A 144,179-nucleotide genomic window follows, 5' to 3' on the forward strand; every position below is an offset into this window, starting at 1 on the left:
TATTATTTTTTACTACATTTTCTATCAATTTTCTTCTCACGTTCTCCCTGGGACTTTTTTTCTCTAACCTCAAAGGCCAGCGGTCAAATATTAATTATGTTTGTGGAAACTTAAGTGATTTATGTCCTTGCACAAAAATACCCTAGGCAGGTTCCCTGTATGATGCAAAGCAATGCTGATTTAATTCCTGAAAACTACTCCTTTCATGAGTAAATCTTGTGAGGAAACTTGCATTCCACAATGCCCTCAGAAGAGTAAGATTAAATTTTTTTTAAGAGAAAACGCTTCTTTCTGACATCAAACTTTTTGTTCCATGAAGAATTCAAATCTAATTAGAATTATGATAGCATTCTATCTATGGGAATACATCTCAGGGCATACTTTAAGGTGCATAACAGGGCACACCTGTCGAAAAAGCTTTTTTCCATTTAATTTAATGAAGATGTGTATACCTTTCCCTGGTTTAGGTGGAGAGTATAGGGCCCTTTGTATTCTCTACAAAGAGGGAGTTTTCCTTCATTAAAATTTGGATTCTTGGTCCTAATTCATAGTATCCAAACTATACTCTTCTCCACATGTAACACAGTTTACAACATTTCTTTTAAGAAGGTAAACATAACTGGTAGATGCTGTATTGGGAAATGGCTCTACAGACTGACTTTTCAGGACCTTCATCTACAACAAGAAATGAAAGAAGCCCAGAGGAAACCTAAAGCCCTATCCCATGACAACCCATTTTCCCACATTAGTGTGCACCTGAATCAGTTTTATCCAGCTTGCAGTCCTTCAGGCAATGCCCAACCACAGCTCAGGATATCACCAAGGCATGAAATTCTTTCCAGGAGGCTCCACGGTAGAGGTCAACACCCTCTGGGGTGAGGAGGGAGTTCAGTTGTCTGGGTGCACACTGTGTCTTGCCCCTTTCTCTCCATACTTGACAAGGGGACCAATCCAGTTTATCTGGTCCGGGTAGGACCAGTGACACCAGATATTGTAGCTGAAACACAACTCACACAATTTAACCCTTTTAGAGTCTATGAGAGCCATAACTCAGTGCTCTGATAAAAAAACTGGAGAGGAAGGTGCCTTCAAAAGACAATTCAGAGAACTTCCCTTAAAAATTGAGGGTAGACAACATGAGTATTGTGTCACCTCATGTACATGAAGGGATATGAGCTTTGTTGGCACTGGAAGTCTTGACAAAGCAAGAACTATGGCAGCAGTCATTTGTAATTAATTAAGAGGCATTTCTCTGTCCATGGTCACAAAGTTACTGACAAGGACATGTGTTCTGCTCACTGCCTACAATCTCCAGAAGATTTATCAGAGTATGGATCATATCCCAAAGCACAGCACTAACAGGCTCTAAAACATGCTGATGTCTTATTAATAAGTTAATTGAATTCCACTGTAGCTCTCTCACTATTAACACATTTATGCTTGTCATGGACTGATAGACAGAGATGAATATGGAGATATTTTAATAGCTTCTTACACAAACAGATTAACATCTATATATACATTATCATAAAAAAAGAAAAATTATTTTGGGAGTGCAGCTCAAATTAAGAGGAAATTGATATGGTAACCACCACAATCAAAGTTTGTTTTTCCTGATGTCAGGGGAAAAATGTGGGTTGACTTCAAGAGGAATGGAATCATAAGCTACAATTTATGGCAGCAATTAGCCTAAAAGTAGTCTTACTAGGAGACTGTATCACTGTTTTTGGCAGCTGAACATCTCCAAAAAGAGAAAGGAGTTCTGACTGGTAGAGAAATGTAATAACCTGATGACAGTAGGCTTTCTCCATTCTGCTATTTTTGTGGTGAGTTTGTTGCTGCTTATGGTAATTTTAAGCATCTAGTTGGATGTCCTCCACTATACAAGCTGTTAGATATTTCTGTGGGATTTCTGCTTGAATGCCATAAAATTGTGTCTGAGCCAAACTGAAACTTTGATTGCTCCAGGAATGCAATGTGAAATGCCAGAGCAAAACCAAGATGGCATGACAGACCACTAGAAAACTAACTCTTGTGTTGGCGAGCGATGAACTACAGCCAAATTGTGGACACTCATGTGTGTCTCCCAGCCAAATAATAACCAAATATATCTCTTCCCTGCAAGAATTGCACCAAGATAACAAAATAGTTTTCCCCAGAAAATTTCCCAGGTAACTGCAGAGATCACTAATACCAAGTAACCAATTACTTTATTGTCCAAGTGATTCAAGACATTTGAGAAACCCTTTACTTGCACAAAGCATGTCTACACAGTGTAATGCAGGAAACAGCTCAAGCTCCTGAGCCAGAAGCAATATCAGCATGAGAGAACAGGTCACAGAAGGATCCACTTAGCAGCAGGTAATTTCCTACAGAGGATTTTTAAAACTGCACATTACATCAAGATGACCCCTGTCTCCCTCCTGTCATCCTCATGTAATGGATGCAGGAGTATAACACGAGAAGCAAAGCCTGGGTTTGTAAAACACTCAGAGAGGTTTTGCCGTCCATGTGTAGAGGTAACAGGTCCCTGGAACTGGACACTTCACTCACTTTTCCTCCTCATTCTTCCTGCTTCTCTGCAAAGCTGATGAACAAACTGTGAGCCCTCCAGTGGCCAAAAGAATGTATTTCCAACTCTGTGTATGATTCTGGTCCACGCTTCAGATGCTCTAGCAGGTTTTTCCCTGCGCGCTATAGCTAAGGCTATGATGAGAGCTAGCAGCTTGATATCCAGAGAATGGTAGAGAAATGTAGGAAGGACCTGATTACTCGGAAAACACATGGAGAGATCAATACTACTGGAGTGTGTAGCAAAATTCTCCATTGTATTTTCAAAGTGGTTAAGGGGCAGCCTCTGGGACTATGTTCCAGGATGAGAAAAAGGGACATTCATCATAACACCAGCAGGACAACAGAAAAGATCCTGGATGAAAGGCCTTTCAGTAAAGCCCTTCCATGTTTTCCCATCAAAGGCATTGATTATCCAGTATCTGAAAAGTGCTCAGTAGCTCACAGGATGTGTTATAGGCTTTGACATTATCCAGAAGCATTACCATTGAAACAGGACATTCACAGAAAAAGACTAGAGAAGAACGATGATAAATTAACGAGCAACCAAACATAGTCACTCTGTGGGCTTTATAATCCTGTTCCTCTGTGTGTTTCTCCCTTTAAAAAACCCCTTCCCTAAACTCAAGCCTGGCACCTGTTCTGTAAGGGCAAGGAGGAGTGAGGAAAAGGGGTGAGGGAAAGGGTTTTCTGCACTCATTTTCCTCCGGCCCCTTCAAGTTCAGGGTTTCTGTTTCCTGTGAAAAGGCACCATTATTCCAGTCCTAGGCTTTGGCAGGGCCTGGGTGATACAGGTGAGGTTTCACAAGGCAGATGTGACCCCTCACTGCTGGAGGGGAGGTGTTTCAACCAGCTTGTGGCTGTGTCATTTGGACAGAAGGTGGCTTTGCAACAAATGACCTATCGACCACAGCACACAGAAGCAGTCACAGCCTCTGGTGAGGAAACTGGTTCATTTACAGCTGCATGTCTGCCATGCACTCAAGAATTTAGACATAGGTACATTAGAATAAAAACATAGGGTACTTTTTAACAGCACTTCCCAGGGTTAATGGCTGTAAGGTAAAGACTGTAGAGGCTGAAGGTTGAAAGACTCTCTTTTGATTCAGAGGTATTAACTTTCAATCCTTTTAAGGTTGTACTTTAATTACAGTTTCCATAGTCTTCACTACTTTTTTTCCATCAGTGCAATTATGGAGTAATTCAGACTACTCTTCTAAAGCAAAACCCAATTATTCCTGATTTGAAAAATCTGTGAGTTTTTTTAAGTGAAAAATTAAAAATACAATGAATAGGTATCTAAAGGCATAATACCTATTTTTTAAAGCCTCATGACAAATTGAGCTAGCCATTTAATATAGCAGCTCACACTTAGAAATAATTAAAGCTGACAGCATTTCTAGCACTACATTAGAGTATCTACGGACTCACAAACGCAGCTCTGGGTTCCACCAGGTGAAAACAGTTCCAAAATTACCATTTTTCTGTTAAAGAGCTTGCACACTAAAATGTCTCCACAGTCAAGGAAAGAATCTAAAAGTCAGTGTTTCGGGTTCCTTGTCTCCATCAGTGACTTTCTATGTAAGGAAAGACAAGAGTCAGATCCTGAGCCAGGCAATTTGTTATCCTGCCTTTCCTTGAAAGGGGCCAAGGATGGCACCTTCAACTGTGTTCCAGTGGGCTCCAAAGATGAGGTGCACCAAGCTCAGCAAGGTAATTGCATTCATCTCATTGAGCAAAAGAAAGATGCAAACATTCAGTAAGGTGATTCCATATTGACTCTTCTTTCTATAACCACTCTAGAGATGGGACCATGTATCTTTTGTGGTAACAAACATTTACTTACTCTGAAGGCAGAGGCCCCTTCCAGCACTTGCAGAGTGCAATTCACGCGAGCTGTGCGCACCAAGTACACCTATGCTGCAGGCTAAGCCCAGGGTTATCAAGCCCCCACACATGAGAGACCTGGACCACTACACCAGATCGGTCAACCTAGGGCATTCTTGCCAAGCCTGTGCTGGTGTGGGTGTGCCTGAGTCACAAACCAGGGCCAGTCATGCCCAACTCTGTGTGCAAAAGCAGATTGTAGCACACACCCTGTCTTGGGTTGCTTACAGACAAAACAGAAGGCGGGGGAACAAATGGACCCCAGATGTTCTCGGCTGCCATGAAGTGTGCAAAGAAATGAACCTTAGCAAAGGTTCAGTAAGAGAGTGTCATACAATGTTCTATTTTTCAGATACATCCTTAACTTAAAAGTCTTGATGATATTTAACAGTTCTTCCATGTATCCTGTTGGCAGGTATAATAGAGACCTGAAACACCAGTATAATCCTAAAAGTATTTTAAATTTAATTTCTTCCTATTCAGCTACTCAAGCTACTCTGACCAATTTTGACTGAGCTGTCAAGTTGTATCTGAAAAAGGGAATATCAGGGCATGGAAATTTCATTTTTGTGAACAATTTGTCAATATTGTCCCCGCAGATTTTCTTATCTCTGGCATTATATTTTGCTTCACTGGAAATGCTTTGCCCAGATCAAAGCATTTCAAGATTTTTCATCCTTTTAGACTACATCATGTGTACAAGGTATTTACAAATACATAATATAGCATTTTATTAATCTCGGATAAAATGGATACATAGTTAAACACGGAAGGAAAAAATTAAAACTCAATGTGACTTCTAAAAAAGATACTGCAGAATTTTCTCAAATAGTGAAAGGGGATACTTCAACACTGTCGGAATTTTTTAAACTTTTTCCCAAAATAATACGCCTCTGAAATCGACATTTTATTACAAAGCATTTTCACTCTAAAGAAACTAAAGGAAGATTTTTTAATCAGTTTCTCTTTTCAATTAGTTCTACTTTCTAGCACTATCTTCAGAGCTGCTCCTCATAAGCTTGAATTTCAAGAGAGATAATGGTAATAAAAAAGTGGGAATTTCTGGTTTCCATGGGGCCTTAAGTCATACACATCTCCAATCCAGTGGGCAGTCACACCACAGGCACAGGAGGAACAACAGATATTTGCTATGCCTGGGGCTTTTGCAAGAAGAGAGAAGAATGAGGGACATGTATGTGGAAGTAAAGGCAGTTTTACACTTTTACACCTTTCCCATCAACCTTTGCCATGAAGCTCGTAAGGTTCGGTGTTACACTTGCTTGCTCTATTAGTATTTATGTTTTGGTGTGGTCTTTTTTTTCTTTTTTTTCTGAGCTCTTCTCTCTGAATAAGGTGAATAAAATTCTTTAAGTTACACTATTACAAAACATGGTCATAATGAGTGCTAATGAATCATCAGCATCTAGGGGCAGACAGAAAGGCAGGGCTGTGTTGATGTTCTTATAAGAGCAAAAAAAATATTTAAATTAAAAAAATGTATAATACTAAGGTGCAATATCAAATTTATTAATGTTAATTTAAACAATATATAAACAAATATATGTTGTGTAACGCGATAAAAATATGTTACACTTTTCAAAATGTGTATTAATCGCTTTGTACAGTTCAGCCACATAGTAATGTAATTCTATTACTGGTCCCTGTAGTATGCTCACCATCAGACACTTCCTAATTGCCAGAAAGGAATACATGAGTGGAAGCCAGCCCAAGGCCACTGCTCTCTTCAAAATTGTTTTGCTATTATCTCAGTTTTTATATTCACTGTGTGCTGGTCTGGCTAACTCAGACATATGTAACCACTCAAATGACCACAGAGAAGAATATTTACATCCCCAGTTGATCTACTCAGCTGTTGATAGTTGTTCATCTACACTAAAGGCCACCTTCCCCTCCCCTTTTTTTTGGTGAGATAAAGTTCACATTCTTTGTAGCAGCTGTGGTCAGTCACACTCTGTGTTGTTCCCTGGGCTTCATGGGCATATTGCCCTTACCCATCTCCTCTCAGCCATCTTCCATTTTAGAGGTTTATTGTTTAGTCACAAGTATCAGCAGAGATATTTTTAAAAATACAACCCATTTTTGGGAAGCCTGTGTGCAGTAATGTTCTTCACACTCTGAAGACAATGAGAAGATTGTAAGTTCATGAGCTGCACTGGTGAACAGCACTAAAATGGGAAAAGAAAAATATCAAAGGAGGGAAGAGGTTATGGAAGAAGCCTTAATGTATTTAATATGGAATTATATTAAATCCAAATAGAATTATTTCATTATTACCAGTTTTTATTGTAGTATTCTCATGGCAACAGACTAATTTTAATGCAACTGCATATTAGATTTCAGACTAGAAAGAAAATGCAGATTAATTTGAATATATATATTCACCAATAATTGCTACCTAGTGAAGAAAAGGGAAAAAATGGATATAATTAAAATAGAATGTAATGAGTTTTATAACTTCAGTGACTTTTGACTGAATATGAAACGTTTAATATCCCTGTAGGGACCGAATGTGAAATGACTTTGTGTTACACTATCTCTTAACTCTTGAAGATTTACGCCAAATGAAAACTGTCAATCACTTTCCATACAGTGCCCCAAAAGGTCAGCTCTGAGTACTGTGTCTGCCTCTTGACCAGTCTGGATTCTCAAAGTTGGGAGCAGTGCTATGTTTATAGAACCTACAGCTCAAACTGCTGCTTAAAGTAGCATCTCACCTGATGGAAGGAAGTGTGGTTGGGACCACTGTCCTGAGTGGAGTCTGTAAGTGTGTGGTCCTCTGTCTTCCATCTGCCCAACTTCTGTCTTTCCTGCTGACCCTTAAAAGAACCCTGAGGTCCTGATTTACCTTCATTTCACTCTACTAACTCCAAGTTTTATTTTTTTACAGGGTGTTTAAAGGATTTTTTGTTTTGCTTTTCCCAGATTAAAGGAGAGTGGTGTGATAAAAAACTATCCAGAAAGACAAAAGGGGATGAATTTCCAACAAAGGTTGTCCTGCTGTTGCTACGTAGTGCCCTTTTCCCAGCTACTCAGCAAGGACATGGGATTCTCACCTCGGAATGGTTACCAACCATGGTACCGTGTATTTTATAGCAGATTACACTGATTTAAAGGTTACTGGGTATCCTCCAGAGGCTACAAGAGGCATCACAGAGCCAGAAGACACACATGGCCCTACAACTGTGAAGAATGACAAACAGTCCCATGTCCTGAAAGTGTGCAGCATTTGATGGATCTGGGAGCACCTTTGCTATGTTCCAGCTGCTACATGCAAAGGCAGTAGCTGTTCCCAGTCTTAATGCTTCAGCCAGAAACCCATGGCCCCTCTGTGAGGCCAGTTTGACTGATCCTTGGGATTGTAGATAGAACTGGCAAAGGAAACACTAACATTTGAAAAAAAGCCCTAAACAAAACAACATGAACCAGAAACATCTCTGAGTATGCTGCCATGGTTTTCAGTGAAAGAAGACAAAATTCCAATCACTGTCACATTCCCTCTCCTAAATAAATAGAACTTAAGGGGAAAAAAAAGAAACCAATTTGTTTTAAGGATGTATTTAGATGCTTAGTCTCAGAACCTTCTCTGTTTTACACTGAGGAAGCAAAGAAGAGATTGAAGTTATTAAAAGGAATAGAGAAAAGTAAAACACACAGGGCTCTTTCCACCCAACCTCATCAAACATGGGGAAAAAAGAGACAGGTGTCCATCTACTTTACTAGTGCACATTGCAACATGACTAAATACAGGAGTGCTGCTTGCAAAATGAAATCTAGGCAAATTGCCCAACAGATGGTACAACCTATTAGTGAGGAAACTTCCCAAAGGATAATAAGCTACAGCAGGAAATACAGACGTTCTCATATTGCAAGTAAGGTAGTCTGTAGGGAGGTAGGACTCCCTGAAATATGAGTCTAATTTCAATTCTCAAATGCACCTCAAATTATAAGAAATGCCAAGCTCTGGGCTCCAGAAATGCAAAGGGGTCTCCAAGATGTGGTGCCTAGGGTTTTAGGCATATTTGAGGTGAAATAGATGTAAGACAACCTACCTCTGATCTAAGTGATTAGAGAAAAGACTGGAAAGGATTTTTTGGTCTTCTGTTTTTGTTGTTTTCATCAGAAAGGACAAAAAGGGACGAATAGGCTTTTCCTTCTTATGTAAAGAAGACAATAGACATTTAAGTTCTGGAATAGGTTTCTCAGTTGTAAACCCTGTTAGCCAGAGAAATTCCATGGAGATTAATAAATCTGTGTTGTTTTCTGCCAGCTGAAATCTTTTTCCACTCAGAAATGAATTAAAAAAAAAAAGAAAGAAAGAAAGAAAAAATTTGCTTATTCAGTATTTTTTTTCTTTCCATAAAAATGTCTGGCTTAAACTTACAACAGACATCAGAATGTCGGCCTCTAATTAGCTTCATTCATTTCATACAGTAACTATAGGTACAAAAAAAATCTTAGCAGAAGTCTCCTCCCTTCTTTCTCTCCTCTAACCATTGTGTATAAGGCATAGCTGAGATTTTGAATTTATTAGGCCCAAAAAAAGCATGACTTCTTTGTGAAAATTAATATTTTCACTTTAAAATGAGTAAAAGGATCTGCCAGCCCTGAGTACACTAGCACTGTAGCCAGCCAAACCTAACAATGCACAAACAAAAGTACCAAATACAAGAAATACAGCTCCAGTCACAATGTGATATTATAATACAGGCAATAGCAGTCTGGCACAAAGTCTTTTATTGCTGTTGGCAAAGAGTTCTTTAAGTATGTGTGCTTGCTCATCCAAACGAAAAACAAAAATGTAGTGCATGAGAAATCATAGTTGCTTCGTCTTTTTTCCCTGGCTATACACTCAGAGATCTAAAGATTGCTCACTTATTGATTCAATCATTCTATTCTCAAACCTTTTCTTAGGAATGCAGCCATTAGTCACCTGACTATTCTCACTGAAGAAAATTCTGTTCTGAGAAACATCCAAGTAGGTTAAAGCAGAAATAAGTTTTAAAAGTCTCTGTATCCCAGTTTTCTTCCACTGACTTCAGTGTTGCCTCTTACAAGCTTGACCTATGATTTGTACGTGTTTAATTTAAAGTGTGATCTATGTTTACAAAAACCATGCATTTATATAAAAATCGAGTTTTATATGTGTTTATGTAATATGTGTGTAATGAATGTCTGCCAGGAACTTGTATTAACCATCATGAAGGGCTCTGGTTCTCCTGTCACTCACTGAAGTTTACAGCAGTTGTTCCATCAGGCCTGATGCTCTAACATACCTCATCTGAGGGCTATTACGTATCTCCAGACGAAACTCTAGCCCTTTGCTTTCAGTGAGCATGAGCATCAGCAGAGGTGAGGACAGGGAGGACAAAATCCCCAAATTGTCACACATGGACTGAATGAAATGTTCCTCCAGTTTCTTTTGCCATCTTAGGCAACACTGGTATTTAGTTTCTTGCCTGAGATGCACCTGGATCTCTCTCAGGAGCAAATGTCTTTTGTCCTGCAGATAAATTCCAGCAGCAATTTGCATACACAAATATATCCTGCTTTAACTATCAGGGCATCAGAAAGAGGCTGAGAAACACACTAATTTACATTGGATTTTTTCTGCCATTTAACTGACAATAATTCCTTCTGGAATATCAGAATGCTATGTCATTTAGACCAGTAAATACAATGTTCTTGATCCAAAAGCCATAGAAATCTATGAAGAAACTTCCACTAAAACTCACAAGTATGAATGTGTCATTCTATCCAACAAAAAAGAAACAACTTTGCAATCATACTCAGATAGGATTTGCTGTAAAAAATGGAGTCCCTAGCCTTTATCTGTATAGATTGAAGGATACAGTTATCACCTCACTAGACTGAGTTGATAGTTTGAAGTTATCATGAGAAAAACTAAACCAAGACTTTTTTAACCCTAGAATCAAGTTGATAATTCTGGCAGCATTTAACTTGTGTGAAAGTGTGTTGTGCCATGCTGTCTCCATCTCAGGGACTGTACCACCTTTCCCCACCTGCTCTCATACTTAGATTTCCAATTTCCAAGGCCCAGCTACAGATGGAACAGATGTGTATTGGGTCTCATCTCAGCAAGAGGTGGAGACAAATTTGCCACATGTTGCTGAACATTTTTTAAGAGCAAGATTAGCAAATAAAACAATATTTGCTGTCTTTGGTCACATTCAGTGATTCCTTTGGTGCAGTTAAACCTTTCAAGGAACCATGTCCCATGCAGGGTGCACCACCTGATGTGGTTGCTCATTACAGCTCATCTCCAGGATGTCAGGGTTAACAATCATCCCTGCCCTTGTCTGAGTGCAGACAAAGTAATGTATGAGACCACCAGTGAAGACTTCAGACAGTAATGAAGGCTGGAATTAATGATCAAAGCACAAATTCTGCTTCCATTCCCTCCTCCTTTACAGCCTCTTGGCCCTGGTCTCTTCAATTTACCAGAGTCACAGCTCCTCTCTTCCCATTCTGCAAGGCTGAAAAAGAAATTTACACATGCCATGCAGACTAGATGCTAGAGAGAATGGCAAATACAATGTCATAAATAAAGAAATAATTCGATTTTTAAAAACCCACCCAAAAAAACCCTGCAGAAAAAATAAAATAAAATAAAATAAAATAAAATAAAATAAAATAAAATAAAATAAAATAAAATAAAATAAAATAAAATAAAATAAAATAAAATAACAAGAAAAAAGTCTGTGAAATTAAGAAAGAAATTGGATTGCTGCTTGTGAAAGCAGGTTGAGAGACATCCAAAGGGAAGTTAATTCAGGATTGTGGCTGATGTTTCATGTCAGTTTTGACAGTAACAATTGTTCCTGCACATGTTGACAGCTGAAGATGAGTGGCTAAAACCGAGACATTTTCTAGTCTCAGTTCAGAAAGCACTGTTACTTAAGTCAGTTGAAATAAGTGACTAGGAATTAATTAAATAATTTCAAATGTCAGCTGTATCGAGCATTCAACAAATTTATTTCCTATCTTTTTAATTCCTATACCTTTTATTCAAAGATGATCTTTGCAAACTATTTGACCTAGTCATAACCCACTTTTGCTTGATTTGATGTATTGATGAGTGAACATTACAGAACAAGAGTTACACAAACTAATGAACATGTTTGAAGTAGTATTTTTTAATTGACTTGGATAAAGCACAGAAATTTATAATCATCCTGCAACAATTTACTCTCATAGACTCCCACACAAGCAAGTTGCTAAACATCTTTATTATGCTACCTGATTTGTTTTACACTAGTCTTCAAACACATGAAAGACAAATCCAGACAAAGGAATGAACAACATCAAAGGAAGATGCAATACCTGTTCCCAAATCTTAGTCATATCCATTCATTCTTCTGTGTTCTTTAAATTTTTTTTTTGACAAATATACTCCCATTTCTGTGGCCAAAGTACTGTTTGTTAAACACATTAATCATGTATAGAAAATGGACATCAGCCTTGAGACACAAAACCATGGGTTTGCCTTTTATGGTTCTTAAAGACACATGGCAGTTTCTTTAAGACATGACATAAGCCCAAGGTCTTTCTGCTTGCTGTCAGTAAAGAAGAACAGCTTGGTGATGAAGGAACAACTGTGGCTGATAACTCATTAATTTTGAGCTGAATAATTGCATTCTGTTTCCATAAAATATATTGTCCTTCTAGTTATATTGCCCTTCATACATCATTCTCTTCTGTGTCAATGCTGCCAAATACTGTGGGAACAGGTTGCCAATTGCACTGTCATTAGCTGTGTTAGACTTTCTGGACTCAGTTTTGATGAGGCTATTTGGAGTAGAGGTGGGGGAAGAAGATATTTTTCAGCACACTAGATCACATGGATAAGCAAGCAGAGCAGGTTTAAACAGCGCTGACATTATGCATAGTCTTCTAAGTATAGCCCAAAAATAAATGCATTGACTCTGAGGACACACCACTTCTTAAGCATTTTCTCTTACATCAAGAGAATGGTGATTAAAATTAAGAACTGTGACCGTGCTTTACTTAATGAAATATTCATTGTACTTAATGAAATTGGTTCATTGTGTATGGCCGACCTCAATGCAACTCATAGGATGATTCATGCCATGTATGCCATGACTGTGTCTAAATTTACATGTTTGTTAACACTGCAGCTCACCTCTGGCTACAACTCTACAGTTTTTATGCAGAAACATGGAAGTAAGATGATGGTTACAATAGATCTGAGTTAACTTAAACTCAACTGAAATGGTTAAGGCAGGTCTGCGTTTCAGCCTCACAGAAGTCAGAAAGTGGATGGTGCACGTGCTCTGCCCCAGGGAGTGGCAAGCTCTCTGTGCTGTGATGGCAAAGATATTTTCCAGGAACTCAGAGGTGATGGTTTCTTTAATCTCTCACACCTAGGGACTGTGGCAGGGAATTCAGACCCAGTTAATCACCTCTGTTTGCCAAAATATCTCTGACACTACTGGGAGTGGAGGAAAATATTTTGGGATGCTTCATCCTCTGTTGCAGCATGTGACTTGTATCTCATTCTCTACACTGTTTAACAGCCAGGCAATGTGGGGTTTTCTAGGGTTTGGGGGCAGTGTTGTTTCAAGCAACAAAGAATCATTGAAAGTTTAACACAGGTGAAGATGCTGTGATATTGCTGTGATATGGGTTAAAAGAAGCAACCCAAAAGATCAGTCAGTACCACTGCAGAGAGGAGCCTGGCAACTCTATGGAAGATGTGTGGGTCATGTGCTCCAATTTTCTGCGAGTTTTAAAAATAGTTTCTGCTAATATAGTGAAATAATCCAAATATGGAGCAAAGATAGCTCATATTTAGCTGGAGTCCTTTCCAAGAAGTTTTTTTGCAGCTGAACTTGTTATGACAGGTATCTGTTTTCTGCTTCTACTTAGAGGAGGAAGAGGTGAATGAATTTTTACAACTTTAAAAATTAATAAATATGTCAAATACAGGAATTATTTTTTCTGTCAAAAATATTTGTTTTCAGAGCTGCATTGTAGTAGAGCTGCTGTCACACCCCCATGAGGTGGAGAGTTCAAGCAGCTCTAGAAGTTATTAATAAGTTTGTAACACATGTATGATGGGAGAGATATACACACAAACACAAGACTAGTTTTGTACTGAAGGACTATTGGACAAAGGTATCAGGATAAATAACGTACCTACACAAATTTGTGCTGGCACAGATACATATGCAAACTCAAATACTCTCAAGCTGGTTCCATAAGGCCAATCCAGACCTTTGTGTGCAAAATTGCTGAGAGGTTTGGAGTGTTTCAGCCTGGAGGGATTTTAGCAGAAAGGAGCTTGTGAAGAAAACAACAGCAAAAATGTGTTATCCAACAGTGCAGAGTTTGAAACAACTTCTTAAGTTTAACTTTGGACCTGCTACCAAGCTATGTTTTAATGCAAAGGTGAGATATAAAATATGATTGCTACAAAACATATATATTTTAAATAAATTGGAAAATAATTAGCTCATTTAATGTGTAGCAACACTAAAAGAAATGGATACTCATCTCTGGGAATGTATCAGTGACCAAACTTATTGCTTTGTACAGACAATACAACTTAGCAAGGGTCTGTCCTGTGTCTGGTGTTTTATGGTTGGAGAACAGCCCTACAGGGAATTACAACAAAGAATCATTTAGCTTGAGCACACAGAAATCTGCTTCTTCAAAAACTCTGAAAAGTAGGGGCAGATAAACTTCTGTTATCATTACAGCTGCTATTAGTGTGAATTACTGGTTCCCCTATAACCTGGGTTTCTAAAGGTCTGCAGGAGGATTAACTAAGTACTAAAACACAGAGAATGAGCTGGGCCTTGTAGGAAATAAAAGCAAATTTATAAAATTATATTTAATCACTATCAGCTATTCTTCAGTGCACAAATGAATAAATGCTCCTGGGTTAGACCCAGTCAGGATATCACATCATCATGTTATTCAGAAGAATTTGAAAACCTGAATAAGTCTCATCAGTGATCATAATTACTCCTACAGGAGCTAAAGTTCAGTTACTAAGTAGAGAGTGTTGATAAGAGAAGAATTATTTTCTGGCAGAACACACTTTAGCATCGAGCAGATAATGGACAACTGCTTACATCCCACTGTAATGATTTAGTATTAATTAAATTTATTTCTTAAGATTAAAAATGGGACTCTTTAATTTCTATAATGGATTTAATTCTGAAACTTACTGAAGTTTTTTACATATTGTATTATTTACATTATATTATGTAGAAATTAGATTTGGTTCAATGACCTCAGGTTTGTTTTTTTTTTGTCCCCCTGTGGTCACCAGATAAGTCCTTCTCTTAAGGACATAATAAATAAACCCATGGCGTACCTGTGTCTCTGCAAACTCCTCAGAAAGTCTCTTACAGCAACATTAGACATCAGCAGAGGACTAGAAATTTTTTAAATTATGTTACATTGAAATTATAAGTAGGATATATTTAAAGCTGGAATGTACCTGTGTCTTTATATGGAATAAACCAAACGACTTCTCCAGTCACAAAGAGTTTTGAGTGTTAAACCACCATTATCCTTATGTTGAAACACCACATCTTCTTAATACCATATGTTGGCTTCAACTTTCTCTTAACTTGGGTTCTGGGATCAGTTCTTATCTCAGTTAAGTAAGCAAATATTATTTTTTCCTTGGCTATTCCTTATAAGAAGATCAGGTGGTTGAGGCACTGAAGTCCATACTTGTTCTGCAATGCTAGTTTTGAAATCAAGCTTGAGGTGATTTCATCATTGAGGGTTTTGTCCTGTGAAAATGGTTAAGATAACTGTTGAACATTGGAAACAGAAATTAATATTGTAATACCGTACACTGATTTTTAAGGGGTTTTTTGGTTTTGTTTTTTTTTTTTTTTTTTTTTTTTTTTTTTGTTTTTGTTTTTTTTTAATGTATAGATGATCCTTCTAAAATCTTCTGCATCACTGAAGATCATAGAACAGATCCTAAAAAGCATGTAGAGACCTTGGGCAAAATTCCAACACATTCAGGAAGAAATGAAGGAAGACCCCAGATATACTGCTGGAGCACCTCAGAAGTGAAAACTTTGTGAAGGTTTATAAAATCAAATTCTTTAGTGCCCCTAGAAGTTTTCTGTGTTTCATGAACTGACTACCAAGGCATTTCAGGCCAGCTGGAACACAAAAATCTAGAAATCTTTGGTTCAAAGTCCATTTGTCAGATAAATTTATTGGCCATGACCAGAGCATATCAAATCTCTTTGGTTGTTTTCAAGTTTAAAAAGATGGTGAAATCACTGGTTTCAGAAATGAGACTAGTAGATTCTAAGACCTGTCAGCATGAAGCTGTTTGGAAATACCAAACTGACCATCAAGGGAAAAACCCCAGTCATAGTGGTGTGGGGCTGCTGAGTAAATATCTTTGTCTTGTGTGGGTCCATCCTGCAGGCTGCAATAGAAGATTTGGGGATGTATCAAGCTGGACACAAGAAATACCTGATCTCTATTCTACTTGTTGAATTTCTCAGCTGAGAAAGAGGTCCTCCTGCTCCTTTGTCTCCATGTGCTTTACATCAATACTGTAATCAGCACATGACAATTGGAAAATGTGTAAATCAAAGTCTTCTAAGGGAAAGCAGCTGCATTATGCAAACTATGGGAAGGACACACAAGGGCATTAGGCTTTTCATAAATATGACTCCTATCTTCTCACGTGGACATTTTCCTTCTCTTGTTTTTAATGATATTAACATCCCTTTTAAAATCTAGGCTTTCTTTTCTGTCAGCTGGGTGTTTCTCTCACAGGGTCTTCCAGTTAAAACAGTCTGCTGGAGTACTGCTGACTTTAGGTTTTGTCACAGCTGCCAAGACAAGTACTCTGAAGCACTAATCCTGTTCAGTTCAGCTCAACAGAATATTTTCAGATCATTCCTAGGTACCCATCATATTGAAACAGAATATTTTCATTAAAATGGATATATCAGCCATTTAAAAACCATTTAATTCTCTTTCTTCTATGGCTAGTATCAAGGAGACAGTCATCCTGGGCTACACTTAAATATCACAAAATTCATTTGTATTTTAAAAAAAGATATGGTATTCATGGTCATGTATGCACGCATACAAATCTCATGGAAAATATTACATCTGAAGAGCATAAATGCTGATGATTTGTCCAAGAGGATGCATGACCTGGATCCCTTCAGGCCAACTATTTATTCCCTCACTGTGAGAAGAGATAACCTGCAGTTTGAAGAAATTTTTACATGAGTAAAGAAAGAAAGAAGCAGAACCCAACAAGAATTTGTGGTAAATTAACTGAGATTGTCTAAGACTAGTCCCTGGGTAACCTTACTCTCATCTAGTTTTAATTTTCATGTCTTTGCCAATAGCCCTGTAAGATTTCAGACTAAATCTTCCTTCTCATGCCTCTTTCATGTGTACAGCATCATCCCACGTTTAACACAGAGAAAAAAGTTTATAGTCTTCTGCTATAAATCTTTATTTTAGCTCCTAGCTGTTATCTACACTAGTAAAACAGCAAATTCAGCTCTCTTCACAAATCCAAACAATTAACCATATTTCTTACCTTTCTCTAACATGGTTGGTGGCTCCTTTCCTTGCTGATAATGCAATTGTTTTTCCAAGCAGTGAGCTGTTCTGTGCCCCTCAGCAACCATTACAACATGTACTTAGTCGTCTAAAAAATAAAACTGATTCTCCATCTCTGCCCATTATTCCTTGTTGCAGGCAAATCCCTGGCTACACAGTGTAGCACACAGTCTTTAATGTGGCACAGGCCAGAGCCTTACATAAATAAAATGAAATAAATCTTTCCTACTAAATGTTCAGTCAGGGAAAATTATTTGAGGACATTTGCCATTAAAATAAGGATAAGTTTTAGTACGGTTTAGATATTTTTTTTTTCGAACAGATGTGCTCTTACCCCTCATTTGAAAAACTTTAGATGTTATATGAGGGTAAAATGAATCTATTGTTTATTTTTTTGGAAAAAAGAGGAAGTGCATCAGATACTGGAGAAAGTTTAAAATGAAATGAAAACTCTGGTTTCAGAAAGACATTATAATCCAATTTACTGTAACCTTGCACAGCAGCTGCAGAAGAGCTATTGACAGACTTGGTTCAGTGTTCTGCTCATCTCCCAAGGTTAGCACATAAAAGCCAAGGCACTCTGGAAGAGACAGTGTTGATGGGTATTAATCAGTGTCATGCCTTAGACCAGTGGCAAACCTGTCCATGTTTCCTCAGCATTACCCCTGAAGATGTGGGCTTTGGGTCTGTAACGTCCTGCACTACAGACAAAGCAAATACTGTGAGGATGAAGTTGTGTGATGAGTTTAGGATTGTCTGTAGAGAATGGGAGCATTTACTGCTTTTTGCAAGCTAAGAAACATTACTTAAAATTTTCTATTTTTTTTCCATCTGTCACCATACTGAAAGTAGTTTTCCAGGGAACGGTTCTGATTCTATGCAGCCCTGCGAATTCAAAATCGTTTAATATATATTTGACCTGGATACGGAGTGTCTATACAAGTGTGTGCCAAAATGCCACTTTCCACACTGAACAGCACCAATATTCCTGCATAAAAATGCCATACTTCTGATGGCTGTGACAGCTCAGATGGGCCCCTGATGAGATAGTTTCCACTTGCTCTGGAAAGCAAGCTAGCCCAAGAGACCTGTGAGAGCCAAACTGCAAGAAAATGCTTGGACCACTGCTGGCATGGACAGTACTAAAATGCCATGACAGATGACAGTCTGCATCTGCTTTCCCTGTGAAACATCAGCTCTGATTGAGATAAGAACTCATCAAGAGGTAAAATTTCTATCCACTATAGGCCTTTTGATGTTCCCATGGAGGCAGAAGTTCAGAAGTACTAATGAATTTGTATTCACACAAACTGACATCTGAGGAGCTGAAGGAATTAGCAGTGAAGGACACCATCTTCCCCAAGCATGTTCTGCCTCCTGTCACAGCTCTTATTTAGTACTGGATGACTAGCACACTCGAAGCCATATTTAGGATAGGAAAGACATAATTGTTCCGAAAAAAAGAATTTCCTATAAGTCAGTATGGACCCTTGATCTCCAAGCGGCTGTGTCTGCTGGATCCCAGTGTCTTTTCTGGAAAATCTGGACAACAAATCTGAGGAAGAGGCAGAAAGATCAAGAGCAGTGTTCCAAAGGAAAAGAAAAGCAAATAAAGACAATCTGGGACACTACAGCTAGAGGAAAGAAAATAACTTGCTTGTCATGAGGACTGCACCTGGAAGCTAAAGAGAAAACGAGGGATGAAGTTTTGTACATGTTTTTATAGTAGCATTCAGAAAAATGGTTAACACAATCTGCAATATAATCTCCTCCATTTCTCCAGTAAGAGGTCAGTATTTTTGTGTACATGCTGAACATGCATGGAAACAGGCAGGAAAAATAAACATAAATTAATAACTACATGATGCAATATACATGACAACGTACTAGGAGGCTCATTAATAATGGAACATGTGCAAAAATAAACTAGAAGAATCTAAATAAAATGAACATGGAGTGGTCTTGCAATGTAATATTAATGGATTTGATTAAACAAACGTGACAAAGTAATAGTAAACACATGCATTCAGCTACTGTGGAATTCAGGACTGGCCTCTCAGGCTAAGAAATCTCAATTTTACATAATTACCTTTTTAGGACAAGCTAATGTCAAGTTACTGGTAAAATATTTTCTTCAGGAAGTACCTAAATACCACCCTGGAATAGCTGGTGTTCGCAAATCACTACGAAATAGAAAGCTTCTTTTCCTTTGTCAGTGATGCAGATCAACAATTTTTTCTCGTTTACTGTAAAAACATTTTTCACTGTCAGAAAGATGAGATCTCTAGATCTAAATGTCTCTAAAATGTACATGGTGCTTAGTGTAAACTGTAAGATTGAACAGAACAAGAGAAAACACCTAACCTAGACCTTAAAAGATAACTTTAATTATTTTTGCAACAAATGAGCAAACTTACTGGAATCTGTCCAAATATACCGACAAATTCATACCGACACCCACTGGAATGCCTGCATAGTAAATCCATGGCTCAGTCTGTGTCACATGGGATTCACCTCTCCCTAACTGCCTCCAGAAGTTGCAGTTTCATACTGGACACACATGCACCTCCTGCAATTCTCACCTCTCCCATCTTCTAACCATCAAAGGTGACCAAACAGAGATATTTACATTTTTCAGGGCTTTATGCACTAAGGATAATATTTAGAAAGTCCTCACAATCCCAGCAGATTAGTGTTCCTGTGATAGATCTGCTCCTCTGCTGTGACAACCGACATCTCCCACTCAGTCTGTGCTATGGGAGGTGACACACTTATCAGCAAAGACTGCTGTCATCACACATCCTCCATTGCCACTCACTGCAACAAGGCCTGTTGTGGGGTCACATATGGGACGTGCACTTTTCTTTTTGTGCTGCCGCTGTCTTTTATTGGAATATGGCGAAATCATCATATTAATCTCAAAAAAATAAAATACTGTATTTCTCCACATCCCTCTACTCATGACAGTCAGTGTCTACATGTACCCTGCTGAGCTCCCAGGTATGGTCACACCTAAACCACATCTCTCTTCCATGTCACGATTTCATAATCAGGTGCATGCTGATACCCTCACCCCCTCAACCACATGCTTACTAGTGTGTCAACCAAGCCTGTTGTTATTTCAGGAATTTACAGCCTGTCAACAAAGTTTTTGGGGTTAAAAATTCAAAGGCCTGGGATAGAAGATGTCAGCTGAGAGCACCATGGATTTCTATGCACAAATGATGGATTCAGTTCAATAAAAACAAGAGTGCAGGATACTGCTCACACAGAATTAACTGTAAAACAGTCAACCATTTCATTGTGATAACATTCATCTCCAGGTATAAATTAGCCACTCCATAAGTGTTAGAAGGTCTTTTTTTTAATTTCATTGTAAACATCTACACAGGAAAGACAAGTTGTATCTGGCTTACAATTCAAGGGACATGCTATTGTTGAGACTGAATATTGTTATTCAGTCAAGCTGACTTTAGGATTATTATGTTTTATCAAATCAAGAACATTTAGGTAGGCTATAAACTTTACAAAAAGGTTTCTAACCCACACAACAAGATTTTTTTTACAATTTTTTTTTTTTTTTACTTTTAGTGGCATCTTTTAGGAAGTCTTATTAGTGTGAACACATCCCAGACATAAACATGAGTATTATATACAAGCACAAGGAAAGACTAACCAACAGAGAAAGTTCATTCTGTAGATGAATTTCTTAATTGACTGCCACAGAGGCAAGGAGACAGGTATGGTCTGTTGGATCCATATTGCCTTGCAAACTAAGCACATGTTGACTACTAAGTAATACAAGAAATTATAATTGGTATGGTGCGTGAATTTCAAAGTAATTAGATGGATTTTAAGGACAGGGCAGTTTTGACCAAATATGATCGAATTTCAGCCATCTAGTGGCCTTTTAATACGTACATTAAATTGTGCTCTTAGTTCTGCTTTTAGAAATTGTTACCACTCCTTAAAAAAAAAAAAAAAAAAAAAAAAAAAAAAAAGAAAGCAAGAATTCAAAAATTTTTATCATATAAAATATTGAAATGACTCCTAAGAGCCAGTTGATGTAAAAATCCATTATCTAAACAAGATCACTAAATAACAATGGAGCATTTTGGCAAGAAACCTCAGTAAATTTATTCTTTTTTTTTTTCTCAAATAAACTAGTGTATATCTAATAAAATTGCTGATACCTTTTCAGTATAAGATTAAACAAAAATGGTATACAAAAATCCTAAGGAGAAGAAACTGGCATAAAATCACAGATGTAAAACCCAGCAAGGAGGGGTCGAATTTCCAATATAGCAGTAATAAAATACAATACACGTTGCTCAGAAGCTTATCAATCATTCACATAAGAAAATAAATAAAATGAGCACTGATTTATTTTGCAGGCAAGAGCTGCAAAGAGTGACACTGGCTTCCTCGAGTCAAACGTCAAACCAGCACACTCAAGGGAGCCCAATATTGGATGAGCAGGTATATGTATTGACACACACTCTGCCCTGTGGGCTAGATAAAGCTATGTGGTCACCTGTGCATCAGCTCACAGACTTGTCTGATGACCAAAACTTGCTAAATGGGTATCATAAAAGAGGAGTGTTGACAATTTCATGATCTGGCCTTGTGCAAATCAGTATCACAGAATCATAGAACAGTTTGGGCTGGAAGGGATCTTCTTCTAACCTCCTGCCATGGTCAGGGACCTTCTGACGTTCTACTAGACCAGGTTGCTCAAAAGCCTTTCCAACAGGACCTTGAACATTTCCAGGGATGGGGCATCCACAGCTTCTGGACAACCTGTTCCAGTATCTCACCACCCTCTCAGTAGAGAATTTTTTCCTAATGTCTAAACTGAACCTGTCATCTTTCAGTTTAAAACCATTACCCCTTGTCACATCACTACATGCCTTCTCTGGATTTCTTGTAGCCTCCTTTAGGCACTGGAAGACTGTTGGAAGTTCTCCCTAGAGCTTTCTGTTTTCCACACTGACCAACCTGAGCTCTGTCAGCCTGTCTTCAGTAGGAGACATCCTCCAGCCTTCTGGTCATCTTCGTGGCCTCCTCTGAGCCTGCTGCAGCAGGTCCACATCCTGCTTGTGCTGAGGCCTCCAGACCTGGACACAGCACTGCAGGTGGGATCTCTCCAGAGCAGAGCAGAGGGACAGAATCCCCTCACTGGCCCTGCTGCATGCACTGCTTTGCATGCAGCCCAGGACATGTTTGGCTCCCTGCACTGTGAGTGCACATTGCTGGGACATGTTGAGCTTCTCACCAAATTTCTCTGGAAATCCAATAGAGAGTCTGTCCTATGCTAAGTGTGAGCATTCACAGGTCACTCTGGAAGGCATCCCTTCCCTCCAGCGTGTGCAGCATACTACATTACCTGGTGTCATTGCCAAACTTGATGAGGATATATTCAATTCCACTGTCCATGTCGCCAACAAAGATGTCAAACAGTACGTCTTTGGAGAGAAGATATTACCAGTGCAGATAAATGCAAACCTTCCAGTGTCTGATTATATGAAGTGATCAATACACCCACAATTCCTGCAATGCCTATAGGACTGTGAATATTGTAGGATTTACTCAGGCAAAACACAGAATTTAATGAGCAAACCTTATAAGTATGAAAATCTTACATATATAAACATTACTAGCATTATGTTGCCGAAAGAGTGTTTGACATGAATTCTTATAAACAAAATACTGAAGAAAAAAAGCTTTTTTTTTTTTTTCTTTTGCTTCTGAATTTCCTGTCTTCCTTCCTTCTCTCTTTGTAATAGGTCTTGTGAGATTGCCCTTCTGCACATGAATCCACACAAATTCCTGGCAATTTTTTATACAGGAGAGCTACCATAATTTCATGCCTCTTCAAACACACAGTAAAAGCAATCAAGTGAAAAAGAAATTAAAAACTAATTCTGCTATTTATTCTCCTCATTTATTTTATCAGTCATCCCACTGTCACACTGAATAATAATCAACAAGACTTGATAAACACACTTAGCAGAGGGCAGACATCTTTGTAGCTTTCCAGAGAAAGCTGCAAGCCCCAGGCAAATACTGATTCTCAAGGAAAGATTGGATTAATCACAGCAAACGTGATGCCAGTGTTAACATTTCTTTTCACTCAGCCATCCAGGCAAGCTAACCATGATGCAAGTTTACCTAACTATTCATGTCAATACAGCAGGAAAAAAAAGGCTTCAGAGCAGTTTACTACCACTGAAAACTGCTGGTATGTGGAAGGTGAAGTAGACAGAGTGTCTACAAAGAGGTATAAAATTACAACAGAAGTATTGTGACAGACTACAGATAATTATTACTTATAATGTCTGGCTGCAATTATTCAATTTTGTACCATTTCACATTTAGTAGCTTAGTGCTGGATTTAGGAGGCTAAGATGACTGTTTGGAGGAATTCCATTTCAGTTTCAGTCACTTTGTGGTGTTGGTTCAAAATACCTCCAACAAAACACAAGATGAAAGCAAAACCATTATTTAGTTTTCATTTGAGATGCATGCTTTCTGGGGAAAACTGCCCAAGCAATTTTAGCCTTAGAGAATCTTAAAAGCCTGAGGGGTTTTTGTTGTGCTTTCTGTTTGCTTGTTTTGATTTGTTTGTTTGTATGATATTTGTTTTGTCTTTTCATTAAATCAGTTGTGAAAATTAGGAATTCAGCAAGGGTAGATATGAATGTACAGAAATTTGTGTGTTGAGAGTGCCTGGATGCATATTTAAGCCTCAGCTGTAATTTGCGTGTCTTGGTTTGGGACATTGTGTGAAGCACATCTCTAAGACATTGGCACTCCTGCATGTCCAGATGGACCAGCATACAGTCAGCTCCAGAAGGATCATTTTGTTCAGTGTAACAGTAGAACAACTTCAAGTGGACAAAGCAGAATGGAATGAAATGTCCCTAGCCCTTATAGGACTAGAATTACAAAGGTCTCCTAAGGCATTTATTGCAATTTCTGTAAGTGCCCATAATGTTCTCTAACTCCTTAGAAAATGAAAATCACACAACTAGAAGCTCTTTAAAATATCTCTATATATTCATTTGCCTTTGCATCACTGTCTAACCACCTTCACAAGCTTGGCCCTTATAAATTTTGTTACTACAAAGGGAAATTTTCTGTACCCATTTTTATATCATTTTCTGTACAGAGTTCTGAGACACCACTTAGGATATTGACTTAGGCCAGGGACTGTCTGAAACTAGTTTGTTCTCCTTTACAGTGAAAGGGAACAGGTTATCATTTACTGTGCCTATGAGTACAGTATTTCCTTGAACCATTCTACTAAAGCACACCTGTCTGTGACATTTAGAAGCTTGCTTTTCATTAGATGCCAAGGGTCACTGGAAATGAAACACCAAGAAGAAACACACTGATCTAGTGAAGCTCCAGACATCAGAGAGCTACTTCCTGACAGCTTGGCCACCACCTCCTTGCATGTCTCTTAAAAAGCTGGCAAGGAACAAAGACCACCAAGACCAGTAGCTCTTAATTTTTCAGCCTTTTTAAGTATAGAGTTGAGACCAGATGATTCCTGCATTTCACAGCATGCCTCATGTACCCCAGCACAACAATCCCGTTCTTACAGCAAATTTCAGCATAGTATATAAGATTTCCAATGTGGTCAATTTTAACATTACCTCTATTTGTCCTATCCTACTTCAGAAGGATCCAAGGAAGACCTGAGTTAGGTATCTACCTGTCTCTGCACAAGTGCTACACATTTCAGTGTACACAAAGCACTTAGAGGAACTTGTTGGAGCCAGTGCACTCAAATACAGTCAAAATCCCAAAAGAGATAAATTTCACCACTGTTCATCCCTTCCCTTTCCTCCTGGGAATCAGGCTCTGTACTCTCAAACTTTTTATTCTTTTTCCCTTGCTTCCAGAAATCCCTTTACCATGTGCCTCCCCATGCTTTTTTCCCTCCAAAACAGCCCAGTCATACAGGCTGTTTATGTTCCTCATGAGATGCAATATACAACACCTGACTCTGGAGTACTAAAGAAAAGGCCACGGAAAATGCTCTAGAAGACATGTAGCTGCCTAACATCCCTGAGAATCTGGTAGAACTCATTCAAAAGCACCAGAGAACCCTGGTTTTACTGCTGCTTCTTTCAAAGCATTCATTGCTTTTGTAACCTCACGAGATGCCTCTCTTATGTGAGTCACATAAATACTTTTTCCAAATATAGACCCAAATGTCCTTACAGAAAATACCCACTGCAGACAAAGTTTCTATGCAGGTTTAGTAATAATATTATTATCACAATTAATGATGTCCTTAAATAGACATGAAACATTTCACAGAACAACTGATAGGTCTTTAAAGGAAATTTGCCTTTTCCCCTGGATACAGTTTTCTCCTAGCAGAGGAAAAGAATTACGTCGTCCAAAAGGAGCATTATAAATTTTACTACTGGGCTAAATACAATGTGTGTATAAATCTGGCAACTGTGAAGTCTTGTTAAAGAGATAAATGTTTAGGGTTTTAGCCTGCCATATATCAAAAGGACCTTCCTCTACTCTCTGCATCCTGGCTGCTGTGAGCATTTTTAGTGTTGGAATAAAACTCGTTTTATTGTTTGAAAAATACCTGTAGAAAACTAGGCTCTCACAGTTACAAAAGTGCTTGCCTTCATAATTTAATGTAAGTCAGCAGCAGCCTGCTAGGTTTCCCAGACTTAGAGAGGTTCATGGCCATGTCTGAGTCTCTTCCAAAGCACTCATTTCATTCTCCAATGCAAAAATTAAAAATAAAAAAAAATAATTAAATCAGAATCTTCAGCTCTGTCTGCACTACTATTAGGGAAATCTGCTGCCCACTCTCCTCCTTCAGTTGCTGGCTCACAAACTTCCCCAATTATTGCAGATTTTTCCCGCTGATATAGTCATGCCTTGTATCCCTCTCCTACAAGGATATACCCTGTTAGCTAATGGTCACTATCTGTGGATTTCCCAGGATTTGGCACTCCATGTCCTGAGGTGAAATGGAGCCCTACCCCATGAGCTCATGGTCCATCTAAAATGCATCATCATAATACACATTCATGTCAACTGCCATGAGCTACAGCCTAGAGCCCAGCTAAGAGACTCTCCCCCTATCACTTTTCAACAATGAAGACTTTTCTGGGCATCAGTTCACACTCATATTTCCCCATATTTTATTTGATAAATTATATGTAAGAGTGAATGGGGAGTCAACATGATCCATATATTAGTGAATACACAGCATCACTTCTTCACCATTGTAGCCATACAAATTTCTTTAGTTTACAGTCTTCAGCAAGTTAAATCAAATCTAATATTACAGGAACATGCCATGTCATTTATCCAGAAACCACCATTCACAATTTAGAACCCCATAAAAATGATAATAAGGAAAGGAATTATATTTCTCATTGACTGCCACAGTTGAAATGAAGCTTATTCCTTTTTATTAAGCACTTATAAGGTCCTCATACTCTCTTATCTATTGCCTGAGGCATTCATTCTCTCCAAGAAAAATCATTATTAATCCTTGTTTGTGCCAAGTCTTCACAGTATAACAGTGTGTCCAGGAAAAGGTGCTGTTTAGTAAAAAGTTTAAGGTTATTACAGTTAGAATCAGTGTGGGCAAGCATAGATCACTTGTGGCTTTTGCTTTAGAATGCCTGGAAAATTGTTCATAATAAATATCCCCAAATATTATGATTATTATATCAAAGGTGGTACATGAGCAGAGAAATCTAGCCAAAAAATATGATTATATGTTTTGGAGATTCTGATTATAGACCTCTGAACCTTTACAATTTGTTCATTGGTACATATTAAACAGGTCTTAAATTTATCTGACTTTTTTGATATTTTTCAAATTCCATCTTGAGGAAAGATATTTCTCTAACATGGGAGATGCTTCTGTGGTTTATGTGGACTGCAACTCTCCTGAGTAGGGAACCACTCCTCTGTGTCAGAAACTTGCAACATCCTGAAGCAGTGAATTCTATAATCACAGCAAGCAGGGAGGAAGATTGCACAACCACATTTAAAATCCCTCTTCCTCTGTATGGAAAGGGTTTGTGTAGAACAGATATTCAGATACAGACCTGCCCCAGACAGATCACTGAGGCAAACTGTGGTGAAACAAAAAATTACAGTGCTGAAGCAACAGGAACATCTCTGCAAGAATGTGGTATTAATGGAGCTCTTTCTTTCTTTCTTTCTTTCTTTCTTTCTTTCTTTCTTTCTTTCTTTCTTTCTTTCTTTCTTTCTTTCTTTCTTTCTTTCTTTCTTTCTTTCTTTCTTTCTTTTCTTTCTTCCTTTCTTCCTTTCTTCCTTTCTTCCTTTCTTCCTTTCTTCCTTTCTTCCTTTCTTCCTTCCTTCCTTCCTTTCTTCCTTTCTTCCTTTCTTCCTTTCTTCCTTTCTTTCTTTTCTTTCTTTCTTTCTTTCTTTCTTTCTTTCTTTCTTTCTTTCTTTCTTTCTTTCTTTCTTTCTTTCTTTCTTTCTTTCTTTCTTTCTTTTCTTCCCTTCCCTATGTGTCTGTGTTTGCATACTTACATTCTAAGTAAAAAAAAACCCAGAATAATCTGAAATTTCGGACTGAAATCCCTCAACGCTTCTGGCTTTAAAGCAGAATAAAATGAAGTAAGTGGTGAGACTCTTAGAGAACATCATCCCTGGAGTGTTTCTTAACAGCATTTCTTCAGAAACGGGGGAAATAGTTCAGATTCTAACAGCTTAAAAAATGATTTAATCTACATAAACAGGAAATTCTGTGCGGGATGCTCACTCCTCTCAAAGCTGAATAATTCTATATAAAATTTTTAGCTGTAGAGGGGAGACAGACAAAAAAACTGATTATAGGAAAGCCTATGGAATATATGCAGAATATCAAGTTTTCAATTCATATGTCATAGAAGAATTAAGGGTTTTCTAAAGGGGCAACAACACATGACATTCCTGTTCTTGAATGCCACTAAACCTAGCACTTTCTGAAAGGCACACGGTTGCATTTCAGGCTGGTGCTCTGAATCACAAAGTCAGTTTGCGCTTGGATCTTTCATATGCCACAAAGTGAGTCATACTCTTCATTTCCTTTCATTCTTACATATTTTATGCAAAACAGAAAATAACAGAACAACTAACAGCAACTCCATCTTCAAATACCCTATGTTATAATCAGCTCACAAAGAGAAACCGACCCTCAAAACAGCCAACATGAAAGTTGTTAACGAGTGAAGGGTAAAAAATGAGCCCAGATAGATAGGTATGGATGAATTTTACCATTTTCTGGAGCTGGAAATCTCAGCATAGGTCTATACCAGCACTTGGAGTCACCCTTAGCATTAGAAACTTCTGGCCAAGTGCACAAAACTTTCCACCAAACCTCTTGCGCAAGAAGGTTCTCTCCTCTGGACCAAGAAAGCCTGATGAATGATGATGCATATTATCAAAAATATCCTGCTAATGAGTGTCACAGACAGCAAGAAATATGGGCTGTCACATCCTCCTTCTCCTCAGTAGTGCACAAGAGGTGTAGAGGACCAGGTCTTTGCACACTTTTTCTTGTCCCATATCTGCCCATTACGAGCCATATTCATGAGAACTCATATATTCCCATGTGGCTGTGGCAATCCCAGACAAAGTGAGCCACTGATTAAGACATCTGTCATCCAGTGTAACAGAGGAGGGACATCTCTGAGATCATGAAACAAAGGGGAGAGGAAAGGTACTCTCTGTATCATCAGAATGTCTGTCCCATCCCCAGCTCTCCTGAAGCACTTATTCGACACCCTCTAACAGACCAAGCTGTCAGAAAGTCACTATTAAATTATCTCAAAGTCCTTGTTTCTTAAGGTTTAGGGCATCTTCCTTGTTCATATGCATCCTGTAGTTAGAGATCTTTGAAAGAGTTAGATTCCTGGGAGTCACACATCATGGGGACAGCTGCTGTGAAATGAAGAAAAGCTACGTGAAGTCTCATACACCATAGTGGAGATGGCTTTCATGATGCTCCCCAATATTAACATAAATCAATCCTAAATATCACACTGTGTAGATCATAGTTTTAATAGGAGTTTTAACCTCCTTTATTACCAGTCTTTTCCTGTGATCCTTAAAACACAACAAGTGTGGATGTCTGTCACTCCTGCACGGCAAAGTGGAGCTTAATAGCAAACTGTAATTGTGTGAGTTAAAAGAATTTTACTAACGACCCCAGATACTATCTGAAGGATGGACACAAGGGAGAATTTTCCAGTGAGTGCAAGAACCATGTTTGTAACAGGAGACTACATCAAAATACTCAGGACTGTCTCGACTACAATCTCAGAGCGAAATCCCCACACCTTGGGACAGTGTGAAGAAACCCTAAAGGCAGATTTATACAGGGAGAGATGTTAAAATCTTTTCATTTTCTTTTCTAGTCCCTCAGTCTCTTTTTGTGACTGAGAGAAGTTCACATCTGAATTACCTAAATACAGCAATTTTCAAGGCAAAGGAGAGAGACCAGCTCTGGTAAATTAGTTAATTCCTCTGGCTCATTATATCAGCAGCATGTTCAGACAAGCTGAGACTGGGTGTTATTGCAAATGTACAGCCTAGGAGGAAAAAAATACCAGTGTGAAGGTTTGGACCTTTTGTTCTTAAAGTTGCTTCAATTGGAAAACCAGACTCTGGGAGGCTTTGTACTGTGTAAGTCCAATTGTTAAAGAGAATTGGGGGTGGAATACTCACATCTGCCCATCAAGTTCTGAGTTGTCCACCCCATATATCTCCTTTTGTGTCCTTTGCCCAAAGTGGCTCTTATCGCCCGGGGCCACAAAGGGTAGAGAGAAGAGACATTTATTCCAGAAGCACAAAAAACCACTTTGAAGACACAGCTCTTTGTTCACCTTCAAACACTCCTTCTTGTGTCAGTTAAGGAATATTGAAATTTTTCTGCATTGGTTGCTTTAAAAAAAAGTTGCACAGGTGGCTGGGAGACAGAACAAGCCCTTGTCTGATATTTCTGCATTGCTTTATATTGCAAGAAGGCAGTGGTAAACAGTGGGACCCCACCCCAAGAGGCAGAGAATGGGTGCCAGAATGGTCATGGTGCCAGCCCAGGCTGTAGGAGAGCTGTGGCTCCTTGTGCTGCTACTGGTGCTTATGTTGTTGCACAGGCCATAGATGCCTGAGTTTTACAATCTATATTCCTCACCTGGTCAGTGATGAAATGGCCTTATTAGCATTTTTCAAACTTATTCAGTATAAATAAGTAAGCATCTCAAAAAGCTGCTTGAAGCAGTACAGTATGTATTTTCCTCAACATGGAAATGCAAATCTCTGCACGTCATCAACTACGTAAATGCCAGAGGTTTCTAAACTTCCTCCATGACACCTGTGCTGAAGCTGGTGCTTCCAGAAAATATCAAATCTCAGGCAGGTGGTCAGTGCTTGTGCAATCACTGTTAATGCTTTTGAAGCCTCTTGGACTCTGCATGTGCACAGACCAGAGCATGACAGACAGCTCAGTGCTTCACAGAGACAGCAAACTCACACAACAAACAGAACACACACAAGCACAAGAATCCTGACCAGCTCAAGCTACGGGCAGAGGGACCACAGATGGGCATTTACTCGTGTAATATGTGGTTAATCTCCTTATGTACAATTTTTTGATTCCACTACCACAGGTCATGCATGAAAAAAAGCAATAATTGCATTTCCTTGGCTTGCTGTTAGAACTGCAATGACTTATGCCCTTGGAAGGACTGATGAGAGATTTGCCTCTATTTCAAAACTCTAAGGATGTTAAAAATTGATTATCATTTTGAACAATCTCAGATAAGCAACCTACACTGAAAGGTGCTGGGGAGAGGGAGATAATAATCCAGAGAAAAATAAAATCTGAGAGAAAATTAAAATTATATCAGGCAAAAGAGTCAGTAGCATTGTCAACATAAACACCACATTTCTCTTGAAAATCCAACAGAAGGTAGAAATCTTAGTAGAAAACACAAGTTTAGATATTAAGTAGGAGAAAATGTACACATATATTTATGTTTACATGGGTTTTGTTTTGTTCAAATCATCAATGGACTTAGGAGGCAGATGTGAAGGATGAGGAGGGCATGATGGAGGAAAAACATCAAAATAGTTTGGCATTCCTCCAAGACTAGTTAGAGATATTCACAAATCCTCAGGGACCATAAGATTTCCCCAGTTTTAATGATAACACAGTCACACTACCTCATTAGCCTTATTATAGCAAATTATTTCTCTGCTCTGGGATTTTAGTCATGAGCCAATGACTTTGACTGTGCTAGGAAACAGGAATATTCCTCCAAACTGTGTTTTAAATGATTGTGTCACCCATAGGTGATGTATCAGCTATCTACATGGCTAGGAATACTTTTGCAAGCCCTGCCCAAAAATAAAACTTCTCTCAGACACTAACACAATTCATACAGTGGGTGTGTTTGAACTGAAAGGGAAGAAAAATTTTAAAAAAAAAAAAAAAATGAAAGAAGGAATAAGATGGAATGTCTGTGGAAGATAAAGCAGGATGAAAACAGGAATTAAAAGCAGTGGGCAAACCAAGCTGAGCTCTGATCCTCCAGGAACATATTTAATCAAATTTATTGCTTGAGTGTAGCTTCACTGCTGTGTTTTGGGAGTCATGCTAAGGCTCTTCTCAAGACCATAGGTGATGGGACTTTTCATATCCAAACAGGTTTGAAAACCTATGTCTTGAACAAGTGGTTTTACATGGGATCACATAAGAGTACTTTGGTTATCTGCATGATAGCTGATGTAGCAGTGGGTAGACATAGCGAGTATTTAAACAGTTACGCGGGAAATCTTTGAATCAGGATTTTTCTCTACCAGTGCCAGGAGAGTGGGATTCAGGTCTGTCTTGTAGCAGTACTTGGATGGAAATCTTTACTGCTTAAAATAAAAATTCAATACAAAACTAAACTCCTCTGGACAGTGGAATAGATAGATTTGAAGTGAACTGATTCCACCAGGAATATTCCATTCAGCATCAGTTTATTTTAGCTCATCCTTAAAAGCACTTAGTCATATTTTCAGAAGTCTGTAGTAGCTCATCTCCAGTTCAGATGCTTTACTAATATATATTTCTGCCTTAAGTTCTGCATTTGGTGAAAAACTGTGTAAAGGAAAGGTCCCAGTACCAACCGAAACATGCCAAGGCTTTTCCCTCCTGACAATCCTGGATCATGGATTGATAGGCAGCCAGAAATTTTGCCAAACCAAATTAACATACCCTGAACTGGCTAAGCTCATTGAGCCTTTAGTCTTCTTGCTCCCAGCCCAGCAGGTATCCACTCACTGTCCTGGTTTACATATAGTGAAGCTAATCCTCACATGAATGGTGAATCAAAATTTGGTCTAATCTCCTCAAAGACATCCTCTAAGGTTGAGTGCCAAGCCCAAGGCTATGAACCCAGAACAGACTTTTATTGGTTTTGAAAAAGGCTCAACTCTCATATTGAATAACTGCCAATGCACAATGAAGACCAAGGATTTATGACAGCCAGTTTGGGAGGACTTGAACCTGTTGGTAACACCAAGAGATCTAGCTGGAGCTGCCCAAACTTTGCTGAGGATAAGCAGTTTTAGAACAGGGTAAAACAATACATTTTGCTGAATTTCCAGGTGATGAGATACAGTCATGACATTCAAACACACTCTCCGTGGGGTCTGCTTCATTTTAGATGTTCGCATTCATTCAAAACTGCTCACACACAGACAGAGGAGACTGAGACTTCTCCGCAGATATTTATTTGCTCTTGGTCTCAATTTTTCCACAGGAATGAAAGCTTGTGTTGCTGCTAGCCTTCAGTAGGTATAAAAGACAGCTTTTCAAAAGGGGAAGGAATAATCTTACTTTCCTTACATACCAGGATTTGAATTAGATTTCAGAGCATTTACAGCTCAAACAGAGGGATATCAGCTCATTCTCTTGGTTCCAAGTCAGTTTGCAGTAGTGACATTGACAATGACAATTAATAGGTAACAAGAAAAATGTACACAAAAATATCTGACACTGAGTAAACAGGGAGATCCTAATAATTAAGTTTAATGTATTCATTTTGCAACTGCAACCACATTTGATGGAAAATATTCCCAGTCCTTTTCTGCCAATATCTATAATAAGAATCAGAAATGTAGCTTAAGCAGTTTGAGAACTTACTGACTCCTGAGTGTTCATAAAAACTTCTGTTTCACAGATAAAGCAATTGCCTTTAAGATGGACAAATACATATGTGTTTATATACACATTTAAAGTTTTAAAGAAAAGTTCTGGGATCAGATTTCTCCATTTTATGGGTTGCTGTGGAAACAGATTAGCCCTTTGGAAATAAAACCCCGTGTTTGACTATAATGCAAAGAACAATCCATAGTATGAAAGGAAAGAACAGCTGGGAGTTGGAATAGTGTAAGCTGACATGTCAGACAGTAGCCAGACAAAGTGAGCCAGGGACTGTCTGAAAAACAGTGTGGGGGGGAAGAAAAAGTAAGAACTAAGCACTGTCAACAAAGTCTGCAAAATGGTCCAGCTGTTCGCTCTCATCATAACTAAAAAAATAAGAAGAGAATTCCAGGGCTGAGGATTAAATTTATGAAGAGAAGAAAACCTGAATGGAAAAAGTGAATAGTATTTCAGACAAAGCAGACCCTGAGCAGAGGTCTTTGTTCGGAAACAACTTGGAAAGCACAACGCTGGGTTCCGGGCAAAACACACATCCCTCCAAACCTTTCTCACAAAAGGCTAAAAGGAATCTTAATACACTGCATTAAGCAGACATTTACAGAAAACATTGTTTGTATAATTTCATTGTTTCGGGCTGAGCGTTAATGTCCTAGACAGATAAATAGATTTAGAGAATTTGAGAGAAGGCATATCCAGCACTGCAGAAAGGGCTAAAAGGTGAACAAATTTCACCACAAATCTCTGCTAAAACCTGAAATGAAAGCCCAAAGGACTTCTGATATACTGCAAATAGTCAGCCAGTTCCTAGAGTCTTAAGTGATGTCTGGTCTTTTGTTCAGACAATGGACAATTGAATCCAAGATGAACTGTTCCCAGGATTACGTGCAGGCTGAGCAGCACAGAAGGAAAGAGAAGTGTTAGAGAGGTTAATTCAGAGACATGCTTACCTCCCAAACAAAGGCATTCAGCAGTACAGAACCTGATTAGGGACTCTTCAAGAAATACAAATAATGTCATTCACATTGTATAAGCAGCTGGGACTATGTATGTGTTCATAGTTAGGAAATAATAATAAATGCATTTTTTCTCTTTGATTTTTTTTCTTTTTCCTTTGAATGACGTCTTCTGTCCAAGGATCTCTTAGGAGCAAAGCCAGCTAAATAGCTAGCAAAATGATTGATTTAGGAGTTGCTTTGTTTCCTTTGTCTATGAGATCACTCCAGGCATTCAACAACCTAATCTGTTAACTCCTGTATCAGTAAGTATATTACAAATCTGGAATAAAACCCATAAATGATTAGTAAGGGAACTTCATATTCTTTAGATGAAACTAATTATGAGTGTGGATTTCATTAGTGATAGGACAGCTCTGAAATATCATTCATGGTTATTCATCCATGCTCTGGTACCCAAAGATAACACTTGCAAATGTCATGGTAATAATAGGATAAACAGGTTGAACTAATATCCAGAACAGCATGTCATCTGGGTTTTCAGTATTTACACTTGATGCCACTTAAATGAGCAGGATGTGATGAAGAGGAGCGCAAGATATCCGAAGCTTTCATAAATCTCTGACTTTTACCATAGTCATGGTGCATTTGTGTATGTCAGCCAGCAGTTCTTGCTTTTGTTTATGACCAGCAGCTTCATCACCTTTGCCAAACATGCCCTGAAGTATGCTAATCCACTTGGAGATTTTTCTTTTTTAAATTTATTTTTCTAGATAAACATCCACTCCATCCATCTCTTCTGACTTGCAGTCTTTCCTTTTCAGTATCTTTCCTTTGCCACTCTCCTTACCTGCAACTTTACAGCTCTTATCATAGAAAGGGCCAGGTTCCCAGGGAAACTGTGTGGACTGTGGTTCAGAAGGCAAGAAGGCACCTCCAAACAGGATCCTAAGCCCCATGTAAAGGAGCACTCCTACAGAAATGATGTCCACGTATACAAAAGCCAGGCCTGCACTGGGAAAATCATGCACGGTTTAAATTACGGGTGAGTGCATAACAGTGCAAAGTCAATACACAATAGTGGAAGAGGTCTGAGCCTGTGACAACACTGAATTTCCCTGGAGAACCATGATTATGGTAGCAGTCCTATGAAATTTCAAGATAAAAATGCTCAGTAGACTTCAAAGGATCTCAGTGACATTTCAAAATGCTCATGCAGCAGGTATCAGCTTGGCAACGACATGGCTCACTTAAAATGAACCCAAGCCTAGATGGACATTTTAGGGTTGCGATCAAGAATGTTAGAAAAATAACTTACTTTTGCTAAGCTTAACTGTGTGATATCTATTTCCAAAACATTCCTGCTGCTCTTCAAGAGACTTTGACTTGCATCTTCTTGTGATCAAGATCACACATTTACAGACCTTTATTCTGATTTGCTGCTTGAGACTTTTTGTGTTATCATTTATACCTGTGTTGTAACCCATTTTGTGGGTTTGAAGGCCACTCAGTTGTCCCTGCACGATGACTTTGAAGGTTTTCAAAAGTAGCAGGCAGTGTCATGATAACATCTGTAGGTTCAGTATCTCAGTTGAAAGCTGTGCATACATCCAGGAGAGAACATAATTTAAGTCTCATCTATAATTAGGATTCATTTATAATGTTATTAACATAAGAAATACCTTCTTATGGAATGGGAATCCATGGGGACCCTTCTCCAGTTCCTGGCAGACAAGAGGTGTAGTTCCTCTTTGATACACATGATAGTGTGCCCATACAGCCACCCGTGTGTAACCCAGATATGGACCCCCAGACCAAGTCTAGATGAGCAAAAAGCAGCAGAAAGAGTTGTGTAGCATGGAGAAGATGGTGCCCAGGATCCAGCATTCACACTGTGCACATGTAAGGGGTTTCTTGCAGAGTACCTGCAGTATGGTCTTTTAGAGCCTAGCAGATGGACTGTGCTAGTTGTTCACTTTTTCTGGATTAGCATAATCCAAAAAAAAATCCAGATCAGGTTCTGTAAACCTTTTATGGGATTTGAACAAAAGCATTAACAGGGAGACTCAGTTCAAAACCAGGCTCCTGATCTATATTTTATACCCTGAAATTAACTCAGTAATCTGAGATTAGCTCAGTTGGTTAGAACATGGAGGCAATGATGCCATGGCCATGGGTTTGATCCCTGTATGGGCCATCCACTTAAGAGTTGAACTTGACAGTCCTTGTGGATTCCTTCCAACTTAGAATTTTCTGCAATTCTATATGAAAATGTTAATGCCAACACACCAATAACTGAATCTTAGGCTGTGTCTTTGTGTGAGAGGCCAATGTACAGAATACTGTGTATTTCCACAACATTTTATCCTTTTGCCCTTCAGAATATATTGGCAGCACACACCTGTCTCCTGGGAACAGTGCTTTGCCTGTGTTTGCACCTGAATAATAGCTGGGAGTTACTTAGGAGAACGGTATTTAAACGTGAGCCAGAAGCATGCCAAGATCCATTCCGAAAATTGAACATTTAAACAGTGTAGTTGACGGAGCTCAAGTACCTCAAATAAGCTCCTTGGCAGGATTTAGTGCTGGTACAGATGTAGTCCTGGTTTCACAGTGTCCCACTCAGGGGGCTCCCAAAGCCACGTTGCAGTACTGATGTCCTGAATCCAAGTCTCATAGCAAAGCCATGAACAAACCCAAAGCTTTGGAGGGATGAGTGTTACTTTCCTCATTTTATTGAGCCATACAGTACCGAGAAGAATATTTGGCCTTTAGTAACAAAGACATAACTAAGGTAACATTTTAACTGTGATCTGTACTGAACTGCTGTGAATTAAAAACGCCTGAAGTCTGTATTGTAATTTTACAGAGACTGTCAGGTGCAATAGCCTGATCACTTTTAACCAAGAACAATTAGTTCTCAGAGTGAATTGACAAAGTCTTTAGAAAAGTGGGTGGAATTGATTAGTTGTGTTGCCTCTTTTTTAACTTTCTTTATCTTCCCAAGTGGTAGTGGTATCATCAGAATAACTGATGTTAAGATATACTAGAAAGAACATCAAGAGGGAAAACACCACTTTTTCATAGTAGAAAGGACAGAAACACTCCTCTAGCTGCTCTTATGGCAACAACAGACATTTGTCCAGTGTACAGGAGTACATCTCATCTCCTCCCAAATTTTTGTCGACTTCTGTCTGCCTGCACACAGGACAGCATGGTTAATTCTGTTAATTCTTGCTGCCCATCCTCAGGCCTCAGACCTATAAAAGCAAAAGGAGCAAGACACACAGTCTCTACCTGCAGTACCAGAAAATGACCTTGAGGTCCTGCCTCCAGTATGCTTAAAAGTGGGGGCTTCGAGGGCAAAAGATAAAAAGTCTGGATTCAGCTGAATGTGAATGTATTATGATATCTTTGTAATCCAGCATGCTGGCACCACAACGACACTACCTGATCTTTGGCATTATATCAGCTGTCCATGTGAAATAAATGAAAGAATCAACTTTACAGAGCAGACTGCCTGAGTGGCATATTCTTGCTAGACACTACTGTGCTTGGAGAGGAAAAAATAATTTCCACACAAAAGTCACACATCCATAAAATGTGAAATGAAAGAGTGTGGCACAAAAGTTTCTTCAGTGTTTTAATTTTCAGGTTCTGTAAAAAATGTACAGGAAGAAATTCGACATACTGCATTGGACTGATAGATAAAGTTGGAGCTGTTTCAGAAGATGATGGATGGATTCCATTCCTAGGTACACTAGGCTAGGACAGAAGAGATATGAGTTCTGACAGCACTGCCAAAGATTTCTGTCATGATGTCAGATGTTCTTGTTAATCTCTTGCTACCTCAGCTCCCCATCTCCAATCCTGCTGATGGATTATTTTTTTTTACTTTATGCTGTTAGCAGTGTATCATGTATTCACATATTGGTACAGCAGCTGGTGCAGTCGACCAAGCCTGGACTGGGAGACCTGGGACTGAGGGTGCATCACAGCAAACCAGGACAGGACACAGTCAAAATGCAAATATCTACCTAAATTGCATGTAAGCAATCCAAAGTACTGTTCTAACCTGGTTAAGTTAGACATTTTTTTAATAAGGATTCTGCAATATTTAGCCATCTTAGCTGTCCACCTAGCTGTCCACCTTAGCTGTCCTCTTAATCCAGGACACACATTCCTGTCCAATTATTAAATCTTTGTGGAAAGAAGAGCATCTTGCATTTCATTTGTACTTACACTGCACTGGAACCTCACCTTTTCCTCATGCCAGAAGGGATTTCAAGGCAGATGCTACCAGAACACATTGATTTCCTCTAAATAAAACATTTACTACTCCTGCAGAGCGAGTGGCTTTTTAAACCACTGGGATATGGTGAACTCTTTAGCAGTTCCATGCTCAATGAGCCTTCAGGGATATATTGTCAGAAGGGGCAGACGGAACAGGTGTGTGATGAGGTTGTATATTTTCCTCTTTCTTTTGGATTCCTTTATTTTCACAAAAGGCTAGGGTCATGCCCTGTGTTGCTCTTCCGTCTTTGTTATTAATTTCCACAATTTCTGTCACCAGGGAAGCCTTAGTTCTCAGTGCCCAAAATTGGAGAAGAGAACATAAATTACTTGTACCACCCACCCTGGTGCTCTCCAGATTAAAATGACTGATGCTGCAACTGTTGCCATCAAGCATAGCCAGACCAGCTGCTAGAGCTGATAAAACACAGGTGCAGACAAAAAAAAAAAAAAAAAAAAAAAAAAAAAAAAAAAAAAAAAAAAAACACCACCCCAGACTAGAACAAAAAGACCAGGGCAAATGACATACAAAGTTGAGCACCCTCCAGGCTACCCCCATGCTCAGGCTGAAGCTCTGGCCCAACAGAAACAGAAGTTGGTGGTCCCTGTCCTCAGCAGGGAGTCCTCTCTCTGCAGCAGCCACTGCAGCTTCTGGGTGCCAGGGACTCCCCACTCTTCCCTGTGGATGATAAGTATCACATTTACACCCTTTTAGAGGAAAATCATGAGTTTGTTTGGTCTGCAGAAGGTAGTAAGGGATGAAAATTTCTGGAAATGGTATGCTGGAAAGGCAACAAATACCATCATTTCTTACAGCATCTGTTAAACCTCCTGGAGAAGAGGTCCATGGTCATTTGCTGATGAACAGCAGATTAGTCACCTTGTTAGGGTTATGGTAGCATCACTGTTGTGTACATTAACATTCCAGTAAAGGTACAGCACTGAAGCATTGCCAATTGTCAGTTACTAGTTTCTTCACCTGCTCTTTCATTTCCATCCTCAGAAGAACCCTGACATTTCCGTCCCACTCCCCATTTCCTTGTTAGACTCCTCTTACCGGGGACTCCTCTCACCAACCTATTTCTGAACCTCATTTTCTAGTTCTCTTGCATCAGTTTTTGCCTATCTAGGTTGAAAAATCTCCAGTCCCTCTCTAATCCTTGATTTTATAGTGCAGTGAAGACCTTGGTCCCAACCCATTCTTCCAGTTATTGCTGGAATAGACATAATAATTAATGAAAAGTTTATAACAGAAAAAAAAATAGTTTTTCTTGCTGCATAAAAGTTTTTCATTCCATAGAAGGCGGGGGCTGAAAATACCACTATATGGGGCCACTGTTACAGCTTTTTATCTGTATATGTGAGTACTACACTGGGCTGTTCTTATTTTTCTAATCTACATAGCATCGGCATTTTTATACTGTCTGTAAATTATGGATTTTCTTTCCAGATATAAGCACATCCTGCCAGGGTCTGAAGCAGTTAGCAATTACAGTAATTTACCTTCAGATTTAGCAAGGCTTTATGTTTGTGGGAATAAATGAATTTTTGATAGAGTAGCTAAACAACAACAAAAAAAAAGGTACAGAAAAAATCAATCGGGTTGACTTAAGAGATTCCTTTCTTTTGTCTTTCTTCTTCCATTACATGAAGAATGACATAACGTATTTTGGATCAAATAAATGTCTCCGTTAAATCTAAAGAAAGTTTTTTTTTTTTTTTCATTCTCAAGTATTTATTTCTAAAGTTGGATTAGTTTGCTTTGGGGTTTTTACAACTTAAACTTATAAAGACATAATTCAAAACAGGAACTCAGCTTAATTTCAAATTTTTTTTTTCTTAAATCTGCTTTTTTCCTCCATTTTCATAAGTTAAACTATTTGATTAGTTTAACCTGAATCAGCACATCTTGATGCTTGCTTTGGGGGAAAAATAGCTATTAATCAAAAAAATGTTGTCATACTCCACTCATGGCTGGAGGGGGTGTTGAGTGAGACATGTTTGGGGTGCCTCTCAAGGACGTCTGTCACAGCACTAGCTGTGCTTGAGCTCTGCCATGGCCAGGGACAGTCCAGCAGCTGCGGTGACAAAGCTGCACCTCTGAGCATGTGGGCTCTTTCATATCCCCAGATGTGACATCTTGCCATAGAGCACGAAAGGAAATGGGAGTGAGTAAGGGATTTTAAAAAGATTTGGACATTTCTAATCACAGCCCACCTTGTAACCTGCTCCTTTCACATCTAGCAAGGCTCAAACAGGTAAGAAAAACTGAAGGACATTGAAAGGTTTGCCCCAGACAACAGATAAGGCCAAGTTATTTAATCTTTAAAGCTTTGGAGCTCACTGCCCTCAAAGTGAGCTCCTGGCCTTCTCTGCTGGCCTTTTCCATGTAGAGTTATTCCCACTAAATCCCTGCACCACATGCTAGGACCTTTACAGCTGCCATAGTCCTCTCAAATCCCTTCTCTTCTGGCATTACTGGGTGCCATCTTTTCCCCCAAAAACAAGAATAAATAATAGAAACATGCACAACAATAAGAAATCAAGAAAAAGGCAGAAGAGGGTTATGAATTTTCCGTCTGGTGAAGGAATACATCCCAGTGGAAAAATAATAACAACTGCACAATTAACAGAGAAGAGATTCCTGGTTTGAAAACTCACCATGCATGTGTTACGGTGTCTTAATGATGACATTTATCACACCACAGTCATTGAAGAAGGTAAGTCCAGAAAATAAAACAATATATTTTGAAGGCAGCTAATCACATTAATTAATTATTAAACAATACTCATGGACTATCTAAAACCAGCATGGCTTCTGGCGATGTCACATTCATTAGAAAGATCTTCCCATTGCTGAGCAGTAGGAGTGGGGCACTGTGACATTAACCAGTAGCTGTGGTGAGCAATAAGCTCTTTTATGGAGCTGTGGTAGTGCATGATTAAAAAATAAGTAGGGGATCCATTTTCCAACTCCTTCTAAGACAAAGAGAAGAGAGGGAAATATTGGTAAATGTAGAAAAAAGATATTTCTTTTTCTTCTAGCCCAGTTAGTTTTAATTTAGTTTTTTGTAAACCACAAGCATAGAAAGAGATATTCTTTAGATAATGTACTGAAGAGGAGACACAGAGACTGAAAAAGATTTTAAAATGACAAAGAATGTACTGCGCCCTCAATACAGGTATGAGAGAACTATTAGGAGAGAGAAAGTAAGTGTTCATGGGACCAGACTGAATGTCTTCACTGGGACTGATCAGGTTATTTCAGCAGAACAGAATTTCCATTAGTAAATGTGATTACTTCTGTATTGATATACTCTGTGGAAATATACAGAATTTGATTATGGTTTTGTGGGGAAAATCAAGAAAATATTTCTATTGTCCTTAAAAGTTTGTTTTGTTACAGTGAAAATACATCAGATCTTGCTTCAACTTTCATACTGTATTGTTCTCATTCTTCCATATATTGATATTGTAATTAGTATTGTACAGCATGTTTACCTTCTTATTTGAGAATGTTGTAAAAAATTGAACCAGTAACTAATTGAATTTAAGGATGCTGGCAACTTTATTCTATGAGAGAGTCCAATATTTCATATTATGATTTTGCTGGGCAGCAAAAAACTAAGCATGGTCTAAAGATCCCTGTTGAAAGCAAGTCTGTAACTTAGGCATATGCAGGTGTGGGAAAACATATACTAGACTAACCTATATGCCTGGCAAAAAATTACCTAAATCAATAATAATTTAGTAAACTCCTTAGGTATACTTAGTTATTAAAATCCTGGATAAGGGAGACTGCTGCCTGAAGTCGTACAGTACCATCCTTGTTCTCCCCAGGGAAAAGTTGTATCTGCTGGTGTTGATGGCTGTACCTGGTGGAGAGAAGAGACTCCACACTGGCTGTCCCCCCCAGCAATTAGCAGAGACAACTCTGCCCAGCTGGCTGGACTCCCAATCCTGCCTGCCCTGGAGGCACAACCACTCCCATGTCCCTGCTGCCCATTCCCTCCTACACATGCAGAGAATATCCATATACACCACCATGACATAAAATATCTGATCCACTTTCTGTGCTGATGTCCTTCAGAGATGGATGGTGGGGTAGGGCTACTGCTTCACATCCACACTGGCATAGAATTGGAGGGATGGAAATGGGAACACACAGGAACTGTGCTTGAAACCCTGGGACTCAGAGATACGCTTTGAAAGGATTAAATGGCTAATTCTCACTTAAAATAGTAGGAATTTGGAATAAAAACACTATTAAAAATATCAGCCTTCCTTTAGGAGACATTAAAATAAAATCCTCATATACTCAGACCAAAAAAAATTACTGACTTAGTGAAGTAAGCTTCCACTGGAATTTTCTCTGACTTTTGCTTGCATTTTTTTATTGTTGAAGACAACTGAAATGTAAACAACCTCCTGGAAATTCACCCAGAGTGTTACCAGCAATTTTTGCTCCTAGTAATACAGAGTTGCTGTATCACAGGCAGTTGTATGTCTTTAATGGCAGCTGGCCCCTTACTAGAGTGAAGGTGCACTGACAGATCTCTTTGCCCCTCCAGTCCAGAGGTGAGACAGCAGCATTTACAGATGTACCAAAGCCTGGCATCTCAAGGTTCAGTCCAAGCATCCTTGTGGCCTTTAGAGACTGTCTGGGCTGCTGGAGGGGAGCACAGTGTCTCGGGCACTACAGTCCCATGTTCAGGCAACAGAATCTCATCTTACATCTATTTGAACAGCAGTGTCTTTTCTGCCCCTAGCTCATCTGGGTCCTACCATCAAAACAAGTCATCCTTTTTCTGAATTGAGCCAGCTGAGATTCTTGGTGCTTAGTGGATGAGGAAGGTCCTAAAAACAATTGATGAGAATGTGACAATTAAAAGGCGGAACTTCCACCCCTGATCAGTGGAAAACTGCTTCTGTACTTGGTCTCCTCTGAACTGCAGGTCGAATTATGTTTTTGGCTAAGAAAACTTATGTTGAAGTGCAAACACAAACAAGTTCTGGCAGCAGGGACAGCAGCTGCAGCTAACCCTGAGCACTCGACTACTAGTAGTATTCACAGCTACCAGCATTAGCTGCCAACACACCTGTACACACCAGTGTGTAGACATCTAAATGTAGGTGTCCGAATCTGGAGTGGAAGCTCTCCTACATCATAGACACCTCTCAAGGAATCCAACTGCTCAAAGCAGGCTTCTAGCAACATTTGGTATGTGGCAGAGTATCTCACTTGGCCTCCAACTGCCATTTGAGAAGGGAGTACCACTGACCTAAAGTAAGTTACTACAGCTGACTGTCCCATGCAGAAGTCTTGGTAATACTTATCATCAAAAATCTGTGTTTAAACAGCTGAAACCTTTCCCAAAGCTGCATGAGCTGAATCCCAAACTGAATAACTCTACCAAGACAGAGGATATTGGTTCAGTCCCTCTTCTATTGGAGTCAACACCACAACAAGCACTTATATTTTTTAAATAGCCATTTGTTTTTTGCATGTTCCATTTATTTGTTTAAAATATGTGCAGATAAATACAGAATGACACCTTCTATATAAAATATAAGATAGAATACCTCCATCAGAGGCTAGAATCTTAATTTCAAAATACTTTCACTTAGTGTATATGTCACTTCTTTTAAGGTCCAGTTTGACTTTAGTTTAGGTGACATTTAATCATTGTATTATTGAATCAAATTCACTTGTACTAACTCAAAAGCACTGCCTGTCCTTTCCAATAGAACTCTACCTACTTTTTTTTTTCTTACACTATTTAATTTAACCCACTGTAGATATCCGCCTGTTATTTCCTAAAAAATGTACTGCAGTTTGTTTACACAAAGAAAAGCAAGCAAAAAAACCTAAATTCATAATACAGGAGACAGTCAGATGTCTTTTTTTTTTTCTAAAAAAAAAACAGAAAATAATTCCTAACAAACCTGCTGAAGAGAATGAATTAGATAAATGAACAGAGTTCAGTAAAAGCATCTTTGAAATGTAGTAGGACTCTGTTATTACACAGTTCTCCTGCTTACAGCATATTTTCTCTTTATTGTAAGGCAGAGTTCAGGCTGCACATATATCCTATTGAGCCAGACACTGCTCCTCTTCCATTTAACTCTTCTTTATATGATAGCATTTTACCTGCCAGTAGGATTATTATTGAGACATCTTCCCTGTGATTTGAAGGATTTGTTTATTCTAGCTTTTTAAAGACTGCTCCAATTTTAACCTCCTCTCCTTGCCGTGACAGAGATCAAATCTAAGTGAAATTACCCCATGTTGTATAGAGTTGCATCTCCTCCTGTGATTCTGTAGATGCAGATGTAGATGTGCCTGCCATAGCTATCAGCAGAGTGTCTGTAACAGGATGGATCTGCAAGGCACTCATGTCTCAGTGATCCAGTCCTCATATAGAGGGAGGAAATCATAATCTGGAAATGTTGAAAAATACATAGGAAAAACCCTACCATTTCAGGGTTTTACACTAAGTGGTCCATGAAGAATCCAGGAGGGGATAGTGAGAGCCTTAAACATAACAGCACAGGGATGCAGCTGTGACTCCAGGCTCCCAGTAATTATCAGCATAGCCCTGGTGCAGCTCTGGCCATGCCAGCATTTCTGCCCCCAGGAACTTTTAGGGAGAAACAAGCTGAGTCACAGACATATGAGCTGCAAGTTGTGCCATGCCATTCTTCAGCAAGACAAGAAAACAGTCCCTCACCCATTTTATTTATTGATATGAACATCACCTTAGCAACGAATCAATTTTCTGCAAAGACTCAGCGAAGCCTCTAAGCAATTTCTTCATCCCAATGAGCTCCTGGTCATAGCTTCTGGAGGGATATTTTTTCACATCGTTTCACAACTGGCCTAAAGGCTTTGTTAGATTGAGACTTAAACAAATATTGAGACCAAAACTGGTGTTAACCATTCCATGCTGAAGTAACTGCCATGGTTTCTTCAAAAAAATCAAGTTTTTATTCCTTAACCCAAAACAAAAAAAAAGATATTTCTTATATCCTTTCCCCCCGTTCCTGATATTGTCTTAGATGCCTTAACAAAGCAGGCTTCTCCTCTGCTCAGAGTAGCTTTTTAGAAACTTCCTTTCTTCATTTTTTCTTTTCAGATGAAATTTGTAGCTTTATCAAAACTCGAAGGAGCTAGTCAAGATGTGCTAACCACAAGTGTGAACCAGCCTGTGCAGTTCCATGTCCCCTGAATTTTTTTTTTTTATTGTAGTGTATACTAAAAAGCTTAAATATGATCATTCGCAATCCTAGCAATTAAAACAGCAAACAGATGTCTGTGTTGTGAGACAAACACAAGTAAAAATAAGGAACCACCTGGTTCATTTAAATTAGTTCATCAGTTTGGGACTCCTTTACCTTGACTCGCCCAAGTTTTAGCTCATCCCTGGGCCTGTCTTCTAAACTGGGCCTTTGTTCTCTTTTCCTCAAGCTCAACTAAAGAGTCTCAGACAGGACAAGCCAAAATTGCCATAAGCATTTTACAAGTCTACTTTAGGAGGGGATAAATGTTAATTTAAAAGGACATATGAGTGGATTTAAGAGAATACTTGCTTTGCTTAACAGGTCTTACCCTGACCTATGGCTTAATCCAGTGGTATTTTACATGGATCGCTTCCCCTGGCATCAGACCCATCATTCTTGCCTGTGCTGCTCTATTTCACCTCCTCCACCTCTTCTGGGAGGCTCCAAGCATTGAAGTTTGTTTCCCAATGCTGGTGCTGTACCCTCTGGGAAACCTTTCTTCTCTTTAATCCCCTCCATAGCACTGATTACTCTTTAAACTGTACCCATAAATCTTTCCTGTACACTTTGGCTTCTGATTAAGATAATTTCTTTTAATTTCCCCATGATTTGCCGTTAGTCTGTGATAATACATTTCTGGCACTTTTGCTTCTTTTAAAATCCAACTTTTTGTTCCTTCATCTCCATCTCTGTCTTTGTATATTTTTTTCCTTGTCTAGCAGCAAAAGTGCCTTTTTTGCCCACTCATTTCTCATCTTTGTCCTACTAAATTCTGTATTTTCACATCACTCATAAGGTAAACTGAAGTAATAGAGAAATTATTTTTCTAGATGGAAGGTTTTTTTCTAAGCACTACACTGGTTGCTTCCTGTACTTGTTTTCTAGCCTTGGGAAACTCTATATAAGGAGGAAAAAATCACTCAAAGTGGTAAAAAATAGCCTCATTACTTGCCATTCTGGACAGCTTTTGTGTGGGGTGAAAAGCTTCTGGGAAGCTGCAACCCAAGTTCTGCTCCTGTTGCTATGTGTTCCTATAGCAGCATCAGACATAACTGGATGCCACTGTGTTCCTGAAGCAGCACAAAGCAAAAGATTCAGAAACCAGAGAAGTATTCCCTTGTAAATTCTCTGCATTCAAAATTGCAGTTGTTGTAATTTTGATAAAAAGATAAGCACTTCTGATAAGCCTTCCAAGATCCCCAGACTGTGTTCCTGATGAGGCAGCTGTGCATCTAGTGGCCACACCCAGTCCTGCTCATCTGCTTGTAGAAGTGACCAGATGTACAGGCAATTATACAGTTACATCAGGAGTGTTACCAGCACATATCTTTCCACATGGCTTTCAACTACATGCCCTCAGGACCACAAAGAAAAATCACAAATATTGTCATATGGCATGTCTTTTTAATGGCATATATTAGGGTGAGATCCCACTGACTTTTGACCAACCATTAATTCATTGGCATAGATTGACTTGCATTTGGAATTAGTTTAAAAATGTATCAGCAAAGCAATGGCTTGTATCAGGGGTCTGTGTGAGATTGATGAATTTGAGAAACAGAGGGCTTGACAGCATGAGGCCATCTTTTACACTGGGAAAAAGACATATCCTGTAGCTTGGGCTCTGGATTAATCCTCAAAAAGTTACATCCCAGAAGTCTGTAAAGGTTTTCATATTAATTTAAGTTATTTCATTGGACAAATGAGCAACTTCAGGAACTCTACTCATTGTTAGTCCACATCATGGTATGAAACAGGAAATTGGAGCTCCCTATGCCTCCAAAAGTTGAAGTGAACGTATACACGGAGTATACATTATTCATGGAACATAAAATACACATTACTAGAACAAGAGAAAGCTATTTTCTTTGGCACAGTAAAATAAGGCTGCCTGAAAAATATGCAGTGGTATGTCACTTGGGGAGAGCCCCGAGTTAAACAGCATTCCCCACCTGTCAGGACCCGTGTTTCATTCGCCTGCTGCTGGAATGAGCGGGGATTTGTTTTTAGTAAAGACTTCTGGTTCATCCACCGTAGCACAATTTGCTTGATTTTGTATTCATGTCCTGTAATTACTGAAGTGAAAGAGATGGAAAAATGAAAATTAAAATAAAACCTCAGAAAAATAAAATATTAGGTGGGGACAAAGTTTTCAAAGAACAGAATTGAGGTACATTTTAAATCAGATCTATTCATTTTACTTTCACATTATGGTAGAAAAGTTAAAATTAAGATGTTCTTGAGTATATCTTGGATTTTTGACTAATACGTCTCTGAAGATCCCAATGCTGTGCATCTAAAGTATTGAAATTCATACTATGAGCCATTAAAATAAGGCAGGATTCATCTGAACTAACTTCATTAAATTAGGCACCTAGCTGAAATCAATCCTTTAGTTTCTTTATGTAGTCAAGGGGGAAAGAGAGACATTGCCAAAGAATATTCATTCTCTTTTTTATGGGGTTCTTTTCCCCATATCGTATTTGCTGTCCCAGGAAGGCATGAGCAACTCCTCAAATATGCCTCTGGCATATAGACTACGTCTGGATTTAGATGTCTAGCTCACATATAATGTTAAATTTTCACAGACTGAACAAAATGAGCTGAATCTCTCCCAAAGGCATGACAGTGTGAGCTAAAAGGTTAGGTAAAGTCCAGTCCAGTTTCTCTGCTGGTTTGCTCAGTGAAGCTCAAGCCATTTCAAATATTCATGTTTCTCTTCCTGCTTCCTTCTTTCATTTAACTAAACTAATACCTAATACAACAGGGCTCCTGGCTTCTGTCTGTGTTGTCTAGACAGTGTTATAATAACAGTGCTATAACAATAGTGCTTTAAAAAGTCTGGATAAGGCAGGACATCAGGAATACTGTGTTGCTTAGTCATTTACATATGTAATATTTTACATGGTGGTGATATGCAACATGCAGTTGCCACACCAGCTTCTGTTTCTTCATTATTGTGCAGGTTTTTATGACCAAATACAATATTTAAACATATCTGTACAACGCATGATGAAAGTCAGAAAGATCTGCACGTCTCAGTGAGACAGAAACTAAACATTAAAACCTTGATGTTTCGTCGTAAGTCGCAAATGATAAATCAAATACAGAAACAAAAATATAAAAAAAACAGAAAATCATGATGGTGGGTTTGCCCAGTCTCATACTAGTATTTGCAGCAATATATTTATCCTGCGTCCTGCTCTTGAGCAACAACAGTTAATGGAAGTCCTGTGTCTCCGTCAGTGGAATTATATGAATAATGCAACATGATATTCATTTGCGTTTTTTCATCCCACCATTCTTCCACTAAACCAGCTGCCAGCTTTAACTGTCATTTCCAAGGACCTGAGGATTATATACTCAGGCTTTCCTGATTAATAACTGTGTGAATCAATAAGGGGTAAGCCATTTAGCATAATATACCTATGAAATACTAAGTTCCCAAGCTCAATTTTTAGTTCCTGTTTCTTATGCATCTTGATACAGATGTGTCTGTTAAAGCAGAATAAGCTGTCATGGCTGGGGAGTAGATAGGTTTCTTGTGTTATGCTGAGTACTTCCTTCTAGCTTTGACAAAATACATACACCCTTCAGGAGTTAGACACTTTTAGGAGTGTTATTTACAAGACTTTGTTTTTCAAGAATACCATCAGAGTTTCAAGCATTGTTATGAAGAGGGTGATTTATTAACAAAGAATTAAGTGCTACACTTTTCATTTTTTCAGTCAGTGAAATTTCTTCGGGTCTTTTCAGCACCAAGTTGAGCTGTATGTTTTAAGATTAAAAATAAATCAGAAAGCAGCGACTTTGAAACAGGAAGAAGTTCTTCACTCTACGGGTATCTGGAGAATGGAAATCTGTCTTCTCCTACTTCTCTGATGCCAGTCCTAGCTCTGTTCTCACATCTAAACAGTGAAGAAGTGGGAAAGTGTATCAGGGTAAAACAGATCCACAGAAGGACTTGAAGAGTTATCCTGAATCAATCACAGAATCATAGAATGGCTTTGTTTGGAAGGGACCTTAAAGACCATCTAGTTCCAAGCCCCCCACCATGAGGAGGGGTTGCACTTTGATGATTGATGTTCCAGATTCTCCCTTCCTGCACCTGAGCTTTCTGATGTTGGGGTGGCAGTGACATGTCTCCAGCCTGCACAGCAAACACGCTTGAAATTATTGCTGCACAGGCAGAGTAAGCAAAGATCCCCGCTGCCACAGTCCTCATCAAAGCCTGAGATTGATATCACTCCTTTCCGGAGTTTATGTGGTGCCTAAAGGCAAGAGAGCTGCAAGAAAAGCAAGGGCATTTGACAAGACCAAGGACTGGTCAGGTCTGCTGTGATTTTCTTTCTTTCCATCTCTTTCTTCCTTTTCTTGTGACTTTACTGTTTAGCATCTTTGTACTCTGGGGCTCAGTGATTTAATGTTCTGTCACTAATGGCAATTCAGACCTCATATTTCAGAAGATACACTACAGTTCCACAACTGCACTTATGAAATGGGCAGGAGGAAAAAGGAAAAAAAGCAAAGGTTACTAACCAGACACATCTTTAGAAATATTGTTCCTAATTGGAAACCAGCACTAATGAACTAAATGGGACAATAAAAAAAGAAAAGGCAGCATTTGGAAGAGCCAGTTCAGTAATGAACTGTCAAGGCCTACTCTCTTCTCACATAATTGAAATGCTGCTTCTGCTGCCTTTTTTATTGAGTTGCCTTTGGCTTTCAAAATACTTCCCACACACAGATTGACATGTGGATTTTATATTAACTTCTGCATTTGCTGCACATCACTTTTATAGCATTGTTAGGTATTGAGGTGGGGGGTTTTGCCTATTTTTTTCCTAAACAAAGGGGAAAAAAATGACCTTATTAATAGCAGTGAAAACACAAATTTTCAGGCAATTTTCAGGCCAACATAGCTTGGGCTACATAAATCAATTTGCATACAAGCACAGACTAGACATAATCAGGAAACTGGTTGGTTTTTTTTCCATTATGGAGGTTAAACCTAGATGATGACATTAAGAGATGGATTATTTTGTTTTACGTCCCATATTCAAGTAGTTTGTACATCTAAATCTTCATATGTTTTTAATTTTCTAAGTGGCAATTCAAGGATTGCTGTTCTATGCCAATAAAATTAAAGTTTTGGTACAAAGGGAGAACTCATCCAAACTCCTTATACTGAATGATGCCACTTACCAGCACTTCTGTTTCATCAACAAAAAATAATAATTTCTTCTCTCATGAGAGATAAAAGAGAAATTTGTTTACTCTCCCACTGTTGTGACCTTAGGATTATTTGTGATGAGAGAAAGCATTCTTTTTTCTGTTGTCTTCAGTCACCAGAGTTACCCTGAAAAGCATTTATGCAAAAATAACGTACACCATGTTCTCATCTCCTAAGGTAACTACATTACCTTAGATCTACAGGACAGTTTGACAGGGAAGAGAAGTTCCCCTTGTGTAGGGCTGCAGCCTCTTCTGCAGGTCTCCCCTAACCCCTTGCTGCAGCTGCCCTTTGGGGCCCAGGGAGGAGTTTTCTCCCAAGAAGGAAGATTTAGAGCTTCCTTGGCATTTGTAACAAGCACTCTCCATGTCTGTGAAAGGTATCACTTCCAGCAAAGCCTGCTGAAGTTTTACTGTGGATTTCAGCAAGGTTTCCTGACTTGCTTGCTCCATAGACGTTTTCGACATGTAGCCTGCTGAGTCTTAGCTCCCATAGCCTAGGATTGGGATTTCTCCATCATCATCTTAGAAAACTTCCAGTGTGTGACACTGGGTTGATGTTTCCTCCCTGAACAAAAGCTGGGATGATGAAGAGGAGAAGTGTCACTGCCCTGAATCTTAACCCAGGGTGGAATCCAGACCAAGGGCATGAACTGTCCTGAGTTTAATATTTCTGATCTATTCTAAAATCAATATTTGTGAAACTAAAGATCTTTCTACAAATATGGATGTCACATTTCCATTAGAAAGAAACAATCAAATGGATTCAATGGTGAAATAATTTACCCAAAATAATAACATAGAATTATAATAAAAAAATAAAAGACAAAAAGTCTGCCACACACAAAGGAAATGACACCAGTATAAGAGCAGCTCAAGAGTCCTTCCTGGAACTGCCTAAATGAAGCTGGCTGAATTAATCTTAGAATCCACACTGAATAAATTGCCATTATAACTGATCATCTTTCTTGAGCCTTGATGTTCATTATGTTGCACAATATGATTTTCTGTGTATTGCCACTTAACTACAAGTCTGAGAGTTACTAACACTCCAGGTTTAGCATAGTTTAGTGCTGTTTCTGCCTCTATCATAATTGTTTTTTGTATTTCATTAAGTTTTTATGTGATTTTAGATGTTCTCACAAATAATTTACTTCATATATGTTAATGTTTTATTTGGATTTCTTTGTGATCCCTTTACAGCTAAAATATTATAGAATCGGATATTAATTCTATCATAAACTATGGCGTTTATTGCATATCGCTCAGAATAAATAGCAGATTATGCACAAATAAATGAATAATTTCTTCTTCTATAATATTATCTATGGACATATAGAAAAATGCTCTAAACATCCCAATGTAAGTAATTATTAGCTGTCCCCATGTGACCACATAGAAAAAAAGCTCAGAGATACAAAGTGACTTGCTTATAGATTCTAATTTTAATGACCTACTTAAAAACCCTTTTGAGTCTACCCACTGTCTGCCTCCAATAGGATTTGACTCAGTCCCCAGAAGTCAGCGGGAAGCGGAATGCAGACTCTAGGATCTCTGTTAGGGCCAGGTCTTCTAATTAACAATCCGGAAAATGATTCATCATAACCAGAAGTATTTAATTTTATTCATTGTAGCTAGAAGGAGGCTATTAACTTCCAATGTCACTTTGGATCCCAAAGGGTCCTTAACTGCCGAGGCTGTGAAAAGAGATCACACTTGTAAATTCTGACTGATCAGTTTTGCTGCTGAGTTTTTATGTCTTTTGCTGTCCAGTAGCTCATAATTTCTTTCTCCCAGCAGTTGCTGTCCATTAATATTTTCTTCTAGCCAGAAACTGTCTCTTGGAGACTGGAAAACAGTTTTGCATGCTGTCATCCCTCTCATTTTGGTAGTTTCACATCTGCAGTAGAAGATGTACTGCCTGAATATAGCAAATGAATACAGATGTAGCATATAACACCCCTCATTTATCTTTACTTGCTAATGATCATTATTAGCTAGAAAATAGATGGATTTGAAACCAAAGCTCCAACCCTCAGGTCATCAGTAATGATATAACCAGTGATGTTTGGTGACCCTTTAATATTTTTAAATGAACTACATCAGACTGTACCCATGTCAAAGTGATCCTCTGGTAGCAAAAGGGGGCAAAGGGGCAATGTTTTCTCGCTGAGTGGAAAAATGTCTGGGGACTTAAGCAATGCTTTAGCCTCTCCTTTCTGCTCCCCAAGCAGAAAAGAGAATCCCCCTCCTTTAAAATGTTTATCTCACAGCAGCAGAAAAGATCCTTCGCCATAGCAGAGCCTGTTACTTACCAGGAGTCCTCTGTCAGACCTGGGGAAGTCAAGCAGTTTCCTTCAGGAGCCACAGGGAACCTTTCTGCTAGCCTGCAGCTCCCTGCACATAGACCCAAGTTTTGGTGAATATACTGTCAAGACTCTTGACAATATTAGCATTTATTCTGTTTGGGATGTGCAGATCATTCTTGGCTCCATTTTTAGCATGGAAGCAGTGTCAAAGATAGATATGTCTCTTTCCTATATGTCAACCCAAGGATTAGGATACAATTTTTTTTGCGAGATTTAGCTCAAACTGTCATCTACAGTTTATTTTTTCAGAAGCAAGTGTGCAGCTGCATTTCAATCCAATCACAGTAAATACTATTCCATGAACAAGATGATCTCTACTCTCTTTACAGTGCCTAACTAGTGAATAGCAATCCTAAATCCATCGATAAGTATATGTTGCTTTCCTTAAATAGGATTTCTGCAAAATCCTAGGAATGTAATAAGCCCTCAGCAACCAAATTACTTTATTGCCTACTACTTCACATGGGGTTGAAAATTATTTAAGACAGAGGAAAACACTGAAACAGAGTATAGGAATAGAATAGAGCTTCTGAGGCAGCATGGACTGCTGCAGACCTGCTCCAGATCTGTTGTATCACCATGGAGAAGTTACTTCTCTTTTCCTATTTATCACCCATTACTGATTTATCTGCCAGACTTTGTCCATCTTCCTGGCAAAGAATGACTCCTGTCACATAGACAGGCAGGCAGAGTCCAGTACAAAGGGATCCTGTTTGACACTGAAGAACATGCTTTAATAACTGTGCCTGTGTCCAAATTTGATATATAGGTTGCAGATAACTTCACAACATGTCATTATTTTGAGAAGTGAAGTCCAAGATGATCAACAACGGACATAATTTGACAGATTAAGAACTTAATAACTGCTTTTTGTCAACCCTCAGCCTATCCCTCATAGCAGAGGTACTGAAGCAAGACTGTAGATAGGTATTTCAACACAAAGTATGTCAAGACCGAGACTAAGCCCACTTCTTCCTGCAGTTATTTCAAACTTCATGAGTTTGCACCAAAGCAACAGAGATTCAAGCATCCATCCTGCCCATCTGTATATGTCTCTTGCTCTGACACGTGCTGGCTACACTGCAGCACACTTGAAGTCTTATGGAGATGAGCCAAGGGGCCCTGAGGTAATGCAAGCCAACAGAAAAAGTCCAGTGAAATACTTCAAAGGAATTAAGCAGTGTTCCTATGAGAAGCTGACACACTGACAGTCCATCTGAGGAGCCTGTACACCAACACACTCAGCATAGGCAACAAACAGGATTTAGAAGCCACTAGGCTGCTAGAAGATATGACGTACTTGCCATTACTTAAAATTGGTGAGATGAATCCATGGAGTGTGGCTATCAGTGGCCACAGGCTTTTCAGAAGGACAGAGGAATGGAGAGTTTTCCCCCTACATCAAGAAATGGAGAGACTGTGAAGAGCTGAGAAAAAATAACCATGAGCTGGTGAAAGTTTGTTCAGAGTTAGAAACTGAGGAAAAAAAGGAAGCCTTGTTGTTGATGTCTGCTACAGGCCACCTGATCAAAGTGGGCCTTACTGATGAAGCCTTCTTGTTCCAGCTAGAGAAGGTATCACATTTGCAGCCTCTAGTCCTGCTGGGGCAACCTCCCCAATGTCCACCCCAGGAAAAGTAACACAGAGAGCTGTAGACAATCGGGAAACTCCTGGAGTACACTGAGCATAACTGCTTAAGATAAGTAATGGACAGATATTACTTTAGGTCACATAATAGAAATATCTCTGCAGACACCAAGGTCATTAGAGAAGGAGGGCCAGGAGGCGCTCCAGGCTCCAGGGCAGAGATTCTCCTGCAGCCCATGGTGCAACCCATGGTAAGGCAGCTGTGCCCCTGCAGCCCATGGAGGGCCACAATGGAACAGAAATCCACATGCAGCCCCTGTAGAATCCCATGCTGAAGCAGGTGAATGCCTGAAGGAAGCTGGAAATGGCCCCATGGAAAACATGCACTGGAGCAGGCTCCTGGCAGGACCTGTGGCCCTGTGGAGAGAGGAGCCCACACTGGTGCTGGTTTGCCAGCAGGACTTGTGACCCCACTTGAGACAGACACTGGGGCAGCCTGCTCCTGAAGGACTGCATTTCCTGGAGACACCACACTGGAGCACTCTATGGAGAACCACAGCCTTTGGGAAGGAATCACACTGGAGAAGTTCATGGCAGACTGTCTCCTGTGCAAGGGAACCCTTGGGAGCAGGGGGAGAGTATGAAAAGTGTGATGAGTTCTCCCCCTGAGGAAGAAGAAGAGGTAGAGACAGTGTGTAGTAAAGTGGCGGCAGCCCCCATTCCCTGTCCCTCTGTGCCACTGAAGATGAGGAGGTGGAGAAAATAGCAAGTGAAGCTGAGCCCAGGAAGAAGGAAGGGATGGAGGAGTGTTTTAAGATTTGGGTTTTATTTCATATAACCCCAAATTTATCTAATGTCTCCCAAGCTGAGTCGGTTTTGGCCATCACAGCAATTGGTGAGACAGTCGACACCTGTCCTCATCTTGGCCCACAGGCCTTTCACTATTTTTTCTCTCCTTTGTCCAGCTGAGGAGGGCAATGATAGGGTGGCTTTGGTAGGCACCTGTTGTCCAGCCTGGGTCAACCACCACACAAATATTTTTGCAGGAAATGTTTGGTGATTTACAGTAGCTAATAACTACTTGGAAAGTATTTCAAAAATAGAAAGGATTACAGTATTGCTAAATATGGTAGCAGTCATCCTTCTCTGGTCAGCAACAGTTGTTATGTATCAGCATTTTTTAGTGACATATCTTCCCCACACTTCTTTCACTGACAGGTAAACACACACATATGGACAGAATCATAAGTAACTCACATATAATAACTCATTCTTTAATCTTTCCATGAGTGGAACATGAAAAAGGGGGAAATATGCAAAAATTGACTTTTACAGAGCTACATTTTAAAAAATTACATCACAGCATAAGTATAATTAAAGTGATATTTGAAAAGCTTCAGTTATGTACACTTTCTTTGTCTCTCCTTCTCTTAGTTCTCTTCAAAACTTACTTGTGTTATTGATTGGAGGATCCTGATGCCTTGGGAAGCACTGTGATTGTGATATGAAAAATAGAATGGATATCTACTTTTCAACACATATTTCTATATGTCCTCTATGTGTTCTTTGGCTGCTTGGTGGGCCTAAAGAGTCTTGTTTTCAGTATTTTGACTGATTGAGAATAATGTCAAGAATGACCTTCACAGCAATTTTTTTTCTGCCAAATCTCTTTTATTCTTAATTAAATGTTGCACTGTAATGTGTTTGGACATAACCACTGACATGTAGAAAAGAAAAAAACGTGTATTCAAGGAATGACCTGTCCAGAATAGATGCCGTAAGTGATAAAATATTCTTATTTCCTGTAATTTATTGCTACACATGACTGTAGCCATAGCATCAAGGGGTGAGGCCTCATTAGGTCCCTTAAGGTCAGTCTAAATTTACGCTCACATTGGGATATCCACTGAAGACTGAAATATCCAGGAAGAGCTTACAGCATTTGGTTCATTTTTCAAAACCTAAGTCACAGCACACATCACATGATTCCCCTTGACACTGGCACTGATAAAGGTGCCAAACTTACCTTCCCCATACCTTCAGTATGCAATTTCTATGGCCTTAGTCACTTTGACTGTGGTCCATGGCAGTCAAGCTAATTTAATTAACCCATTCCATGGAAAGTGGAGGGATTTCCCCTTCACAACCACACCCCACAAGTCAGCCTTCTCCCCTTCCTTGCTTGCTGTTGCTCTGTCTTCCTCCCCTCCATCTCTTGTACAAGAAACATCTTTAACTCAACTCATGAAGGCAATTTTGGCTCTATACTAGTGAACTGAATGAATGCACCTATTGTTCTCCAGAACTGGCACAGTGCCAGTGGTGGGGGCACACCATCAGAAGTCAAGAGGAAAGGTGGAGAGAGCAGGACAGAGTGGGAACTCTCCCACTAAGCAGCATCCAGGCCCACCACAATTCATACCAATGCACCAAGATTCATCTCACTTAACTGCAGCCAGATGGGAACAGGATCAGTTTTAGGCTCTCTCCTTCCTTCTGTAGTCAGAAGAAAAAGGATGGCACCTCTGCAGAATGTTCCATCTCGTCTCAACCCTCTCTGCTGACTACAGAGAAGACTTTGGTGATTGGCTTACATTGGACTTCTATTGAGCAATTTAAGTGCCTAAACAGGTGTGTCTAAGTGCCAGAGGAGACACCCTAGAGTGTCATATCCATCACCCTCAGACAGACATTTTGGATATCCAATATTGGTACTGATTCCTAAATGTAGGCACCTACATCACTGCCAATATCTCCCTTTTGGAAATGCAGTTACTTTAAAAATAAAAGGAATGACTCTTCAGTTGCCCCTTCTTTCACACCAGTGTCAATCTGTGAACCCAGAGAGTTGAAAATATAAAGAGAAGCTTTATATTTTTTCCAGGATCCTAGTCTATCAGGATTAGTCAAAGTGATTATCTGATAAGGACCCTGCATGTTCCTCTCTTGTGTCTGCAGAGGAAAACACTTGAGGGGGTTTTGTTCCTGCTCTGAATCCACATTGAAAGCCATCCAGCCCCACTGAATTCTGCTTATGCCAGATAATCTGCCAATGGAAGTTGCCATCATCATGATACTAATTCTGCTTGGAGATATAAAAAGTAATATTTTTGTGTTTTTCTCAATGGCTCCCTTTGTTGTGGTGTCTAAATATCTCACCACGAATTCAACCTCTCTCATCTCAGTGTTCAAAATGTCCCAGAGTCTATAGGGTCGTGCACTAATACTCATATTAAAATATGTAGCCAGTCACCTGAATGTACTTTAGAGTGTCTCCCTACTTTCGCCAGGCTTTCTGACCAGGATATTTTTATATAACCTTGCAGTTATACTTCTCAGAACACAGCAAAACCTCCAATGCTTTAAACCCACATCAATACAACCCAAAAGATAAAACAATGAAGGGATATTTTAGCAAATATGTTTCGGGCAAAACAGCACAGTCCCTTCATACCATAACCATAGATAACTTAGGACAAGACCATCAAATAGGCTGAAATGGGAAAAAACAGAAAAACAGCAAGGGAGAAAAACAATTGGGGGTGAGATGCTTTTACTCTAATGCACATGGATACTTGTTCCAAGCACTGAATTTCAAGTTTTCTTCTTTGATAGAAAAATTTTGAACAATTTTCACAGGTTACCTAAAAGATTCAGAAACACTGGATTCAAGAATACTACTGGGAGACTTCTTTCAGTATCTCCAGATAACGCTACCTGAGTTTAAACAATGTGCTGAACTGAGGTAGGAATTGTTTTTCAATACAAAGTAACTCCTAAAAAACAGAGATCCCTTACGTGTATCATTCAGGCAAGATCTTTAACGAACTTCCACCACTTAGGGTATTGTCTTAACACCCAGGCTAGTGAGTCATTCCATCTTTGGTCCTGTTTTTTTTTTAATTTTTTTTTTAGCATAGTGTGTAATTGTAGCACACAGAATAAGTCCTGCCAAGCGGGGTAACTTCTGAATATTTTTATCTCTGCAGTATCTCTTGCCTGTAGACACAGCCTGCATAAATATTTCTTTTTCGTCCTCTGCAGTGTCCCAAGAGTTTAAGCTAGATTAAATTGGATAGGAACCAACACAAACCAAGATTACACCTGGCAGTAGGGAAATCCAGAAGGAATTCCATCACTTTACAAATATGTGTAAGTAGGAACTGGTATTCCAGTGGCAGCATTCTTTCATATATGCATATATATTTTCTGGGGCACTGAGATGTTGGATGTCTGTTCAGTATGAGTATTTGTATAACTTTTCAACTATCTCTGCAGGATCAACAAACTTAACTTTTAATTCCCAGGCAGATGTCTGCCAGGGAGCTCAGCACTGCAAAAAGCAGCATGTCCATGAGGTCATGGTGTTTATAAGCAGAATTAGCATAGAACCACAGAGCAGTTTAGATTAGAAAAATGTAGGTTATGTAGTCAAGCCCCTTGCTTGGAACAGGATCCAGTTTGCTCAGGTCTCTCAGAAACTCATCCAGTTGCACTCTGAGGATCTCCAGTAATGGTGATTTGACAATCCCTCTGAGCAACAGTTTTAAACCTATTTCCTTACATGTAAACACAATTTCTAATTTTCTAATTTTGGCTGCTAACCCTTGCCTTGTACACCTTGTTCTTGTCTGTATCAATGCATCTCTGAGAAGTGTTCAGCTCCATCTTGTAGGCAACCTCCCAATAGGTAGCTGCAGAGAGCAACAAGATCACCCCTTGTCTTAAGGCTCAACCCCCCCAGTTTTTTCAGTATCTCCTTGTACATTCCATAACCAGCCACATGAATTTCTTAGTGATTTTCTGGTGTACTAGCTCCAGTACACCTACATTTTTCTTATGCTGAGGAGTCAAAATATGGGCACAGCACTCCAAATGTAGTCTCACTCATGCTGAGAGGAATGGGAGGTTTACTGCCCTTGAGTTCTTTCTAATTTCCCTTGGCTTATAATACAAAAATAGAGCTTTGACTATGTGATCCAGAGAGCATCCAGAGAGATCTTGATGTAACACTAAATGTGAAAGCAGAGCAGGAAAGTTCTTGAGCTATCAAGATAGAAGACTCCTTTTAACCAGAAACTACTTTCCTCTCCTCAAAGAGATTCCATCCGTGGATTTAGATGGATGGTTTTTTCAACACATCTCCTGATTTTTTAACCATGAATTATGAACTTCATAGAGGATGCTACAAAACAAAAGTTGCATCTTATTTCACTTATGAAATAGTTAGTTTTAAGGAACCCCTTTGACCCAAAATACACTTTCATTTTTTGGCTTCCAGCTGTTACTGGTTGCTGCAGGCATAAACTGTTCTTGATTCCTGTGCATAACAGGGCTCATTAGCAACATTCAGACAAATAACTATATGAGCAAATATGGCTAGTTTAAGCAATATTTGCAACAGAAAACAATTTAGGTGCCATGAAATTACAGCTTGATATGTCCATGAGCAGGGCAGTGGGTGGGATTCTTCAAAGTAGCTGACAAACACAAAGCTGCTTCCAGCAGAGGCTCACAAGGACAACAAATTTTGTTTTTCTGGACAAGCTGTTCATTGATCATCAGTGTAATTTCAGACAAGAAGGAAAGAGAGTGTCTCTCTCTCCTTCGCCACAAAGACAATAAGTGAGACAAGGTGGGAAAGGCTCTGCTCCACTAACAGACCTGCATAACCAAAGCAGGACAATAAAGAGATTAGTACCAACTGAGCTCTTGTGCTAAAGCATGGCTCAACAAGACATATGATCTTGCTCCAGGCACATTCTCTTCAGATGTTTTCTTGGTAAAATATCCATGCAGTGCCATGTTCACCCGCCCAGAACAAACTGGTTGTGTTTCTATTGGGTTAAGTAGCCTGGAAATACACACAGTGAGCCAAAGTTATGCTTCTAAGGATTTGCATTCACTGAGAAATGTACAGCTCTGTGTTATTGTTCTTTCTGCTAACCCCTTTTGCAGATATTTAATTGTTTCCTGGTGGTTTTGTATTTGTTTTGTTTTATCATATTGTTAAACTATCCATAAAAGATAAAGCAATTCTCTAGACATCTCTAGCAGTCATCTCAGAAAAAGCTGTCCTCTCTCTTACTGCTGATTTAAGACAGGACTCATTCCAAGACAGACCAGGGCTGCACAATGAACATGATGCACAAGCGATTCAAGTGGAGAGAATAAGCCAAGAACAGGATTGGAAGAGTTTCCAGACTTTTTATTTTAAAAAGGACCTCCAGTAAGTTTTCTGTGGCATTTCCAGGATGTGATTTAGTGAATTGAGCAAATAACTTACACAGGGCAGCAGGTTGCACCTTTACCTTTGATCTCTGCTCTGTAGGAGCTTGACTTCCATGGCTGTCAGGCATTTATCTTTTCCAGTTCATGTCCTCATTTCTTCAAATTAGTAAGAGCAGATGTTTTTCAACATGTGCTCACGAGGCTCCATTTTTTGGAATTTTCAAAACTAAACTTACTTTAAAATTCTTCCTCTGTCTTCTGTTAAAAAGTCAGGAGTCAGTTAGTATTTTTACAGTGTTCTTAATGGTATAAATATGTCTGTATTAAGGAAGAAATGGACAGAAGTATATTCATCAGGCAGAAAAGTGAGTTGTGAATGAAAGACTGTCAGCATTCCCATAGCCCCTATAGGACAATAAACATAAATCCCCATCAATATAGGGTATTAAACACAGTGATATGAATTGGAAATGCAATCATATTTTATTATTATATAGGAAGTCACAACAATGACAGCTGCCAGGGATATCTGCACAGCACAGCAGCAGATGTCAAAAAGGGCACAAGGCATGTGATCTACTACAAAGTCAAAAGGTTTTGCTGTAGTCAACACCTTCCCCATCTCCCACCACTCACTTTTGCTCTTGGGCAGAGTGTAGACAGGAGGTCACTCATGATCCTCTGCATATCTCTGTGTAGCCCTGGGTATGAACAATCACACCCACTGAAAGCATGTGGTCTGGCAAAACAGCAGATGCAGTGGGTCACACTGAGGTCCTAAGACACATCATGTCTCCAGTAGCGACATAGCAGATGCCTGTGAAAGAGCTAAAAGTCAGAGCAATCATCCTCACAGCTTCCCAGAATATTCTTCTATTGCTCCACAATCTGTAGCGCAGGAAGCCTTAGAGCCAAAGCTAGTGTCTCTATAATAGCTTTTAATATGTTTTCTTCCCTGAACTTATCCATGCAACCAATTGAAACATGTAGCATTTATGTAAATGTTTAGCATCTGCAACAGCCTTTAGCAATGCATTATACACTTTAACTCCATGTCGTGTAACTCTAACCAACTCCTTGTATTTGTTTTCAAGGTGTTAAATTCAAGTGTCGTTTGATAATCTCAAACCATGTGTGCGGGAAAAAGGCAGCAGCACCACCTATGAGGCTGCTGACACTCACTAACCCACCATCCAAGAAAAGGAGTACCCTCAGCCCACTGCACTGGTGTGTTCTTAAAGCAGATGGGCCAGGAAATTTCTACAGTGAAGGTAAATTGCCATTCTGACTTATCCTAGCACTTCAAAGAGCAAATGGAATTACATATGGCCACTTAAGGTGGAAATTTATTGTCAAAAATTGCAAGATTTATCAAATCAACTCTGTTACTACAAAAACACCAGAACTATTGAATGGCAAGATTTCATCAGCTTTTATACTTCTTTGTGTTGAAGTCCAGGATTTTGGGATGGGTTTTTCTCAGGTTCTGATGATATTCAGCTGGGAATTTCTTTCTGGGTTGTTTTTTTGTTTGTTTTGTTTTGGTAGTTGTTGCTGCTGTTATTATTATTTTTATTTTTTCCCCCTCATTCCTTACAAAATCCTAGGTCCTATGCAGGACTAATATCTATCCAGTCTAAGGCTTTATCGTGCCCATCATGGACAAAGAACCCTCACTTAGCCACCTCCATTTTATAGTCTTCAGAACAGACTCAGTCCTCTTTACCTCAGGTCAGGACAAGCAGCAGGACCTTTGTCACAAGGTCAATTTTCAACCATTTCTTGCTCTCCAACTTATTTGCTGAGTGGTTTCTGAGGGTACAATCATTTCTCTGTAACACTGCCTCTCGATGATTCTCTTGAGTGCACTTGTACTCAAAAACATTCTGTTCACACCTCTGCTTCTCCATATCCACTGATTATTGTATGGACCTTCACCATCTCTTTTGTGATCCAAAGTGCTTCCATCTCTTCAAGAACTATTGCTCAAAAGAGTTCTGTATATATGACAAGTTTCTTTTTCCTCTGCTTAGTATATTTTTTCCAGATTTACTGTATCTTTTAGTTGAATTGAGTGGGCTAGATCTCATACCATGCTGAAGATGAGGGCAAATCCAGGATTTTTGAAATCACATGACACCTTTTTCTGTTTTGGTTTGGTTTGCTTTTCTAAGAGTTCCTACCTTCCCATTTTCTGTGTACATTTTTACTGCTACTCAGCCCTGAGCTGGGATTTCCATGTACTTAACCATCCTAGTCATAAAAATTTTATCCTTGAGTCTTAGTCAGCTCAGAGCATCATCCTATTTGCAAAGCTGAGATCTGCCTATACTCCACCTATGTATCTAGATTGAATGTCATTTACCATTTTTTTTTCACCTGGTCATTTGGAAAGGTAAGGACGTTCTTCAGTATTTCAGTCAACTCTCAGCATTGAATAACAATAGTGTCAGAAAAGTCTGCCACCTCATTACTCCAGCCTCTTGCCTGACCATTTGCAAATGCGGGATACCATAGCCTGTGGGTTTATTTTGGTAATCTTCCTCCCCTGTGAGAAATGAACATTTATTCCTACTTTGTTTCCCATCTTTTATGGAGTTATTTATCTAATTACTTTACCCTTTCCCATCTTCTTGACTTAAGAAGTCTTCAATGAGAAGTTTTCTTGACTTCCTTTTGCAAATGTTAGTAGACTATGACACTTAGACTTGTCCATGGTAAATTTCTGTTTTCCCTTATCATGCACGTATCACAGCAGATAAGTGATCTGTAATACGTTTTCTCAGTCAGCTACAGTCATTACTAACCAAACGGTTCTCATACAAGTTCAAATGCTGTTTATCCAGGAAAAAATGCACCCTGCCAAAACCTTGAATAGTAGCTTTTCTATGAGCCATTCTTACAATGTTAACTGTAAGTTCTTTCTGAATTCTAGGCTTAATGTTGAGCTTTCCTGGTGATATCCAGTCTCACCAGGCAGGATGTCACATTAGACAATCCCATTAGCATTTCCTATAATGATCACAAGAGTCCTAAAAGCTACTGGCAAAGCTCAAGTGTCATACAAAATAAGTGAAAATCACTCTTGATGGTCACTCTGTGATGTCAGTAAAAAAGAACACTTTTGTGAGGTTCCTTTCTAAGAGCACTTGAAAGGAATAATGCACACAAGGGAGAGCACGGACTGAAAACATGCTTAAACTGGCATCAAAATCATAAAGAAGGGTCATTAGTCCCCTGCACCTTGCCTCCTACTGGCTGACATTTGAGAGAAGAAGTCAGAGTATAATGCAAGATTGACTAAAAATGTCATGGAAGACAGTGGGAACAAGAGGCATTAGGCACAGGTGCTTGTAGTATCTGAGAAGGAACCTAATGAAAATCTGTGTGTAAAACCCAGAGACTCATTTGGCACCTGAACTGATCAACCATGTGCTAAAAGTTGGATGCAGAATAGTAAGTCTAAAACTGTGTTTTACTAAGATTCACAAATTTCTTTTTTCCTTCTGTGAATGGAAGAGAACACAATGAAAATAATGAGTCTGAAAAGAACAGAAGGGGAAGAAAAAAACATGCAAATTAATTGTTGGGAATAAAAAACCTGTGCACGGAAGTACAAGTCTAATACATGCCTTGTGATCAGCTAATTACCACAAGAATCATACAACCACAGAATGGTTTGGATTGGAAGGGACTTTTGAAGATTGGTGAGTTCCAAACCCCCTGCCATGGGCAGGGGCACCTTCCACTAGACCAGGTGGCTCAGAGCCCCTTTCAGCCTGGCCTTGAACACTTCAGAGATGGGGCATGTTAGAAGCTCTGATTACAATCATTAATATGAGCCAAAGCTTTCAGTATATTCCTTCTTGTACTGTAGAACAAAGAGAACATTTCTCATGATTCTATGGTTGCACAAAATTTGACATTAAAAAATCAGGTAGGTAAACTGACATATTTGTCTGTTGCACTGTTTGTCTTCCATGTTTCTAGTTGCAGGCATGCTCAGAGACATTGTAGAATTCCAAAATGTCACACTGGAGAGAATTTCTCCTCTAATTTTCAGTCTAAACTTATCTTTGTTTGTTTGTTCCTATTCCAGGAAGTCTGATGCCTCCATAAAACTTACAGTGCTTGTATACTCTTGCAGGTCAGAGAGATAATGTGAAAATGCTTTTATGCTGAATACTTCCACCTTATTCTCAAATATGCTATGCCAAATCCATGTTTTCAATTGACACCAATGAATGGACTAGATCCTTTGTGAATATGAATCAATGTAGCTTCATTGATTTCATTCTACATGAGTAATTCATGACAGCTGAGAATCTGGCTCAAGACTTTAATTGGCTCTAAAAAGTGAGGGAAAATGAAATACCAAAATAAATCAAACCAACACAGGTACATTAAGTCAATATTTACTACACTATACCTCATACTCTTTCACCAGCAGGTCTCTGCACCACCCAGTTTAATGTTTTTTTGATGTTGTATTTCAGTCAATTAGGGAATGTAAACATGCAATACCCGGAGAGAGTTAAAGTTCTGGAGGCTGAGGGAACAGAAAGGAAAAAGAGGGGATTTTCTGTCCCATAAATGTTGATTCTGTGAGCAATTGACTTGAATTTCCTAATCCTCCCTACCTTGCATACAGAGAAGTCAGTCAAACACTGACTCTAATTAAATTTCTCATGACATCACTCTTCATGGCTATGAAATGAGCATTAAGCAACGTTCAGAGATCAATATTTACTTTTTTTGTGCTTGTTATTGCACACTCCTCAATGAAGAGTGGGATAGAGTCCTGGTTACTCAGGTGCTGTGCTTTGCAGCCCAAGGTAAAATTAAAGTCCAGCTAAGCCAGGCATTGAACAAAACACAGAGACTTTAAGGACTGCAAAGAAAAACACGCAAGAAAAGAAAGAACAGTGCCCATCTCTGCAAACTCCTTGAACACTCAGAGGTTGCAAGCCAAGCTCAAAGCCCTCTTTGAGGGCTTTGAACTGTGATTTGGCTAGTGTGACCAGGAAAGGCTCTCGTAGAGCTAGGAGCAGCACTCCAAGTCAAAAGCCTTCTCTCCAGCTAGACTTTCAAAAGAGAAGTAGACTGAGGGGGGTATAGACATGAAGATAATTGGGGTCTCCAGTTTTTCATTTTATGGCTGTGGATTAAAGAGGATGACTGAGGACTGCAATTCCCTATGCATACACAGTCCTGCAGCTAGTAAAGAATACAGTTATACAAACCCAATGCTTGACACATTTTGGCCATGTGACAGCTCCTGCTCCCCATTTACACTGGGGCCATGTAAGGATTTTTGTATACTCTTTTCAAAGCATCTATTTTGCAATTCTGATCTTTCCAAATGCAGCATGTGGCATCTTTCCAGGAGCTCAGGGCCCTATCAGATGTTTATTTTAGGTATTTCACTAGAAAAACACAGATGTGGGAGAGTCATCCAGGCAAAACATTTTTTTTTTTCCCCAAGAAGATGCTTGCTCTGCAAGCCAATCAAAGTTATTAAAGTTTGAAAACATGTTGTAGTCAGGTGTCATCACCAGCAGGTTCATCTTTTGATTAATACAGCCTCCAAACTCCTCTATGCATAAGATGAAAACCCGTTCAAGAAGAGTAACAATTAATCATAACATTTATTCAAGACAATTCAGACAGAGATTGTTTTATAGAGAGTAAAATTAACAAACTTCTACAATCTATTAAATTTCTGGAATTTACTCATAGTTACAGAATTCTGAGCGAAGAAGTGAAGTTTTGTAGTGAACACAGGAAAGCAGAAGTTATCAGTACAGACATTTATTTCCCACCTCAACGAGCCAAATTTTATGTCACTGTACTAATTATTGTAATTGACTTTATGTGAGTGTTTGTTGATTTGGGGTTTTTTTTCCCATCTGATTTTGTGAAGAGAGCTAAACTTGGTTTTAAACTGAGACAGAGCAACTGGCAGCTTCTGCTGCTTTCTTCCCTGTCACCAGCTTCTTTCCAAGACAGCTGATCTTGTGTTGCTAACTGGTAGCTCTACTACTTGGTCCATAAAGCCAACCGTGCAGGAGCTGATGGTAGATCTGGCCCTGTGTTCCCAGGACTTGGCAATAGAAGGATTTTTCAAAGTCAATGTCAAAGGCCAGCCATGACATGACCATGAATAGCAAACCAATCTTTACCCTCTCCAACAAACTTCTCTTCAAGAGGCAACAATGGAAGAAATGCATTAAGTGATGTACTGATACCTAAATATTTATTCAAGCGTTTAATTCTGCCTTATATTCAGGTCACTGCTTCCTTCACAACTCTAGACCAATCTTGCATACTAATGGTGAAATTTCCTAAATTTTATCTTAAAATAACACCAGATATGCCTGAGTGTTTTCAGGATAGGTAAGGAAATTGTTTACTTGATTTATTTCAGTGGATTCTCTTTGTTTGTTTTGTCTGGAGGTACCAAGGATTGCTATTTATAGAGTGCATTTTAATATAATGGGGGGGAAACCTTCTGGTCTTCAATTATAAAATTCTGTTGCATAACAAGAAAGGAGTATATGATATATATGAATGGTATCACCATTCAAAGGAGAATTCTTTCAGGTAATTATCACACTCTTTAGAAGGAAGCAAAGATGACACTTGCTCAGAAGTCAAAACCTGATGCTACCCTGCTGATTCAATAGACCGTATTCAGTTTATGTTCACCCAGTGAAGTGTGAAAGCATGAATTGGAAGGGAACTTCTAAATTATTATGTCCAGTCATCTTTAACTGTAGGTACCATGGGTAGCACCTGGACCATCATCAAAGGGAACTTAAAGAAACTTAAAGAAGGTATACTTGAAGTCCTTAAAATATCTGAGGTGGTCTTATTCACACCACAATATACTTCTAATTAAAATTTCACTTGGACGTGGTTTATAATGGGTAAATAAATGATGCTTGGAGCTTTAAAAAATTATTAAAGAATGGATGAATTGATTAACTCTTACTACATTCAGTATTGTCATCTATTGATGTGCTTATAACTAAGACCCAGCCCAAATCTATAAAGGATTTACTGTCACTATCGTTCATTTATTAACCCTTTACATATGTTTTATTAATAGAATCTTAACATCCAACCAAATTAACACCCTATAACATTTTTTGGGAAAGATTTGTATCAATCAAATGCTATGAAATAAATAAGGAAAAGTTTCCTCTTATATTGCTTAGAACTATTTCTAAGAAAATACTGAGATTCCTTTCTTATTTCTAACTTCTTAAAATATTGGGGGACTAAGGAACGAACTGATCTTTATAATAGTATGCAAATAAAATCCATTGTGATTCTGTCTGCTTATTTTCAGGAAAGTTAAAACCCTATTTTTTTTAATATTCAGTTTGCATCAATGAAACAGAGGCAATGTACATGATTTAAGAACTTAAATACTGAAACGAAAGAGAAGTGAGGATCTATAGACCCTCTCTGGATCAAATTTAAGGGTCTTCATTCTAAGTGGATGAGCTCCACAAAGCTCTTTTGAAAATCAAGTACTGTTGAAAACAGCATCACACACAAAAGGACTAGCACTTGTATTTGGTGAATAAAACTCATATTTCTGTAAGATATTCCCCTTAGCACAGAATTACCAAGAATGGTGGAGGTGGGAGGGGACCTCTGGAAATCTAGTCCAAGCCCCTGCCCAAAGCAAGGCCAGCAGGGGCATTGTCAAATCAGGTAGTAGATATCTCCAGGGATGGACACTACCGAATTTCTTTGGGAAAATTCTTTGTGCTCACTAATCCTTACAGTGAAAAACCTTTTTTCTTACATTGGAATGGAATTTCTGTGTTTCAGGTTGCCTCTTGTCCTCTCAGTCAGCACCACTGAAAAGAGCCTGGCTCTGTCCTATTTGCAGCCTGTCCTCAGGTATTTATAGCCATAAATTAATAAGGTCTCCCTGAGTCTTCTTCAGCCTAAAATTACCGAGCTCTTTTAGATTTTTCTTGTATAGCAAATGCTCCAAAACCTTGATTACTTGAGTTGCCCTTTGCTGGACATGCATGTGTTAGTCTGTCTGCAGTGGGCAGCCCAGCACTGGGCACAGAACTCCAGATGTGTCTCACCAGATCTGTCTGGCAATGCTTTTCTTTCTTTGCAGGTGATCACAGCTGTTATCATAGCTTTACTCTCTGCCTTTATGCCAAAGATGAGCAGGTGAACTTTATTCACTTAATTCTCTTCTACCCTCTCTGCTTTCCACTGCTTCCTTCTGTGTATTTCAGGATCCATGTATGCAAAGAGGGCCGAAGTTAAAATCTCCTTCCTAACACCAGACCTCCCTGAGCAGCTCTCTCAGTCAGATGTACCGTGCTTTCCACTTCATGCATCGATCTTACCCTCATTTCATGCCCCCTCAGTGATTATCCATAGTGCTCACATTTCAATCCTAGCACCACTTCCCCCTGGAGCCAGACCAGACGCTTCCTCCCACAGCAGAGCTGAGCAGCTGGGTTTGGTTCCTTTGCCACTGGAGAAGGAGAAAAGCACCCCAGCCCCCAGATAGAAAATTTTCTGTATAAATAGATGATATTGAGGCAGTTTCTCTCTCTATGGCATGGGCCTTTCTTTGATACAAGAATATATTTCCACAGAAATCAATAACTATAATACAACTGTCTTCCATTTCAAAGAATTGCACAAATGTAACTATAGACAATCTGTCTAAATTTCCCGTTCCTTTTTTCCCTGGAGTCTAGCTATGAGCTAAGAGAGGATTGGAACGAAGAAGTTACTGATTTATCTTTTTCCTGAGTGTTTACTAGGCTGAATGCATTTGACAGGAGACTGCTATGGAATGTTTCTAATGATGTTTCCAAAATACATTCTAAAACCTGCTGGTTCAGTAATTACCAAGTAAGAAGGATGAGAGAAGGAGTTTTTAATTTACTTTAGAACTGCTGCTATGGCCACCAAGTATTAACACAATTGATTCTGATTGCAATGGCATTCAGCTCAAATCAAACATATGCAAATTAGGTCTTCCTGTACCCATTGAAAAGCAACAGTGCCAGTGTAGAGGTGGAGCGTGAGAGATTGAAAGAGCACAGGTGATCTTGAAGATGATATTGGTCATTAGCTAGCACAAAAAAGAAAAGAGCAGTCATTGGCCAAAGCAAGGATAAATTATCAGAAATTTATTTCACACTGTCAAATTTTTTCCCCTGATAACTTGTCATGCAGATGCAGCTGAGCAGTAACACCAAAACCAACATGCTCATTCTCAGCACCATACACTGCTTTGCATCAATGAAAACACAAACCAGTAAGAGGTCCTACTGGTCAGTGAGTGGACACAGCTGAGCTGAGCTGAAGCATGCAGTCTTCTGAGAACTATCTTAGTTTTGTGATGATTTCACAATCTAGACTAAACTTTTTGAATTTGAGTCACCATTCATCATGCTGGTCTGGCCAGATGCCACATCTGAAAAGGACCCAAGCAAGACACACAGCAGTGGATGCAATATTTCTGTAAATTTAAATCATCAAGGATGCAAACAGAATGAAGTGGGCAACAAAAGCTATGTAATCCACAGCATCTGCCTGGAGTTTTCTCTTAACTGGTTCCTCAGTTGAGGATAGGATTTTAGTCAATACCAAAAAATTAAATTTTAGATTCTGAAAATCTAAAATCTAATTTTTGGTTGCCTTTTTACCCAGAATTACCTGTCACTCCATACTTTCCTGAAGCGCGTTTTTAATTCATCACCAGTACATACCACCATTTAATTAGTTCTCATTATAAACATACAAAACCAAACTGCAAGGGTGAAAGGAGGTAACACACAGAATAATACAGACAATAAACTCTGCACAGGTCCAAGCATAGCCTGTCTCTTTTTTCCCACACAAACATCTTCACAGACGTGTGAATGACTAGAGGGTCAAACCACTCTATGGGTCTTTAAGCTCCTGGTTGTTCAGACTGCCAGGTCAGTGGTATAGAATGGGAACTGTTAATGTACCATGACTTTCTGAATATGGCCAAAATTAGCTGACCAAGTGGCATGGTATTTGCCAAAAAAATTGTTTTGACAAGACACAGAATACAACTTTTTTGGACAGCATCCAATTTGCCCAATGATGACTCTGCAATAGATTTTCTTGCAGCATGCAGCAGAAAACCCTGATGTGAGCTTCAAAAACACACAGGATCCTGTGTGTTAAAGTAATAACCACAGAGAAAAAATAAGCACTAAATTCTACCTGCATCTAGCCTAAATTATGTGGTGTGATTACCTGATCATTCTTTCTCTGCATCCAGCTGACTTCCTACTGGATTGTTACTGAGGATACAGGGAAAGTAAGGATCTTCTTTTATCGTGCATATTGTATTAAAATTGGCTTAAAAGCAGCAATCCTAAGCCAGTATGCAAGTTCCTCTTCTTTTCCCTCATGTGCCTGTGCCAGTGGTAATGCCAAGTGAGAGCAATCATAACCCTGGTAAAACATCAGTGAGCTGTTAGCACCATGCTGACAACTTTAATAATAGGCAAACAATTTGTAGACTGTCACAGTAAGAAAAGGGCAGACAGTTTTTCAGATTTTGCTCTGTCCCAGTGCTGCCGGCTGGATGCAACCTGACAGCATTTCAGACACATGCACACAGGGCTAGGTAGCTGCAGATAAATATAAAGGAGATACTCTGCAGGAGACAGTATGCAAATGTTGGGAGTAGAAAGGATTTAGGTGTAAGAAACTCAAAATTCTATGTCTCTGTCAGCAAATCAATTTCCTCTTGGAGTTCTTCCCCTCTCTTCTACTGGGTTTTGTGTATGTTAATCAAACAAATTACTAGAAAAAAATAAGCTGTCAGGAAACCAAAGAGCAGGACAACACCTTACATCCAAGTCACATTTTATTACCTGCTACATCTTCCCATGCCACCAGCCAACTCCTTACCAGCACCCTGCCATCACTACTGTCACCAGCTCCTGTGTCCAATGAGACTATCTGATGGGAAGTATTGCCAATTCAGTGTGGGATTTAATAGCTGCAGAGAGGATACCGTTAGAGCCAGACATGCCAGATTATCATTTTAAAAACTAGAATCAGTGTGATTTGTCAGGCCAGGGCAGCCCCTGTACTGTGGAAGGTTTCCCCACTCTGGTTATTCCCACTCAACCCCCACCCAAGCAGTGGTAATAGGCCCTGGAGAAAGAGAATTGTTTGTGTTCCCTTCTCTTGTCACTAGCAACAGAAATTAAAGCAATATCCCCAAGCTACCCTATGGTGTTTTTTCAAGGGCCAGAGGGGAAGTTTATTTTGAGAGAATATTAGAATGAAAATGGAGGTGAAATTCTCTATTTCTCCCTTTCTCTCTTGCAGAACAAGTCTCAGACATTGTTCAGTGCTTCAAAGCTAACAATAAAAGACCGTTGTCTTATTCAAGTTGCAATGTTCAGTGCTTTTGTTCTGCAAATCTATTTTACCACGTGGAAAGCCTTTCTGAGGTGTTAATATACACTGTACAAGAATTGTCTCCGTATAAAAGAATTGCTACATTCTAAATATAGTAGCAGCTCTGTTATATGTATTTGAGATGTTCTCTGATGTTGGGATCAAAGTTTGGAACTCCTGGACTAAAAACCAGTTACCAATACGAATGGCACTAGCCTTTAAGCAAGACTATTATAAGCTATATGAATGTCAGCAAGACCCACAGCAGGTAAATAGGTCACGTCTGTTTTTTTCCTAGATATAGTGTGGAAAAGTGTATTCTATTGTAGCACAGTGCACTGTAGCATAGCACAGGCTGGTGTTGCGTGGTACAGCATGGCATGGAATGGCATGGTATGACATGGCATGGGTTGATGTAGCCATATCCTCCTAGAAGGTATGCTGTGACACATGGAGGGCAGAGAGGTGATTCAAGACAGTCTTCATGGCTTCACCAAGGGCAAGTCCTGCCTGACCAACCTGGTGGCTTCTACAGTGGAGTGACTATAGCAGTGAACAAGGGAAGGGCTCCAGATGTCATCTTCTGTAAAACCTTTGACACAGTCCCCCACACCATCCTTTTCTCTAAATTGGAGGGAGGTAGATTTGATGAGTGAACTGTTCAGTGGATACAGAATTAGCTAGACAGTTGCAACCCTATGGTAGCAGTCAACAGCTCAGAGTCCAAGCAGACACCAGGATGAGTGATGTTACTCAGAGGGTCTGTCTTGGAACCAGTGTTATTTGATCTCTTCATTAGTAACAGAGATGAAGAGATCAAGAGGATTCTCAGAAAATTTGCAGATGACACCAATCTGAATGGTCCTGTTGACACTCCTGAAGGATGGTATGCCAACCAGATGGACCTGGACTCTCTCAGGAAGTGAACCCATGGGTATCTCATGAAGTTTAGTGAGACCATGTTCAAGGTGCTGCACCTGGGTTGGAGCAACCCCTGGTATCAGCACAGGCTGGGGGATGAACAGATCAGAGCAGCCTTGCCCAGAAGGACTTGGGGGTGCTGGTGGGTGAGAGGGGACAGGACCCAGCCACGGGCACTCACACACAGCCCAGGAAGTCAAACATGTCCTGGGCAACAAAAGGCAGCAGGGAGAGGGAGTGGATTCTGCCCCTCTGCTCTGCTCTGGTAAGACCCCACCTGGATTCAGCATCCAGCTCTGTTGTCCCAGCTCAGGAAGGACATCAATCAATAAAGGGTGTTCCAGAGAAGGGCAACCAAGACGGTTAGTGGGATGGAGCACCTCTCCTATGAGACAATGTTGAGAGAATTGGGATTGTTCATTTTGGAGAAGAAAAAGTTTTGAGATGACCAAATTGCAGCCTTCCAGTACTTCAAAGGGGCCTACAGGAAAGGGAGAGAGGGACAATTTACAAGGGCATGAGGACAGTTGGTGAGGACTTCAACCTGAAAAAGGATAGGATTAGGCTAGATATTAGGAAGAAATTCTTTACCATGAGAGCACTGAGGCAGCTGAATAAGTTGCTGAGAGAAGTTGTGGTGTCCAGTACGTGGGAGTGTTCAGTGCCAGGTTGGATGAAGCTCTGAGCAATACGGTCAAGTGGAAAGTTTCCCTGCCCACAGCAGGGGGTTGGAAGCAGATGATCTTTAAGGTCACTTCCAATCCAAGCCATTGTATGATTATCTTATATCATTTATAATATTGTAACAGAAGTCCATGTCAATATCCATGTGTCTTGTGCACTAGATACACTTTCATGTCCCCAGAAATCTCAAACCATTAGAATTTGTCTTTCATAGAAAGAAAATTCCTTGGCTCTAAAATATCATTATTTGTCAACTATGAACCCTCTGTACATGATCATCAGGGATTCCTCATTTCCATCAAATCCAGATAACTTTTTTCCCTCAGGCTTTTAAATCGAAAGAAATACAGAGCTTTTACAGAGCTCTTGTGGGTTTGGTGGGTTTGGTGGCAAAACCCACAAATATACTCTGGCAGTATAAGGGGCTGAGGATAAGAGGAGCCAGACAAGGACTTTTCCTAGTCAAAGACGTTCCCAGAAGGAGAAAGGACGTGCACTTGACTCTAAACACCAACATCAGTTGTTCAGTCTCTCAGACATCTCTCATTCATCTGCAAGCTTCCACCCACATCCACAGCTGAGCTTTTTTCTGGAGCCTGTGCTCTTCATGATGGTGATCTCCCATGTCACAGCTGAGTTAGCTCAGCTTTCTGCTTCCACAGCCCTACAGCCAACATGCATCTTGATTTAAAGCCTGGGATTTCCCAGCATTGCTTAGCCTTGCCTTGTGTATTTCACTGAGAGATGGGGAATTTGTTTACTTCCTGCAGGCTGATTAGGCTCTGTGTGGATTCAATGTCAAGCAGCTTATTCTCCTCACAAATTGCAATGCATAACCAAACTGTCCTGGACACAAACCCCACATCAGCCCTGCTGGGATTTCACACAGGCACAGCAGTTTTATTTACATGCTTTTAAAAAGTCAAATCTAGTCATTAGCCTAAGCAACAGGTTTTGAATCGTATTCTTGGTAGTGGTAAGAAGTTTTGATATGCCTTCAGTGGACACATGCTTAGGCTGACAGATCAGTCTAATTTGGATCAGATGAAGGTCCTTTATGTGTTTGGAAATCTTACAGAACTCCTTCCTGGCCAAGTAGTTTTCGATAGACCTTTCATGATAAAGGAGCGTGTTATAAAAAATATTTCAATGCTCTCAATTCTCGACATGCTCAAAAACTGGCACACAAATGGTGGTAGCTCAGTAGCTGTATGAATCAGTGATTTATATGGAGAAAAAGGTCAATTATTTAAATTTCCTTTTCAGGAATATATGAAAATTGTTACCATGAAACCAAGGATGACCATTTAGATAGCTTTTCTGCAGCAGAAAAAAAAATATAGTAGAGGCAAAATAATGAAAGCAGTTAAGAGACATGAAATAAATTTTTTTAGGAAAACTGTCTGCCATCCAGACGGACTTGGACAAGCTCAAGAACTGGACTCATAAGAACTTCATGTGGTTTAACAAGGCCCAGTGCATGGTCCTGCACATGGGTGATGGCAATGTCCTGTACCAACACAGGCTGGGGAATAAGCAGATCAGAGCAGCCCTGCCCAGAAGGACTTGGGGGTGCTGGTGGATGAGAGGCTGGACAGGACCCAGGCATGGGCACTTGCAGCACAAAAAGCCAATTCTGGTCTGCATCCAGCAGGGTGAGGGAAAGGATTCTATCTCTGCTCTCCCCTTGAGAGGCTCCACCGGGAGCACTGCATCTATGGCCCCAACATCAAAAGGACATGGATCTGTCAAAAAGTGTCCAGAAGAGGCCACACAGATGATCTTTCCTATGAAGACAGGGTGATATAAGGCAAGGGGTAATGGTTTTAAATTGTTTTTTAACCATTCTTTTTTAAATGTTGGGGGGGGGGGGATTAATGGTTTTAAAAGAGGGTCAATTTAGATTAACTATAATATAACAAATAAGTGTTACACAATGAAGGTTATAAAACACTTAAGTTACCCACAGAAGTGGTAGATACCCCATGCCTGGAAGTGTTAAAGGTCAGTTTGGATGGGGCTCTGAGCAACCTGGTTTAGTGGAAGGTGCTCCTTCTAATCCATAACATTTTATGATTCTATGACAATATTATTCTATATTCTGTGTGATAAAGGCAAGAATTTTTAAATTTTTATTGGAAGGGCATGTATATAAAATGATGAAAATTAGAAAGAAGTGAGAAAAAAAAAGGTAAAAACTGAGAAGAGACTGCCATGCAGACAAATCACCATGTACTAATAAGACAGAAACCAAAATGCCAAAAACAAACTAAAGATGTGGTAGCCAACATGTCCTAAGGCAGAAGAGTTAGAGACATGTGGTATCTCTTTAGAAATCAAAATACAAATGAAAAAAATGTGCAGACTTCACATTCAAAGTCAGGCAACCAAAGAAGAATTTTTAAGCAGAAAATAACACTCATTTTTCCTCAGCTTTGTCAGCTGGTCTGGTAAAATATATCCCTTCTCCCTTAAAAGCTTGCATTTAAAAATAAAAACAGATGTGATTCTCAAACAGATTACATTCCTTTCATGTCCATCCAAGAGACAGGTTTTGAGAATGTCTGAAACAGCAAATTATCTAAAAGACACCTTCTTGAAACTACAGAAACAACCCTAGATCTCTGCTAACCTAGCCCTCCTTGTGCCACAGAATGGGGAATGCATAAATCTATTCATGCAAAGGACTACCCCTTCTCCTATTACTCAGTAGAAACAGTTTAACATTGGATACAAGATAGAAAATGCATAAAAAGGTAGTACTCCAGTCTTATTCAAATCACCTGTCTAAGCTCTTAAATGAATAAAAGGAGGAAAAGAATCAGAATGAACATAAAAGCAAGAACACCCATTACATCACCACACGACGTTGAACTCTTAAGGCGAGAGGATATTACAATTCACTTAATAAAACATCTGTAGTGTCACATTGAAGTAGCAAAAGGCAGAGAGCTATTGCAAGTGAGTGTGGATGCTGTTCTGCAATTATAAAAATGTAAAATCTGGTTTTGGCTTCTTTAGTTTCCAGCTAAATATAGGAAAACATACACCCACTTCCTTATGTATATTGCTGCCTTATTCTCAAATATGCAGACAAACACTGCAATCTTATGTCATTTTTTTTTGTCTTTTTTTTTTTTTTTTTTCTTTTTCCCTCCCTGAAAGAACTGCTAATTTTCAGCCTGGGTTGTTGTTTTGGATTTTTTTTTTCAGTTTCTTCATGTCACATAAATCAGTTTGTAAATAAGATCTGTATTCTTCCAAACTAGTATTTACCACTCACTCTTCCAGGGACTGAAGCTACTAGGACATGCATGCAAGCTAGGGTTCTTACATGCTTAACTAGCAGAAACCTCAATATAACAAGTTTTAGGTTTGTTATAAAACTTTCTTCCCAAAGCTGATTAGCTAAGGATTAAACTTGTAAAAATATCCATTTGCCACTTGACTGGTGTCCTGTTGAGTCAATTTTCTTAGGGATTTCTTGTATAAATCTTGTCCATCTTAACACTTTCTATGATGGATAAAAATGTATTTTTAAGTAATATTTTATATTTTCTTTAATAAAGCATGAAGTGTCAAGCAAATTGCAGCAAGTCTTCAAATTGCAGTAGGACCACCTGGATCATAATGAAGAATTGAAAAGTATCAGGGTCACTGCTTTATTTTCTGTTGTCTTGTCTTGACAATCTTGGCTGATTTCAAGTTTTATAGAGTCTGGTTATGCAGAAAATGCAAGGCATGTGTGTACATGTATATTTTTGTGTTTGTATTCTTGTCTGTATTTTTATTTACTGATTCAAATCAAAGAACAATTATGCTGCAGCATCCTGAACAAGCTCTGAAACCGAGGAATCCTGCAAAAAGGTTAACAGAGAAATGAAGCTGTATGTTTACAAGAGTATGTACTGCAGCAGCAAGTTTGCAACAACTGTGTAAAAATAAAAATAAAACAAGCTACTACTTCCTTTGCACAAACACATCTGTGATGGAGATTATAGGAAGAGTTTAAAGACAGAGGAAAATATAACAGTAAATCACAACTCGCTTTCCCATCTCCAATAGATGATGCAGCCATTTAATTAGTTCCAAGTCTGCTAATTACATATTTTGGTGTATTCTGAACAAAGAATAGCATCCTCCTGGAATAATCACAGTTGGGTGAAGCTTCAGGAATGAAATAGCACAAAATGTGATTTAGAAATATACAGTGAGTCCAAACACAGAACAGGAAGCTCCAGAGCGTAGCTAGAGGGTTCATGGCAAGAGGGGAAGTATCTGAAGTCATACTAGAAAAGTGATGTGAAGGAAGGGATCCTGTGTGGAGTTTGCTTATGTCCACAAAGGATTATAAGGATTAAAAAAACAAACAAACAAACAAAAAAAAACCACCTGCCCTGAGAGGCAAAAAACGTGTTGGCAAAGGGGACAGATTTGTTTTAAGGATTTAATTCTATCTGTCTCAGTCCAAGCATCCTCTACGCAAAGAGTTATGTCATGGTAGCTTGTTTTTTTTGTTCTAATAACATAAAAGCCTTAGAGATTAGCAATATTTGGTGCTTCTTGGCACACATGTCTTAGAAGTTGGAAGTCATTCCATCTCAAAGGCTTTAGACAGCCCAACATCAAACACGCCACGTCCCCTCCTTTCCATGACCATTTAGAGAAGAGATTGGCTGGACCAGGCATCCAAAGAAATACTTCTTTCTAAATGGATATCAAAAGCATTCACAGAGCATGAGATTACGGGACTTGCAAATGAGAACATTTATTCTGGGAAAAAGGCTTAGGAGCTTATCCACTAATGCAGAGATATATAAATGACCATTTCAGATAATACAAGCAGGGTTTGGTTAAAAATACTGTCATGCCACCTAAGTCTATCTAATGTAGACATCAAACTGAAGAGAAATAGTGTCCTTTAGAAGGCATCTAAGGTGATTAACTTGGGTTTAGACAGCCTCATTTGGCAGGGTGAATCTCATCTCACCTCATCTAGCTTCCTCATGGCTACAAAAATTGCTGCTCCAAGCAAATGGAAAGTTGTTTATCAGAAAAACTGGTTGTTTTTTTCCTCCATTGCCAAATACTTAAACCGGTTTATTCTCTGAAGGCTGAATTGAAGAAACAGCAGATGATGGTGGTTTCTTTCTGATTCTGAGAAGTTTACCTGTTTTAGAATGTGTGTTATAGTGAGAGCTAATAGAGGGTTTTTCATCAAAACTCCTTTCCTCTGAGAATACTGTTGCCTTAAACATTTTTCTTTAGGTTTCTTGGTGCAAACTAAATCTACATCAAGAATGAGTCAAAATTAAAAAAAAAAAAAGGCAATATTTCAAGTGACTGTCATTCAAAATACAGAGTAAAGATTTGTTCCATGCATGGATTAATTAGCCCACATGGACATCGTTGGGTACCATGGCACCCTAGTTCTTCTTCAATAAGAAATTTCCAAATGCTTAGGGTTTTTTTAAACCTCAATAAAATAAAATTTTTAAAAAGGTGAAAGAAATATTTATTGCCTAGCTCTACATGTAGTACAGAGAACATTGGCTGTGATAAAATTTAATGAACATTAATTAAATTTTGACTGAGGAGTTCTTGCAATTAATTGTTTATAAACAATCCAGAAAGAAAAAAGTGTTTATCAAAAATATTGAGAAAATTAATTTATTTAGAAGTTCAAATAAAATTGCAGGCTGCTCATTAACAATTCATGAACACCAAAAAGACTGAATTAATTCTATGAAGGAGTTGATATTAGTTGCTATTATCGCCTTACTTCCAACGGAATGCGATTGTTCTAGAACAATCCTGGTCAAGCAGTTCATTTTAACACCCTCAGCTGCAAGCAATCAAAAATTAGTTTTGGACCCAGCCCAAAATACCAACCCAATGTAATAAAAGAATGCTAGCAATCCTTCTGATTTTACTCAGACTCTCAAAATTTCACAGAATTCAAATGACTCATGAGACTGTTATTACAAAATTAAATTAAAATAAATTTTAAAAACACGTTTCCTGGCCTCTTTCAGTTATGTTCCAGAAAAAGAATTAGTTATTTTTTAATTCCTAAAAAATATTCAGACCTAACTCAGTCTCTCTTCACAAGTAGTCAATAAGAGTTTGCTGTGGCTTGTTACAAAAATTATCTCTCTTGTTCTACCGGTTTTTGGCTTTTTAGTAAAATCCACTGGACGTTGTAGGAGGAGTAAGACAATATGAAGAGCTTACAACAGTGAATTCATAGAAGTTTGAATCCAGCACCATGTTTAGATATACACACACATTCTTTTAAACCTGCACTTTTATCTAGCTTATCTTGTTGTACTATATTCTCTCAGAACCCTGTGTAAGGATCATTTAAAGCTATCTAGAACTAAATATTGCTTCACTGGGGGTAGCCCCATCCTTGGAAGTGTTTACAGCCAAGATGGATGAGGTTCTGAGCAACCTGATCCAGTGGGTGGCATCCCCTCCATGGCAGAGAGCTTGGAACAAGATGATCAAACCAAACCCAACCAAACCATTCCATGATTCCTGATTTTAGGATTTTAGGAGCTTACCACCTCTGTTAATTAACTTAACTCTTCTAAGATCGTCTTGGACATGCATTCCAGGACAAACACCCCTTGAAACCCTCCCTCCAAAATTTCAGATGCTCCACAACACAGTTCTGCGCAGACTCATGTATCACATCCCTCACCCTGCCCACATATCCATTGACCAGAATCCTGAGATTCAGTGCTTGGGAGAAGGATATCAGCACACTCACTGGAACTTCTTATGTGTCTTCTCCTAAGCTAAAGCCCAGTATTTTTTTCTGATTCTAGAGGAACAATTATAAAATCTTTGCTTCTAGCCCAGTCTTGTTTCAGAATCATTCTTTTCTCAAGAATTTAAATTGAGTGGCAGTTATTCAATCTGTTCTAACTTTAAGCTAAGGGACCTGTTATTATAAATTAGAGTTTTCAACCAAACTCCTGTCCCTGCAAGATTTATATTGAGCACCAGCATGTTTCTGATTTGATCATCCTGTCTTTTCCCCTCCCTTTCTCCTTTTTTTTTTTTTCTGTAAACAATCCATGGGTTCACATTGATTATAATAAAAACACATCTTTACAATGACCTTGCAGTGCCTCTACAGAGAGGAGCTGTTAACAGCTACTACTTCCCTAGAGTTAGAAAGAAGTAAAGAAGCTGATTCTAATCCAGGCTTCATTGTCACTGCTCAGCCAATCCATGGAGGTACAACACAGGTTGGCTTCCTTTCCCAGGAGATCACAAATAACTCATTGCCTCTGACCTGGCAAGAATTATGACTAATCAGCTGCATTAAAGTGATAGAGAGGTTGTGTAGCTGTATCTCAACACAGTGATTTTTCCTGTTTATATGCACTGATAACCATTGCTATTTTTACTCCTTTTACTTAGGGAAAGACAAAAAAACCAAACACAAAACCCCAAAATCCTCTAAGCTCTTTGCAGAATTTAGTTTCACAAAAGTATCTGCCCTAAAAGTCAGCAACTAAACATAAAATATCATTTGAATGGCTAGGGGAAAAAATCAGACCTGCCAAGTTAAACCAAAAAGAAGTAGAATGACTGTGTCCAATCCCACAAAATAATCTTTGAAGAGAAAATGCCTGCATTAAAAAAAAAAAAAAAAAAAAAAAAAAAAAAAAAAAAAAAAAGAAAGACTCATTGAGCTACTCATATCTCGCTCTGGACAAGAGTTTGAGGACCAAGACAAGCAGATGGATCAGAAGTTTTCATCGTGGTTCACTCTTGTCTGTTATATAGCATGGCAAGATGATCTTGCCTATAGATTCTCTCCTATACCATGTGAAAAGAAGCTTTTTCATTCAGAATATGAGAGCAGAGGTCACTCAATAGGATTTGACAAATCCTACATGCATTCCACCTCTACTGAATGTTCAGGATGACATGCCAAGTTCACATGCAATAAATCTGGGTGTCAAAGCAAAATATAACATTTTTTCATATGTTGTACATGCTTAATTTTCCTTGATTTTTTTTCAATTGAAGAACAGTGAAAATCAGTTCATTTATTACAGGTGTTAAATATTAACATGGGTCGTTTAGTATTAGCAGGCATTATTAAAAAAAGGAACTTTTATGTCTGTCAGACCCTCTGGCTAAAGAATCTCTAAAGTACCTAAGTACTCCAAAGTCATAGAAAGTTTCCAGTCTTCCAGCAGGCATTTATCATTCTCATTAGATGAGCCTCCCTGAAGCCAGATGGTCCTTTCCAGAATGAAAAACACAAAAGGAACCATCAAAGTAATTTGCTGTACCCAGCAAACAACCAAGCTACATTTCATAGCTCATGTGTGTGCAGATTTCCTCTGTCAGCAAGAAGGATCGTTCTTTCCGCAACCACATGGGATTTAAACTACATAGAGCATCCTTGATCATATTTCTCAGCAGTGAATGTGGTGCATTGCAACTGTACCTCCTGCAGAGACATATATACACATAGAAGAGTCCAGAAATGAGACTGATTTTAGTTAGATGCTTCTAAAACAAAAAAATCATGGCCCTGCTTTATCTCAGAGAAACCAGTGATGAGCAATTTGCCCCTGCAAAGAGCCACCAAAGTCAATTCAGCAGGAGCCTGTTAACTATAGAAGAGGTGAGAGATTGCATCAGCTCTTACACCTACCTTCCTCTAGTTTTTCATCAAAGATGGACTGTCCTGTGCTAGTTAGTTTATAGGAAATATTTTAATTTTTATGTCACTGTCTCATTGCATCTATCTATTGATGATTACAGGTAGACTTACAGTAGAAAAGTCAAATCAAAGGCCTTCCAGACAATAGTGCAGGAACACATACAAAAGACCTCGTTCTCTCTTGAAGACCCAAGTGGAAGCCACCACCCTGTGATAAGCTTTCTACTTCTCCATAAGTTTTCTAGTTCTCTTGATTATTTAAATCTTTTGCAGACTCCACTAATCCCTTCTTTGTTCCAGTTTCCTTGAATTCCTCTTTGCACCACCTGAAGCTAAATGACACTTCCTCAAAGGAAGAATAACATCAGAAACATATCTTCTAATTCATATACAGAGACTAGTTATGTCCTGTGAGAGAAAAGCCCATTACTTTCACCTCTGTTTCATGTTAGGGATGAAATATAGGTTGACGTGTAGCACTCTGTGAATTGGCTCTTTTAAATATACAGAAAATAATAAATTTAGTTAGCTAAAGATACAGGGAGTAATAGCCATTTATGACATGAAATACTTTCTTTTCTCTGTTGTATAGTCAGGTATTTCTAGTTTTGGAAATGTCAACAGTGCAATCCAAAGGTACAGTACTCATTATCTATGAGATGGAATTTAGCAATGTTGTATCAAAGAAAATTGAAACAAGGGCAAGAAAAAGGCCAACTTTGAAGACATAAAAAAAAAAATCCCCTCTAAGTGAAAGTGAAAAAAAAAATCAGTGCAGATTTGCTCAAGAAATTGAAAGCTATTGCTGAAATGTTGTTGCACTGGATAGGCCTCTTCACGCCCATCTTCTTACTTTATCATGTAGCAAATATAATAAATGTTGTCTATCCTACTCGGGGTAATGTTGTCTATCCTACTCGGGGTACATGAAGGTCTATCCTCTTTTTCCCTTCATTTTTTCTCTGTTGATGCTCAGAAATTTTCACAAGCAAATAGCTAAGGATTTTGGACTGGAAGAGGTTTTGAAAAAGGAAAAATGCATGAGAAGCAAAAAGATCAGTTCAGTGTAATGGGATAGACATGCTTCATGTCATTTCATTAACCAACACTGAAAAGTCAGAAAACCAGAAGAATCAACAATAAAAAACATCAAAATGTCAAGGAATATATAAATTTTCAGCTTTTTCATCAAAGACCCTTAATTTTCTCAAGAGTTCTAGGGGAAAAAGCATGCCAAGAAAGATTGCCATGTAAAAAAACAAAAGATTTATTTATATGTATAAACAGTACAATCTGTGTGAGGAATGTCTAAATGAACAGCAGATATAACATGACACTGAAGGAAAGGAGAATATTAAACAAAAAAACACCAAACAGGTTTGGGTTATTCCAAAAACAATGAAAAGGAGACAGACAGTAACAATAACTGCTATGCTGTTGTAGGTGACTCAGAGCCCTTGGCTATTCTGATCCTTCCACTCAGACCTCCAGCAAGGACCTTGTAGTGGTTTGAAAGCAAAACAAATAAGAGGCTCCAAGTCAGAGATACAATTTAATAGGAAGAAAGGAAAGTAAAATAAAATAGATGCAATAATACAAAAGACTACTGACGAAGTCAGAATACTATCTGAGCAGAGTGATGGAAGTAGTCCAGATGAGGTGGTTTTCCTGAAGCAGTGATCCTGTAGAAAGGTCTGGTAGCTCTGTTCCTTTGGGAATCTAGTGGGTAAGGACCCCCTGTACTGTCTCAAACCCCAGATTATATCCAGGTGGGAATGCTTGGTTCCTCCCCCTGGGCGGAGCATCTCACAATGAGATGATGAGTCATGCAGGGGGTCCTTGATGGCCCATTAAACAGAGACAACTCCCGGAGGGGGTTATCTATGAGTCATGGGCAAGGCATCTGATGGGCCATTAACAGAAGATAATGGCCCAGAGGGAGGGGGTCTGGGAAAACACTGCCCCACCTGGATTCAACAGTTCATGAAGACGGTGATAGAATACTTTGTGCACATCCTATACTACAACCCAGGACAGACCTTATAGCCCCTATTAACTTTTCAGGAAAATTTGTTCCCATAAATAAAATACAAAAGAAAAGAGACTGCAGAAAAATTAGGCAATTGTTTCAGAGGAAACAAATAAAAACATAGCCTAAGAGGAGTAGTCCAAACCCAAGAAATCTATAAACATCATGAAGGTTTTGGAAAAAAAATATTATATTAGGACCCCAGATAAAATAAGTGTCATAATTCAAAAGAAAAACAAAGCAATCTAGTAACACTCTGCATGGCTCAACAGGAAAGTTAAGGTGGCTGTCACAGCGAAAAGGTCAACAGTTAAAAAATTGAAAGCTTGCTCAAAAAGGGAAACGGGTCATTTGAAGGGTTAGGACGGCAGAGCATGCACAGTGTGACTTTTTTTTTACTGATGGTCACATATTCATTAAATACTTCAAGAAGGGAATGCAGGTGAGTTAATCAGTGGAACTGCTTGACGACCAAAGTATGAAAAAGAGATTCAGGGAACATTATTCCATAGTGAAAAAGCTCAGTGAACCCTTACCATCAGCCTTTCCTGTGCTATGCAGAGGAAACACCTTCATATCTAACTTTTTCTGTAGTCGATAGGTCAGAGAGGCTTGACAAGATACAGACAAACACATGGGAGTGGTTTAAACCCCACAGGCAACAAAGACATCACCAGGAATGGATGGCATTTGCCTGACAGAACTGAAAAAACTGAAATTGCAGAGCCACAGCTGGCACATGTCAAATACAGCACAGGTAGAATCCCCTGTGCTAGAGGAATAGTGGCATGCCGAGGTGATTTGTCCACAGAAAAGGATCAAGAAGAAACTCATGAGCACAGACTGCCAAGTCTGACCTCCAGCCTTAGCATGAAAGGAGAGTCTGTAACACAGTGAAAGGTCACGGAACCAAGACAGCCTGGTGGGAAAACTCATCACTGCACTGTGAAGGGAATTCCTCACTTGGTCCAATGGCTTTGTCTCTAAGCTGATCCAATCAACATCCTATATTTAATTGCCTAAAAAAAAAGGAAGAAAAATATTTGGGGAAAGTTATTTCTGGAAAGACCATCAAAGAAGCAATGATGAGAGGTTGAAGGAAAAGCCCTTTTAATGGACGTGAAACTGTTTAAAGGATGGGAACCAAAAGGCAGGAGTCAATTGTCATTTTGCAGAATGGAGAAAAAGGATGAGCTATATAGGACCAAAAAGCAACAAGTATCATCAGACAGGCCTCTGAGAACAAAACACTAAACTTTATGTTGCCACTGCATAAAAACTTGGCACATCCAGATCTTGATTATTGTTCATGGTTCTCATCTCCACACCTCCAGAATGTCATTGCACAGATAGAGAAGATACAAAGAAGAAAATTATGATAAGGATGGAGCTGTAGTATCTTGAAAAATTAAAAATCTATGTTTTATAGTTTTGAGAGGAGACTCAGTAAAAGTCTGATTGAACTTTAAAAAAATATGAAGTCAGTAGATTATCAAGACGCAGAATTATTGTTCAACCGATCCCACAATGTTACAACTACCTGGAATACTTCAGAAATAGCTTCAGAACACTGAAACTCATAGGAGCTTAAAATGGTTGAAAGGATTTAGCTTTTCACAGCCAGAGAAGTTGTCCCCATGGGAAGTTATGGAAACAGACAGGACCAACAGATTCAGAATGAGATTAGCCATAGGTAAAAATCCACAACCAGTTATGCTGCTGACTGCAGTTGGGCACACTGAGGGAATACAGGCGAGGGAAAGCCTACTGCAGGTGGCAGATTGGCTCAGGCTCACAGTCTCAATTCTGTGCTGTCAGAAGCCTGTCCCATGTGGGCCACTGGTCTAACCCAGCAAGATATTTCATTTTTTCTCAAGAGATGAAATAATGTGACATAATCCCTGCCCTGAGGACATCTCTATAGCAATGCTTTATTTATTTTTTTCTTCTTTTCCTCTGATACCATCCATCAGTCTGATCTACAGCATCAGCATAAGCAATGTGTCAAAACAGAAGCCTAGACCTAGACAGATGTTTTATCAGGGTGGAAGCTTCCTTGCATTTCCCTAACTTTTCCAGTTTTAATCCCTTTTCTATTATTCAGAATAGACAGAATGTTTCTGGGAGAAATTAAAATCTATAGAAGATCATAGAATAAAGACACCTTTTATTCCAGTTTCATTCTTACATTTTTATTCTTTTGTGTTCCATAGGCTGCCCATGGGGTTGATACAAAAGACTGAAATGAGGAAAGAAATTTTCCGGGGTTTTGTTGGTTGGTTGTTGAGTCTTGGGTTTTTTCCCAGCTTGTCTTGACTCCCAGTATAGCTACAATACAGAAGAAAATAACAGACTACCTTCAAGGTAATGCAAAATTCTTGCCACTCAAATTTCCTTCTAGTGTCTGCAATGCCTACTGATGTTCACCTTCAATTTTCAGAGGGTCCAAGGTTCCCTATCACCCTGTCTTTATTTGATGTATAAGTGATATGGGACAGAAAATGTCTGATTTTCTGTGAGAAAGACATACTAATGTTTATGATTTTCTATGTCTCACCTAGGGAAGATGAAAAAAACTCCCAGACAGCAGAGACCTAGACACGCACTCAGACACATGCACACTCTGATCAAAATGGAAATTAAAAAGTTCTGCTTTGAAAAACTAAGAAATATGGGCACATCTATTTGTCTTGTAATCTATGTTTGAAAAATGCTTGCACGAATGTATGAAGTGTTGGCAGAGCACATTATCACGTGTTGGCCTATTTCAAACACTATCAATTTGAACTAACTGTTACACACAGTGGCCTTATTTCTGTTGGTCTGCAGTAGAATATTGGTTTTACTGTACAATTTGCCTAATTTTCGATAACTCTGATTTCCCTCCTGCTTTACACCTAGCCAGTGGAAGCAAGATAAAATGTGACAACTCGGATACTCCAATTTAGCAAGATGCATTTTGCTAAATCATCCCTATGCATCAGAACCACTGCCTATTTGTGTCTAGCAACATCTGGCAAACAAGCACTGATATATTATAATGTTTATCATGCCAGATGGCAATATGTCTTCAATGTCACCTGCAGGATGAAATAAAACCTTTGTTATCACTATTTCTTACCCGCCCACTCACTTCCTCCTTTCCCTCTCTCCAGTCATTGTAAGAGAGCTCAATTGTCTGCTGACAGAGCATCTGTGCTTAAATATTAAAATAAATGTAGGAAATGGCAACAGGTTACTACACAAACCTAATTGCTTAAAGGTATAAAGCATTTATTAACTAGAAATTTTATAGTAATTCAATGACCTACCATTTTCACTATAAACACAACAATTTCTGCATAATTAAAAATTACTCATAAACTATCATTCTGGACAATGCTAATTGTGTACTGCAAGGGAAAAAATATCCAAGGTCATGCCTATTTGAATGCATGCTCATGAAGTCAAAAGGAAGCATTTCCAGCTGCATCCATGGAATATCAAGTGCTTTCTTCTTCCACTTGGGATTCTCCATATAATACCTCCTTGAGCAAGGGCAGTTTGAAGTCATTATAATCTTCTCTTAATGGGGTTTACCTATCAGCCTCTTTTCTGGGACTACTCCTGTGATGGATTTAACCTGGGGCTGCAAAATAGTAGGGTGGGGGAAAAACTGAGTAATTCTCTTAGCTTGTTCATCAGAAAGTTGTGGGTTTTTGCTCAGAATATTCTCTAATACTTGGTCAATAAAATCTTGGTTATCTTCAAGAAAAATGTGAATTTTTTTCTACATTTTAGACTAGTTAGAATGAAAGCTTCTATGAATCAAACATGTATTGTAAACATGAAGGATTTTTATTTAAAAAAAACAGTATCAGAAACCATCAAACTTTGTAAATCTCACAGTTTTTCATATATTATGTGTTCACTTTCCAGGAAAAAATGAACACACTGTGTTTCACTAGAAGTTCCCTGTTAGCAATGAAATCAAGATACCTACTATCTACTAAGGGATTCAGCTTCCACATATAAAATGCAAAAATAAAACCACCACTCTTTTTAAGGTATGTTGTTGTTAGCATTCATAGATTAAGAGGAATTTTAGCAACAAAGTTATCTTTGAATATTTTTCTACAGGCCTAAAGTATCAGCACAAAAACGATGAAGTGCTCATGCTCTGGCATTTCTATTTAAGGCCTGTGGCCATTGGCCTGCACAACAGAGGACCAAAGAATTGCTCCATTGTGTATTTTGTCCCCTAATTACTGTTTAATTTCTCTTCCATTCCCACAAAACGAGTGTTAAAAATGAAAAGGAAGTAGCAATTTGGGGGCCAAACGCTCAATTGTGCAATTCTTGACAGTGCAGCTACTTATTAGTGGTGGCAAATTAAGCATGACACCCAAGCAAATGAACCCTTCTTTACATCATCTGGAGAATGCCTTATGGTCTCCAACCATTTGGAAATCAATACAAGTCCTGCCTTTGATTTTAGAGGTACAGGCTTAGACTTTACTTCACAAAAGGAAAACCAGAGTGACTGTGAAGAGATGTGTTTCCTACTTAGTTCAGTACCTGAACTGACATACATGAGTCTAAAACTAAGGATTTAAACAAAATAAAGTCAAATTTCTTGGGATCTTTGTACCCACCACTAAAATTAAAGAAGGGCTCAGGAAACAAGAAAAATTGGTTCCTATTTTGGAACCTTCATCTAGTTGAAGGTATCTACCTTCAACTGTGTATTGTCCAGTTTTAAATATCTAATTAATAATATCTAAGTATGATTTGCTTTCCCAAGTTTAGAGCAACATCAAATTTAGCTTCAGAAGATGGAAGAAATTAGCTGCTTCTGATAACCCCAAAAGTGTGCAGGTGAGAAATAGGATAAACTGTATCTTTCTAAGAATCTATTTAAAATAAATACATCTTGTTTTCTTACAACATGACATAAAAGCTGAAGATGCATCTATTAAACTGAAGCAGTAAAAGATTTAATGGAAGTTCTCTTTCTACAGTATGATCCTTCTGAGTCTATCTGTGCCCTAAAGACAGACTAAAGGACCATGACCTTCTGTACCAACACAGAAAATTGATTTGGTCCCCACTGGAAAGTCTCAAAAGACTATTAAAATCAGATTTTCAGAGCAGAGGAAAGAAAAGGGAAAAACAGCTATTTTGGCCCAAATACTTCTGACTCAAAGCAGGTAAAATGGAGGAAGGAAGCCTCTGAGTGCAATTTCCCATGCTCTACAGAGGTGCTGAAGATTCATTTCAGATTAATTTCCTCTCACCTTAGCTGGTCACATGCTGGGCATCTCAATCTAATGAATTTATATACTCAAATGGGTTGGCTGGTAGAGGCGTTGACCCCTGAGCATCATATGGCTGCCATGGTGTTGGCTTGGATCCCCCATTTTCCATCAGTGACTACCCAGGGAGAGGTCTCCTTCCCAAGGTCACACACTCTGCTTTAAGGCTACAGGGAGCTGAACTCGTCTCCCACAGGTAGAGGGAAGATGTGTGCAGAGGGCAGAGACACCCCCTTTTAAACCTCCCCGGCAGTAACGGCCAAGCTACAGCAGCCCCCGGCTCTGTTCAGCAGGGCTTAGGCTGCTTTCCTCTTCCAGGACATGGTGCCTGTTCCAGGTGAGCTGCTCTGAGGGCAATGCAGGTATACCCTTGAGTCCAGTAAGTCTCTGCGGGATCACTCTTTGCCTTACACAGCATGTCAAAGCTCATGGAAAGCAATTTCTCTTTCAGTGCCTTCTTTTCAGCTGGGAAGCAGTTGAAGGGAAGCACTTGCCCCTTGAGTGCTCAAGTGTGTACTTCGTATTGCCAAGAAAGGGCACTCCAATAGTTCTTCTGGGAAAGCACACCATATTTCACATCACCCCATGCACTTTCAAGGGGCTTTACAGAAATGGCTTGTTCTGGGACAGCTATGAAATATAATTAGGAAGAAAAATAAAGAAGCTTTCTTCTCTTTCAGGCTGACATAACCTACAGTGAGAAAAATAAGACTTTTTTGCCTTTTCCTTGCCTGAAGTGCTCCAACCTCTGAGAGGTCGTCTTTGAGACAGAAGAGTTTTAATTTCCTAACTTATAAAGCAAGCAATCATGATATTCAGGGAGACTGTGTGGATTTTGTACAGTTAATTTCTAAGCAAGGAAAACAACAGTAGTCTCTATCCAGAGTGCAGCAGCCACACTCCTCTATGGGACCATAAGGTCTTATATAGATACTTTTTCTGCAGGAAAAGTGGTGGCCACAGCTGGTACCATGGTGGTTATGCAACTTCAGCGCAATAGGTGGGGGTAATGTACTAAGGCCAGAAATGTCTGCTGTCTCCAGGTTATCTCTGGTGCAAAACACATGTAGAATGAAATGAAGATAAGTATTTATAGGGTCAAATTTGGCCTTTATTTTTAATTGTACTGTAGCTCATTTGGGCAGTCTTGAGAGAAATGAGGTCTTTTAATGATGTTTTGTTTTTTTCCACCAGTGTGAGCTGTAGAATGAAAACCAGGAATGTTTTGAACCACTGTAAAGAAAATCAATTACAAGTAATGACATCTAATACTCACTATTGCTTTTTTCTCTAGTTATGTGTTTATAAAGACACAGAGGTCCATGTGAAAAAAAATTCTGAGCACTTTGGCTGTTGCCAGGCTGTCTTCTGTATTTGTGCAGATCACACACAAAGGACATATTAGGTCTCTGCTGGCAAACACCCTGCACACGACTGGCCCCAGCCATAAGGAGAAACAACAATATCAAGGTGCCACGAGAGGGCAAAACACCAAGCCTTCTGTGATCATTTTTTTTTATGTTTATGGCTAACTACTCTGTCTCCCTATAGACTTTTCTTCTTGTGTGTAGAGGCCTCTTGTTCTTGAACTTCTCTGGAAAACCGGGAGAAGTTTTCTTTGACAAAAGTTTATATTTGTTACTTTTCATCTGAACTCGCCCTAACCTTTATGTGCTGTCTTTGCAACACGGCATTTGTAATAGACTGCTGTATTCCAATTATAATCCCAGCAGTGCTACATAGAGAAAAAAATTTGCTTGCCTTATATGCACATAACCATCTTCCTTGTTCATCTTATCACTGGCCTGAATGCAAAATCTCAAATCTATTGTGACATTTCTTCAGCTCAAATAAAAATGTAATTACTTTTCATAAGAAGTTTTAACCCTGCAATATTGAAACTTCGGGATTTCCTGAAATTGAGAAGTTGTGACCTAATATGTTCCAGCATGGATCAGACTGACAGCTCTCACCATTCTGCATCACACAGCTATCTCTCCCCACTGCAGACACAGCTAGCACAGCCGGGGGGGAACTCTGGCGGGGAAAGCAAAAGGCAGCAGAAGAAAATGTTCCTCAGGCAGTCTGGAGGGTGGGATGGACAGGAGAGCACATGTGAGAGGCTCAGTACAGATTTCAGAAATAATATTTTCCATCATGCAATATTTCATATATTCCTTGAAATGAAGCAGACGGTAACATCTAAAGAAGAAAGGGAGGAGGGACTATGTAAGTTTTGAGCTGGTCTCAAAGAGTCTGGGTTGCTCTGTTCCAAGGAGGAAGATAGGTGGGCTAAGACAAACAAAGAAATCACTTTCGCAGATGCCTGTCTTGGGCTGGAGTGATATTTCTCCTCTCATCTGCAGTGTATATGAAGTCAACTAGCCTAACTTTGAACTGCTAAATGGAAGTCACAATTACTTCATCCCATCAGTCTAAAGCATCCACCATCAGCAATATCTATGTTCTAATCAACTGAAGAGCGTGAAAACACAATATAAAGGCAATGTATCTCACTAAAGCCAGGAATGGTATTACAAAAAGCACATCTAGGTGTGTTGGTATAACTGAGCTCCTTGCTATGGGCATCAGCAAGAGTAGGCCCTGCAAATAAAAGTCAGACAAGTCAAATGTAGTGTTTACGCATTGTTTTCACAGGGTTTGGTTCTAATCTCGTTAGTATAAATCAGTAGCAAGCTTATTTATGTCATTACAGTCATATCAAGCGAATCAAGGCAATCAGGCCCTGTTTCACCTCCTCTTACTAATATTCTGCCAGGATTATTGATAATGCTGGTGCACAAGCAAGGAAACTATGAAAAATATTCATTTCAAGCTCCATTGCAAGCAGAGTAAAATAATCAATATACACTTATAAACAAGAAAGAAAAGAACTTTACTTTGGAACAAAATTGGACTTACAAGTAAAGTAGTGGCAATAATTGGAAGAAAATAGTATACAATTAAAATAACCTGTTTAAAGGAACATTCTCCAGATAAAATCCATACCTAGTTTACATCTACTTTTTTTTGTTTGCCTGCTTCCTTTTTCATTAAGCTTTCTTTTTCTTTTTTATTTTCTTACTTTTTCCCTCTAGTAAGTGCAATTTTTGTCAGTTTGGTTCTGTCTGAAGTCAGTCTCATTTCCATGTTCTTTCCTATTGGAACACTGCTCACTGGCTTTGCCTCAGATATCTTTTTAGATGAACAAGAACCTGAACTGAATGATTAAGCATTTTGAGCTTTTGCGTCCTTTCAGTTTGCACAAAGATATATTTTGCTTTTTTTTTTTCTCTAGGTATCACCAAAATTAGTTGTAATTTCAATCAAAAGGGAAAGTTCTACCAGAAAAACAATAACAAAACTAAGTCCTTTGGAAAAAAAATCAGACATATTATATAGTGCCCAGTTTGTTTTTTATTTAATTCTTTAATGCTGTTTTCAAAAATTTCTTTAGAACATACCCTTATATAATCTAAAATAGCATAAGTTGATGGTTTCACTTACATAGACCATAAAATGCAGATTAATTTTGTGATTGGATGCTCAGCTGGAGTTATTCTTTACTTACCACAGAAAAGCAGATGTTTCATATCTTCTGGGTAACTGTAGACCATAAAAAGTCATAGAAATTTTTCTCCTGAACTTTAAAAAAACCCAAACTAACTAAAAAATAGTTCCATGGTATTTCCATTCTAAATACAGGTTCATTCACCAAGAACACTGAAATATGACAACCCTATATGAATTTGAAGCATATAATTAGAGCAAGCCTCAATAGCAGAATCTTGTTCCTTGAAGCTTTCTTTACCCCTGTAAGTTGTAAATATTTCCTTCTGTACAATTCTAACATATTACTCAGTCACTAATGAGAATGCAATATAGACTGTTAGCAGGAGAAAAATGCTTTACTGGGAATATCCCAAAGATTAACTGAAATTCAGACAGCTGCATAGCAACATTTTGTTTGAGCAGGGATATATGGAAAGATTCCTTTGCATAACCTTGGCTGTGAACTTCTTAGGAAGAATGTAGGTTGATCTGTGTCGATACTTATGGATATGATGTCAAGCAGTAGTGGTTTAAACAAGGGGTAATGGCTTCAAGCTGAAAGGTAAGTCTATATAAGACATTAGGAAGTAATTCTTTACTCTGAGGGTGGTGAGGCTCTGGAACAGGCTGCTCAGAGAGGTTCTGGTTGCCTCATCCTCAGAAGAGTTCAAGATCAGTTTGGATGGGGCTTTGGGCAACCTGGTCTGGCAGAAGGTATCCCTTCCCATGGCAAAGGCATTGGAGGCAGATCTTTAAGGTTCCTTCCAATACAAACCTTTTCATGATTCTATAATTTTATCTGACGTCATATACAAGTTACTTGAACGACCAATGGAAGAGAAGCCAGGTGACTCTCATTACTTATCATAGAAACATTTGTCTTGTAGAAAGAACAAGTCATTGTGGACACTTATGGCAGACCACTCAATATGCAGCAATGTCACAGCCCATAGCCCAGGCTTTGCTTTTGATCTCTCTCCCAAATCAACACTCATCATTCCCACTGCAGAAGACATTAACAGCCAGAGGCAAAAAACAGGGTTCCAATGGCCTGCGCAATAGGCAGGACAGCAGCAAGGGAAAACCCCTTCCCATGCAGGAGCAGCTGAATGAGTGGGTGACCAGATACAGCAGGAACTGAGACAGCAGGTGGGAAGACGAGATAGGGAAGGAAATTAATGGGGAGAAAAATCTTGTTTCACGTGCTGGACCATAGCCTCTCTGCATCGCCTGGCACTTTCCCACTTACCCCCTGGCGTCTGCTGCACTGTCTGCTACTGATAGAGGTTCCCAGTGCTCTGAGCTCTTGGACAGCCCTGAATAAATTCACAGCACCCAGTCTCTTCCAGTGTTTTTACACTGATGCCATTGGCTGGGAGTTTTCCTGACACAGACACCAACCATTCCATCATCACCTATGGGAGGAGAGATGACCAGAGACCGACAGCTTGGACAGGAAGGACAAAATTCTGTGTTAGAAGTTAAGGAAGTGGAAGCTTTTGCTCATCAATTTTTGCTCATTATCTGAATGACAAATGGATTTGAATATCATTAGTCATGAAGACCTTAAACTACTCCCCCCAAAGCAAAGTCCATTTAAATCTGCTTTACACCAATTAGATATTGATATCAGCAGTGCTTTCTTCTTCCCTTAGCCAGAGATCTCAAAGCACTCAGCAAAGCTGGTTCTGCATTACTTCCCATGAGCTGCAGGTATTGCTTCCCTCTGATTCTTGGGGTTCTCCTAAGTGTCTGAAAGGCCACACACTCAAAACCCTGTCCGGGTTCAGAGCTGCATTTCTTTTACTTCTGTTTGGAAGGAACAAACAGCAGGATGACAGCCCTGACTCCAAAATCTTTCAAGTTCAAGCTAAAGCCTGGTGACTGGCAGCATGCCACTCCCTGTGCAGGCTCTCCATCAGTTACCAGAGGGGGTCTGTGCAGAGACAGCAGTTTTCTCCTCCAAAAGTGCAAAAAATCAGAGCCAATTTGAGCAGAGGCTGATGGTGAAACAGAAATCAGAGTGGAAGTGAAGGTAAACTAAAGTCACAGCAATAAGGCTGTGTAGAGGAGACGGGCACAGAAAACAAGTCCTGGGCACATGTTTTATGCCAGTGGTTAAGGGACATGCCTTACTCTGTACAGCTCTAGCAAGGTCAAAAGCAACCACCAGATCTTTTATTCTTTTCCATTAGCACCCTCAACATTGGGTACCACTGAGTAACTATTAGTGCATTAGCAGTGTGGTGAAGCAGTGCATTTTTATCGTTTGTGCTAATATATCTACAGTCTTACTTGCCAGGGTTTGTGACTAACAGCATCAGATACAAATCAGCAAGTATTGTATTTCATAACCTGTTTTTCTAGAACCTGACAACTATGCCAAAAAGATTCTTAATCCACAGCACATCTCTCTTTTCTTCTTTGATTTCCTTTATTTCCTTCAGCAAAGCCCCTTTTGAAACAGTAAAAAATTCCACACAAGGCAATGAAGATTCAATATACATTGCTTAAAGAGAATTATTTCCCTATAAATTGATTTCAAAAAAAGATCTTGGCACTTTGACCAAAACTACATATCTTATATTATCTTGTATCCCTCCAAACACACAGTCCTAAGCCCTTTTTTGTCCATACTAGAAAGACAGTCATACTTTGGCACAATTTAAAAGGCTTTGAGAATGATGATGATTTAAAACAAAGTATTCCCCAAGCAGGCTGTGGACTTGAGTAGAAACAGCCGCAGAGTCCTGTGGGGACTTCACAGCATAGAATTGATTTAGCAGGGAAGTGTGTAGATTGAACAGTGATGGATGCTGTAGAAAACTGTGTGATATAGAAGATAGATGGTCATTTGAAAAAGATCAAGGAAAAACACACTGAAAACCAGGAGAGCCTCCAGTTTTGTTCAAATTATGATCAGTATCAGGCCCAGTAAGTCCTCAGAGACAAAGTGCATGGATAAAGCCATGCTCTGCAGTGTCCTTTCTCTTCAGAAGGGCTGCCCCAGTGCAAAAAGATGTTGCTGCATTAGATGTCATTAGACATCAACGCAGCTGTATGAAAACTCCTCTTACACAACATGGGGACATGCACGTGGGGTGTTCACTCACTAAAATACTGATATTTCTGGTGCCATATAGAGGGAAAATAAGCACCCAACATCCCCTGGCTTCTCATGGACAGGGGCTAAGCCCCCAGATGTGCTCCCAGCTCCCTTTCCTGCCTGTACTGCAGCAGGTGCTGTGAGCAAGGTGCTGCACGTATAGTCACCTTAGGGCCAGGGGTCTTATCCTGAAAAGCATAGGAGAGGAAGAAGCAAAGTGTGCCTTGCACTGCTTGTCACCTGGAGCTCATTAAATACATCTCTTATTGTTTCTCTGTTTTTCCAGGAGAATTTTTTTTTTGTGGTGACTAAAGATGAAGGCTATCAATGTTACTCTTAGAAAGCACTTCAGGCCCTTTTATATTCTCCAAGCAGAAGATGGAGTGATGGAAATATGTCTGCAAATATTCCCTGCCCTCTCCAGAAAACATGTCCCAAGAAAAAATGTTGCAAAAAATCAACCATGCTATTTTGATAAATTCCTACATGAAGCTATATAAAGCTATATAAAACCTCATCCCATTGTAAACACGAGAGAATGCAATTTTTGTAAAGACACTTACAGAAAATATGTACTTTTGTGCTTGTAAATGTAAGTGAAATTCCAAGGGCTCATTTTGAGACTACTTCAAATTCTTAATTTTGAAATGCTGTTAATACCTTCAATGCCTCATTAGCATATCCTGTATGCTCTTTAAATTATACAGAAGCTGCTATCAAAAACCTGCTCAGGGAGATTCCAGAGAACTCTGACACACAAAAAATATGCTTAATATCTACATTTTAAAATTAGTCGGAGCCTACATAGATCAAAGATATACTCTGGAACAGCATGATTATAAGCCTGCACAAGCAAAAAAAAGAACCAAATGAAAGGGCAGGACCCTGAGCATCTGCATATCTGTAGACTAAATACACTCATATAGGAAAATGCTTCGGGAGATACTAATGATCTGTACACTACAGCAGTATGAGAAAAGCTGGGACAAAAGACTGGCATTGGAATCCTAAAATTATAGCAATAAAATGACCAGTTTTCTTCCTCAAAGTTTCTACTGCTTTCCATGCCATTCTTCATAAGAGCAAAATTCTCTATTATAATATTTAAATGAAGAAGCCTCAAACACAGATTAGTGAAAGACTGTCCGTGAAAAATTCTTGCAAGTGCAAAATTTGTAACATGAAACTTTGAAATTCAATACTTTTCTGTAAAACCTTTAGAAAATATTGCATGTACAAACAGGCTTCTTTCAGAATATCTGAGCAAAAATAGAGTTGATTTTGAAAGGGTTGAAAACATTTTCCTGCCTTTTCTCTTTGCATTTTCGAAATGCAGGAGGGGTTAATTTTCAAACCACAGGAGGGGGTGAAAATAATGTCAAAGTAAAAGAACTCATGAAAGAAGGTGAATTGTTTTTTGCAACAGATTCATAAAGAAAGCTTTCAGTCTTGGAGCAATGCATCTTCAGGAGTTTAATTCAATGACCATGTTACTTGGCTCATTTGCTGATTGCAAATTTTTCTGATTATTTCTTGATCTGAATAACACCCCTTAGGGGAAAAAAAAAAATTAAAAAAAAAAAAAAAAAAAAGGGAGCAGACTCATTTATCTGCCCTGAAACTACTAAACAATTGACTGATTTCAATCCCCTCATTTGAATTTCCAAACACAGAAAAGCCTCTAAATGCCAATATATTCCTTTCCACACTCATATGTCAGAATATGCCAGAAAAGTTCGCTAACATTTTTCATTCCCATGAAGTGCAGAGTTTCACAGGTTGTGAACAAAGATCATTTTGTCAGCTCATAAAATAGTTTTATGTGAGGAAATACAGCAGCAATTCTCTTCTATTTCAGAATTAAGGAATGGGAATCTTAATTAGACATAGGGACAATATCAGCTAGTTACAGAGAACAGAATAAAATGCATAAAGGGTATAAACTCTCATGCTTCAAGACATTAGTCAGGCAGTAATGGATGGGTTAGCACAGAAATACCCCTGGGGAGTAGGCAATTTTTTCATTTCCCCCTTCATTTATCGCCTTTGAAAGCTAACTCATCTGAACAGGTGTAAATGAGTCCAGTGGGTCTAATGAGACATATGAAAAAGAGGATGGGAGTTACGGTGAAGATCACTAGTTTGGAAATGAAGCTTCGTGAGAAGAAATAGCTGAATAATGCATTAGCTTGCCTGATAGCCACCCCTGCTACTTTTACTCCTGCTCCTCACCCCAAATTTTGTCACTGATTACCGATGTGAAGCAATTAGGCATGTCGATTCTCAACTACCCATAACCTATTGCTGGCTCCCCAGCAGGGATGAGCCTATTATGTACATATGAATGCAGCAGCTTTCCCATTTCTACGGACCAGTATGTTTTTAGGATCAATTTAGCTCACCGTTATAATGTGCAAAGGAGATGTAATGTGCCTTCTTACTAAACCAAACAATATCTTTCAGTGAATTTTTTGTCTTCATCCCAGCGTGTGCTCTTTCCCTGAAGGAAACACAATGTGTTATATGAGTTTGGGCATCAACTATGGCCTGTCTTCAGTGATGGTTGCTTCTATGCAGAGATGACTCTCTCTGCAAAATCCTAATGGCAAGGCACAGACTGTAACCTCAGTAAAACTAAATGAACTGAGCCCTACAATCCCCATCAGCAATTGATTCTGGCCACTAATTTGTGGCAAAAACTACCAGCATCCAGTCTCTCCCAGTGTTTTACCAGAAGATAGCTGTAAATCCTGCAAAAAAACCCTTCCTGCACTGAAGACAAAGCTTATGTGCATAAACCGAGCTGCCAATAAATTCAATGCAAGTTGCCCATAAGCCAGATTCTCAGCTGGTGTGGACTGGCACAGCTCCACGCATGTCAATTACCAGCAATATGATGTCTGTCTCTGCTGCTGGTAGGCCATGTGCTAATTTGCAGGAGGAGAGGACACATCACACTCGATGGCTCTTGCTGGGCTGCAGCAGAGCACATTGAATTAACAGTTTGCATGGTTTGATGGTCCCGTTTCACCCAGGGATGCAGTGACTAGGCTTTGACCCAGACTTGGTTCCCAGCTCTGCAGGGAGGGATCAAAACATCTCCTTGGTGGGAATTATTGACCCCTTAAAGTGGATGATGTGATGTGTAGCTGCCAGACTCTCTTGTGCCCATTGCAGAGTCATGTTTAGAATCGGGAAAAGCAGGGCTGTGGGTAGCCCTGTGGCCTGCCTGGTGCACAGACACTGAAAGCAGGAATATAAACATTCTGTGAGCTCACAACAATTATTTATCAGCTAATGCACACAGCAGGCAGCAAAGGATAACAGGCTACTAGGCTCAGCAGGAGCACACTTGCTGTCCATGACAGAGAAAGCCTGTGAGTGTCTGTTGTCCAGGCAGCCGTCAGTCAGATGGGGAACTGTCAACTTCCTTGTTGGAAATGACTGAACTTCGACCTTCCTGAATTGCTCTCATTTCTCAGAGTTTTTTACCATCACATGTCAGTAGTTCTCTCCTGAGGACTTAATTCTCCTTCTGCCTGTGTTTTGAATTTTCCTATTTTGCATGGCTTTGGCTTATGTTCCCTTAGAGCTTGACAGCTGCTCTTTTCATTCCAGCTAAGCTGAAATCAGAGAGCTTGGTTTCAAAATCTAAGCTGTGGGTCACAGGCAGCTAAAACCCTGGGCTGCATGCTCCATTGCCATCTCCAGCAGTGCTGTCCCACTCCTCCCTTCACACCTTTACTAGCCCTGCAGCAGCTGAGCAGGAAACATGGAGACAGGATCAGACACAGGCACAAGCAATTATTTTTTTCTTCCACATGGATGTAGCTTGCAGCCAGGCCATATTCCTGGCTTCACAAGGGTTCGCAGCAGCCCTACGGAGGGAAAAGGAGCATCTATCCAAGAAAAAGATGGGAGGATGGTAATCTTGTAGCTTTAATCAGAAACTCTTCCAATTTTGAAACTATGATTTGAGAGCAAGCCACTCAAAAAGCCTAGTAGCAACTTAAGGAAATATCCATAGGAGATGTGAGACTTCCTTCCCTAGGCAAAGTAGGGAAATGAACTCCAGTCTTACAGTCCTGAAAAAGCTCCCTTGATATTGAAGGACTGATTAAAAGGGACACAATTCACTTTCTTCCTATATTTTGTGCAAAGACTTTAAACAAAGTCCTCTAGGGCCATTGGTATCATTCTTCCTAAAGATTTCCAAAAATTAGAAAGACATTCTTCATTTACAGATCAAATTAAATGTTTCCAGTGTTTTATTGTTTTGTGTTTTTTTATTTAGACAAGTTAAAAAATAGAAGTCGCATGTTGGAAAAAACCTTCCTCTTCCATTTAGCATCCAAATCAAGAAAACAATTATTCATAGAGTCCTATCATGCTGTGCTGCTCTAATATGTATTTTATAGAAACCATTTCCTACAGTTCACGCTGTTCTCTGTTTTCTCAGTGATGTGTCCCAAAGGATAGTCTTAAGGAATTACTTGACCTTTAGTGTCCCTGAGATTTTCAGAAAGAATCTGCTGGAGATGCTTACTGAAAGAAAAGAAAACAGATTGAAGACCACTTCTACAGGTTTTTATTTCAGACAGTGAGCTCAGGACCACCTTTCTGTAAAAAACAGTGGGACAGCTTGATTTTCCATATCAGTGTCTGCTCCTGAGGGTAACACTAGGAAAAAAAGAGCTTTCTGGTCCTTCTTTCATCTGTGCTGATGCTCTGAAGAAAGACTGCATACAGACATCACTGGCATTTAACAGTATTAGTTTTTAAAACTTTTGCTCTTAGTTCTTCTGAAACTTTTCACCAGAAGGAAAAATTACAGTATCCAAACCAATTCTTGAGAAAAGACTGAACTGGAAGAGAGATTTATTTATTTGTGCCTGTTGTCGTTGAAATGTCTGTGTTGGTTAGACTGTAATTAAAAAATTCTGTTTGACTGATGCACAAGGGAAATTTTCCAAAATTTTTCTACATTTTAGAACCCAAAGAAGCACTTTGAAAGAACCAGGTCCAAAGCATATAGCACAGCAAGTGTGGACACATGATCTAACAAGGCTGACATATGACAGGTGAACAAATTACCACTGTGCAGCTGAGCTCCCACATCTGGACAGTTGTGCCTCTTGGCTTATTCCAATAATGAAACAGAATATATTAGAGGAAGCAAAATGTGTTTCCCCAATGGTGAGGAAAAGCATGAAGAGTCAATTATTACCACCCAGCTGCTGGGCATTGATTTCTTATGCCACAATGATTCAATCATTCTTACTTGTATGCCAAAAAGGTACATAGAATCAGTGCTATGTGGTACCAGATGATGGGTGGTAACTTTCTGACTTTACTAGGCTTGATTACACTTCATCATCTGTAACTTCAGATTCATTCTGAGGAACAATACAGTAATTTGTGCTCACATTGCCTAAAAGGACTTGTGTGGGCTTTTCAAAAGCAGTTTGGAGTATTAGAAACTTAAATTCTATTGAAAACAGGGAACTATTTACATGTGATACAGTACTTGTCCTAATGTATACCTGCCAAATTGCATTCATCCTGTAACTTGTCACATCAACATGTTTCAAGATGCATGACAAGATGTTTTACAACCTTAAGGTGTTTCTGTTTGTGAATTATTTTACACTGAAAGAATTTGCAATGAGTGTTTGCTCAATCTGGTTATTTTTGTGTGCAGCAACTTGTTAAGCTTTGTATTTCCGCACTCTTTCGGACAAAAAAATTTTAGTGTAATTGACAATAACAATATAAAAATTGTTTCTACTGTATATGCTTTTAATTTCTTGCTTTTCCTTCTACCATGTTTTGTGACAAAATCTCTCATTGAAGTAGGAAACACAAATAGGATTATGTCATAGCCATTTCCCCTGGAAGATCAATGTTTTACTTCTTGCTCTTTGTTGTAAGATGATTTTTGACTCCCTAGAAATATTTTATGCAGTTATAAAGAGCTTTTGGGTAGCATTTTGGCCTTTTCTATAAATTGGATTTCACCTGATTAAATGTCTTTAGGGTAGACTTCAACACCTAGGGAGATTCCTAGCTTTGCCTTACAGTATTTTGGAAAGAAATAGGCATTGAAACAGAATGGATTATTTCACCCTCAACTGATCATCTCAGATGAGACATCTGAAAGAAGGCATCTGGTTTGTGCTCTCAAATGCCTAAATCTTTCAACTGACTAAGGGAGGCTGATGATGACAGAGATTTACTCAGAGCAGGCGTCCAAAACTGAAACAAAGTGATCCAATGCTCTTGTAGGTTTTTCCCAGGGTCTTGTTGAAAGAAAGTGGGAACTGCACACGTTTGTCACTGCTGCCAGATTTCTACCACTGCAAGCTTCATTCCACCTGCCTTTAACAAATAAACATTGCTGATAATCATGATGATAAGGAATTAAACATATGTGCAGTGCCACCTTCCCAACCTCCACAACTATAAAAAATATCCTGTCTATGAGTATCAGTTGTAAGTATTCAGCTGAAATGAATTACCCACTAGAATGTTAAATAAAGGTTATCTAATACTTTATTTTGGAGGTGGGGGAGGGATTTCTAACCTCAATCACATAATAATATTGAACGAGCTGCATTTCAATCTTGTTGGCCAATAAAACATTGATTACACAGCTGATGCCACAGTAGAAAAATTATATCTCTCTGAGAAAGCCTGTGGATATTTCACACAACAAAGGAAGTGTACTGTGCATAGAAACATTATGCAATGTGTTACACAAAACTAACATAGCGTGGAGTGTATTATTTCCTAATATTTGTTTTTATGGTACTTCTAAGAGGTCTGTAAGTCATCTGTTTAGCCTGAAGAAATACCTCCTGATTGTTACAAAGCCAGCAAAAATCTGCAGCTCAGAATTCATAGGCTTTCACTAACACTCTTGAAAATTTTAGAGGCCAGCTAAATCTCAGCCCTGGTGGAGCCTGTGTCAAGCTTCACAGATGCAAATTCTGGTTTCTTCTCCACATGTGTTCATTTGACCCTGGTCTCTTAACCTTTGCTAAGTCATATTTAATAGAGCTTCTGGGGTACTCATGCATGACCACTTCAGAAATTTGTCTCTGAGAGAAAGAAAGTAATTCTGCATATTTTTTACAGTTCTCTTATTTAGTTCATATTTGGAAAAACTGACAATTTTATCCTTTTCTGGATTAGGAAGATTTTTAGAAAGTTAAAAAGACACAGTCCCTGATAGCTATGCTTGTAAATGTTCATGTGATAATCCTCTCTCTATGCCCTAGCTGGTCACACCCAAGGAAATAGAGTTTTCTTTTTTTTCCAAGGAGCTGCATTTCAAAAACGTACAAAGATATTTCTCTATGAGGTCTTTAGCTGTTTTTGCAATGAAACTTAATGAACTTTCTTTTTGGCTAAGGCCTTCAAAACACATCCCACCTTCCTTCTCTTTCTTGGCATTTGAATGCTGTTTAAGCAGTCACAAGCACTAAACAAAATGAAAGAACCAGGAGAGGAAATGTGGGCTCAAATTATCTAGTTCTTTTCATGCTTTATTCCAGAAATCATCAGTAAGAGATTGTGTGATTGGTTCCAATCTCATTTAATAGCCAGCTAAAAACATTTCTTAAAGAAGCCAGTAACATTCAGTGACTCTGAGCACAAAAGGGCATTCAGGGATTTTGTTTCTCAGTCCAAGGGAAGTGCTCAGAATCCTTTCCGATAAGATCATTCTGCAGCTTTAATTTCTCATTAGAGCAGTTTTCAAGAAGTCTAAAGTCAGATTTCCATTCAGACGCATCTTGTGAATACAAGTCACTGTGCTGGTAAAGTGTTTGTTAATTAAAAGAACATGTGGTAAAGATGCGTGTGTTCTCTCGATCCACTTTAGATAAGTGTGCTTGCCCTCTTTGGAGCACTGTGGAATGTGTTTTACCACGTTCTTTCTCAGAAGGGGCACATAATAATTTGTGTGGCTATTGGATGAACAGGTACTGAACAGTCCTCAGGCAGTACAGGCATGTTTCTGACTTGATAATAAAATGTGGAAAATTGATACACCTTTAAAGAAAGGGAGAAATTCACTTAGAGTAATTGAAATCTGAGGTAGCAATGGGTCTCAACTCACACGTACAGTGGCATGTACAAACACCAAGCATGGCTAACTGCTCTTATGCAAACTTTCTTGTTAGCGTTACATTGTGGACTGAGACGAAACAAGCTACAGTTTTCCCACTCCAGCTCTGAGGCTCTGCTTCAGGAGAGAAGGGGTGGGGAAGGAGTGCAATCTTGACTTTTATCTCCCTCACCCTGGGCAAGATGAGCAGATGTTTCTGGTATGAGGTTTGACTTCAGCCTTAGAAGAGAGAATAGAAAACATGGGCTTTCCAAATAAAAACTGCTGAATATTAACTTGCTCCCTTTGCTATAGATTCACAGTGATTCCCCATTTTTGCCCCTGAGAGAAAACAATAAAAAGAAAAATAAAAGAGAACTTTCTTTTAAAACCACTGCCTTGTAGCTCCATCACACCCTTGTTCAACCACAGCCAAGGTAAGAAACTGCCCTTGCCACACCATCTTGGGAGCCCAGAGCCAACAGTTTTCCCTGAAAAGGCTCTGCTTTCTGTGCCAGCCTACAAGTTAAAGGCACTCAGTAGAGTGTGAGATGACAAATAGCAGGGCCCACACCAAACACTAGAAGCCCATAACTGTGTTTGAAAAGGAGGAGACAAGGGAGTGAGATGTTCGACAGTTTCTTGTGTAGTATGGGAAATCTCACTCGTAACACATCAACATAAATTCTTATGCTTTTCTGTTACATGTAGCTTTTGTGCTAAGCTAAGCTCCCCATTTTCATGATTTATTCCTGAACAAGTCCTTCCTCTTGGGTATCACATGGACTGAAGCAAGATATGGTAGATGTTTAGACCAACGGGTAGCTGGGAACCCTGAAGTACCCAGATGGATTTAATTTTCTAAAAATTGCTTTCCTGGAAAACTTAGTTTCTTAACAGAGTAAAAACCACTGGAATACCCCAATGTATTACCTTATACTTGACTGCCCTAAGAGGTACAAGCAAAAGTTTGACACAAAACACTGCACTTATGGTAATAAATCCAAAAAAGTCCAGGAATGTTCTCGCACCCTGAAACAAAGTCATCTTGGCTAATACGCCATTAGACTGTTCCCCAGTATACACACAGGCTTTCCCCCCCATCTCTTTTACTGAAATTCCAAGTACATCCTAGATGTTTAGCTCCCCAGGTACCATTTCCAAAACATAGCTGGCCTCACCATATCTTTGCGGCTTGAGCACCTACCTACTGCAAATGGGAACTGATCCACAACAATACATCTCCACACCCAGCCATTTTCACCACCATACTTAACCTGGTGAGATAGACATAGATCAAATAGGTTAAGGTGCTAAATTAATATCTATCAGAAAAATAAAAATATCCTAATTCTCCCAGTCCTGGAGTATCTCAGTACTGCTACGGTTAAAAGCAGTGACAGGGTTATAGCATCCCTGAAAATTAATTTAGTTCTATTTGTGTAGAGTTTGAGAAGTCTGATGATAGGTTTGGACATTTTAACCAAATTCTGTGTGACAATCTTTAATATTGGTTGTATTATTCCCAAAATCTCTTTAGAAAAAGAAATACCCATTTGCCAATAAAAGACAAGGCTGACATATTTGCAATATCAGAACTTGAATGTGGCTGAAAATTTAGTCTTGTGTGGCACAAGACATATATTATTTGAATCTTAACTGCAAAAGTCTCAGCCAGTAGGATAATAAATTCTAAAAGAAAATAGAGCAAGGTCTTTGTAATCCTTATTTTGCATCTGTTTCTTGAAATAAAAAGCAGGTTGTGGCTATTCTTTGTCACACCCAGTCACATTTAAAATGTGAAAAGGATTTTTGGGTTCTAGTTCATGACCGTTAATAATTCTTTTGACAATCCTCTGCTTATGCTTCATTTCCAGGTTGAATGTGGTTTTACAGGAGTAGCACATGGAATTGCAGAACAGACTCAGTCTTGAAAATAACCTGTGATAACCAAAATGAAACCCCTGCACATTTTTAATTTGGTCTCCCATTTCTTTCCAATTATTTGGTGCAAGCTATATAGAGATTCACTAGCATGATTGGGTTACAGTGTGCTTGTCACTTATAGGTCCAGCATGGCTTACAGAATTGAAAATATTTTTAAAAAATTATTTTAGTTTTAGACCTCTCCCTTTAAAAGGAAATTTATATGTTTGTTGCCGAGAAATTAAACCCTACTTTGTCCATGAATACCTTTCTGAATTATCCTTATTAATCACTGTTGTCACAGCAAAGTGACTGGAGGCAAAACAAAAAGCCAGCAGTGATTAAAATAAATGATGAGAGAAACGGAGCAATTGCATGGACACAGTACTTTTAATCTATAATGAAGACTGATGCTTATACCGGAAACAAAACTATCCTGGTGGTCTTCAGCTCCTCTTCAATCGATATCCCATCTGCATCTTAAAAAGCAAGCTTGCCTGTCTGTCTCTTCACAGAGGGAGATGGCTGCTTATGATTGAGGCAGTCAGCTGGCTCTAAGTGCTGTCATTCCGTTGGTTTTCATGGAGTTACACTGCTTTAGGCCGGCTGAAGACATCAATATAGATAGCAGGGGTGTCAAAGGGCAGGGGAAAGGTATGTGAAACACCTGTCTGAATACAGCAGGACACACCTCTTCTGACCCGCTGGTTCAGCTGTGTTTGGTGCACCCCAGGGTGTGGGTCGCCCTCTTGGCAGCCAGGGCACACTGTTGGCTCACACTGAGCTGCTGCTGACCTGCATCCCCAGTCTGCTTCTTACAGACCTTCTCTCCAGGCACTGCTTTCCCAATTTATACTTATACCCAGCAATACCTGCTGCTTCTGGCACTTCTTCTCCCCCCATTCCAATACTGCTGTTCTTCAGCCCTGTGTCAGGGAGAAGAGGTATCACAGGGATGGTGCTTTACAAATGCTTAATTCAAAGCTACTTTGCTGAAGCATAACTCCAGTGAGTTCCTCCCTCGTTTTTAGGACTGCCTGAATCAACTGAAACCACCATTATGTCAGATTTTACCACTTGTAAAACAGGGATAGTGTTACCTACCACCTTTGCTCTGCACTGTGGGGCCTCCATAGGCAAAGTGTTACATAAATGTTCCACATTTACCATTCCAAATAGTAAATCAAGGGCAGGAAAAGTGCAGCAAGCCAGACCAGGTCTTAAATCTGCAGCCATAAGCAGAGTTGTGTGTGCAAAATGTTTCAAAAATAATTTGAAAATGTGGGAATAATTCTCTGTAGTGAAGGAATAAGAGTAATTGCAGAAGCCATAGGGGTGAGATGGGAATCATGGGAATTACTGCTCACACAAAATTAACTGCAACTGTTCTGCAAGCACACAGGACATGGATATGAAAGATTAGTCAGAAGAACTGGAAAAGTGGTCCAGCAGAACTGTAGCAAAAGCCAGGGTCTTGGTGGCTACTGTTAGAAATTGAGGTCCAAATGGTCCTGCTTCATATGGACTAAATTAACATTACTGACTGGATTCTGCTTATATTGGAACAATTCATTTCCCCACCAAAAAAAAAAAAAAAAAAAAAAATTACTGCAGCAGCTAAATCCATAGGAAAATTTCTATTAAATAAAGAATTAGGTCATTGTATATATTTTCAGACAGCCAACACTCAAGTGATCTATGAGAGTACAGTGGTTCCTGGAAGTCAGGCTGTACAATATCCTTGTCTGAAGAGGTACAACTCCACTTCCAGATGCAGGTCAGGTAAATGTTCTTCATTTCAAAACATACAGAGGAAGATTGGTAAATATTAAGTAGGACTTAATATTTAGTAGGACTTAGGGAGATTGTACTTCCATAAAAAATATACTGAGGTACATAAGAAAATACGGCATGGCCCATCTTCCTGGCTTTGAGTATGCCTTGAGTGAAAGGGGAGATCTGTCTTGGACACAGCAGAATCAGTACAGGTGTATTCTGGATTTGAAAAGCATGTGCAAAAGATATTTGACTTCTGGGTACTGCTCAGTAAAACTGTATCAAGAACTCTCTGATTACAGTTCTGGTAAAACAACTCTGCCCCAAAAATGAAGGTTTGCAGGAAAGGTTGTTTTTCTTTAGACAAGATTCACAGAATTACCCTGTGGTATAAGATGAGAGGCCCCACATACTTAGGCAATTAATGTGAAATGTGATAAAATAAGTTACCTATTAAACTGAATAAAGACAGGTTATGTCCTACTTTCTTAAAGGGACACTTGTGGCTGTAACCCCTCTAACAAATATCTCCTCTGTTCTTTCCTAATGGCAAAGGAGGGGGCTGCATACTGAGTGCAAGGACAGTGACATGGGACAACTTTGTGCAGGAACAGTACAGAGCACCATGCTCCTCCTGGGTTCATGCCTGACGCAGAAATTCCAGTGGTGGCCAGCACTGCTGTAGGCACTCCTGGAAGTTGCTGAGGCTCATTAATGTTCAATAAAGTACAAGTAAATCCAGGCTGTGCATATCTGTTGAAAGACACGTTCAGCATTATGAAGTGACTCTCAGAGTCTGAAATGTGAGAACTTGGTGCCTGGAATAGGTATTTGAAGGTCAAGGGCTTGAAGATAGTTTCCCTCTTTATGTATGATATCTGCAAGTCAATAAACTTACACAAGAATGATGTTGTTTCTCATGCTGACACCAACTACAGGTAAGACAGAGAAGAAAAACAGAACTGTAAAATCATAATTCATGGCATCATAGCAAGATTTTAGTTGATAGAGCCCTTAAAGATCATCTAATTCCAACCTCCTTACCATGGGCAGGAATACCACCCACTACTCACCCATGAACAGCTTCACTTCTAGCTCTTGGAGTCCAAAATATGCCCAGGATGTATACTTAGAGAGGAGTTTTCTTTTCTTGTAAAAATACTCAGAGTCATCAGGACATATAATTCCTCAAAGCCCAGAGGTATTCACAGCTATTAACAGTATTTTCTGTAACTCCTAAATCTTGGACCTCTGAAAACCAGAAAATAACAGAGATAAGCCATATATACGTTATTTACCCAAACAACTTTAATTCTGCTGACCCTGATTGAAAGGATAGAAAGAAAGAAGCACCTGCCAGTATTTTAGCTGTACCCAGTTTATTAGCTATAAGTGTCCTGAAGGGCTGAAGATAAAATAGAGCAATCAGGAGAGCTGTGATTGTGATGTAAAGTGCTTCAGGCATCCTCTGTGTGTGTGGAGAAATGAAGAGCTGCAAATGTACCTCAGCAGGGGCTGTGGTGCCCCATTTCAGCAGTGTGCTGAATAGATTGTGCCAGGATCTTAGCATAACTTCTCTTTTTGTCTTGGGGATTATAATCCGTTAAATGTGGGATGAGTGAAATCTGTGGATTTTTATCCTTGGAAAATGAAAGAGGGGTGTTAGATGGCATTGTATATGAAAGGTGGGGGGATTACCAAATGAAAGTGAAGAACCCTAAATATCAGCAGATGTGTGGCTTTTTCAGGGCACAGAAAGAATGTTACATTAGGCATTTCCCACTCTATTCATTTTCAAGACAGGGAGCACGCATGTGTGGTAAAGGCACAGCATACCACTTAGAGATGACAGAATTATGGATGTGCTGCTCTACTGCATTTGCTTTTAGAGATTCAAGATGATTGAACTCAACACTGCAGAAGCACGTGGGCATTGTGGAAAGCCTTGTGTCTAATTAACAAGTTCTGCCACTCTGTTTCCAAAGGACTGGCTTGCTTCCTCTGGTAGCTTGGTTTTTAGCTCATCTTCCTGCTTTTGTTGGAGGAAGGCTGGAAGGGCAGCAGGAAATTGGGATCTGTTTCAGCAAGAAAAACTGCTTTTCAGACAAAATAGTAATCACACACAAAAGAGTTTTGCATGGAGATACTACTGTGCTTAGCTAGAAATAAGGGACACAACTTTCTTCTGGAACATTCCTTTGCCTGCTGTATACATGGTAAACATGGTGTGAAGGATATGAATATGCTTGGAAGTGCTTCCAAAGGGTTCATTAGATGCCTGAAATAATCCCAAATGTAGCCTGTGGCCTCGCATATTCACACTTCTATTCCAAGGTGGGAACAATGAGTGGTAATTACAGGTGTGAAAATTGTCTCTCTAAATACAGTTCTCTCAGCAGAATGAGAATACCCGTTGGTAGAAATAGAGATGGAGGAAGGAAGCTCAAAAAGCATTGAACTGCTTTCTCACTATCACGGCTATACGGCAGCACTAGCACCTGAGAGTCTGTGATGTGCATCAGGGACGCCTGTTCTCAGCTACTCTATCCAACAAGTGTCTTTTAAGTATATTTCAGGAACCTTTTTTGCCCTCTATTCCCTTTCCAGAGAGACAAGGCAAAACGTACAAAAGGACAGAAGTCCTAGGATTTATAGGCATTCACAAAACGCAGAAAAAAGGAATGCAAAGCCTCTGTTAGACTGACAGCTGCAGGCAATTCACACATTTCCAAAACCAGAGCACACTAGACCGTGCAGGAAGGCAACCTCATGCATCCCTCTCATAGTGATTGTTAGATCCCATGAGAAAGTAAAGTCCCCACATCCCACCTAAGCCCTCTCATCTTACTGTGGACATAGTCCCCTAGCTTAGGACCAGTAAACTCTTTCTTCTATACTTTTAGATGCTTTCTACATGAGTTCTTGCTTCTCTCTTTGAAAGCATTTCTATTTGTAGCTCATTTTATTTTGCAAGTACATCCTTAATTTCCTGCTGAGTTCAGATGAGTTTATTCTCCACTCTCACTACCCCCTACAAGAATATTCAAGGGTGACAAGATACACAGATGATGACAATACGAATGGCTTAAGCAATAGAATGATTTAATTTTTCTTTTGGTTCAACACAATGGAAATGCATTAAGGAAAGAGAAAAAAGTCATCCATTATGTTTTCAAAAAAGAGTGAACTCATTTTCAGACATTGTACATAGAAGAGCAATTAGCCATTTTTCATGGTAAAGTGAATATTTGGTTCTTAAAAATATAGCCCAGTGTCATCAACATACTAATCTGCAGAAATACAGAGGCTACCAACCCAGTTCTTCACTTTAAAGCTTTGATTTAAAGTGTGAATCAAAGGCCTTTAATGTCAGCAGAGGACTTTCCACTGACTTCTAAAGGATTTTTCATCAGACCATTACAGATGTAACTTTTCTAGGTCCATGGAAGAAATAGAAGCCAGACATGAAAATTAAATCACTTAACTGTGGACTGTGGACAGAAGGCAAACACATTCAGCATATTAAGAGGAAACATGTCTTTTCCTCTAATGCTTGGCGAAACAAGAAGTGCAACACACTAACATTATACTAAATCACCTATTCAAGCACTTGTGTATGCTTAAGTGGCAGACATTAAGATATTTGCAGACAGACGACTCCATCCTGTCATTTGGCACCTTTTTGCCACAGTTGTCTTCTGCTTAATTCTAGTCACACCTCTCCTTCTTTGATAAAACTCTTGTTGTAAAGTCACCTTGTGGTTCTCACACATCCTGATCCATTTTTTACTTTACAGATAGCCTGATCTGCCTTCCATGTCATTACATGAGAACTCCACCAGAAATATGTACTTGGAGGCAGTGGATAAACCGTAGGGTATTTGCAAGGCAGTCTTTGTAAGGATGAGAAACAACAGGGCAAGAATAACTGCTGGAGGATTAAATGTAATGGCCACCCAGCTACAGTTTTTCAATGTATTATCAGCTCAGTTTGCTGATAGGAGAGAAAATATTATGAGGAACAAAAGCTAGTACCTCTGCCTCTGGTTTTTCTTCAAACTGAAAGCCTGCAGATGAAAAATACCATACCTTAGCCATCAGATTTGCCTCTGCTCTGAAAAAGATACCACAGTTCTCCTGGAGCTAATGGGGTTCTCAAAAACACTGTAGTTTGCCACTAGTACAGTCACCATTTCCTACTTGACCATAGGCGCTGGGAAGCTTTCACACCTCTTGTGTGGTCTGCTAGCCAACATAATGCTAGCTAATGTTCTTTCATGTAAATTGCAAAAATAAGCAAAATAACAGCTTTTGCTGCTCTGTAATTTTAAAGAGAGAGGAAAAAAGCCATTCATAGGGATAAGGAGGGAGAAGAGCTGACCCAGAAGAAATTTCCCCTTTTTCTCTCACCCCGCTATAATTCTCTGAAAGGTTTGTCTAAGAGAAGTTAAAAGTTTCAAATGGTGCCATGACTCCGGGATCTCTACCTTTCATGAAAAAAGGAAACACCAAGATTTTGTTGAAAAGATCAGAACAGAAAGAAATACTCATCATTGCAATTACACTGGAAAGTTGTGGGAGACAGATGGCATCTACATAATTGAAAATTTCTACACATGAGTTTTCAGTTCATGGGTATTGAATACCTCTTCCATTCCCTACTAGAAAAAATTAATCCTGTTCAATGTACAGAAGACTAAAAGGAGACATATGAACCTTCAAAAATGTAAAAGAAAACAATAAATTGTTTTTCATGTTTTCTGGGAGTAGATACAAAAATTATAGGATTATGTCAACACAATACAGGATCATTCTAAACTCACAGAATTTCACGAATATTATTCATGCGAATGGATTGCCTACAGGGTGATGAACGTCCTGACTGAGGAAAGAGAAGAGGAAGGTTATCATAAGTAAAGAAGGATAACAATAGAGGCAGACGACTCATCCCTTTGAATTCTGCTGTTTCATGTTTCACCAACCACCATTATTCATCAGTTGTGAGCTACTCTAGGTTCAAATCTTTTTGAATGCCTATTACCTCCTTAAGACTTGCCAAGATACGAGGCATTACCATGAGATAGAACATCTTTACTCCCACCAGCAGCACCCCAATTAGCTCACTGTCATATTTAATGAGAAAGGGCTCCTGGTTATGAGCCTGGTCCTGAATAAATGACCAAACAAAGCATTTATGGTCATAGCAGACTGTCCCTTCACCAGAAGACTTTAAAACAGGAAGGACCATCAAGCTTAAAGACATTTATTGACATGGAAAAACACAGTCATTGTCCTGTTTGTGATGGAGGTCAGGCTAAAGTTATATTACTTGTGGTTTCCAGTGAGTGGTGTATGCACCAACACGCGATGGCTTGCGGATGAGCAGAATTGGAAACTCCTGAAGGGCAGGAAGCCATATCTGCCTGTTACAGAGTTCAACAATAGCGTAGATGGCCTTTTGCTGTTTATTTCCCTTGTCTTGACCAATAAATAAGCAAGCTTGAGCAATTAAACCATAAGGGGGAAAACTTGCTGACTAATGAACTGGACTTTTTCTCATTCCTGACCTTGCTGGGCCATTCCACCAGTTTAGAGGATCATTAATCAACAAATCTCTTTCATTTTATCTTTGCCTGGAAAATGAAAAGGTTCACACTTTGTATTAGTGTCATGCACATACAGTTTATGAAGTCATATTCAATGAATAAATATACACTTTAATAAGTAGTTTACCAGTTGTTGTTGACCTTGGTCAACAGACTGCCTCTGTACCATGGCTTCTCAGTTCTCACTACCACTTCTCGTTTTGTATTCTACTCTGTTACTTTTACACAGTATTTACTATTAACAATAAATTTAACATTTTAAAATATTCCTTCATATATAATGTGACTGCTAAGACTGAAAATATTTTACTTTGAGACTCCGTTATCAGGAGACAAATACCTTATTTTTTTCGGAAGAGAAACAATAGATAGTGATGTAGCCTCTAGCAAACATATATTAGTCTCTTGGCTTTTTTTATGAAACTTCTCTATTAGAGCCCACTTAATTAGATGCATAAATCCTGTAAATGATGTCAATGTTCATAATTAAATGAGACAATTGTGAAATCAGCTGCAGCACAAAATGTAGATAAATGTGGGATGGAACAATAAGGGATTGCTTTATTATAAATCTGCATGACTAACACTACCATAGTGATGTAGCAGAGAACCTATAACATCTGCTTCATACATATGAAAATTCAATTAAATTATCAGCCATGAATTACTGCAGCACAAATACCAACAATAAAAACTTTGACCTAATTATTTTAAGATTTTTCAGAAGGAAAAGGTCACATTTCAGTACAGTGAAGTTGGTAGATTAATTTTTGTGATACTTAAAAAGCTAAATCCTGTAAAGTCTTTTAAAAATATATCTTTCACCAATGGAAAAAATGAAAAAAGAATAAACAGACAGATTTAAAATCTATTGCTGTTCAAAATAAAGTCAACATAAAAATGAAAATACCACTTAACTGTAAATTGTAGCAGTCGAAGCTCTATTATTTAGGATATTTTATATCCAATCAGAGGCCATATCTGAACTCAAGGTGCATATTACTGTTCCTTTAAAAGAAATATTTATTTTTATGAAATAAGCTGGATGGTACTGTTAGTCCAATAGTTTGGGGGAAGAGGTGTTTAAGGGAATAAATGGCCAGGGAAGAAGGATTTCAAATGTTTTCACCCTCCCCATGCCCACACTTAAAGGATCTACAGCAACCTTGACTTTGCCTGCAATATGCATAAATGCACTTTTATTAGTATATTTACACATGTGAATACACAGAGATATATATGTACACACACACACATATATATATATATATATATATATATATATATACACAAAATTATATCATTCTCCTTTTTCTCCTTTTTGGCCAAGTTTAGTGGACACTGACTTCTAGTCAGCATTGGAGAATATACACCAAACAGATACTATCTGTATATATCAAACAGATACTATCCCATCAAATCAAAAGTAAATTTTAATATTTATTCCTAAATAAATCTTGGTGACAGATGGACTGTTCTTTACAGGAATAGTAATTTGGAGTTTGGTCCTCCAGCTGGATTTGGCAGCCTTCTTGCAAAAGCAATCCTCAAAGTTTTGGGCAGATGCTCAAGTCCAGCACCATGAAGTCCCAGCTGAAGGACTGGCTCCTTCAGAGCACTTGGAGTGCTCTGCAGTTGGGTGCTTCAGAAAGACCCTGCTGCTGATGTCACATCCACTTTTGTAAGAAACATGACAGCTGAGCCCAGGGCACAGCCAGTGCTCCGTGCTCACATTCTCAACCTTGGCAGTACCTTGGCAGATAGTGGCATCTTCTGCTGTTTTTTATAGGCTGCCAAAGACACTGTCAGTGCTTAACAAAGAACAATATTAATGAGGCATATCCAAAGTGTTTACTGAGCAATATTGAATGGCAAACAGATAGATGGAAGGATCACACTAAAAGGATTTATCCCTGACAATCCTCAAGTAAAGCACCTAAGCAGAGACCTTCCTTCTGTACTAAATGAACAGTTCAGCATGGCCTTGATCCTTGCACAGGCATACAGAAGAGCTTTGAACTGTTCTTCTCCTCATCCTCCTATTCCAAACAGCAAGAAAAAGCTTAGGGACAAGGGTTATCATTGGCCTAATAGACAGCAGGTAGTACACTTCCTTGGACTTGGAAATTGTTGCAGAGCTTAAAGCCAGCCTGGCTAGGGCATTGCTGCTTAACCACACTGCTGTTTGTCTTTGGAGAAGGCAGCTCACTGCCCCGACTTTTTCCCAAGGTTTTCTGAAAAGAGATCAGCTCACCCAAACCCAAAAATGCCACAGAATTTCTATTTACCCAGGCTTACACACCCAGACCTCTAAAGAGAAAGTCCTTTAGACACCAAGGGTTCAGCCGTGGGGCAACCACTGGGTCTGAAGGCAATCAAGCTTTAAGAAAGGTGATGCAAGTCTCTGGAATAAACTTGGTTAAAAAAATCCACAGATAACTCCAAAGCTTGCATTCAGCAAGGAGAGCTGAGTAGAAGAGCATTCAGGATTTATGGGAAAGGTGATGGCACTCATTCATAACTCAAAGCTAGCCATCCACAGGCCAGCTCTGGCTCAGGTGTTCTCTAATTAACTGTGAGTGCACGGCTTCCATATCAGAACTGGATGGAGTCCAGATGGCTCAAGGCACAGGTGGGAAGACACAGACATATCTCTGACAGATGTCCCCTCAAGCCTGATCAATCTTGCATCAAGTTGGAGTCCAGCATTTGCTCCTACACAATTCCCTCTGGGACTCAAGGCTGGTAGCTCACAGGTTTCACAACCTGTTTAGAGCCAGCTGTACTGGATGCATAAAGCACCAGTGCAGGAGAGGAGCCATGGTGTTGTAAAACAGCCGGAGCCATATTCTCCTTACCTTAAAAAGGCATATTTTTCTTCTGAAACTGGATTTTGAGCCTTGTCATTGCATATGGTCCACAGCAGCCCTTTTTGTCTCACATGATCTAGAGCACCACGTCTTGGTCTTGTGATGCTCAGTCACTGAGAATACACCTGTGCTGCCTGGGCATTCCTTTACCATAGAAAAACAGATTACCTAATATTAAAAAAAAAAAAAAAAAAAAAAAAAAAAAAGAAAAAAGTAGCAAGCCAGTCGTCATGCAATTCTGCTCTGAGGCTGAGATGGGAGAGAATGAGCTGTTCCTAACAGGCATCACATAAAGCACCACCTGCAGACGGTGGTGACCCTCTGGAGAGTTCAGGACACCTGCACAATGCACCTGCATGAACTAAACTGAGTTTTGCCTTGTCCGCACACACACATACCTGCTGGGCTACAAGGCTCATATCCTAATAGATAGGTCCTCCATGGCACAGAGCCAGCACATTAGCAATGTTTGGTTTAATTATCTAAGTTGCAGAGAAAAAAAATCAAACCCATATCATAGATTTGCTTCCAGTCAGAAGGTAAGAAAGTGCCATTATCTACAGAAAGTCCATATTATCAATTGAGATATAGGTCCTATCCTGATGGATGCCTAATATACTTGCATTATTAACTGAGATCTATACAGAATGAATGGAGCCAATATGGCAAGTAGAGTTTATAGAGACAAACTAAAGTAGTCATTCATGTTGTAATTCTTTACGGGAATGGTTTCTCCCTTATGACCCCCTGGAGTTTCCTTACCACACAGAATGACCCTTCCTTCCTTCTCTGACCTAATTGGCTGAGTGCCAGCCATCGTCCTAGAGTGGGAGACTAGATAAGACCCCTGTACTCCCTTGTTCTTTCTCTTTTCCCCCTGGAATTTCGAAGAATAAATGCCTGGGACAAAGCTCCTGGAGAAAGGGCCTCTTCTGATATCTTTTATCTCGTCCTTGGTAAAAATTCCCTCTAAAGTCTCCTAATAACTGAGTTAGCTCAAGCCCCTGGAGGCGGGCAGGGGGTATTTTTACAGTCGTCGCATTCACTCTATGCTAAGGTGCTGATGAGTATTGCTCCCTATGCTCAGTCCATTGCCATCTAAGCTGTGTTGAAGGCATTAAAAATTAGGTGTGACAAACCCACATCCTGCACTTCACAAGTTGCCATGGCCTGTGCACATCTATTTCTTTAGCTGCAGTGATATTCTATGCATGCATACTAGCAGCTGATTTCAGCAGAAATCAGCAGTTTTTTTTTTTTTTTTTTTTTTGACAGCAGATTCAATACAACAGAATCATAGAATGGTTTGAGTTGAAGGAGGGGCATTAAAGAAAATCTAGTTCCAATTCCTCTGACATGGACACCTTCTACTAGAAAACCTTGCTCAAAGCCCCATCCAACATGGCCTTGAATACCTCCAGGAACGGGGCACTCACAGATTCTCTGCACAACTTGGGCCTGTGCCTCACCACACCCACAGTAACAAATTTCTTCCTAATACCTCATACAAACTTATTGTCTTACCATTGAAAGCCACTCCCTGTTGTCCTATCTCAACAGGCCCTTGTGAAAAGTGCCTCTCCAGCTTTCTTGTAGCCCCCTTTAGGTACTGGAAGGTGCTGTAAGGTCTCCCTGAAGCCTTCTCCTCTCCCAGCTAAACACCCCAACCCTTCCAAGTCCCAGGATGAGACCAGCCAAGTCTGTTTTCATTATAGAGGTGCTCCAGCTCTCATCATATTTTTGGCATCTTCTGGATTCACTCCAAGAAGTCCATGTCCTTGTTTTTTGGGGGGCCACAGAGCTGGATGTAGTATTTCAGGCAGGGTCTCATGAGAACTCTCACAGGGTCAGAGCAGAAGGGAGGAATCTGCTCCCTTGCCCTGCTGCCCATGCTGCCCATCCTGCTTTGGATGCAGCTCAGGACGAGGTTGGCTTTCTAGGTTGCCAGTGCACATTCTGGGTCGTGTTGAGTTTCTTATCAACTAGCAACCCCAAGTCTTTTTCTCCAGGTTAGTCTTGATGAATTCTTTGCCCAGACTGTATTTGTACTTGGGATTGTCCCAATCCAGGTGCAGGACCTTGCACTTCTCCTTGGTGAATTTCATGAGATTTGCCTAGGCTCGCCCCTCAAGCCTATCCAAGTTTCTCTGGATGGCATCCCTTCCCTCCAGCGTGTTGACTGCACTACACATGTCAGATTAAAAAAATTCCTCTTAGAGGAAAATAAGTGAAGCTGGGATCACTATTGATTTTTAACAGCCTTTGCTTGTTCGCCTTTTCTTTTACCTGAAATTACACGTGATGGTAATTGTTAACACATGTAGCAATACGCTCCTGTCACTCTCCCATCACTCCATCTCACAGCCCTGCTGAGACTTGTTTTCACTCTTTTCGTTTTTAATTCACTGAAACCAGGAAATCCCTAAACCCTCTACCATGACTAGGAGCAACTGCCCCAGATCTGATGGACATACTGGTGAGATTCCTCTGACTGGGAGCAAACCTCCACCTGCAGCATCTACGGCTGAACCTGTAACCTTCCTCCAGGCAAGGAATAAAAAAATGTAACTCAGTGAATTCTCCTAATATTTTTCCCCTCCAGTTTTGAATGCTTCAGTTGGGCATTTAAATAGGCCTTAGAAAAATATTTCAATTAAATTAAAAAAAAAGAGAAAAGGCAAAACTAGATCCCCCTTGTATTCAATTTTTTTACTTCACTAGTAGGTTTACAAGACCAGACAGGAGAACTAAGATATTTTTTTTCCAGGTACACTTTAGACTCACATCTATTATAATCAAAAATTATGGTTGTAATTAGAGTTTTCCCTTTCCCAATAAATATTCAAATAACCCTTACAGTAAAGGAGTGGATTTGTTGAGATTCAGAGCTAGTCAGAGTCCTTTGTGCTTTCCCTTTCCTAAGGTCTGGCTTCTCAATTTGATTACACTGCCGTAAATCATGACCTGTTCAATCATGTCACACAGAAGCCGAGCAGTCAAGAAAAATGTTGGAACCTCTGCAGGAGCTATATGAGCCTCCATTCTCAAAGTTACAAGGTCCCATGTACCCTGAACATCCTGAATTTCACTGGGTGTTGCAAATATTTTTATGCTTTCAGAGTGTTTGACTTTTATAATAATCCTAGATTATTATAGAAGAGTGTAAATCAGCATGGTAGATTAAGAATTAGCATCCAGTCAGGTAGTAGAAGTTGAAATATACATAAAACCCCAGATACTGTTTTGTCACTGTATTCTATGGATATATCTCAGGATTAATTTGACACTTCTCAGCTTGTTCTTTTTAATATTCATTCTTTGGCAACAGCGTTGATTTAGGAAAGAAACATTTAAATAATTAGGAGTCCAAAGCTATCTCTCTGGCTCAGTGATATCTTCTGCAGCTAGGCCTTACCTGTCCTATTATTTATTGTCCCTCTGGCAGCAGTCTCAAGAGAAGCACCCCAGTTCTTGGATGGTCTTTGAACAGCAACAGACATGGTGGCAGCAGAGCTGAATAGCTTCCTCAACCCATGCCCTGTGGCTATCCAGAAACAGCATCATTTTCACACTGTGATTTTAGCTTTTCTGTCTCCCTGAAACTTCAGACGCCCCTTTTTTACAGAATATTTAAAATATCTGCAAGGTTAAGAGTAGGGATTAAGTTCAGTAGCCAAAGAGCACAAAGACTCACTGGGCTTGGGGGCCACTGCAGCTATAAATCTCTCTCAAAGCACTCCATATCACACTCTCCAGGACCCTTCTCTGGCTGGTTTTTCACTTAAGAATCTGATTCTCCTGGAAAAAATGGCTTGCTGGCCAGTGTATTGATAACATGTCGAACTATGCTGAAGAGTAACTACTCTGCATCTTTAGAAATTCCCACACGCATTTCTACATTGGCATTCAAAAGACCTTATCTACTGTATTGGGAAAGTGAAGAAAATGATCCTTACCTTTAGAGTTTGTCATCCCAAAACAAAACAAGAGACAAGTGGTTCCAGTTAGGAAAGCACAAAAAGACCATGAGCTTCTGTTTCTTTTCATTCAGTTCCATTTCAACTAGCAAACTGAACAATGAAATAGTTAAACAGTCAGGATTAAATGTTTATCTTAACATGTTTGCCTTCTTACACATAAATTAAATTTTCTTGTTTAATCTCTGCTTTTCTTCTAATTATCTCTCTCCACACACACTGTTGGCTCACAACTAGCATATCTCTTAAAGCAAGATGATTAAGAAGTGTCTGTTGTTGTTGGGCTTTCTTTTTTTTTCCCTTTCCTTTCTTTCTCCTGGAGATGATAATACTATTTGTTTGCTATGCGGAAGCAGTTATAACAATATATAAAAGGCAAGAAAAGATTAGGTGCCTTCTACCAGAACAGAACACAGCTCACATTTTCGACATCACATTTTTACAGATTTTTTAAAACAAAAATTCCTGTAGTAGTTCTGCCTTGACACATTTGACTTGCCTTTCAGCTTAAACACTGATCTTTGGTGTGTATGTGTAGGTAGTGCTTTAGAACTAACTGCTAGGTCTCGACTACAAAGAAGCCCAAGTTTTTTTCCTTTGCATTTTAGAAGTATGGCTAGAACAAAGGGTAAGAAATGAGAAAATTCAGGCCAGTTATGTAAGTAACATGCTTCTAGAAGCTACATGGCTAACTAAAAAGAGCAACAAGGGTGGACCTTAAACTTTCTTCATGTCAGTTGCATAAAAAATAAATACGAATCCTTGCTCCTCTAATGAAAGACTGACTCCAGCCCTAGACTGAACTATGAAAACCCTTCCTGAAGCACTTACTTTTATATACGGAAGCACATGTACAGGTATAAATATATATTTAATAGCAATATATAGAAATAGCAATACAAAGCATTTGTCTCACTGCCTTGTACTAGGAAATATTTGATCTACCCAGACATTGAAGATTACTGTTGTGTGTAGATTAAGCACTCCCTTTGCTGTTGGTGTAAAGTTTTATGTGATTGTGTCCTTTAGGAAAGAGACAGTCTCTTAATCCTCAAATGGACAAGGCTGTAGGTTGACAGACAGACAGCTACATACATCCATGCATGCTCAAAGGCATATACACTTTTCTGCGAGATTGTGTACCTCTAAAAACATGATTAGGGACATGGTCCAAATGTCACTTAAATTCTTATAGACTTGGGGCATCAACCGCCTCCCTAAAAAGCCTGTTAAAAATATAATAATAAAATTGTGCTGAATCATGATAATAAGATTTAATTTTTGATCAGCACTGCATTTGTCAGGCTTCTTGGACCTGATGTCCAGTTTAGGTCCCTTCCAATTGAAATATTCTATCCTATCCTATCCTATCCTATCCTATCCTATCCTATCCTATCCTATCCTATCCTATCCTATCCTATCCTATCCTATCCTATTCCCTCCTGTTCCATTTCATTCTAAATGCTCAGCAAATTTTTGCCTCAGCCTGAATACACAGTTGAAAAACCAGGATACACTAAAGAAAACTAAATAGTGTATTAGCTACTGTCTATATCACTGTGAAATTTAATTCTGATGTGTTTTTTCATTTCAAAAATATGGCTTTCAGTTGACTTTCCTTCATGTACATCCCAAACAAGTGCTTCTCACTCACATTTGTGTTCCAATCTCACAGCTCATCAGAGCATTTTGCTATCATATGGCTTAAAGGATTTCCAGCCTTGCCAATTAATTGATGAAGAACCATTATGAGACAAATATATCATCTGCATTTTAACTGCGTGAATGGAAGGCTATTGAAGTAATCACTGGCAGCATCTAAGCCATTAATAAAATATGGTCTGGGAATAGGAAATTACAAATTTCTGTACCTAGTTCCCAAAATAAATTTGCTCTTGAACGTAGTTCTAGCACTCATGATGACATAGATGAATGACGCTGATTAAAAAGAAGTGAAGAAAAGATTATCACTTCAGCATAAAAACCACTGGTGTCATTATCAGTGTCATCCATATAAAAAGTGTTAAATTTTTCAGTGGCTTCATTGCCTTGCTGTGAAATTGCAGGTGTCACTGTATACTGGCAGTTGAGCACAAGATAAGACAAAAATGGAGCTAACATGAGTTAGTTCATAAACAAAAGCCCACAAACCATGGTAGTCCTGTGGCTTTAAAGTGGGCTCTTTGTGAGCTTCCTCTTGTAAACGAAATATTTTCATTGCTTTTGCTGGTGATGAGATGTTCCTTAAAACAGGAACAGACATCACTTTGAAGGAGCCAATATCTCATTAATGAGTAAAGATGTAAATTATCAAATGTGCTTAATGGTGTTATCACAACCCAAAGACATGAATAAGCTTCCTAGAGAGGGAATGAGTAGGACACCAGACTCAGAAGAATTGTGTCTCTCTCGCTCCACTACATATTTTCAGGGAAACTGTAGATGTGCTTCTTTCTTTCTGTCTACTCGTCTTTCCTCTTCCACTCTCTCTGTCTTCTTGTCAATTTAAAATTTAAACTCATTGCGGAAAGGCTGGCTCTCACTATGTGGTTTGTTCAGTCCCTCGCACAATTGCACCAGTGTAATGCAAATTGTAGTATTAAATATTCATACAAAAGCTTCACAGTGTGGCTGCATGAAATCAGAACAATCAGGGAACAGGCACAAGCTGAACACCTAGGTAAGATGAAGCACAGAGATTTCTATTACAATTGCTGCTTCATTACAGAGACTGTGCTGACATAAGCTGTGTTTCCATTGTCGTGAGACCAATTTCATAACCATGTATTAGAGTTATGAGTTCTCCTAGCAAGACATAATGTTTTCACTTTTGGCTGTGCAATCACATACTGTTAGCTTAAGACATTTAAACTTTATAAATGGCTCTGTAATATGTGGTCTTTTCAGCTATAAAATTGTTCCTTAAAAAATAATCTGAGCCATTGGTCAATGCAGTCAATGTCACCTAACAGCAAATAAATTTTGGCAATGAATTAGAAGTTAACTACATAACTGTGAGCAATTCCTTCAACTAAGAGTTAGACATATATTTTCATTCTGCCCAATAAAAACATCACTAAAATGCTATGCAACGTTCCTGTTACTATCTGTTGCTTTGCTTCAGAAATGATAAAGGATGTCTAATAATAAATTATTTCCAGCAGTTTGCAGGACTTTGCACTGAGAATTTTAGCTGGAATGCCTGGATTGATGCAGCGTGTTTAGAAAAACTGTCCTTACTCTATAACCCAGATAAGGAGACAGAATACCCACACTTGAATGGTTTCATAACACAGAAATACACTGGGTAAAATCAAATCCACACTCAATAAAGAGCACATTTTTGGTCCTCTATTGAATGATTGAGCCTGTCTCCAGCTATGTTATCTGTCTGTTTAGGCTGTAAGCTGTTCGAGGCAGCTTTTATGTCCTGTTCATCCTGAAGCATGCTCTTCCTGTAAATTATAGCTGGAGAAGCTCATTCTTACTCAATACTTCCTTAATTAAACTGTTTACATTTAGAAGAGGAAAACAAGGCTCTATGTCCATCAGAATGATTTTATATGCAGTATAGTCTATATAAATGTATTTTATCACAGTGGACATGAATTGAAATCTCAGAAATTTGACTTAGGGTTAATACTTTGCCCTTTAAAGCTTTAGACTGCAGCTCTCCAGGGTGCTCTCTAAAGGCAGATTTGGGGCAGTATTTCAGAAATGACCAAGAATTCTTACACCTGAAAAACAAGCAGGCAGCAGACAACCAAATAATTCAACACTTAGAAATTATCATCATGTTAAGAGATCACAGCAAGCTGTTACATCTTTGTGATTCTTACCTTCTCCTGGAGCTTGATGGGAAAAGAGTTCCACGTGTGGCACACTGCCTGTAGACCCTCATGGGTGCCACTGTGAGATGGCAAATAAAGCACAGCAGGTCCTGCAGCATTATGTTTCTACCAGCATCAGACCAGGAAGGGATAAAAACCACCCAAATACCCTCTTCCGTCTCAGAATTATGCACTGAACTTTAGAGTGTTCAGAAACCTTCTCCACTGACAATTTGAAAATCAAGTGGCACTCAGAAGCATCCTCACAACCCATCTTTGTGAGAGCTCATGAGATCTTCATCTCTCCCACTCCACTCCAGAGCAATTAAAAAGGTGCTGGTCTGAATTTGCATGCAGTGGCTTCCCCAGAGCTCCCTGGTTTGACCTTTGACCAAAGGTCAGCAATATCAAAATCTTCAGCAGCTCCAGACTGCGACTGTTTCACACCAAAATTCAAATTACATACCAAATATGCTCTCCAAGCTGTAAATGCACAGATCCATCTTTGTGAGAGAGCTCCTTGCTGGTGACCAGATAGAAGATAGAATTCATTACTTGCACATAAAAAAAAAAAAAAAGAGGGAAGGGCTGAGCAGGTCAAGGATGTTTTCATGGGAGACCTTCATAGACAAAATGCCATAGACAGTGCTGGAGAGAAGAGAAAGCAGAAGCTGGGTGTGGTTGCAAGCATATTCCAGTTTAGCTGCTGGGCTGCATATTGGCACAATGCTGTGTAGTATGTCTCTTTTCCCTACTACCTACAGAAAGAAAATATGGGCATATGGGTTGGCCAGGAAAGCCCTGAACTGGATCCAGAGAAGTCAACAAATGTTGACATAGAGAGAGATCTGAGCTGGCTGATAACCTGATGCTAGGGGCTTGGACAAAATACTGGCAGCACAGAGAGCTAGGATATTTCTGCATTGATGTCTTTAGGTCTTTGATCTGACTGTATTTTTAAAAAGCACTTTTTAAATTAAATTTATTTTACTGCCAGCAACTCTAGTTGCGGCTGCCGACTTCTGATTCAATAGCAACATGGACATATTTCTTTAACAGGAAAGGTTGCTCTTTTTCCCCTGAGAACTTCATGTTCTGACTGAGTTTATTCATGAACCATGGAAACATCATTAACATTCACTCTGAGCAAAAGAACAGCTTTTACTGCATCCAGAATCATTGGATGTCTCACTTGATCCCATTTCTGTCCATCACATTGAGCACTCATTCCCCTCGACCGTTTACTCCCAGTAAACAGAGAACATGTTCTGGGAAGTACAACAACGTGTCTTGGGAAAACAAACAGATTTTAGCTGCAAGAGAAATAAAACACAAATGTTTTCAGTGATGAAATGGAGACAAGACATTTTCAATGTGCTTCAGAGGTGTTCCTGCAACACTGTCACTGACCTATTAGGACTTGCAGCAGTGTTCAAACATGTGGAGAAGTGTCTGTGGCATAACTCACCCTTGTAAACCCCAGAGCCTGTTTTTTTCCCCAGCACTGTGTAACTCTTCCTGTGGATTCAAGGGTGAATTTCCCAACCGAAACACTGAAGGAAGGAAAAAACAAAATCCAGCAGCAACAATAATGTCACAAACCAACAAACCACAACACTCAAAGGTTTTTAAGTTATTTTTTCCCCAGATACACCTGTGCTTCAAAGCAATTCTTGAGGACTGCTGCTACATTTGTATTTTTTATATGTCCTGTACAATAAATATTCCTTTCCATTGCATTTGTACAATAAACATTCATTGAACACACACCAGGGGCAATTAGACATTATTGCAACTATCACATTTAATAATAGTTACTGCCACCAATCCATTCTGCTACCTGTCATAAGCTGCTTTGACTGAGCTGGCAGTCAAAGAAGAATGGCAAATTTAAGGGAGGATTTCTCCTGCAGAGTCAGAGCCACAAGGATTATTTCCACCCTTTCTTCCCTCTATTTCTAAGTCTTACAATTTGCATATTTATGACATTCAGCCAAAACCAACTCTCTGGATTTCCAGGTTTTTACTTCTTGTCCTGATGAACTGAATACATTTTTATTTGGTCCATCTTTGCTCTGAAAATTGTGCTAGTTAACCACCTTTAAGACATTTTCAGCTTTATAGCAATCTTAAATGAACCATGTCTGTAGACAGGCACTGTGACAGAACACCAACCTACAAGGTATTCAGATATATCAATATCATTCTTTCTGACTATGGTATTACCCAAGTGTTTCTAGACTGCCTAATTTCATTCTTTCTATCCATAGTAACTATGAAAAAATATACCCAAACCAGATACATAAATAAGAAAACCTTACAAATAGCACTCAGATAAGTCATGATGGGCCAGATCTTTTTTTAAAAAATAGAAAATTAAAAATCTAGACGTTCTGATTGATGTACCAGCATAAGTTTTCACAGGTCTTCACATCTTCTACTTCAATTCACTGTGATAGGTTCCAGGCATGGCTTAACCATCACATGAAGGTCACAAAAACTAAATGAGATGGACAAGAAATAAGAATGATATATGTAAGGTATCTGGATAAATTAACTGTAAACTTCTTGAATGAGTAGCTAAAGTAAGTGTGGTTCTTAAGATTCTTCTCTCAAATTAATAATGAGTCTGATCTGCGTTATCACTTTTAATTGGGAAGGGGGCATTCAAAATAAGAAAAAACAACTTGAACCATGCTGAATTATCTATTATTTTGAGGTTAACCAGCTGCAGTTGTGAGAGGGATCAGATAAAGACATAGGAAATCATGGAGCGTTCAACTTGATAAGCACCCTCAAATTTGTGGGCATTAGCCAAACTGCAGCTGAGGAGTACATCAGCTGATGATTAATTACAGTAAAAGAAGCTTCTCAGTAATATTCCTTGTTTTCCACAGTTTTGTATTCTGTTCCTATGGAAAGTCACCTGCGTTTGAAGCCAGCCACCAGAACTGTGTTGGCTTCTAGCACGAGGCAGAGAACCCAGTGCAGTGTGAATCCTACTTACCAGCAGCTCATGCAGAAAAAGCTGGCTTTCCAAAAGGAAATTTCCTACTGGGTCCCAAACATATCCTTAATCTCTGCATCCCATTTATAACTGCCCTCCTCTCCCCAGAATGGTGTAAGGCTGTGCTGTAAAAGATGTGTGTCTTTTTGGTTTTTTCTTTTCTTTGATAGCTGGCTGACAACTAGTTTTGCTCATTGCTAGTAGATTGTAGCTCTCCCAAGGAGAGAGTTCTTGCACACCAGTCAACTCTTTATCAAGCATGAAAACCAGTCACCTTAAAAAAAAGTATTTGCAACTTGTGCTTTTTTCAATTGCAGCTGGAAAATTGTTATTTCAGGTGTTTCCATAGCTCCTGAAGGCCAAGGCTTTCACAGCTCCAAGGACACTTTAGGATAGGCCTGGAATAATTATGTTTTTAGGAGCACTTTTTCCTCTGAGTTATCAATCTAAGATAAGAAACAAAAGCACGAGGGAAATGGGAGCACGGGGTGGAGAGATCACTCATGGAGTAAGGAAGAGAGCTTGACTTCCCCAGACAGAGCTCAGTACCTTGTTCCACTGCACTATGGCAGCTAAAAACCTTTCAGCAATATAAGGAAAGGACTGTTGGCATTAGCACAGGAAGGCAACTGTGGAACTGAATGAAGAAGAGAGAAAACACAGGGGTCCTTGTGCAGGAGCCTGTCTCCTTCAGTGGGGCAAGAGATGCTGGCGGGAAGGGAGTCAGGTGCAGAATTTTGGTGCATGTGGACAGTGACCAACTGACATCCCCCAGGAGAACATCCGGAGGAGGTGGGTGTTTGGCTTGTCCTTTAGATGTGCTGTCCACTTGGCTGGGTCTCAAGCTCCCTGATAGACTGGATTTTGAGGTATTGCTGCCAGCTCTTTGCATGAGGTTTCTGTCTGTTTTATAACTCTATTTACCACCAATTTACTTAATATGTCTTTTGTATCCATAACGATAAAATAAACTGCTATAAATTTACCCAAAAGGTGACACTTCTCAGACATTCCCACTCATGCAAAGAATCTGCTTTTAATTGTAGCTATTGGTGCAGAAGGCATTCTTAACTGCACCTGATCCACATTTACACAAAAAACATTTGGTTTGTTTACTCCCACAGGGGAAAGATATGAAGAATATAGAAATGGTACAACTGAAACATGCACATTGTCATTACAGAGAGGCTTCAACACCACTCCAGCAGGGGACATGCCATCAGCTGAAGCCACAATGGGACCAGGTTCAGCCCTTCAGCTACTGCTCCTCCCAGGACCAGGTGAACATCCATCTCCATACAGAGGTGACCTGCAGCCACTTTAACTCCTCTGTCACTTAACCACTCCTTCCCTGGTCAAATGAGTGATATTAGTGGGTTTGTACCCCAGTATTGGATCTATTGCAGATTGACACCCCCAAAAGGTCACCATCCTCAAATTGTACGCCTGAAAGGCAGACTGAAGACCTTCAATCTTTTAAAATGTTTCTTTACACCTTAAAGCTGACCGCCAAAAAATATACCCACAAATTCACCACTCTTTCTTCACAGCATGCTTAGCAACAGGAAACGTGCATTTTTCCAGCCTACAAACTCCTGACCACTACACTTTTCCTTTCCAGTGGGGTAAACAAGCCTGGAAGCAATGCTTTGGCAGCACTGCTGAGGCGCACAGGCACCGTGTCCATCCCCAGGACAGCAGCCAGGGCAGGCTTGGCCATCTGGGGGAGCTGCACAAGGCAGATAGCTGCAGCCTGAGTCTCCAGAGTGACTCACATTTCTCATGTCAAAAAATGGCAGGAAAACATCAGAACTGAGATATGAAGGGTGAGAGATAAGCTGACACTTTCCAGTATCAAGACTGGGAAAACAAACCTGTGCACAAATAACTCGCCAAAGTAAACAGATTTATACTGCTGCTTCTGTTTTCAGTGAACAGGCTTGTGCAGAAGGTCTCACCTACACCTGCCTCAGCACCTTTTCCAAAACTCAGTCTCTGAACAGCATTACTTTTTCACCTATTAGGTGAGCCAAGTTTACAGTGACTTCTAAAGAGGAATTCTGAATCCCCTGTATATTAAATGTTTATTTTTCTCTCTTTCTTGATGTCCGTTGATGGCATATTTCATTCATGGATAAACCACCTTATCGCTCATATTACTTTATTTTGGAGCTACTTAGCATACTGATGTTTGCATTTTCAGGTAAAGTTCTGTTTAACCTTTCCTTTGACAGTTTGGCTTTCTCTGTGGTAAGCAATATGAATATTAACTCTCCCAACTCATAACTGCGGTGAGCTGTGACACTAATGTATGAATTGTGAAGAAGCCAGGAGAGTTGTCCAGCTGGTGGGAGGCCAGAAGTGCCCAAATCCTTGCCATGGAATATATATTAGCCTAAATTTCCTGCTATGAGGAGTAATATGATGACATGTGTTTGGTGAGCAGTTGATCTCCGTAGGCATAGCAGTTCATTTTCCTCCCCAAAGACTTTGAATGAAATTCCTTGACTTGCCCAGTTCTGGGAGGCTTTAAATGGAAATCAGTAGCAGACCAGAGACCAGATGAACCCTCTTGATGGGTCAGACGCCCACCAGAGATAATAGATGAAGCATTTGATGCATGCAATGATTACATGGTACTTACTTGCATGACCATGTGCAAAACTGCGTCACACTATGACAGAATTATGTACATGTAAGACACAGAAGTTTACTATAAGACAAGATCATTCAATGAGTAGAGCAACAAGTTCAATAAACCAGCTCACTATATTCTCACACCCAGTTCCTGTAAAAACACGGATCTCAACCTTCAGTGTCAGCACCGCAGAGTGGTCACACTCTGCTTTCCTTCCAGACAACACTGTGAAGTGTCAGCAGGCAGACTAATATTCTCTGCTCCTCAAGGAAACATACCATTGTCTGCGGTGGTGCGGTGCTTCTCAGGGACCTCACGTCCCGTTTTCGTGGTGCGGTGCTTCTCGGGGACCTCACGTCCCGTTTTCGGCTAGCTCTGGCACCGACGCTGCAGTAAAAGGTACGATTTCATGTTCTGGAACACGTCTTCGATCCTGTGGGTCCTTGCCTCAGCAGAAGCATGAAAAGTGTGAGAAATAAAGGATGGACTTCAGTGGGGGACTTCAACTGAGTTTTATTAAATCCACGTGACTTCCTTCCACCAAGGAGTCAGCCCACCGAGGCTGGCTTACCTCGCTGGGTTTCATCTTAAGTATGGGGCTGGGGAAAGGGGGCAGCCTGGAACCAATCCAGGAGGGGAAGGGAGTGACCTAGAACATAAATGACAGACAGTGGAACAAATCTAGGAATAAAGTGGGGAGGAGAACTGGGACCCTATCAACCACTCAACGTCTTCACTAGAACTTTCTAGAGATCAGGGCGAGGCTGTGGAGTGATTGAGAGGACCCATAATTGTGACTGACACCTGGCAATCACTCAGGTGAAACCAAGGAGGGTTTAACATAGGGGTACATGGGAAAAACCATGGTGACTTATATAAAAACAGTACAAAACAAGGAACAAATAAAGAAAACAGGTAAAACCCCAAAACACACCACTACAATTGTCCTTCCAGCTAATAAAGTGTAACCAGCCACCTACAGAAAGCTGCAACTGTCAGAGCAAAGACTGACCAAGCTGCTTAAAACACAGTTCTCTAAGCCACTGACAAAAATAATCCCTGACACTGAGCATCATAGTCAAAATCCACAGTAGTTTCTATTTGTGTGTTTTCAAAGCTTCAGGTCCTTTCCCTTTCTCCAACTAAGATGTTTTCATGAAACTGTAGAATCTACAAACTGATTTCTTTAGTGTTGAAGGCAGTAAGTATTGCCAAGATATCCACAGATTAGTTTGTCGCTGATCCAGCTTCCTTCTCAGCCTGACATATAACCAGATATTGTATATAAAAAACTCAGCTGAAGGATTCTGAAATGCTAAGTCATATAATTCTACTTCTATCTAATTTCAGTAATTGTGATGAATTGTATAACTCCATAGTAGATAAAATTCTTAACTAAATTGGCAGCCATCGCTGAAAGAAGAGTTCAGAGGCTGAAACGAAAACAACAGTTTCCTTTTTCTTAATGTAAAAGATGGCTAATTCAGAAAACACTGTCTTAGTGATCAACTTTTCTGTTATCCCTTAGCTTGTCCATGAATAAGAAGGGAAGTTTAGAATCATATAATTTTTCTATAACTTCTTCCCTCTTCCTATTTTTAAAGATGCTTACAATAGGAATAAAAATTACTGGAAAATAGATGCATTCTAAATCTATTTTATTGACCGAATGCTACTCTGTTCTCCAAGCATTCTTACTGAACCCGTTGGGATCACTCCTGAGGTAAAGAGATAGTGATGAAAGAAAAATATCAAACTCTGGCTCGTTAAAATGGAAAGAAAACATGAATATAAGTTTTATGACTTCTTGTTGTTTGAGTTTTATTATTATACTCTTTACATAAAATTTTGAGAAGGTACTTAGGTTTTAAGATAGCTGTGGAGACCATCAAAATGACAAATGCTAACAACAGGTAAGAAAGGGAGCCGTTAAAATATAAGAGTATTGAAATCAATATCAATGGACAGGCTACTCAGAGCAGAGAATTTGTGGATCATTACATATTTCAATTCAAAATCCAAGGTTGAGATGCTTAATTTTTTTTAATAGGCTCCAAGTAATAACATATCTTTAATCAAATAAGCTCAGTATTGCACATTATAGTGTAATAATATTTGGCTTTTAAAACTTACTTCCAAATAAATTAACAAAATGTAGACACATTAAACAAGTTTAGAAAGAAATCCTTTAGAGAATCTTTTTATTTCCAATTCTGCAACAAAAAGCCCTTGGAAATGAACAGATACACTTCAAAGAGAGCTACATCCCATTTTTCACTGTAATAGAACAGATAGAATGATGATGAATATTGGAGTTTTGACTTCCTCTCCAACACAATGACAATCAGGATTTTACCTGTAGGATTGGATAGCATTTTATGTAAGATCAGATAAACTAATTTCTTGGAAAACACTGATCGTTGTCTCTTTATGAACGGACTGTATAAATATTTTGGCAAAATTTGATAATTACAGTTACTACGTACTTACTCTTGGCCACTGAGCCAATGGACTTTCAAAAGAATGTACAAGGTAGAATTACTCTTGGTCGTGAAGTCAATGGATAAGAATTCCAAAGTATCTACAAGTTGTAGGACTGTAAGTTGTTGTGTCTTAACATCAAGTTTTGCCCTGAAGGTAAGCAGCCTTGTTGTCTATTTAGGAATGCAGCTCTGGAATCCTAAATCCATCACATCTAAATCTACTTTTAGTCTTATCAGTTAGCTACGACAGTGTCTTCTGCTGTATCTCAAAATGTGCCTTTTCAAATAAAAGGAACCTTTTGTGTTCATGGGAAATAACATAAACATCCAGGGACACTTTGTGGAAGAGGCACACAAACAAGATTTCCTACTGGATGCATGACATCAGTATACTTCTCCCTAGAAATCTAACAACTGCCCACTTATCAGTACATCACAACAGACTCTGAGTTTTTTCAAATCCCTCTTCTCCAAAATACCATTACTGGGACTTGAAAAAAAGCAAGAATCAACACAGAATCCCAGCATACAGCCACTGATGTCATAAAAATATAAAAATGTTTTGGTTTTGGGTTTTTTTTAAGTATTTAGGTGGCAAGATTTTCCAAAATGTACTGCATAGACCTAGTGTTCTTGGATCTGTCCGAGTTGAATCAAGGCAGAAAATTAAATGTCTTCACTACCCTACACCAGACTTCTTGCAGAGCAGAAATGAACTCTTCAGTCAGCTAAAATGGGTATTTAATCAAGTATGATATATAAGCAGAATTTACAGTAACACCCTGGCTCCTGGCTATCTTTCTTAACACTAGCTCCAAAGCAATTTTCTTTCTAAAGAAAGCTGTGAAACAAACAAACCAAAACAAAAATTGTTCTTTGATTTATAACAACTTGCAAAAAGATAGAATTCTTTTTCAGTCAAACTCCAGAACCTTCTTTGTTTTTAATAAAGATGATACTGAGACTTTCCATGCCTACTGAGAAAAAAACAAAAAGAATATTTGCAATTTACAAAAAAGCCCTCAATATCATCTAAATTTAGAGTATCACACTGTTATCTCACTCACATACTTTATTTCTCACCTGTTAAATTATACTTGCTGGGAATACAGCCAAGGAACAACTGCTGCCATTGTCACTCTGCAAGGAACAACATTACAGATATTACTTAGAGAACTTGGGTGGATTGCAGGCTGTTTTTAAAATTTGGATTGGAAAAATATTGTAGAACATATTAAAGAGCAGACAAATTGGCTCGGAAATTAATCCCCTGCTTTGTTCTTTGGAAATGGCTAAATCTAATAGCTGTGAAGAATTGTTCTGAATGTTTGATATCTCGCTCAAGAAAATATCTATCAAAATAAATCTTCCACCACTCCAAACCCCAGACTGAGTGTTATGAACACCTCTCTAGGAGATGGGGAAGGCATAAAGGAAAAGTCTAAATGTTTTCTAATACAGGATTAATTCCCTGAACTTTGTGCAAACAAATAATTTATTTTAAAGTTTTCTAAATATGATATGTCTTGAAGTGGGACAGAAAGCACCCGATTCTGCTTGTGATTCAACCCCTTTCTGTTTCTGAAATGACACACACAGGGGCAAGCTGTGCCCAGGCTGGAGGAGCTGTAGGGGCAAGGAGACAGACTGCACTTGGGGTTGCAGACACAGCCCACTGCAGCTGTTCTGTGAGGGCACAGATGATCTCACTGTGTTGAAGCAAGAAACAAATATTGTGACTAAACTTTCACTGCTTCTGATCTTCACCTTTTATACATTTTTTATATTTATCTATTCTTATGCCAATTATTTTTAAGTATTTCCTAACAAATCTTGGGCAATAAACTGTCACAAAATTAAAAGTTAAGAAAACAACTTAACTTCACTGTTTTTCAGATAAGGATCCTCTCTGTAGCTATATGTAGCGTCTGACAGTTTTCAATGTAGAGTACAACTGGGTTATGCTTGGGTTATGTATTTCCAGGACAACTTTTCAGCTCTTGACATGAATTAAGCACCCCACTTTTAGGCCCTGAAGACTCTGAAATCCAAAGGATGCTCCTGTCTTAATTAAGCGGGGTGCTTAATTTACACTGCATTGAACTGTTTGGGATGAGTGCACATGTGCCGTATTACTGCACATTCAATGGTCATGTGTATGCAAATCCTGCATCTCTAAACTTCCAGTTTCCGTATTACTGCACATTCAATGGTCATGTGTACGCAAATCCTGCATCTCTAAACTTCCAGTTTGAAAACACAGCTAATCTCACCAGTACCAATGGATTAACACATCCCATTGCATTTTTTTTCTGAGAAACACGTAGTGCAAGAACCTAGTATAATAATGCTGGGCATGAAATACAAGAAAACAAAGATAAAATTTTCAAGGTGATAATTTTCAATATATATACTCCCCCCCCTTGTCTATTAAGATGTAATATTAACCAGCTATAGTATTGCATATTTTAAAATAAAACTATTAATCCAGCTTTTAGGATTATTTTGGAGTTGTCTTTCAGATTTCTCAAGGTGCTTATGTAAGTAAGTCTCTCTGTTGTTCTGAAATAGAAACACTCATAATTTTTTAATGTCTGGTGCATTTCTTATAGCTATAAATATAGTCCCACTGTGAATGGCATTGTTTCATTTTGAAATACAATCCTCAGTAATCACTGGCAAATGGCTCTGCTTCAAGGCAGTTAGACACTCTAGTTAGATGCTCTGCAAAGATTGTTCGTCAAATATAAATACTCCAGAAGGCTGTAAACAAGATTTTGACTTTACATAGATGCATGGCTGTTACAAGTACCTTGACTTTGGTGGATTCTCAGATCCATTAAAGTTGCTGGGAATTTTGTCACTGACCTCCCTGGGGCCAGTATTTCAACTATTTGTCCTCTTTTAATGTAGAACCATTGAGGATTTAAGACCGCCCCCAGTGAAAAAGAGATCTAATGTTTAAGGCACAGATTTCCACTCCAAAACCCTCATGAAAGCAATGGTACTGCGCTGTCTGCATCATGCTGGGATGGCTATGAAGGCTGAACATCAGCTCCCAGATTAAGAAGTCCCCTTCCAGCATCAGCCCCAGCTGGGGATGGTTGAGGAGGGACTAAGGTTCCCTGCAGTTACACAGCATCACAGAATCATGGAAGTGGGAAGTCACCTCCGGAGACTAATGAGTTCATTTCCCTGGTCAAAGCACAGTAAGTGAAAGTAGGCTGCTCAGAGCTGTGTCCAGTTGAAATTCGATAATTCAAATGGTCTAAATAACTTCTCTGGGCAACTTGGGCCTGAGTTTGGCCACTCTCACAGTGAAAAAGCATTTTTCTCATGTTTAAAAAGAATTTCCTGAATTTCAGCTGAAGCTCATAACCTCCTGTAGACACACTGGACACTGCCAAGAAAAGTCCAACTCTGTCTTTTAATCTCCTTCATCAAATACTTACAGATAAAATTCTTCTGCATTCTTTTTCTCCAGGCTGAGCAGTCCCAGTTCTTTCAGCCTTTTCCTGTATAGTCCTGATTAAAACACCAGTTAAGCATGTGTTTATCAGAGCTTTGTGTTGAAAGGTCACCATATTTCATGGGGTCAGGCAGACATGTCAAAATTCTATCCAAATTCAGAAAAAAAAAGTCCCAATATTTAAAAAATGTCTGAAAAAGAGAAATCTATGGGATCCCTATCTAATCTCTGCAGCTTCTCAGCAGTAAAGCAAGGAAGCCCAAAAATCCCCAGCCTCATGGTCTGTGGAATCTGCAGCAGCCCATCTGGAGATCTGCCCTTTGGTCAGGACTGGAGACATTCCTTGTCAGCAGTTCTGCAGCACTCCAACTTCCATTTCATATGTTTGAGATAATATTGTAGCATTACATGGCTTGTTTATTTCAAAGACAATAACTTACTTGAAATGCACAAAATAAATAAGTATCTTCCAAGAGATTTATTTAAATTAAAGCACTTCCTGTAGAACAGAACTTTAAATTAGAAAATAAAATCACATAGAGGCATAAAGTTGACATTTCAGTTTAATTAGGAAGACTCCCATACAAATACTTGTTGTTAATATCAAACCAACTCAGACTCCAAACTGCTGATAATAATGAAATTAAAATTAGGTGCACAGATGAGACACTGAGTTTAAATTTGGATTGCTCTTCACTAATTCTGATAGGCAAAATTCATCCTATTAGGGAAGATCAATAAATGGTTCATATATCACCATGGACCACCTGACACCTTGTTTTACATAGGAGGCAGGGCCCTTATATTAAAATTCAGAAATGTGAGCTCTCTACACTCTGAATGAATATTACTAAGGTGGAAAGCCTGTGAAAGTGCTTTACCTTTCTACATGGAAAAATTATATTCTCACTCTCATAAATTATTCTGTGACCTATATATGACAAGCTTTAAAAACACTCACCAGCTACCATAAATGGAAAGTCAGAAGTGGATATGTTCTGTGCTGAGCTCATGTAGGGGAATGGATTTCCTTTGCTTAGAACAATTTAATTTACACTTACTTCACACAGGAAATCCTCGTGTCATATTAACAAGTTGAAAATGATATGTATGGATGTGTCCAGCAATATGATACTTTATCACAACAAAAGGAATAATGTTTCATTGAATGGAATTCAATTTAAAAAGCAGACAGCATCAGCAAATAGCACACTGGCATTCATCCAGCTATTCCTTTGTTGGTTCCTAGTCCAAAGTATTTAGAGGCTTGGGGTGTAAGTAAAGAGCCCCAGAGAATACTGTTGTCAGGCATGTACTCAGAATTCAAGCCCCTTGCTAACCAGCCCAATCAGAAATTAAACCTTTGCTTACACAGCCTACACTCCTCATATAGATCCTACAGAGAGGCAGGCACTTCTTAGGCAGATTTCACCCTGCCCTTGAATGCCAGTCTCAAAATGCTCCTGGTGCTTGGGTTTCCCCAGGGCCAGGAGAGCAGCTGGGACTGGCAGGACTGCAGGTCTAATCTCACCCATCATTACCCTGGCCACAGAGCTGCATCACTACACAGAGCAAAACACTCTGTGCTGGTCTAATTACTGATCAAAAACACACATCAATGACACCAGGAAGTAGATCGTGATTCCTTCACCCAAATTTGCCCAGATCTGTGTTCATGGGGCTGTGTTTCTCATTTGCAGTTTACAGCTTAATTCTGGATACATCTCTAAATAAAAGAGCAGCAGCAGATCAGCAGAACCACCTATATGAAAGGGAAAATCTCCAACAGCATTTGTTGGTTTTGTTCATACAGGAAAAAAAAAAACCCTCTACCTAACCGTAGTGCACATGTCCTTTTCTTGTTCATTTCTACTGGCTCTCAGTGAAACATTGACTATCCAGACTGACCAACACTCATGACCAGCCAGTTTATTATATTTAATTCTTTGAAAAATCATTAAAGTACTTACAACGGTTTCATAGGAAACATACATCAGGCATCTTCAGATGCTATTCAGGACTGACTTCCTTTGCAGTCAGAACTGAATTAAGTGGCAGCTGGAATATTAAATGCAGATTTTAAGGAAATAAAGAGTCCAATTTGCATAAATTCCAATATTCCAACAAGAAACAAAGCAGTAGAACTTCCCAGGGTGCCTTTTCAGAGTGAATTCCTGGTGTGAGATGTACCCCTTTAAAGAATGACTTAGTACAACCCTCAGGGAAGATGAACTTCAAAAATCCTGACTTATGATGTCACTTCTTGTCTAATAATGTTGCTAATAATGTTGAGATTTACCTTGTAAAAGCTAAATATGAAGATATGGCCTCAAATTTCTAGGTACATGTAAATTCTTTAAAAAGTACATCCTTTTTGAAAATACTTGCAGTCCTCTGATGCTATGTAACATGCGATATTTTAATTAATACAGGTTGGGCATTGCATTTTCCTTGTATGACACTTAATGTTAATAATCTGCAGTTTGCCAAGGAAGGTTTGAGGGGCTCTCACCTGCACTTGTCTTGGACACAGCCCCTGAGTCTTGATCTCCTGCAGTAAGACAGTTGGACCGTTTTGGCTGAGTCAACAGGATGAGAAAAGCAACAGGGACTAGGCCACAGACCAAATGGAAATGTGCAGGATGTATTTGGATCACCATCTTTCTTAACCACTAAGTGATCCATCCTTTTGCCCTAAGAAGGAAATCACATTAATTGGAAAAGGGAAAGCATCACACAACAAAATCCTGTGGAGATTTGCTACCTACATAATTTTTATGCCAAATGACCACAGGCTCCTGTACTTCTGAGAACTACTCGTGAGAGTTCAGCAGATGGACTGATGAGAGATTTTCCAGTGATTGGGTTACTATCCAAAAATACCATTAAGGCGAATAATCAGAGCATCCAGGTTTGGGCCAACTTATCTATGTCATTTCCACTGCAGCTTTACCTATACTGCATAGAAAAGCAAGCTCTTCTGATCTCTGACTCCTCTTACCCAAAAACTACAAGTTCAGCAGGAGGCCAGCTAATTATCTTTAGAATCTAGATTTAAAAGACTTCAGTGTTATCTTTGTCTATATCTAAATGCTACATCTTGATTTTGGTGTGACTTCACTTTAAAAATGGAACCTTCAGTGATATTTTGTTTCCCCATTTACCTTCTGTATTATACATTAGGCAAGTGAAGAAAGTTTAAAAAAATGGAATGTTTTATATTTTGTTATCAAAACAAATCCTTTTAGTTTTCTTTATATTAAATGTTTTGCTTGAAGCTTGGGATAGTTGGGGTTGGGGTTTTTTTTTAATAGTTTTATGGATATTATTTAAACAAACACATAGCTTTCATTCCATTTTGGAATGAAGAAAAATATATCAGCATTGCATAGTGACTGAGAAAAGAGAAAATCTTGACCATACACAGCTTAACTCAGCAGTCATTCACCTCCAGACCAGAAATAACTTGGCTTCATTCTAAGCCAAGTTACTGGGACTGTGTGGTGGAAACTGGACGAAGCTTATTAGCTTGAGGCAAGTATAGCAGAGGTCAGGTTAGATGATGAACTGGCCAGTTCTGGCATTAACTCCAGGAAATTTTGCTGCCTGTTTGGGGACTGAGATACTGCAGTTTCCTTAGCCTGGTGTAAAGCAATTTGTCAAGTCTCAGGAACATGAGTAAAGCCAAGCCTCTAACAGGATTTCTAGAAGGATCATCAATTGTTCAGAGTTAAAATAGGGAAAAGGAAGAAAAGAAAAGAAAAGACTCATGACATATTTCCAGGTCTGTAGGTAGCTAGTCCTTGGATTTATGTCTTGCCCCCAACTACTGATGCAGGTCTTTCCCTGAGTATCTGAAGTATCAGTCAATAACTGACTCAGTTGCCAATATAATTTCAGAAATACCTCTCTACTTCATTCCAGGACTTCAACATTTTGAATTTTCACTCTCAAGCAGTGTTGCAGCCTCCAGTAGTACCATCACAAAGCTGCCAGGGCCAAACCATCTGCCCAGAGCCCAGGCCAGCTGCTTTCTTTCTAATCAGCTTCTTGTGTATACCTGGGATTGAGCTGCAAAATAGGTTAATTATTTAGGCAGGCTTCAGCCTGGGCCTCATCTTTCTGTTTCCTGAGGGCTCTTCAGAGTCTCTTTAACTCCCAGACTGTTGATTCATCCATTCATTCAAAGTGCCTGTTGGCACATGTTGCTAAGAGCTCAACATATGGAGCGTGTCCATCCATCCATCCATCCATCCATCCATCCATCCATCCATCCATCCAGGCACACTGCAGTGCTTGTGGACATTGGACCACATGCACAGGAACTGCTCCACTTCCTCTCACAGGGTGTGACCCAGTCCTGTCTTGAGACACAACAGATCAGTTTTGGTTATGTGATGGACATGAACCCGGGCCACTTGTTAACGGAATGGATAAGAATTTGGTCAAGATGGTTCATTTTTATACATGGACTCATTTTGCATATTTGCTATGCATTCACATAGGAAACACCTGCCTTGAACCCCAGGCATGTGACAGGATCAGCCTCAATTAACACTGAGCTTAAATGGTACCAGTGGAGCTTATATAGGGCACCTCCCCTCCAAAGTGTTTGGCACCACAAGGCTGAGATCACTTTACCTTGTAGAGAACACTCTGACAGAAAAGACCATTCACAAACTTGGGCAGTAGGAATGGGGCTTGTCAGAGGTGTACATAGACAGGCTTGATACCTACGAAAGGCTTCTAATCTGTGAATTCCCCATGCCATGGTACATCCAGGCTTACATGCCAATGATTTGTTCCTAAATAAAACCTGACAGATGTCCATGCTGCTTTCCTGGCCCAAAACTGCTGGACATTTGAGAATCCTAAGTGGATCTTGGGAATTGTGGCTGAACATCAGGGGCTGCTGATCTGTATCAGCACTAGACAGAGACAGGAGCATCCTGCAACAAGTAAGGTGATTAATCACAACACCATAACCTTGGCCATTTCACTGATTAGATCCCATATAATGAAATGTACTAACCCTTGTCATTGAAAATCATTTTTTTCATTTCTTTAATACTCAGATGAAATTGCAAGTGACTCTATGATGTGGCTATGGCCCATTTTTTGAACTCTCTTTTTCCTTAGCTGCCACTGAAAGAAAAAGATTTAGGATTCTATCTACCTCCTGCTTTTTGGCACCTTTAGATGGATATTCTCCTAATTTCTAAGTCTTCTGTGACAATGGCAATTTAAAGTCTTGAGTGAACTCTCAGCATGGAAAGAACATAAATGATTTTCTATTCCAACAGCACCAAGGAACAGAACAAGGTCATGTACTGTCATCAATTGTATTTATTTATTTATTTATTTATTTATTTAAAAACTAGTCCAGGGAAAACTTTTTTTTTAAGGAAGCCAAATTCACCTCTGTCTTCATCATGATTCACTGGATCTGCACCTACCAGAAGTAAGATAGAAGATAGCTGCTTCCTTTGAAACTAAGATTTCTTCCCTAAAGCACATAGATGCAATTTATCTCCTTCCTAGTCCTCTGCTGTTCTGATTTCAGCATCTGAGACACACCTGGCATGTCCCTGCTGTAGCCATTGGTCTCATGACTAAACACCCATGAACAGTTCTGATATCTGACTTAACAGATACCCTAAGTTGAAATCATAAAGTCATGTGCTGAAGGATGCACTGGATGGATGGATGGATGGATGGATGGATGGATGGATGGATGGATGGATGGATGGATGGATGGATCTTTGGTCACAGATCAAGAGCCCAGTGGAAGTGGGGGAGAAATTACCTCTGCTAAGGCACGTTTCATATCATCTGTTTTAGCCATCCACCTGAGAAAGAGATGAAGCACATTCTAGAGGTTCTTGCTCCCCTTCTTTTAATAAGCAAGGATTCAAGACTGACTGCTTCTCACCTAGACAACTCTTTCGGAGAGGTCTAAATCTGAACTGGGGAACATTTACCCACCTTACTTTTCCTCTCCCACAAATATATGGCAAAACTCAATTTATATGCTGCACCTGTGTAAAGACAAAGTCCCATCTTTTTATGCACACTACCCTCCCAATTGTACCTCAGAGCTGAAAAATAAAAGACTATGCCCTACTTTTTGTTTGGTTTTTAATATTGAAAAAACAAACAGAAGGTGCCCTAGGTATGATTTACACTGAATGATGCATAGTACTTTTCTTCCTTTACTGGGTATGCCAACATTTTTTGAATAAATATAGAAAATGTGGAAATTTTAATGTATGTAGGTGAGTTTACTGCCTTTGTATAGAAAAGTTAACTAAGTTTACGTCAGGAAATTTATTTCTTGGCAGCTTCTTTGTTTTGAGGTAGAAAGTAAGTTGCTCGTGAAACCATCTACTCTCACATCTTTGCATGGATTAATTTCTCACTCCTTTTCTCTCTGCAGCCAGTAATTGTTTTTAAATCTAAGAAGGCCATGATCTTGGTTCTCTTTTTATTTTTAAGAGGTGTTAAGTGGGAATTGCCAGAGACATCATAGCTCAGTCATTAACAAAGATATATAGCAATCCAGACAAACTTTTTTAAAATCTCAAACTTCTGTTTTGCTTCAGAACTAATTATGTTAACTTAGAGCCTGGCACAACTCACCACTATAATGGAAGGGAGGTTTCAATGGAAAACCTGCAACTTCATAAAGAAGCTTGGCTTTAAGTCACCCCCCAGGGAAACATCAGATCCATACTGCACAGCACCCCCGTGTACTGGATTATTGTGAACATCCTGCTGGCTACAATTCAGCTTTTTATTTAATTGAACTCTTATTTAAAATTCTGCTGTCCCCATAGAAGAGCAAGAGAAACCCGACAGGCATTTTGGAAGGTTATGAACAATGAAAAGTCTAGATAAATGTCAGAAAAAAGGCCATAAATCATCACTTGATAGTATCAGATGAAATAACTTGTTCTCTCCCCACCTCCCCAGGGCAAGCAACAATGTGTATGTTAAATGCTGAATTTACCAGTGATGCAATATCCTCACTGACACTAAGATATGAGGCCATTTCAAAAGTGATGGAGAATTTTTTTCTCATCTTAAAATTCTTTTGATTTTCCCAGAGACAAGAAGTCTCAAGCGACAGATAAAAATAGGGCAGAGAGGCAACAAAACTTAAAAATCCAGCCTCACAAGTGATTGCATCGTATCTGCCTCTGAAAAAGCTGTGAAATAGATATATTCATATCATAAGAGTAAGACAATTTCTTTTCCACCATCTCTGATAATCATGAATGCTAATGGCATGTCTGCAATATTGCCTTGTCAAATTATGGCATTCCACGTATTTGGACTGCCTGATGTGGTCTCTCTGTACCTAGATACATCCAAAGCAGTGAAGGAAGAAAATCATTCCAGCCTGAAACCAAAGGGAGAATCATTAACAAATGCTTCCAAATCAAAACAATTTTTCCTTTTGTCTCCTCATTTTCTCCTTCAGTTCATTCCACAGTGGC

The sequence above is a fragment of the Chamaea fasciata genome, unplaced genomic scaffold, assembly GCF_029207755.1.
Source record: "Chamaea fasciata isolate MVZ Bird 193981 ecotype frontalis unplaced genomic scaffold, bChaFas1.0.hap1 SCAF_2, whole genome shotgun sequence".
Lineage (NCBI taxonomy): Eukaryota > Metazoa > Chordata > Aves > Passeriformes > Sylviidae > Chamaea > Chamaea fasciata.